The sequence below is a fragment of the Petromyzon marinus genome, chromosome 3 (assembly GCF_048934315.1).
Source record: "Petromyzon marinus isolate PM22_M1 ecotype Great Lakes invasive population chromosome 3, UKy_Petmar_22M1.pri1.0, whole genome shotgun sequence".
Taxonomy (NCBI): Eukaryota; Metazoa; Chordata; class Hyperoartia; order Petromyzontiformes; family Petromyzontidae; genus Petromyzon; species Petromyzon marinus.
This window is the reverse complement of record NC_133669.1, coordinates 10,524,353-10,630,044: the sequence shown is the minus strand read 5'-3', so window position 1 is coordinate 10,630,044 and position 105,692 is coordinate 10,524,353. Positions and strand designations below refer to the sequence as shown.

The 105,692-nt window shown below is 48.9% G+C and overlaps 1 protein-coding gene across 2 annotated transcripts; it reads left to right on the top strand.

The window, feature by feature from the left end:
- Nucleotides 1-6,130: 6,130 nt before the first annotated feature.
- Nucleotides 6,131-94,167, top strand: LOC116953494 (rho GTPase-activating protein 6-like). Of its 2 annotated transcripts, XM_076073978.1 has the most exons (15): nucleotides 6,131-6,354; nucleotides 6,815-6,874; nucleotides 7,732-8,142; nucleotides 69,439-69,595; nucleotides 71,480-71,554; nucleotides 72,933-73,222; nucleotides 75,890-76,112; nucleotides 77,165-77,220; nucleotides 78,529-78,685; nucleotides 79,711-79,856; nucleotides 80,715-80,855; nucleotides 81,160-81,257; nucleotides 81,851-82,002; nucleotides 82,826-82,912; nucleotides 85,483-94,167. In XM_076073978.1, exons 1-15 carry the CDS (start codon nucleotides 6,133-6,135, stop codon nucleotides 86,202-86,204), a joined length of 2,997 nt encoding a protein of 998 aa, XP_075930093.1. In that variant the 5' UTR covers nucleotides 6,131-6,132; the 3' UTR covers nucleotides 86,205-94,167. The 2 variants fall into 2 exon arrangements, with proteins under 2 accessions (XP_075930093.1, XP_032829645.1); XM_032973754.2 differs by lacking the exons at nucleotides 6,131-6,354; nucleotides 6,815-6,874; nucleotides 7,732-8,142 and adding exons at nucleotides 35,305-36,372; nucleotides 41,758-42,598.
- The last annotated feature ends 11,525 nt before the right edge of the window (nucleotides 94,168-105,692 follow it).

Genomic DNA, 105,692 nt, shown 5'->3' with positions numbered 1-105,692 from the left:
TCGGTCAGTGCGCCTGCCTCACTCAGCGGTTCCATTAGCCGCTCCAAACCTCCCTCCCCCACCTGCCAAAACGGCCCCCCATCGATGGCGTGCTATGAGCAGCGATCTGGTGAATGGAGAGCTGCGAAGTGCGCAGAGAGACAAGGTGAGAGAGAGAGAACGAGAGAGGAAGGGAGGCAGGGAGACACCAGGGACTGAGCCAGCCCTGCTGAGATCCTCACGGTCCACGGCTTAATTCCAACCGGAGCGGTCCAGGGCTGATTTCTGGGGAAGGGGGGGGGGGGGGCGGGGAACGTCCCTACCACCTACCCCCAAAGGATCTAGGGTCCAGGGGGTTAGGGATATGCAAACAATTCCAAATATTCCATGAGAAATTAAGCTCTGCCAACCCCCACAGGCCATTGTCAATCCACTGCTGGATGAAGGCCGTTTCGTCCATGAGGGTTGTTTGACCAGTAATGCCGGTCAGTGCAGGTTTCTGAAGAGGAGTGTGGAGGAGGGGAGGGCAGGATTAATTTCAGATGCTACATTGTAACTGTCGTTAGCCGTGGCCGGAAATCTAACTCAATGCGTGAACCACCACACCTCTGAGAAGCTCAATTCGAGACTGGGTTCTCAAATGTGGCGATGTTAATGGTGCCAGCCTGGTCATCATTGGTTGCAAGCAATAAAACAAAACCCATAATTACAAATCTGGTGTACCGTTAATTCGGCTAAGTCCAGCTCGGAGAATTTGATTTTTTAAAAAAGTTTGATAGACCGATGATGCACGCTATTCAGAAGGCATAAGACCAGGCGCGCCGCTCAACATATTAATGAAGACACGCCGATATAAAGATTTAAAGAACATTGTTTGGGACTCTAATGGTTTCGCTGTATTCATTGCGGTTAGTTAACGCCACGCACTCTAAAAATAACGTTTTTTTCTTATAAGGTTCACCATCTGACGCCGCTGTCCAATTGATGGATCGCGTCGATTCAAGGGACTCCCAAAGCCGCTGTGCTGAGAGTTGGCCAGCAGATGGCAGTACAGCAAATGGTTTGTGAAGCCAGAGTCCAGGCCAGATATTTCGTTTGTCGGTAACACCCGAGATGGTTTAACTACAGTGGTTCCATTTAAATTTTGATTTAAAGCTTTCGTGACTGCAGTAATTCATATTCTTAGTTTTTTCGGTAAAGTCACGTTGAAGAGAAACAACAAAATAACAAAATATATATAAAACAATAAAAAATTCTCACGACGTTTCGACCATAACTCAAACGGTCATCATCAGGTGTGTCGGTTTGCATAAATGTATTTTTAAACGGCACATTTATTTATTTATAAAAAAACGTTGGCGTCACGCGCAGCGATTGGCAGTTTGCCCAGGACTAGTCCATCTATTTTTTGAAAAGAGGAGGGGGGAGACGAAATTTTTTATAATGTATGCTGTCTGAAAGCCACTGTAAGCGTGAACAATCAATCAAGAACTGAAATGATTTATCAAATCTTTCCAATGATTGCTAAGATAGAATCCATCTTCTCGGTTGAAATTGTCTCTGTGCTTGTATATGTGGATAGCCTCATGAACGAATTTATTTATTTATGTGGCCGATAACAAATAATTCCGTATTTAAAATGAGTGGACTATTGAAATAATTAGCTCTCATTGGTCCATATATATGTGTCAGTACTACTAAAATATTGCCACATGAGATGGTACCAATTTCTGCTCTGGCTCATGGACTGATGCAGTATTGTCCCCTCGTGTAAGTGTGTTGGATTTTCTCGAAAGTTCTCCGGTTTCCTCACACGTGAAGACAAGCGCCCGTTCGTGGAATTAACCAAACAGGTCAAATGTAGCAGAAGCTTTCCTGACAAGGAGTCTTGAGACTCAGCGAGGAATCTCTGCATGACACTTGAATCGCTTTGTTCTACGACCTTCTGACAACCGATTATGCTGGTTTCGGTGAGTCCAAAGTTGTTAATAGAGCGATCCCTCGTTGTAAGGCACTTCATAATTTGCAATTTCACTAGAACGTAACTTATTAATTAGAGAAGAAATTCGATATAGGTATATACTGTAATTGAAGTCAATGGCAAACCTAGGGTTCTATGTACGGAATTTTGTTTAATTGACAATTGTTCAAGGGCATCTTTTCCGTAAATCAATGGATGCCCGAATTCGTATTTTTAAAGATGCTTAAGCAGACGAATATACGACAGAGACAGATGAGCATAGAGTCCGACAGACACTCCGACCGCACAACATTATATAAATCTTATATCGTATGTTATGATCACTGTTACATTGCTTTTATGGCCTTATTTTGGTGATGTCGAAAACGTTTGTTGGTTTGGCCATGATTGTTTGTTGTAGTACGGAGTTAGACTGATGGCCTTAATATAAGTTGTCTTGTGGTTGTTGTTGTTGTTTGACTTGCATCCCACTGGGATTTTTGCAGACAGCGTTGGTGTATGGTGCTTTTTCAGAAATATTTTGCTGTTTTTTTACTGGATTTTCTGTTTGCACAGTCACATAGTCACTTTAAGATGTTTTCTTGTTCATGTTTTGTTTTTTGTTTGTTGCGGTTGCACCCGATTCAAGAGCCGAATGGCTCACAGGGCTATACCAAATAAATGAAAAAAATCAGATGCGCTGTTTTTTCCCTTAAGCCACGCTTCGTTATACGAAAACTCGATATACGGAATTTCGCTTTCAGAAAACTACAACATTTGCGCAGGATTTCACCCACCCTTTTTCAACGTTCTTACTTCATTAAAAGTAACTCAAGATGTCTGGAAAGAGGCCATTACGTGCATATGATAGCAGAAGTGCAAAAAAACCCCATACATGTACGATGTAAGTACTGCACAGTATATTTTACGTCGCGACTTAATTTGAGTATTTTTTTCATTTATTACGTTTTAGATTTTTACATGAAATATAGGGCCGAATTTGTTTCCATAGGAACGCATCTCCAATGATATTATTGAAGTCAATAGGAAAATAGGATTCGATGTGCGGGAATGTCCCTTTAAATATGCGCGGGGAACGTCAGCAACACGTACAGCCGACAAAACGCACTGATGCACCACATGCAATACATTCCCTAGTCACCGGTCTCCGCCTTCCCCTTCGCCAACCTGCACAGACCAGCGTGGCGAAGTATGGTCAAACAAGCCCCATGACCGGCACCACGTGGCAAGGCCTTTGTCTAGCGCAGGCGTCGGTAACCAAAATAACGAGAAGAGTAAAACAATTTTTCGAATTCGGTCAAATAAAATAAAATAAAGATATTTCAAGAGCTGCAATGCACCTTGGTGAATACGAGACGGTGGTCCTTCATAAATAACGTCAAGAAGCAGTCCTTAAAGAGCCACATGCGGCTTCATAGCCGCAGCTTGCCGACCCCTGGGTCTAGCGGTTGGTTGTTGAAAGCGCCGGGAATGTACATCCTCCAATGTCTCTTGGTGCATCCATCATAGAGGTTTGTTTGGGTTAGATCGGCAATTAGTAAGGTTGGTCACGTAAACAGAACATGCCAATTCGTTACTAGTACAGAGGATATTTAAGGAACGAAACAGGGGGATTTCTCCACAAATCTGGCTGTCACCTGATGAAGCCAGTTGTAGTTACTGGCGAAACGTCCTGCTCATATTGTCAATGTTGTAGATTCGCTCTCCAACACACTGCTGTGCTATGCGAGTAACGAATTGGCATGTTCTGGTTACGTGACAACCTTACTAATTGGCTGTGTCGGGTGGTGATGGGTTTAACAACACATTTTATATTTACGCGATCTAACCTAAAATAAAACCTATGTTATGGATTTTATTGGTCGCGAAAGCCTACTACGTCTTGAACTTTCTTGGTGCACTTCGGGTTTCCACGTTCTGATATTTTCCGGTGAACAGAATTGCGCGCCAGTATTCTGCAATGCATTTTGTAAATGTGGAGCCGTCTTTATGAGCGCACTCATTAAATATGCCCACGTGTTTTTTTTTTGGAGGTGGGGAGGGTAAGATATTAAACGCCACTGCAGAACCAGATGAAGTATGAAGACAAAAAAACGTTCCAGCTCCTACTCTCGGCGCGTGTGACGCTCCCCAATAACTCCACGCGTCCAGGAGTGCTCCTGCTCCGACACCTGCTGGACACTCTCTTTGGCTTTTAACTTTTTTTTCGTTCAAAAGTCAACTTAGACGAGATCTACTTTCGTGCTTTGAAGAGCCATTGCCCGAAACGTCACCTATTACGTGTTTTTTTTTTCTTTTCGTTTAAGGCCACAGTGTTATTGGCGAATGTGCTGCGTTTTAAATATATTTTAACTTTGTCTCTGCACCACTGCCCAGCGCAGTTGCTTTTCACCAAGTTAATGTCGATATATATTTGTTTAACGAAATCACTTCCACTCTGCCATTTGGTAGGGAGAGAGGTCTCAGACGCTACTGCTGCTGCTGATGCGCAAATAGATTCCGGTGATATCACCATCCGTGATCAATCCACTGCTAGATTAAGACCTCCGCCAGACCGCCGTATCTCTCGTCGCGATTCTGCGATTTGGCAATCCACCTCGCACCTGCACACCAGCTGATTTCATTGTTTACATCTCCTCGGTTTATGTCCACTCCGACGTTCCATTCCTCGTGGGAGTACACTTTTTTAAATGTGTACACGTGTTGTATGCGTATGCCCGGTGTGCCTAGGTACACCTTGTAAATATTTACACGTATGTACAGGTGCATTGTTACAACACAGAACCCTGAAAGATGGTAAGGGCCTAGGGAGGCCTTCATCCAGCAGTTGATTGAACATGGCTGATGATGATGATGACGATGCCGAGGTGCAACCTGCAATTGTATACAGTTTTCGCGTTTCTAGGTATACTTCATTAATGTTTATGGGTGTCCTTTTTTCAACGTTGATACAACAAACCCCTTGACCAGATCACCTGCAATACGCTTCGGATGGCGTTTGGATGGATGACCACCACATCAAAAACATTGCCACGGACGAATGAGCAGTATCTCAATATTGCATGTCGTTGGTCTGGAGCCGTGTTTCTGGGTACACTCTTTAAATGCGTCCACGTGTTTTTGTGTACACTTTCTAAATGTGTCTGGGTGGGTGGGGGTCTAGAGGTCGCAAATTGGCGCGCGTGCCACCCATTATCCAGCCAATTAACCGTGCTGTGTCCTCCGAGTGCGTTATGAACTTCATGTTTCGTTAAAGTTTAATTTTAATACATAAACCGGAAGGTTATTTGCCGACTCTTGTCCAAATATGAACACGCGCGCGGGCACACACACACACGCACGCACACACGCACACAAGTACGGGTGAGAGTCCACAGGTGATCGGTGAGCACTCGGTTGAGTGTGTCAGGTTCATTAAACGAGGCTCATTGCAACCGCTCGGTGAATGAAGCCAGAGAGGGATTCATGGTCCACACTTCATCAGGACTAAAGTTCGATACCCGTGCGGGGGGGGGGGGGTGTTGTCGTGCTCGCGCTTTGTGTGTGTCTACAGGTGAGTCTGCCCGTACGCGTGCGTACATGTTTCTGTGTGTACGAGTGTGTGCGGACGTTGGTGTGTACACGTGAGTGCGTGCAGATGAATGCGTGTGCATGAGGTTGATGTGTGTACAGGTGTATGTACAAGCGATTGTACTTTGTACATAAGTACTGTTGTAAATGTGTGTGTGTACTGGTGTGAAGGTGAGTGTATACAGCGCTGTGTACGGGTATGTGTATGGGCGCGCGTGTGTAGAGCTGTGCGTATGTACACAAGTGTGGCTGCATTGGTGCAGTGCAATGTACGTACAGGTGCGCAAGTGCAGACAGGCAGTGTGGGGAGCGGTGGTGGAGCGGTTAGCGCGCTGCGCTATGGAACCCGGCGACCCGGGTTCGGTTCCCGGTGACGATTATCTGAACCGGTCGTGGGCCTCCCCTAGGTCGACTCAGCCTCAAATTACTACCTGGTGCGGTGAGCAAACATCGCCACTGGGGAAACAAAGGCGGACGAGCGTGGTGCTGCCCCCCCCCCCCCCACCCCCTCGTGTACCGTTTCGGCCTTCTTAGGTGCTCGCTAACAGCACTTTCCACTACAGTCTGTTAAGGGATCTTTGTCTTTGCAGGTATCGGACGTCATGCAGCAGCAGCAGCAGCAGCCGCCACCCCCTCGCTGCCACCCACGGCTGCGTGCGACCCGCAGCCTGGACCCCGGGCTGTCGGGGGCCCTGGGAGGGGGTGCCCCGGGAGGGGGTCCCCTCTGCCGCTCGGATGCCCTCTCCTCGCTTCACCTCGCCGCCTCCCTGGGACCCCAGACAGACCCCCGCGCACAGCCCACGGGGGTCAGCTTCGACGGATGGGTGAGGAGTAGGGGTGGGTGTGATGGTTAGGATGTGGGATAATGAGGATGGCATGAGGCAGTGGGTGATGCTGAATGTGTGAGTGTGGTTTGATGATATTGAGTGTGGATGAGTTGATGCAATTGCAAATCGAATGGCATCCCTCGTGTGTGATGTGGGGAGCGATAGTGTAGTGGTTAGCGCGCTGCGCTATGAACCTGGCGACCCGGGTTCGATTTCCGCTCACGGCCAACCAGTGACGATTATCTGAACCGGTCCCGGGCCTCCCCTAGGTCGACTCAGCCTCAAATGAGTACCTAGTGCGGTGTGTAAACATCGTCACTGGGGAGAAAAAGGCGGTCGGGCGTGGTGCTGGCCACCCACCCCCTCGGCCTTCATAGGTGCTCGCTAACAGGACTTGCCTCTACAGTCTGTTAAGGCTATACGGGGGAACTTTTTGTTGTCTTTGTCTCCCCAACAGGTGATCGTGGAGGGCCAACCTACGTCACGATCAGCCGAGTCCCCCCACACTTCCCGCGGGGTATGGGACCCTCCCCACCCTGCTCCCCACCCACCCACCTCACAAATCGATCAATCGATTCTAAAATCATAGACTTCGGCCGGTAAGTTTCGTCGCAGCTCGGCATGAGTTTGGCACCAACACGGCTCAGCTCAGCTCAAAAACGCACGAGCGGTTTTGTTCAAGCTCGAGGAACTCCTCCTGAGTGTGGCTGCAATCACGCGGAGAGACACGGGGAGACACTGGGGGACACGGAGAGACACGCAGACGCAGGCTCAGGGTCTTGAGACTCGGGTTCGGGACCATTATCAGAGCCGGCTCAAGCCAAGACTAGCAGCGTGATTGCATTGCTTGTTGATGGTGATGATGGGTTTGGTGATCATTGAGCTAATGATTGTGGTCATTGGGAATAATGGTGTCTGGGATGATAATTTACAAAATACGAATGAAGATAATGTAACTCGTGAAGAAAATGGGTCGGGTTATCCGATTATTGAAGATGATGGAACTAATCATTCAGTGGCTCGTGATAATGATTAACAGGTAGGTATATTGATTTTGATTTAAAGCTTTCGTGACTGCAGGGATTCATATTCTTGGTTATTTCGGTAAAGTCACGTAGAAGGGAAACAATAACAATAATGTTTTATTGTTTTATATTTTTATTGTTTCTCTTCTACGTGACTTTACCGAAAGAACCAAGAATATGAATCCCTGCAGTCACTAAAGCTTTAAATAAATAAAAAATGGTCCTTTTCTTCAGTTGCACCGACTTGGTGATCGTGTTATGGGTGCTTTAAGCTAAGTCAGGTCGAGTTGACCTCAGTGATGCGTCTTGATGGTTTCATCAACGTATCCTCCCGTCGGTGCTGGTGCAGCACAGGGGATCTGCGGAAGACTCGGGCTCTAAGAGGGAGGAGGCCGGTGCAGGGGCTCGCAAGAAGCGGTGGAGTTCCCTGCATGGGCCCAGGAGAGATGGTGGAGGGGTACCGGGGCCCGAGGGAGAAGCAGAGGCTCGCAGGAAGCGATGGAGTTCCCTGCATGGGCCCAGGAGAGATGGTGGAGGGGTACCGGGGCCCGAGGAAGAGACGGGGGCTCGCAAGAAGCGGTGGAGTTCCCTGCATGGGCCCAGGAGGAATGGTGAAGGGATGCAGGGACTGGAGGAGGAGACGGGGGCTCAGAGAATGATATGGAGTTCTCTGCATGGGCCGGGGAAGGATGGTGGGGAGATGTGGGGACCCGGCGGTTCCTCGGAGAGAGAATCCTCCTGCTGGCTTGTGTCGCCTGGGGTGAGTCCACACGTGTTTGTGTGTGTGTGTGTTCGTACGTGCGTGTCTGGCAGTTGTGGGGAGCGGTGGGGCAACGGTTAACACACTACGCTAAAAACTTGGCGACACGCTCATGGCCAACACCAGGGACGATTATCTGAACCGGTCCTGGGCCTTCCCTAGGTTCACTCGGCCTCAAATGACTACCTGGTGCGATGCGTACACATCGCAGATTGGGAGGCAGTCGACTGGGCGTGGTGCTGGCCACCCACCTCCTCGTGTGCCGAGCCGGCCTTCATGGGTGCTCACTAACACCACTTGCCCCAAAGGCCTGCTAAGGTTATACGGGCTATCTTTTCCTTTGTTTTTGTGCGTCAGTTATAGGTACCAGACGTCCGAGTTTGGCCGGTGCAGTGCCGGTGTCAGTGTGTCCTGGCTCTGAAGTATGTGGGAGAATCCTACATTTGTGCCAGGTTTCATGATTTCTAACCTCATGCTATTCCATTCTTGTTCATGTCAAAACGTTCAGCAGCTAAATACGAATGTCGAGGTCTGCTCGCCACGACGAGAGGGCTTCAGGAGAGAGTTCGTGTAGTTGTGCTGTTCCTCCTGGATTGAGGGAGCACACCGACTACATGGTTTACTATATGGTCCATAGATTGGGTTCATGGCCACATCCGCACTCCTGTAGCTTGACTTTAATGTTCCATTTAATCAGAATAATAATAATAAATACTCTCTAGTTATTTCGGTAAAGTCACGTAGGTATGGATTCCTGCCTGTCACGAAAGCTTCAAATCAGGACAGAACAAGAATATGTATTGATACCGGAGGAATCCAATGAGCTTTAGAGCTTTTTTTCACAGACGACCACTAGTTGTCCCAGACGTTTAAGGAGATGTGCCCATCTCGGCCTCTTGATGTTCTGAAGCGGTTGGTGGTGCACCAGTGTCTTCTAGGTGCTGTATGTCAAAGTCAGGAGAGTGCGATATTTGGGTCTCGAGTGAGGTGTTTGTTTATTCTGGAGTAATGATACGGGCAACGGGCGGGGGCTACCTGGCCGGTGGGCGAGATTATCAGGCGAGTGGGCGTGGCCTATTTGCAGTAGGCGGAGCCAAGCTGGCGCAGTGGTTAAAACTTGTGCCTCGGGGCAAGGTAAACCTGGGTTCGATCCCGACTCGGACGTCTTTCTGTGTGGAGTGTATAGGTTTCTCGCCCTATTCTGCACGGGTTTCCTGCGGGTTATATGGTTTTCTCCCACAGCTTAAAAACAAGAATACTTTTATTTTGAGCCAAATATCCCAATGCTCATAAATTATGTGCAAAATACTAATTGTGGGGTTACACAAAGTAAGATAGCCCTCTACTGCGAAAACCTGCCAGAACCTTCCCGATAAAGACTCAGGCTTCCTGTGTAAACAACTGGTTTAAATCATTATAATAGTCACGAGTGCGAGGCTGCTCAGTGTGCATGAGGCTAGTGATTGAGTTGGTGTGGTTATGGAAAAGTTGGTGAGGCTGACAGATGGAGAAGTTGCTTGCTAGCCGTGTGCACTGGTTGAGCATCCCAGATACTTCGTAGCTATAAGTGACGATGTATGTAGATTCCTTGAGCATTTAGTGACTAAACTATAAACCTGGGTCCGTTCTGTGTCCTCCTCTCAACAAGACTTCAATTCTCACGTTTCCTCAATGAGAATCGAGCCTGGCACATACCTTGTATTGATGGTTAATGGCTGTCTTTGCTGTTTTTAGAGTGACAACACACACAAAAGGTGATTTTTATAGGCACCAAAATACGCGAAGGTGCCCATGGGCAAGGTCCCCTCCAGCACGCTTTGCATGCCTTGCTCCTCCGATTAGCACGGTTGGCTACGCACGGTGCGAAAGAAGTTCAGCATGCATACATGTCACGTGATATTACCATCTTGCGAGTTTAATACGCAATTGATTTACACCACTAAAAGTTGTATTTTTATCTTACCATTATGTGTTTTGGCAGAGGTAGGACAATGAGACGAATGACAAAGTTTCGACATTTTTACAAATCACCATTGCAGTTCAGCCGTTGTCAGAATTCCGTCAGAGATTCTCATCATTCGTGAAAAAGGGTTCAAATTGGTGTTGCTGTTGTTGATGTTTATGAGTGTTGAAATTATTTTTTTAGGAGGCCGCTGAAGCGTGAACGCGTGCTCGTGCATGCGTTTGGCAGGCGATGCGACCTCCTCTAGCGTTTAATGATTTCAAAATAACTGTCGCATTAACAATGACGCATGAACCACAGTGACCGCGTCAACAGGCGGAGAATGCAGCCGTGGCCAAAGAAAGGCGACGGGCGCGATTAATTAATAACGCCGAACGCTTCCGGCACCGTTCCCTTTCACAAGCAGAGCCAACGTCTCCCAACGTATCACGAATTATCCTGCAAAGCGAAAAACTCCTGAAACTGCTTTCAAGTTCCCGCAGTGTCCAAATAGTCTCAAACAAACTTGCCGACTTCGATTTAAAGCTTTCGTGACTGCAAGGATTCATCTTCTTTGGTTCTTTCGGTAAAGTCACGTAGAATGAGAATGAAATAATAAAATAAAACAATAACATTCTCACGACGTTTCGGCCACAACACAAGTGGCTGCGAATCTTAGCAGCGTTCATTCTTGCTCTGTCGTCCCGACAGGTTTGTTCCTTTCACCTGAAGAAGGCCACTTGTGTTGTGGCCGAAACGTCGTGAGAATTTTATTGTTTTATTTTATTATTGTATTCTCATTCTACGTGACTTTACCGAAAGAACCAAAGAAGAAAACACTTGCCAACGTTGGCCCAGCTTTGGCAAATGGCCCAACATTGGCCAAACGTTGCATGTTTAACTGGATTGCGTTTTGCCTTTAACGCCAGCCAAGACGCCGTTGGTAGTACAATTCCAGCACCAGGATGAGAGGCGACACGCAGAAAGCACAGCTACTACTCGCTTTTACAGCCCCATTTATATAGGCAGCAGCTGAAATAATTACCCAGGCACGCTCTGGGGCAACGTATGCTCTCTCACACCGTTTGAATAACTATTGTTATTTAACACTACACTCTGCTGATAAGACTCCTAATGTAGTCCGCGCCGTGTCACTGACACATTGGGCAACCCAGTGCCTGCACTTGTCAAGGCCTTGTGCCATATAACCCAGTAACACCAGTTGACGCTGCATTATTTTTGCGCTGTTTGATTCCAGCCCAACAGTGGTCGCTTTTGTCTTCACTTGGCATTTTCCAGGACCCACATGAAGGCCTGCTAGGTCCTTCCCTCTGATGCCATGTGCTTTATATGGGGCTCAACGAGTCCAGTCGTCATTATTTGCTCATCGATGTGATGAATGGCTGATTGGTCCGTTGACAGACCTCTTTGTTATCATGCCCTTCCAGGATGTATGCAGCACTCAACTATCTGTAGCGGGGGGCAGTAGGGCAGGGGTAAGATGCCACCTTGCCCCTGGTACAAAAAAAATGTCTGGATACAGCTTGGAGCGATCATGTCCACTCAGCTCTGAAATCCATTGAGTACTAATTTATTGGAAAATAATCAAAGGTCGCTGGCTTCTTTTAAGGTTGGCTTTTGGTACAATAACTTGTCATTTTCAACAATGGTTCAGGGCTGCCAACAAGAGATGAGGATTGCCCAAGGCCTGCTTGAGCTGAGACACTGGGAGATTGATCCCCTTGAGGTACGTTCAAATCCTCGACGGTCAACGAGGATCTTGTCTCATTGTGATGTGCAAATCCTTGTTGATTCGTTGGCGTATGAGGTCCGTGTCACTAAGTGTGAAAATGCGCCCTCGTGTGTCCGCACTGAGGGCTGCTGCTTTAACATGTTGAAACAGTGCTTGGTCCGTGAAGTCGTGTCTGTGCTGTGTATGTAAACTGGACTTTGTATTGGCAGTGAAGCCTAAGTGTCCTCATAATACATTCACCTGGCTTTGAGGCATTAAAATATATGCGGTATATATTCGCCGAACGATCTGCTAGTCTGGCTCGATGAGCCTCGTCCGTTCATACCGAGGCATCATAATGCTTACTAAACGTGCACTTGTCTGGCCTGTTGAGTCTTGAACATTGAAAGTGAAACGTAAGAATCCCAAACGTGCATTAGTATGGCTTCATGAGCCTTGTGAGTTTGCAGTGGATACTCAATCCTCAATGTATATTTGTCTCCTGTGACCGTTTGAGGTTAACACTGGAACCTAAGAATCCAAATATACCTTATTCTGGTTTCCTGAGCCTCCGACATATTAAACTACCGTGGTCGAATGGACCTATGTGAGTGTGGTAAATGAATATTGAACTCTAAGTCTCTTAGTTTTGTCAGTCTGGCTTTGACACTTCGGTGTTAACACTGAGCCTACACAATACGAAACCTACCTCCTGTTAATAATCTTCTCCGAAACATCAGAAATTGTTTCGTCACGCCACAGAAGTTCGTATCGTAAGCTCGCGCTCCGCACAAACTCGAAGTCATCAACATCATCAGCCATTGTCCATCCGCTGCTGAATGAAAGCCCCCACACCATCCATACCTCACAGTCGAATGGAGCTCCCGCACACGAAATACTAAAAACTTAGCTGCATAGCTCTTTTCTCAGAAGCGACCTGGCCACAAATGATAGCTCAACGAGGTGACTCATCACGTGGACATTTTACAGCGGCCAAATGCTCAAAACGCGTCGCGTTGATTCTAAATGTGGAGGGCAAAAACCGGAGGACCCGGTGAAAAATCCACGCGACCACAGAGAGAGAGACACGCAAACTCCAAATATACAGCAGGCGTCAGGGCCGGCATTGAAGCCACGACCTCCTGTATACCAGGCGAGGTAGTTAACACCTCGCCACCGTGGCACCCCACGAATTGACCTGTAACTCCCCGGTAGACGACCTGTTGGACACGTTCCCTTCTTTGACTGCCACTCCGACGCTAGGCTCGACCGTCGGCCGTCATCTCTTCCAGCCTTTGTTTGCCCAAGCCCACGTCTCTGAATAAAATGAATTGGCTTGGGTAGAAGACGTCGCTAAAAATGGATGGACGATGGTAAGAGATATATATAAATAAAGCAGTGGCAGCCAAGAAATGGAAGGTGTTCGACAGGACATCCACCGTAAGAGATGGGACAATTAAAATCAGTTCGCGTGCAAAGCAAGGTGGATTATTACATCGCAGGATCGGGGGAGGAAGCAGTGATTTGTGGTGGCCTTTATCCGGCAATGAATTGACCGTGGCCAGGGGTCGGCAACCAAAATAACGAGTCATTTTTTTGGAGTTCGGTAAAAAAAACTAAATATTTCAAGAGCCCCAATGCGTGTGAGTATGAGACGGTGCTTAATAAAGAACGTCACGAAGCAGTCCTTCAGAGAGCCGCAGGTTTGCCGACCCCTGGCCATGTCTAATTATGTCTACACATGAATAACAGACACACACAGCTCGTCGCTAATGTTTGAAGACTATGCCAGATTAGAATATATATTTTTTTCCCTTTCGTTGATAAGCCTTCTCTCTAGTCGTGTTCTACAAATAATTTCCCTTTGACTATAGCCCCTTTAATTTAAATATGAATTGCAAATACAACAAACAAACAAAAAACACCGTCCGTGTTCTTCATTAGCAAGCACGCGTTGCTCATTCAAATCTCCGCATGAATAGGGCATCTCCAGGGTTCCAATAATGATGGCAATGTTGATGTACATCAAAGGGGTCTCTAATGGGGCAGCCATGCACCACCACTACGGGTGGTACCCTGAGCCTGTTAGTGAGTCCCACAGTGTCGTGGCTCGAATCCAGAGGCCCGTGATGGAAAGAAGCCACGTGTATTCAAGCCGTACAAGGCAAATGCAGAAAGCTGTTAATCCTATCACGAATGCTATTCGAATTGCATGCACGCCCGATCACTAAATAATTGTATACGTATAGAAGTAATAATTGTTTATATTGTTATTATATATTTTTTAAACGTGTCACCTGTAAACATCCCCCCTTTCTAGATAGAACATTTCGTATGCGCAATGATGCAACAAACCTTATACGTATTTATATTCATCAACGATGGTTGGCCATGATCGATGCACCGCTGGATGAAGGCCTCTGCATGTCTTGTGAAGTAACGAGAATAATCCACACGGCGCGGGCACACGAGTCAATCTCGTGGCGCTCTCCATCTCCTCATGTCACGTCGCCTCGGACACGTCCCCACGACTCTGGGATATTGTTGCCCAAAGCACATCGTGTCCTTCTCGCGACGTGGTCCTGCCCAAGGCCACGTTTGTTAATGGGCGGAATACGGTAGTAGGATCCCCCTCTTGACCACGGTCGTTGGCTCCGCGAAACCGGTCGTTAGGTGATTTATTTGTTCGTTAAGCGAGAATATGATATACACGTTAGAGGCTTAATTCGTTCCGACAGCGTCTAAAGTTACCCTTTTTCACAAAAAAAAGGAATTTATCATGTTTAAACAGTGATATTAGTACATACAGTTACTAACCACATTATATACACATAATATAAAAATAAACATGATTAATCGATGCATTAATTTTTATTTCTTGTACCTACAACAGCCCGTCATTAACAGGGGAGTGGTCGCTAAGCAAACACCTTGAGCTCTATGGAGGCACTGCACTTCTATACACTACACTACTATACACTACACTATACACTACGCTTCTATACACTACACTACTATACACTACACTATACACTACACTTCTATACACTACACTACTATACACTACACTACTATACACAAAACTACTTTACACACTACGCTACTATACACACCACTAATATACACACTACACTTCTATACACTACACTACTATACACTACACTATACACTACACTTCTATACACTACACTACTATACACTGCACTATACACTACACTTCTATACACTACACTACTATACACTACACTACACTTCTATACACTACACTCCTATGCACTACACTATACACTACCCTTCTATACACTACACTACTATACACTACACTATTATACACTACACTATACACTACACTTCTATACACTACACTACTATACACTACACTATACACTACATTTCTATACACAACACTACTATACACTACTATACACACCACTACTATACACACTACACTACTATACACACCACTAATATACACACTACACTTCTATACACTACACTACTATACACTACACTATACACTACACTTCTATACACTACACTACTATACACTACACTTTACACTACACTTCTATACACTACACTACTATACACTACACTACTGTACACACCACTACTATATACACTACACTACTATACACACCACTAATATACACACTACACTTCTATACACTACACTACTATACACTACACTATACACTACACTACTATACACACTACTCTACTATACACTACACTACTATACACACCACTACTATACACACGACACTTCTATACACTACACTTCTATACATTACACTACTATACACACCACTACTATACACACTATACTTCTATACACTACACTACTATACACGCTACTCTACTATACACTACACTACTATACACACTACACTACTATACACCACACTACTATATACACTACACTACTATACACACTACACTACTATACACTATACTACTATACACTACATTACTGTACACACTACACTACTATACACACCACTACTATACACACTACACTAATATACACACCACTACTATACACACTACACTACATTATACACTGCACTACTATGCACTATATTAAATACTACACTACATTATACACAACATTATACACTACACTACATTATACACTGCACTACTATACACTACATTATACACTACACTGCACTATACACTACATTATACACGACACTACTATACACTACATTATACACTACACTACATTATACACTACACTACATTATACACAACATTATACACTACACTACATTATACACCACACTACTATACACTACATTATACACTACACTACATTATACACAACATTATACACTACACTACATTATACACTGCACTACTATACACTGCACTACTATACACTACACTACATTATACACTGCATTATACACTGCACTACATTATAGACGACTGTTCTACTCCCACGTCATTGACTTGCGCGTGTTCTCTCGTCCACGCGCGTCCCCCGCCGTCAACGGCACTCTGGCCGGTCACGTGTTTAAATGCACCACGTTGTCAGCAGAGGGCGTTACAGCAAAATATCGAATGCTGTAACGCGCTTCGCTTCCACCGCCAATGATTCCCCACCTTCACCAACCCGCGCAAACGACCAGCGAAGTGAAGTATGGTCAACTAACCCCCCCACCCCACCCCACGGCGTTCAGTAACATTATAGTAGACTGCTGTGTACACGTGCTTCAGTAATTCGCGACAATTCAGTAGCTTAATGCATGCTGACAATGTACGACGTATGGAGATGCAGACCGCACTGATGCAACTTCATAGAAACATGTGCTACACGTGTGATCCTTCGATAGCTATGCTAATGATGATGGCAATTTGTTTAAAAAGTGTGCATAACAAGTACAGTACAGCCCTTCTGTCAATCCGCTGCTGGATGAGGACCTCCCCCGGCACACCGTGCCGATCGTGGGAGCTACTTTGGTGGTGAATTGGGGGGTAGGGAGTCGAGAGACGGGGAGCAAGGACCGGTTCGGATAGATACATCAGTGCCGGATTATCCTAGTAGCACAAGCAGCTATGTAGCTACTTGTGCTACTACATATGTAGTAGCTAATACATATGTAGTAGCTACTACATATGTAGTAGCTACTAGTAGCTACTACATATGTATTAGCTAATACTGGTAGGAACGAAGTTGTAAACTGAGTGTACCAGCCTGCAATAGATTAATGTGTCCGTCCGTCCGTCCCCTTTCATTACTTTAACGAAGTGAAATCTCGTGCTGTTGGGTGTAAAATCAGCAATAGACAGCGCAGAGACTTGTCCTACCAGCCCACCCTGCAGGGACCTGTTACATATGTAGTAGCTAATACATATGTAGTAGCTAATACATATGTAGTAGCTAATACATGTGTAGTAGCTACTACGGGCCCCGCACTTTCAAGGGCATCGCGCTAAATTCTTTCAAGCTATCAATTCGGGTTCAGTTATTCTGCACTTGCTCTATTACTGTAGTACTATACCGCCTTCAACTTTTATGAAAAGACTGGGTGTTTAAGGTTAGCGATTTATCGTATTATCTGGCTGTATAGCAAATGAAAAAATACAATTTACTACGCAAGTAAAAAATGTGTGTTTTAATATTTATGTTCTTTCTAATATATAGGGCCCCTATATAACATATATGCTTCAAGCACCGCACTAGCTTAATCTGGCACTGAGAAACATTTATATATAATTCGCCACAGAGGTTAGCTACCTCACCTGGTGTACATGTTCTCCCCTAACTCACCTGGTGTACATGTTCTCCCCTACCTCACCTAGTGTACATGTTCTCCCTACCTCACCTGGTGTACATGTTCTCCCTACCTCACCTGGTGTACATGTTCTCCCTACCTCACCTAGTGTACATGTTCTCCCTACCTCACCTGGTGTACATGTTCTCCCTACCTCACCTAGTGTACATGTTCTCCCTACCTCACCTGGTGTACATGTTCTCCCCTACCTCACCTGGTGTGCATGGTCTCTCCTACCTCACCTGGTGTGCATGTTCTCCCTACCTCACCTGGTGTACATGTTCTCCCTACCTCGCCTGGTGTACATGTTCTCCCCTACCTCACCTGGTGTACATGTTCTCCCTACCTCACCTAGTGTACATGTTCTCCCTACCTCACCTAGTGTACATGTTCTCCCGACCTCACCTGGTGTACATGTTCTCCCCTACCTCGCCTGGTGTACATGTTCTCCCTACCTCACCTGGTGTACATGTTCTCCCCTACCTCGCCTGGTGTACATGTTCTCTCCTACCTCACCTGGCGTACATGTTCTCTCCTACCTCGCCTGGTGTACATGTTCTCCCTACCTCACCTGGTGTACATGTTCTCCCTACCTCACCTGGTGTACATGTTCTCCCTACCTCACCTGGTGTACATGTTCTCCCTACCTCGCCTGGTGTACATGTTCTCTCCTACCTCAACTGGTGTACATGTTATCTCCTACCTCGCCTGGTGTACATGTTCTCCATACCTCACCTGGTGTACATGTTCTCCCTACCTCACCTGGTGTACATGTTCTCCCTACCTCACCTGGTGTGCATGTTCTCTCCTTCCTCACCTGGTGTGCATGTTCTCCCTACCTCGCCTGGTGTACATGTTCTCTCCTACCTCGCCTGGTGTACATGTTCTCCCTACCTCACCTGGTGTACATGTTCTCCCTACCTCACCTGGTGTACATGTTCTCCCCTACCTCACCTGGTGTGCATGGTCTCTCCTACCTCACCTGGTGTGCATGTTCTCTCCTTCCTCACCTGGTGTACATGTTCTCCCCTACCTCACCTGGTGTACATGTTCTCCCTACCTCACCTAGTGTACATGTTCTCCCGACCTCACCTGGTGTACATGTTCTCCCCTACCTCACCTGGTGTACATGTTCTCCCTACCTCACCTGGCGTACATGTTCTCCCCTACTTCACCTGGTGTACATGTTCTCTCCTACCTCGCCTGGTGTGCATGTTCTCCCCTACCTCGCCTGGTGTACATGTTCTCCCCTACCTCACCTGGTGTACATGTTCTCTCCTACCTCACCTGGTGTACATGTTCTCCCTACCTCGCCTGGTGTACATGTTCTCTCCTACCTCACCTGGCGTACATGTTCTCCCCTACCTCACCTGGTGTACATGTTCTCTCCTACCTCGCCTGGTGTGCATGTTCTCCCTACCTCACCTGGTGTACATGTTCTCCCTACCTCACCTGGTGTACATGTTCTCTCCACCTCACCTGGTGTACATGTTCTCCCTACCTCACCTGGTGTACATGTTCTCCCTACCTCACCTGGTGTACATGTTCTCCCCTACCTCACCTGGTGTACATGTTCTCCCTACCTCACCTGGTGTACATGTTCTCCCTACCTCACCTGGTGTACATGTTCTCCCTACCTTGCCTGGTGTACATGTTCTCTCCTACCTCAACTGGTGTACATGTTATCTCTTACCTCGCCTGGTGTACATGTTCTCCCTACCTCACCTGGTGTGCATGTTCTCTCCTACCTTGCCTGGTGTACATGTTCTCTCCTACCTCGCCTGGTGTACATATTCTACCTACCTCACCTGGTGTACATGTTCTCCCCTACCTCACCTGGTGTACATGTTCTCCCTACCTCACCTGGTGTGCATGTTCTCTCCTTCCTCACCTGGTGTGCATGTTCTCCCTACCTCGCCTGGTGTACATGTTCTCTCCTACCTCGCCTGGTGTACATGTTCTCTCCTACCTCACCTGGTGTGCATGTTCTCCCTACCTCGCCTGGTGTGCATGTTCTCCCTACCTCGCCTGGTGTGCATGTTCTCTCCTACCTCGCCTGGTGTACATGTTCTCCCTACCTCACCTGGTGTGCATGTTCTCCCTACCTCGCCTGGTGTGCATGTTCTCTCCTACCTCGCCTGGTGTACATGTTCTCCCTACCTCGCCTGGTGTACATGTTCTCCCTTCCTCGCCTGGTGTACATTTTCTCTCCTACCTCACCTGGTGTACATGTTCTCCCTACCTCGCCTGGTGTACATGTTCTCCCTACCTCGCCTGGTGTACATGTTCTCCCTACCTCGCCTGGTGTACATGTTCTCCCTACCTCACCTGGTGTACATGTTCTCCCTACCTCACCTGGTGTACATGTTCTCTCCTACCTTGCCTGGTGTACATGTTCTCTCCTACCTCGCCTGTTCTCCCTACCTCACCTGGTGTACATGTTCTCCCCTACCTCGCCTGGTGTACATGTTCTCCCCTACCTCGCCTGGTGTACATGTTCTCCCCTACCTCGCCTGGTGTACATGTTCTCTCCTACCTCGCCTGGTGTACATGTTCTCCCTACCTCACCTGGTGTACATGTTCTCCCCTACCTCACCTGGTGTACATGTTCTCCCTACCTCACCTGGTGTACATGTTCTCCCCTACCTCACCTGGTGTACATGTTCTCCCCTACTTCACCTGGTGTACATGTTCTCTCCTACCTCGCCTGGTGTACATGTTCTCCCTACCTCACCTGGTGTACATGTTCTCTCCTACCTCGCCTGGTGTACATGTTTTCCCCTACCTCACCTGGTGTACATGTTCTCCCTACCTCACCTGGTGTACACGTTCTCTCCTACCTCGCCTGGTGTACATGTTCTCCCCTACCTCGCCTGGTGTACATGTTCTCCCCTACCTCACCTGGTGTACATGTTCTCCCATACCTCGCCTGGTGTACATGTTCTCCCCTACCTCACCTGGTGTACATGTTCTCCCATACCTCCCCTGGTGTACATGTTATCCCCTACTTCACCTGGTGTACATGTTCTCTCCTACCTCACCTGGTGTACATGTTCTCCCCTACCTCACCTGGTGTACATGTTCTCCCCTACTTCACCTGGTGTACATGTTCTCCCCTACCTCGCCTGGTGTACATGTTCTCCCCTACCTTGCCTGGTGTACATGTTCTCCTCTACCTCGCCTGGTGTACATGTTCTCCCCTACCTCGCCTGGTGTACATGTTCTCCCCTACCTCGCCTGGTGTACATGTTCTCCCCTACTTCACCTGGTGTACATGTTCTCTCCTACCTCGCCTGGTGTACATGTTCTCCCTACCTCACCTGGTGTACATGTTCTCCCTACCTCGCCTGGTGTACATGTTCTCCCCTACCTCGCCTGGTGTACATGTTCTCCCCTACTTCACCTGGTGTACATGTTCTTCCCTACCTCGCCTGGTGTACATGTTCTCTCCTACCTTGCCTGGTGTACATGTTCTCCCCTACCTCACCTGGTGTACATGTTCTCTCCTATCTCACCTGGTGTACATGTTCTCCCCTACCTCACCTGGTGTACATGTTCTCCCCTACCTCGCCTGGTGTACATGTTCTCCCCTACCTTGCCTGGTGTACATGTTCTCTCCTACCTCACCTGGTGTACATGTTCTCTCCTACCTCGCCTGGTGTACATGTTCTCCCCTACCTCGCCTGGTGTACATGTTCTCCCCTACCTCGCCTGGTGTACATGTTCTCCTCTACTTCACCTGGTGTACATGTTCTCTCCTACCTCGCCTGGTGTACATGTTCTCCCTACCTCACCTGGTGTACATGTTCTCCCTACCTCGCCTGGTGTACATGTTCTCCCCTACTTCACCTGGTGTACATGTTCTCCCCTACCTCGCCTGGTGTACATGTTCTCCCCTACCTCACCTGGTGTACATGTTCTCCTTTACTTCACCTGGTGTACATGTTCTCCCCTACCTCGCCTGGTGTACATGTTCTCCCCTACCTCACCTGGTGTACATGTTCTCTCCTACCTCGCCTGGTGTGCATGTTCTTCCCTACCTCACCTGGTGTACATGTTCTCCCCGTGATTGCGTGGAGATTTCTCCGGCTCCTCCGGTTTTTCCCTCGACATTTAAAATCGACGTCACGTATTATTGGTTCTTTCGGTAAAGTCACGTAGAAGGGAAACAATAAAATAATAATAAAAAAATAAAAACATAAAACAATAAAATGTTCCCTTCTACGTGACTTTACCGAAAGAACCAAGAATATGAATCACTGCAGTCACGAAAGCTTTAAATAAAATATCGACGTCACGTGTTTAGACTATTTGGTTGCGATACATTGTCACGTGACAAGCCACTTCGTTGAGCTATCATTTGTGGCCAGGTCGCTTCTGAAAATGAGCTCGATAGCTCAGTGTGCCTTACCTGGTTAAATACAATAAAAAATGTTTTAAACTGTAGGTTCAGAGTGCAGTGCGCTCGCCACTCGTATGCATTAGGCTGTGGTAATGCTGTTTAAGTGTGAGGACGCTCATGCATATGGATGGCTACTAATACAGCATCCAGTGTGTCAGTAACACACCTGAATGTTTGATGATGTAACACCGCTGATAACCGCCGTGTCGGCATGAACACGCGCGTGCTACCTGTGCACGCACGCCCGCCCGCCCGCCGCTATGTGCTGGCCCCACGTCTTGTATACGTGCAAAGCCCTTTGCCAATCCACTGCTGGATGATTGCTCGCGTGGGGGTGGGGGGGGGGTTATTTGACCGCAGTTCGTCGCGATGGTGAGTGCGGAGAGCATGGACGTGACAACGTAGTACAGTACAACGATGCGTGTGTTGTGCCGCCTTTGTCAAAGCGAGTGGTGGCAATTCCAGTCACGCGCACGCGGGCCTGGCTTTAGTTTCTTGCCAATGATGACCATTCACTTTTGACTTCCAACAAAGTGGTGCATTATCTGTTTGATCGACCCGAAAGCAACGATGGGGTCATGTCGACCCCCGACTGGCATCGGTGCTCAACGGACATTACCAAGAGGAGTGCGTAGGGAATGGAACCTTCACAGCTCCCTGCTCACTGGCTAAGGGCAAAACCACAGGTACGCGATCGGCAGGTCGCTTGTGGAGGGCTGAAGCGTGGGTACCCCGAACTCTCCCAAGATGTCACGGCTATTATGGAAGAGTAGGCCAAATAACCTCCAGAGGGGCTCTCTCGAGCACCCTCGAGATCTGCACTTTTGCCTTTTACTCACTGCGGCAAAACACGTTCACGTTGAGATTGTGGCATCATCTATCGTCGCTCAAGTAAAACAAATGGTAATGCTGTTTTGATGATTGTGGGTTTTTTTAGAAAATGTGATATTATTTTAAAGTACTGTAGTTGCACAGATGAAATTCGTAACATCATCAACGGCACATATCTTGCTCGCCAAAGTCGGATCCATATCTCCCAAGATGTTTAGAGATAAAGATCACACCGTAAATTCCTGTTGAAGGCAGAACCGAACTAGAGAGCTTTGTCTCATCACAAACATCGCTGCATACAATTTAAAACACAAGTACAACTCCATCCCATATATAAATAAAACTTAGCTTCTATCACTCTCCTGCTTTTCCAGACGAGTGCTATCAAGCAGCATGTGAATACGCGAGAAACCCCTGGGCCCGTTCAGGCTCGCAAACAAATGTTGCTGCTGGATTACCAACATTCCATAAAAAAACTATGAGAGCCAAATTCATTCAATGTAAATAGCAAAATACCGTACATAAACTCATTATACGCTACCGTGTGGTTCTTTGGATAAAAGCAAACATCAGCAGAAATCCAATTCCGTGCTATGAAGAGCCATTGTCTGAAACGTCGCCAATGAAATACTTTGAGGGCAGTGTTATTGGAGAATGTGATCTTTAGTTAATTGTAAACTGCCAACACAGTGTTGCACATACACGCACAACATATTGTCTCTCTCAGCTCGGTCCTTTCGATCTTTAAGAAAGAAAAGGCTTTGCAATGCAAAATCACAATATGTATTTACACCGGAGGAATCCGATGAGCTATAAAGCTCTTTTTCGCAGATGCGCTTGCGAGGCCGCTTGGAAGCCAAAGGAGTTAAACATATCATTGCGTGCACTGCATAGAGGGAGGGAGCATGTGGGGGAAGGGGGGGGCAGTTGGGGCGGGAGGCCCAGGGTGTGTCCCTCCTATCTGGAGTTCCCCGCTTCTCGCTTCCCCGCCGCTCCCACGCTTGACCCTCCACGATTGGGAAGCCCCCCCCCCCCCCCCCCCAGCTCCATCTCCCCTCCATCGCCCCCTAGACCTGCCAATCAGATTCCAGCTTTGAGGGAGGGGGGAGGGGGTTTCTGGGAGAAGCGAACTCTGGGGATCAGGGCTCTCAGAAAAAAAACCAAACCCCCCTATATCCCACAAAGCCCCCCCCCCCAACTCACAAACGCCCGGACTCCCAGACCCCATGCCACATAAACCTTATACCCCATGAACCCCCCGACTCCCCATACCCCAGGGAACCCCTTACTTACCAAACCCCATGCTCCATAAACCGCCTTCCCTGTAGACTTCCTACCAATTAGACCCCACTCTACAGACCCCCTACCCATGTCTCATCCCCACACCAAACTCTATTACCCTTGCCCTACCCCACAACGTATGCGCACAGCCAATCGTGACCGAGTGACCAATGTAACTTCGAATGGGCTTCTTGAAGGGCTTAATAATCTAAAATGTTGGCACAAATATGGTCGAGGCTATGCTTGGAACTAGAAATATACAAAACGATTATTTATTTTGGCCCCCAAAAGTATGACGGGGAGGTTGATTGGTTTCACACATAGGGCAGGGTCAGCCTAATGTTCTACATTACTGGGCGCGTGTGTACCCCCATGTGTCCGTGTGTACGTGAGTGAATCCATGTGTCCTCACGAATGTCTGGCCGTGCCTCCATGTCTCCTCTTGTCCCTGTATCTCCGTGTGTACACGAGTCCATGTGATGCGTAACGATTTGTCATGCCACCAGGAGTATGTCCCACTCGTTTAATCTCGTGAAATGTCCCTACAAGTCACCGCGTACCATGTTCCACACGTTATCGTGTCCCCATGAGTGAGCACATATGTCCTATGGTGCTGTGTGTCCCTGTGTCTTCGTGTCTCTGTGTGCCCCTATGTTACCATGAGTGTGTACGTGTGTCCCCGTGTGCCGTGTCTCCGTGTGTCCCCGTGTGAGTGCCCCGCGGGTTCGTGAGTTTGATTCTATCCATTTCCTGTTTTTTCAACCATTTCCTTCTTTCTCCCTCCCTCCTCCTCCTCGTCTGCCCTCCCTCCCCTCCCCATGCGCCACTGTACGGAGATGAGGGACGTGACCACATGGGTCACGGTTCAATCCCAACCTGCGGGTGACATTCCCACCCGATGCAATGCGAGTTCTCACCCAATTCCATGTGACTTTCCCACCAATTTCACCCAATTCAACGTCAATCTCATGAAATTCCGCGTGACTTTCCCACCAATTCCTCGCCAATTCCACGTCACAATCTCACCAAATTCCACGTGACATTCCCACCAAATTCCACAATGGCATTCCAAACAAATCCCACGTAGAATCCGCACCCCGTTCCACACGCCACTTCAGCGTGGCATTTCCACGCAATTCTCCAATTCAAAACAAAATCCTCAATCGACAAAGATCGTTGAGAACGAGCTGACTGCATTGCTCCGTTGCCACGGTAGACGTCCCCTCGGGGTGTATCCCCTCCTTTGGAGGGCCACTGCCGTCGCTAGTCTCGACCGACGGCCATGGCCCCTTCGAGCGACGCGCCCTGACCCGAGCACGACAACTTTTCAGAACTTGCAATCCGATGTTCACGACTCGCGTCGATATTTAATCCACGTGTTCCTCGCCTATTTCTCTCGGCGTAATTCCAAGCAACGCGATGCCTGCACCTCTTCACGCTGCTAGGATCGCCCCATTTGTTTGTTCTGGACCCAAATGTATTGAAGAAAAGTTCAACATACCCATAGAATTAGCAGATGTATTGGTTACATGCGCGTTACGTTTCCTTATAATCCCATGCCACCTCGATGGGTTTACGCCGTCGAGGAACGAGAGGGTGCGTTCCTTGCCAGTGGGGTATTACTTTCTGGGCGATCCTAGTACTTCTTCATACGTTTCAGCTTTTGTTCTTCGTCAATGTCTGTGTCATTGTGCCCTCTGTAAATATGCTCTGGGCTAGGGGGTTCTGCACTGGATGAGACGTAGCTTTCGTACTGGATGGCGCATTTAATCGTACCCCTAACTCGTCCCTCCTCGTCTCACCCATCTGCTCACACACGCATACGTTACACAGAGCACACAGATACACACCAGGCGTGTGACGTCAATCTCCTCCAGCTCCATAAACCTAAACCCACACACCCCCTTCACCCAACCTTCCCCCCCCCCATCGCCCGAATCGATGAACGATCAAGTTTTTGGGTCATGAATCAAGAGGCACTGTTTGTAGTTGCGGTCTGCCGTACTAAAGCAAAAGTTGGGGGTGCTCCTTAGATGTATCTGCGTGTGTGAGGGCACGAGTTTTGTGTGCGTCTTTACTTTCTCGAGCGACTTATAATCCGGAAAATGCTCGGTAGCTCACGGGGGTGTAGCGGCGGTGCAGTGGTTATGAACCCGCTACACATTTTTTAGATTTGCTCGTTTTTGTATTTTCTTTAAGTCTTACGAAATAAAAAAAGAGCTTGAACTTGACTACCTGAGTTCAATTCCCGGCCACGGCTAATAACAGTGGCTGATGATATCCGATACAGTACTGGGCACGACCTGAAAAATGCAACAGTGAACAGCCCCCATTAGGGAAGTATTCGTCCAGCAGTGGATTGACAGAGCTGTACACACACACACACACTTATATTCTAAAGTCTGTGTTCGCATCATCGAACCTTTGGAAGTGTTTCCGTCATCCAGCGCTTTGTTTGGGGCAAGGGTTGGTGGATCACGCAGAGATTTGTGAAACTACCAAACAAGTTGGGCTGCGAGGTGGCCAAAAGATGACAGTGTAGCAAGTAGGTTCGTGAGTCCATCTATGCTGACCTTTGAGCAGCGCTGTCCCCGCATGCACGTGGTGAGGTTTCTTCGGGAACTCCGGGTTCCTCCCATATGAAGCCAATCACTCATAAATGGAATTGTCCAAACACGCCGTTATAACAATAATCTCCCCCAGCAAGCGGATCGAAACGTCGGGCGTGCTGAATATCACGTGATATATCACCCGAAGATACATCGGAGAGCTATAGCCAGGACCCTTTTATGAAACAGGCTTGAGACTCGACGAGACTCTAGTGGGTATATAAGAATAGATTCGATTCCTATCGCGGGGCAAGTTCATTCATAAGATAATTACTGCTGGCTTTCCGTGGGTTTGTACTCATTTCATCTGTTGTGGAGCTGATGATGATTATTGGCTGATTAAAGATAAGCACCGTGCCACGCGACTGAGTTTGTGTGTACGAAGACAAAGCTTCCCCATCGAGCCTTAACAGACGGTTGGGGCAAGTGCTCTTAACGAGGGGATGAGTGACAAGCACCACGCCCGACCGCCTTTGTCTCCCTAGTGGTGATATTTACACTGCACCGAGTACCGTGCTCATTTTGGTTGCTGATTCGACCTAGGGGTGGCCCAGGACTGATTCAGATAACCGTCACTGGTGTCGGCCGTGAGTGAAAATCTAACTCGTCTCTCCGGGTTCATAGAGCAGTGCGATAATTACGCCACCATACACTAACACGTGCACGCTATCAAACACTCGCCATTCAGCCTAAATAGAGTGTTGGGGCAATTATTGTTAGCGAGCGCCTATTAAGGCCGGTACCCCACCAGGTACTCTCATGTCAATTCTTTACAGATGACGCTCAACAATGCCACGCACTCCTCCTGGTCGCCTTTGTCTCTTCATTGCTTGGGTTGTTTCGTCTAAGTCGACTTTGCTGAGACCCAAGCCAGGTTTTGACACACAATTACGCACTCGGAGTTGTATGTGAGATGTATGTGAGATGTATGTTGCGCCACGGCCAGGAACTGAACATAAGCGGAGTCGGTTCACTATCGCCTGGACGACGCAACATTCCTACTGAGCAGTATCGACTGTTGAGGCAGTCTTATAGGCTGCTGTTGGGGGCAGTCTAATAAGGCCATATAAGCACGCCCGATCGCATTTGTCTACCAAATGCTAACCAATGTTTGCATACATCAGTTACTCATGCAAGGCTGAGTGAATCTTGGGAACGCCCAGGATAGGTCGTGGTAGCCAATTGTCATGCGTTTATTTTTTTATGTATATAAGAATAGGACAGGCCCAACCAAAGCCCCAAAACACCAAGTGGCCAGCAAATAACAGCACGATCAACGTTTATTAAACTGAGCTGAGAACTTGGGGAAAGAGACGATGACGGAATGGAGGGAATTCCAAAGTGGAGCAGTGCGAGGGAAGAAGCAGTAAGGAAAGTGTTTTGTTATCCATGGCCGGGGATCGAACCTATCTGGCAAGGTTGCGCATTATCCCAACCACTGCACCACCTCTCCCGGCCACCTACCCTTCCACGCCCGTGCTCAAGACGTACGCGCACACACACATACAGGCAAGCACACACACACACGCGCGTACAGTCACTCCCCCGGCCCCTATCCAGCACTTCTGAAGTTATGGACGCTGGACTAATATGGGCATATCTTAGCCAGACACGCAGCGTGCGTGCGTGTGTGCGCGTAATGCTGTGCTTGTGTGCGTGCAGGCTGTGTGTGTGTGTGGAGGCTGTGTGTGTGTGTTTATGGCTGTCCATGTGTGTGTTTGCAGGATGGGTCAGTGCGTGGACGTTGTGCATTTGTGTGCATGCATATGTGTGTGCGTCCAGGCAGTGTGTGTGTGTGCATGGCTTTGCATATGTGTGCATATGATTATGTGTCTGTGTGCGTCCAGGCTGCGTATGTGCATCTAAGGGAGCGCTGCACTACAAACCCGTGGCCCCGAGTTCGATTCCCGCTTATCAGGGACAATTATCTGAACTGGTTCTGGGTCTCCCCTGTTTTGGTGTGTAAACATCGCCACTGGGGAGACGTGGCGCGTGGTTCTTACCATCCACCCCTCGTGTCCTTTGCCTGTCTTCCCAGATGCTTGCTAACAGCACTTGCCCCAATACGGATGACCTTTGTCTTTGCGCTTCCAGGCTTTGTGTGTGTGTGTGTGTGCATTTGTCTTTGTATGTACAGAATGTGTATGAGAATGTGTGTTGTGCACATACGGGAGCGGTGGTGCAACGGTTAGCGCCCTGCGCTCCGAAACCTGGCAACCTAAGTTCGATTCCCGCTCACAGTGGCGGATGTCTGTCCGAGACCTATCCCCAGATCGACTTGGTCTCAAATGAGACATCAGCCCTGGGGGGACAAAGGCGGCCGGGCGTTGTGCTTTCTACATCCCACCCTTGTGCATCTTTTTCGCAGACCCAAATGGCGCAACTCTGCCATATGGTTCCACATGTTAATTCATTTTTTTGCATTTTTTCGATTTGTTATCCAAGTCTTTTTTTTATGCTAAATTCTACTCCTTCCAAACAAATTACTTTAGCACAGCTAGTAGCCTGCGCTCATGCAAATAAAATGCATTCCCCACACTTTACCTCTGCAGCTCCGCGATCCTCTCTGCAGCTCCGCGATTTTCAAAGCAGCGCTTTAAAAAGTGCATTCTAACATTAAAATACAACCATCAGATTACATCTATCACACGTGAAAATCCGCGAGGGCCACCGACGCGGTGTGCCGCGAATTACGGGGACGATGAGTCGCTCCCGGTATTTGCGGGAAGAGTCGCAAACTGCGGATTGTCGGAGCGCGGATTTTTGAAGTCGTGCTGCGTATTTGATGAAAAACGTCAATTTTACCATCTGACTCGAGTGGTGGAGCGTTGGGCGACGCAATTTCGGCGGGCGGCCGCATGATCCCGAGATGGAAATTATTTATTCTCGATGGCGTGACCAGTCTGTCCTGACGAGTTGTATGAACATCGACATGCGTGTGCTCTGTATGTAGTCTGCATGCACCTGTGAAATCACTTTTTTTATATATATAATTCTCAACCGAGCTGGGATATCCGATTGGGGAAAAAAACTCCACCTCTGTTCCCACGCTGAGCGTGTCTCGTAGGGGGTTTTCCACCTTCAGGAGGCAGCACGTCGGCCCGGCGGCAATTGATTTTGGAAGGGGCCCGCGTAATCGACCATGCCAAGTAGACGACTCACTTGAGTCCCGTTAATCGACTATTTTATCGAATAAATATCGGACTCGTGATTCATAAGGGCGTGCGAACGCAAAGCAGATCACAAACTCCGACTGAATGCATCCATCACAATCACCATGATTGAAAACCACACACTGAGCGGGGTAACCAATGCTAAACAAATACATTTGAAATGCTGTCTTCAACGACACGAACTTTAAGTATACTTCACTGAATGTGTGCACGCGTTGCGTATGTGTGTGGGAGGGGAGCGGTAGTGTCATGGTTAGCGCACTGCGCGATGTATCCGGATACATGAGTTCGATTCCTGCTCATGGCGAACACCGGTGACGATTATCTGAACCGGTCCTGGGCCTCCCCTAGGTCGACTCAGCCTCCAATGAGTATCTGGCGTGGGATGTTTAACCATCGCTACTAGAGAGACAAAGGCGGTCGGGTTCTGTGCTGGCCACCCACCCCCTCGTGTGCCGTGCTAACCTTCATAGTCACTCGCTAACGGCACTTGCCCAAACTGTCTGTAACGGCTATACGGGGGATATTTGTCTTTGTGTCTAAGCACTGCGCCACAAACCCGGCGACCCAAGTTCGATTCCGTCTCACGGATAACGTGAGTGGCGAATATCTTAACCGGGCCGGGGTCTTTGGGAGGTCGACTCGGCACTTCAGTGGGTACCTGATGTGGTGTGTGGTCCCTCCCCCGCCCCAATCAGTGGGGAGACAAAGGCGGCCGGGCGTGCGTCTGGCAACACCAACACCCCTCCTGCGAAGGTGTGAGCCTTAATAGGTGCTCGCTCACAGCATTTGCCCCAGCGGTCTGGGGGTTTTCTCGGCGTGCTCTGGTTTCCTCCCACATACCAAACATTCAAGTAATTGTCAAAACATTCCAATGCAGGGCCCTCCTGAAAATGAGTCCTTGAGACTCTGTGAGGCTCTCTGGGGTGAATTCGTGGCTACGAAACCAGTGTCTGCACGTACGTGTACATGTTGGTGTGTGCGAACGTATGTGTAAGGGATACGTGCGTTTGAATGTGAAATCTGCATGCGTACGCATGCTAGTATCTGTACAGTGTGCGTGTGTGAATGCGTGTGTGTGGGACTACGTTTGTGATATGTGAGTGTATGTGTTCTAAGTGAATTTTGTGTGTGTTTGTGTTGCTCTGTGTACATACATGCACGCACGCACGTGTGATACTGTAAGTACGTGCATGTATTCCACGTGTATGTATTGTATGTGTAGACTATGTGAGTGTATTAGTGTTGCTGTATGTGTGCATGTGTGCACGTGTGCACGTACGCATGTGCATGTATTGCATGTATATGTGCGTGTCTTTGTATGTGTCAGCGTGTGCACGCGTACATGGACGTGCACGTGTGCACGTCCATGTACGCGTGACACTTTGTAAGCATGTGCAAGGATCGCGTGCATGCGCGTGTGTATGTATGCGTCCGTGTGTGCATGATTGTGTTTGGGCTAAAATGGAGCTGAGGGCAGGAAACGTGAATTCCAGAGGCCCCCCGTCTCTCTCGCGTGAGCGAGACGGGTGAGAGAGAGGGGGGGGGGATGCCAAAGGGGTACCGGACGTACGACAATGAACGCGACCCCCCCCCCCACCCCCCTTTGCCTGCAAACGGCGGTGACGGCAGTGCCGTAACAATAGCAATTACAGTACGTCCCCATTGTTCGCTGCAAGAACAAATAAAACAAAATTCAGGCACGGACGAACCGTGACCATTTTTGCACGTTGACAAACCGCGTGAAAGTTGAACTCAGTTGGAGAATGCGAGAGAGCGCGCGCGTGCGTGCGTGCGCGTGCGTGCGTGCTACTTTCTGGTTGTGTAAGACAGGCGCACGTGTCTCTTTTTGTCTTTGTGTTCACAAATCTACAACTGCTGTCTGTGATGGGACAGCCAAGTTGGGGCACTCGTACTTGTACACAGACACAGCGGACACTCAATCATAGATACATTCACACTCACTCACTCGTGTGTGTGTGTACACACCAGTGCAGTACTATAACCTCCAGTCATAATTTATCCACTGCTGGATGAAGGCCTCCCCTCCGCAAGCTGTCGTCATCCCACATTTGCATCTCGCTCCTGCACACGCGAACTCATCTCATCGTTTCATCACCGCGGTGGATGTCCCCTTCGGGCGTGTTTTTTTTTCTTCCGAGTTTTGACTGCCACTCTCACGATGTCCGGCCATCATCATCATCACGATTCCCCTTCCTGCCCAAGCCCACTTACTTTTTTTAACCGTCGAGACGATGTCTCTAACGTGCGTGCGTTCTCTGACGACTTTCGGTGTAGTAATTCCAAGCGTGCATCTCTCCATGCTTAATTGTATTGCATTGTACCCGTATATACACACACACACACGAGAGTACACAACGTACACATACCGTGCATCGCATACCTACCCATGCACGCGCATGTTTGGCGTGCGTGCTGTTAGCGAGCGCCTATTGAGGCTGGTACGCGAATGGGGTTGCTGTAGCCAGCACCACGCCCGACCGTCTTTGTCTCACCAAGTGCCGGTGTTTATACACACCGTGCCAGATACGGTACTAATTTAAGGCTGAGTCGACCTGGGGGAAGCCCAAGATCGGGTCAGATACAGTATCACATGCGACCGGTTAAACGCACGACTTGGGAATCCAATGCGTGACACACCGAGCAAACGCATGGATCACCAATTTAGCTTCGATATTAACGCCCGTGCGCCTTTATCTCCCCTCTGATGATGCGGTATATGATCACACGAGGTTGGCCAGGAGAAGGCAGTGCACTAGTGGAATCTTAAATCTATCTGGGTGGATGAACATCCCTTCATACTCCTGGTGGGGGGGGGGGTTCCCTCCTGGTGCTCCGGTTTCCTCCCACACGAAGCCCAACTCCCATGAAATTGGCCAAACATCCCAATGCAGTAACAGCATGGTCCAGATGTTTTGTGACCCCCCCCCCCCCCAATGAATCTGTACCACTCTGCCAAACCCTCCCGAACATGGGCGACTGCATTGAGACCCCGAGAGAGAAGATTTCCCGGTCAATAATTGCCATCGTGATGACTACTGCAGAGTATTTCAGGCCCACTTACTCTTTTTTCTTCCCGAGTCGCCCTAGAGGAGGCCCGGACAAAATCCAGACACCACTTGCCCCAACTGATGTTGTACAGGTTTATGTGCTACGGAGAAGGGCCATTTCCCAAAACGTCCCCGATTATACCGTATGTATGTGTTCATTGTTGACGAGTGTGCGTTTTCTTCTGTTCCAGTAACTGTGTTTGGCGCATCGCTGCCAACGCATCAGTATGACTAAAAATGTGTTTAATCTTGTACATCATCGTGACGCTATAAATGTCCACACGTGATAAGCCACTTCGTTGAGCTATCATTTGTGGGCAGGTCGCTTCTAAAAAGAGATGCAGAGCTCAGTGGGCCTTGCCTGATACCATTTTTTTATATATTATTTAGTGTATAGACTATGAAGCGAACTCGGGTCTCGGGCCCGGATCGTCGTCCAAGTGAGCTGACTAAACCCGATGCCTTGATTAATCGATTAATAACGATCGTTGAGAGAAACGCTTCGTGCACACGAATCACGTGCGTCAGAATCGACCGATGTGGTGTTTATTTTCCATTCGTACACGTCCTAGGTAATGAGTTTTACGTGACTCCTGCAACCGCTAGAGGCCGCTTCGGTCACCATCACGATGTTTTACTAAAATAAGAATAAAATGTTAAATGTATCCACCTGCGAATATGAATCGCCGAGGGGTAAGGCGCGCGGGCGGGTTGGGGGGGGGAATTGTGATTTCCACAATTCTTATCTCGAATATACACTCGCGCGTGCACGCTCCCGCACTTATTAAGATGTTTAGTTTGCACGTTCGCACACGTATACTTGCATGTGCACACGTGCACTCAAGCGTTTTCCACAATACATCAATGTATACAGATGGAAAACTCGTTTCTTTGAAAGTGCATTCTGTGTTCAGTTTGTTGTCCTTCCCGCGAACCTCCGATTAGCACGGTTGGCTACGTACGGTGCGAAAAAGTTCAACGTACATACAAGAAGAGCATTGTGCGTTCGTGCTGTGCGTTGAGTGGACAGGACGGCGCGCATATACCATCGCACGCACGCGCGCACACTCTTTAGATGTGTGTGTACCCATCTTATTGGCACGTGTTAACACGCGTGTACATAAACAAAGATGCCGCCGTACAGCCTTTAACAGACTGTTGGGGCAAGTGCTGTTAGCGAGCACCCCCCCCCCCATCACCACGAGGGTGGCGCCTTTGTCTTCCTAGTGGCGATGTTGACAAACCTGCAACAGGTACTTAATCTGACAATGGGAGTCGAACTCGGGCCGCCGGGTTCGTAGCTCAGTGCGCCAACCGCTACACCACCGCTCCCCACTACATACACACGTCCTCGTGTTCACACTCACGTGCACATACACACACGCGCCTTCACACACGTGGACACACACACACTCACGTGTACTCGTGTATGTACACGTACACACACACGCGTGCACACACGCACGTGTACACACACACACGCGCGCGTGTACACACAGACGCGTGCACACACACACACATGCGTGCACACACACACACGCGTGCACACACACACGCGCGTGTACACACAACGCGTGCACACACACAAGCGTGCACACACACACGCGTGCACACACACGCACGTGTACACACATACACTCACACGCGTGTTGCACATACACACACGCGCGCGTGTACACACAGACGCGTGTACACACATACATGTGTACACACACACGCGTGCACACACACAGACGCGTGCACACACACGCGTGCACACACACACACGCGTGCACACACATACACGTGTACACACACACGCGTGCACACACACACACGTGTACACATACGCGTGCACACACACGCGTGCACACACACACACGCGTGCACACACACACATACACGTGTACACACACACGCGTGCACACACACACGTGTATACACACGTGCACACACACACACGCGTGCACACACACACATGCACGTGTACACACACACATACGCGTGCACACACACGCGTGCACACACACGCGTGCACACACACACGTGCACACACGCACACTTGCACACACACGCGTGCACACACACACGCGTGCACACACACGCGTGCACACACACGTGCACACACACAAACACACGCGTGCACACACACACATACACGTGTACACACACACAGACGCGTGCACACACACGCGTGCACACACACACACGCGTGCACACACACACGTGCACACACACACACGTGCACACACACACACGCGTACACACACGCGCGTGCACACACACACGCGTACACACACACACGCGTACACACACACACGTGCACACACACACACGTGCACACACACACGCGTGTACACACACACGTGCACACACACACGTACACACACGTGCACACACACACGTACACACACACACGTGCACACACGTGCACACACGTGCACACACACACACGTGCACACACACACGTGCACACACACACACGTGCACACACACACACGTGCACACACACACACGTACACACACGTGCACACACACACACGTGTACACACACACACACGCTCCTCTCCGCCCAGGGCCCCGCCTCCATCCCGCGCGACTCCGCGGCCCCAGAGCCGAGGAACGGAAACGCGCGCGGAGAGACGCGCGGAGAGACGCGAGGGGAGACGCCGCGAACGCGATACAGCAGGACCCGGACCGACGCGGACCCAGCCAGGATCCAGAGAAGATCTCTAGGGGCGTCCCGGACCAGCCGGCACCTCTCTCGGACCATTTAGAAGAATCCACATCGACGTTTGATCCAGCGCCACGAGCCATTCCTTGGGAGTCGAACCCACCCTCGCTTCCCCTGGTCGCGACCGGGACGCGCAGAGAGTGGAACGTGACCTAATTTTTTCTGTCCGAGGACGAGGGGGGGGGGCTGGTCGCTGTGATATCTGGCTCCTGGCAGGTTATGTGGGCTCGGCTCCTGGAGACACTTGAAGACTCCAGTCGAGATCCTGTTCCCGGGACGGCCAGGGGGATCTGGGGACCTCAGCGAGACCCGACGGCATCTTAGACCTCAGGGGGGACGCTTGTCACTGCAGAACCTGCTACATCACTACTGGAGGACCTGGTGCCTCAAACGCGAATACCCTTTAGAGGAACTGAAACTGAGCCATTGGAGGAAGAAGTCGTGAACCATTTTGAGAAACCCTCTGGACTTATTGGGGAAGCCTTGAACTGCTTGAGAAGCAACTTACACTCATTAAGCAGCATGTGCACCCATCGGGGCTCTCATTGAGGACCTCGTACATCCGTCGATGAACCTTTGGACGCGTTGAGGCGGCGCTGATAATCTGGTGGAACTACCAAGGAGCTGTTGGAGACCTGGACAACCCGGGGAGGAGAAGGAGGGGAGCGAGTTGGAGCCGACTCGACATGCAAGGTGCGTGGTTGTGTGCCTCCACTCACGATGCCACACACAGGAGGTACAAACGAAGACAAAGATCCCCCGTATAGCCTTAACAGACTGTAGGGGCAAGTGCTGTTAGCGAGCACCTATGAAGGCCGGCACGGTACACGAGGGGGGTGGGTGGCCAGCACCACGCCCGGCCGCCTTTGTCTCCCCAGTGGCGATGTTTACACACCGCACCATGTACTCATTTAAGGCTGAGTCGACCTCGGGGAGGCCCAGGACCCGTTCAGATAATCGTCACTGGTGGTGTTGCCCGCGAGTGGGAATCGAACTCGGGTCGCCGCTACACTACCACTCCCCCCAGGAGATACGCTCTCCCACACACACACACGAGATAGACAACTAGATACAGATACAGACACAGATAGTGATGTTTATATAACCACGTAAGAGCCCGGAGCGATTCACATCTCGTGTGGGGGGCGGTGGGGGGACATACCTGCGATTGTGGCGCGCTCAGAACTTTGGTGAAAATTAGACCGCGGTAAACTAAAATCTAAACTATATTCTTTGGGTCTTTTGGTAAAGACCCAAAGAATATTAACTCCTGCAGTCACGAAAGCTTTATGTTAAGATTTAAAATCTAAACTATTTTTTTATTTACCAGGTAAAAGTCAACTGAGCTATTGGTGCTCGTTTTTGTTCGAGGCGACCTGGGCACACTTGAAGATAGCTCGTCCAAGTGGCTCGTCGTCACACGTGGGAATTTATAGTCGCGGCCAAACAATCTCAACGAATGTTTCTAAATGTGGAGGGGAATAAAACCCGAAGGACCCAGAGAATGATCCACGCCAGCACCACCACCACCACCACCACATGCGAACTCCAAATATACAGACATCGTCAGGGTCGAACCCATGACCTCTTGCATACCAGGCGAGAGAGATAGCATCTCGCCAACGAGTCGTAGCGGCCTTGCACACGCTAGAGAAAGCCTTTATAAATGTAGGGTGGTCCGTGTATGGATACCCAATTAAATAAAAAAATGGAAAAATTATCGAGACTAATACATTGGCATGTCGACGAGTGTCCAAGGCTCCCACCACTATCAATGCACGTGTTCAATGTATTAACGCTCTCCTGTGACATATATATGGGGGCATCGCTTTCACAATATTCAATCACCCTGTTGATAATAAAGCTAGAAGATTATGAGATTATACCTGAGGGGGGCGTCTATAAATGGATCACCTTTTTTTTACGCGTACGCACCTCTCTTCCCTTGGAAATGAGACGTTCGGTCTCGGAGAGGCGCACACGTGGTTTTACACCAAAGGATGCCTGCATGCAGGTCTGTAGGGTGGTGGGAAAGTGGCTGCTGTGCCATGGATAAACTGGCCACCGTCACGGGAATGTGGAGTTTCCATAAGACGATTGCAGTGCCACGAGCAGAGCGCACGAGAGCCGCGCGATTTCCCTTTTTCGAGGAGTGTCATCATAGTCACCGGCCGTGACCTATCCACTGCTGGATGAAGGCCACCCCAATCCGACGCCATCTTTCACAATCTCCCTCCCTGCCCAGTGGCGTGAACTCATTGCTTCCGTCTCCGCGGTGGGCGTCCTTCTCGGACCTGTTTCCTCCTCCTCCTCCTCCGAGAGAGAGAGAGAGACACTGCCATTTTAAATTGCAATGCGGCGTTTAAGTAGGCACACTCGAATATGAAAACTTTAGCAACGTCTGATGTCGATGCTGCACCAGTACTTACTCCGTTGGTGTTTTCGTTGCACGTGCAGAATGTCGACGGTTGGCGTGTGAAATATGGGACTTCCGACATTACTGAGAAACCAAATGACAACTTTTCTGACTTAAGTTGTTTTTCATAGTGCACGTGTCAGACACGTACACGAATGTGCAACTGTACATGCACACACTTTTTTTTCCTCAATGCCTTGCCGGATGAACGTCTTCCCACGCCGTGTTGGTCGCATGCCATAACGCTGACCACACATTGACCATGTTGGTCAGTCCAGTGCGGTTGGTGAAGCCTAGACGTTGGACATTGTACAACGGAACACACAATGCACGTGTACTGAATTATACGTTTGTAAATACGAGCATAATGCAACAAACGGGTCGAAAACGTGGAAAGGTGCACGCTTTGAATGCCACTGAAAGACAGAAAGAGGAGGGAAACAGGCGGAAGATCAGAGAACATGCACACGTCGGATGGACCGTTAAGCAGAGTTGGCTCAGGAAGGGAACATCATTTAGAATGGGCTTGGTGATGGACAGTGGTCGACGACGAATGGCGGAGTGAAGCACGCGGTGGGTTGGTCATCACGCCCGAGAGGTCGCGGAGCGCCGAGTTGGAGCAACGATGTGGGGTGGGGAGGGGATTCATCCAGCAGTGGACAAATGGTGATACTCCAATGCAGTACACGAAGTTTTGCATTTGCCAAAAGCCCTTATTCTTGCGGACTGTTTGGCTAGTTGCATTTCCTGAACATAGCACGTGTATGTAGCACGTTCGCTCAGATCAACTTACTAAAAGCAGTATTAATACTGTTACAGCCCTTTGGCTATCTACTGCTGGATGAAGGAAGGTCTCCCAACGCCTATAAAGAAGTGGGGGTGATGGGGGGGGGGCATGGCCGGTTCAGATAGCACTCGCCATTGATGTTAGCCGTGACCTGGAATCAACAGCTGCTCATTGGGATTAATAGCGCAGTACACAACAACAGCGACACCGCTCCACCCTAAATTCATGAGTGATATATATTAATATCTTTGGTCATTGCCGTAGAAAACACATGTTTAGAGACTTGAATTGTGTAAATGTAGTTTTGTCTCGCTGATGAGCACTCAGAGCGATGAAACCAGTCACTGTCCGTCCCGTCAGTTGTGTGGTTACACAACGTTAACGGCAATAACTCGCTGATGAGCGCTAAGAGGCGCCAAACGGGTTCATGCTTCTTCGCTGTGTTGTTACACGACTGCATTCTAATCGGCTGTCGGTTGCTGATGAGCGATAAGGAGAGGAAATAAAACCAAACCACTTTGTTCTGCAATTGATCAATGTTGGTTGTTGATTCGCTGGTCAGCGTTAGGAAACGTGAAACCGATCCTGCCCCATTACAGACTTGGTGTAAAGTGACTGTGGCTCACTGGTGACTCTTAGTAAGAGCATGGAAACGCCACGATGAACAATTGTGGACACAGTTACACTCTGTAAACTGGTTGTGGTTCATCATGGGACCTCCTTTACCAGTACCAAAATATGAGAATAGGTTTTCACCTTGCAGACATGATTCGTTGTAAAAGGTTTCAGTTTGGTGTTTTAACATCGTAACACCAGTTTAGTTGCCATAAAAAAAATTGGATAACCTATTCTCATGGTTGTGCTTTGCAGATGAATTCTAATACGCGTAAACCTTTCCAGGCCCACACCCATGTGTCACAGTCGCCAGATGGAAAATACTGACCTCAAATTTACGTCGGCCAAAACGTGAATATTTTTTTTGCTTTGGCAAATATTTCTTCACCTTAACCATTGCATGGAGAAAGGGCATGGCCTAAAACGCGCGTGGCGGGCCAACACATTTATAGAGGAGAATTATGATGTTCTATAACACATTCTAATAACGCCAATTATTTACACGGGAAAGCCTCGCTGATTCTCAAGACTCTCTGTCAGGAGACTCTTGCCAGATTGGGATGTTTGGCCTGATTCATAGAGGGGAGTTTGACTTCTCGATTTGGGGGGCGGGAGGTGCATGGGTTCGCTTTGTCCCTCACATTAGGAATCGCGGCTGCATATAATTTATTTATTTTAAATATTTTTTGTTAACTACCGAAAATAAGTGTATAAAGGTGTCCAGTTTGTGGAGGGGGGGGGACATTACCCCCCCCCCCGTGCCCCCCCCCACCCCACAAACTTCGCCTATGGCCCAATTCCATTTCTGAGTGTTTGGCTTCATGTGGAAGGAAACTGGATAACCCGTAGAAATCCCACCACGTGTGTATATATATACTCAGCACGGCCATCTCCTGGCCACACCACAGTCCAAACCTACAGCACCTGGCAAGCCCTAATACTATAACCTACCAGGCTCAACCCTGCTTATTCGCTTCCAAGAACCCCTGACGATATAAGGCTCACGTTATTTGATCGAAGGCAAAACACCACCCTCATCATGACAGTCGTCGCGCAAAACACCGATGTTCCTTTCCATGATGGGATTTCACATAATTTCGATGCTCTTTCACAAAAAACTGCGTGTTGACAGGGGGGCGGGTGGAGTGGGTGGAGGAGAGGGGGTGGAGGGGGACGGGGTGGGGGAGGGTGGAGGAGAGGGGGTGGAGGGGGACGGGGTGGGGGAGGGTGGAGGGGAGAGGGTGGGTGGAGGTGGATGGTGGGGGGGACGCTTAATCCCGTTGCCCCCTCCTCCTATGTTGTATTATTTAGGACAGTAGAGGCTGTTCTATAAGACATCGACTCTGAGATTTAGGTGAAAACTATGGTTATAGTAATAATAATTAATAATATGGAACCGTGTGTAAATCCACTGCTTGATGAAGCCCTCCCCACGCTGTCATGGGGGTTGTTTGACCATACTTCACCACGCTAGTCAGTATGAGTTGCTTTAGGGGTGGCCGAGGAGAGATGCGGTAGGGGGTGGTTTAGATATCACTTGCCACTGATGTTAACCGTGGTCTGGATTCGAACTCCAGTAGCCAGAGTTCAAAGCGCAATGCGCTACTGCCAGGCATATAGACTGTTATTGTTTAGCACAAACAGTACGACTAAGCCTGTGATCAAACACCCCCAAAATGCACCACATCTCATCAGATTTCGGAAGCTATGTAGGATTGAGGCTGGATATCGCTCGGATGGACAACCATCCTGCTGCTGGGACTATGTTGTGGGCAGCAAAGGGCAGTCCGTTGTTGTGCTGTGGTTCTATGCTCCCACGTCAAAGCAACCCGCGCTGACCAGCGTATGTTCAACTAAACGGCCGTAACCCGCATAGCCTGCGGAGGCCTTCAATCCAGCAGTGGAGTGATGAAAAGGGCTCTACGTGCACGTACGGCTGAGGTTTAGACTCTGCGGTTAGGGATGGACTGCATTATTTATTACAGACTGTATGGATAGGTATGGCCCGAGCCACTTAGTGTGTACACTCCAGTATATGCCACAGTAGGGAACACCCCAGAGGGGCTATCCAACGCGGAGATGGAGCTCCGAGATGGGATCGTGTGCACGTGCGAAATCGATTGACTCGCGGTCGTGACACCGTCAAAGGTGGCGACGACGTGGGGATAGGAGGCCTTCATCACGCAGTGGATAAATCACGGCTGATAATGTTTTGGATGATTACGTATAAAGACGGTATGGTGTTGCTGTGTCTCAACAGGGACCTCGCTGTGACTGTTGAGGGTGGACATCCCCCCCTGGCAAAACTTCAAAGCGCATCTCCAGACGAGGCAAACGTCGGCTCGCAGAGGCAACCGAAACCCACGGACTTAAATCCAACCGGCTACTCTCACTGAGATGCCAACAAACCCTGCTGCACCTGGATGTTAGTTCATCTGCTACCACCAGGAGTTCATCTGCTACCACCAGGATGTTAGTTCATCTGCTGCCACCAGGATGTTAGTTCATCTGCTACCACCAGGATGTTCGGTGACCAGCTTTGCCGGACGCCAGTTGGACCTCCTGCTCTAGTACTCGGGTGGTAACCAAAGAGTTACCCGGATGCTGGTCAAGTGGCCGCCTGGATGTTAATCAGCCAGAAGCCCAAATGTTAGTCAACCATATACTTGGATAGCAGTCGACCAGTTACCTGAATGTTATTCAACCTAGTTACTCGGATAGTAGTCATCCAATTATCTGGATGTTAGTCAACTTTGGATGATAGTCGATCACCTGAATAGTTGCTGATCAATTCCCTGCCTTGAATTGAGTCGACCAATACCTGGATATGAGTTGGCCAATTTACTATTTGCTCAGGAACCAATAACATAGATGCTAGTTCACCAATTACTTAAATTATACCGTAGTTTACAATTCACCTGGATGCCGATGACACAGCAGCCCTCCGAATGGCGATAGACTCGTGAGCAGATGTTAGTCGACCAGTTTCCCGGATGACAGTCGCCCTGCTTCCCGGATGTTAGTCGACCGTTCCCCACGCGATGATGCGATTCAGTTCCGTGGGAGACCACGTGACCCTGGAGCGTAGCGTTACCTACACCGTAAGTACCCAGCACCTTGTCCACCCAGCCTTCACCCCTCCACCTCCTCTGCCCCCTCCCCCACCCCATTCAGCCGCCCTCGTTAATACCACACGGGCGTGAATCGACTGTAAAAACACCACGTGCCGTCTGCTTCACTCAGGGTGGACGATAAAGAACCCTCCTGTGACGTCACGTGAAGAAGAGTAGGCCGGCCATTGTGTGCCGGCATCACGACCCACATTTGAGGCAAAACAACTTGATTGGGAAACACATAGCCGATCAGCGACCACTCAGACTTAGTGATGCTTTCCTGGGTAAACAAGCGTAGTACTAATACTAAATAAATAAGAAAAACCTGCGGTGACCACATCTTGTGGTTACAGGCCACATGGTGCTGATCCAACTACAGACGAAGGAAAATGGGTGCACAAAAAATAAACAATACCATTCGAAACCTCACATTATGGGGTGTTTAGCATCAAAGAATCGAGAAGAGGTTTGCAATAGTGGCCGCTCGTGTTTGGAAGTAAACAATGCGGACCAACGTTACGATTCATATTTGCTTTTTGACTTCTGGCAACTGCCTGATGATGCTGGTTTTAACTAACAGTGTCACGTCGTACTCAATGTGTGCGGATTGCTCTCCCAACACACCGTTGTGTGCTGAAGCAGTAACAAATTGGCAAGTGTGTTCACATGACAACTTTATCAATTGGCTTCGTCGGGTGGAGGAGGGTTGTCGACACACATTTAACTCGCGCAATCTGACTCAAAAATAAAATGTGAATCACGTACGAAGCCACTGCCCAAGGTCCGTAGCACCAGGGCTGTCCTCACCACCCGCTGTGAAATGGTGACGCTGCGCTGTCACTTGATACAACAATGATCTGTTGCTGCTGCGTAGGCAGTAGGGCATGAGCACAATAATAAAAAAAACTCAACACATTCATCAATAACACTGTGGCCTTAAAAAAGACAAGTATGTATGTAATAGGTGACGTTTCAGCGCAATCACCCTTGTTCGCTGCACATGGGCCATAGAGGTAGAGTGGATGAGAGTTGGAGAAGGTGCTTTATACATACCGTGGGGCGTGATAAGAATAAAATTATTTAAAATGTTTCCTGATTTACCATGCACTTTTAACATAATACACTTCGTGCTGCATTCCTGGGTTAAATTAAATTAGTACAGCAGATAGGGGGCACTCGCATATGCACTGTGTTAGTTGTTTTGGGAAAATGACGGGGGGGGGGGGGAGCAGCCCCGGGTCCCTTGGCTGCCGTGCCCTGCTACACTTGAATTAATTTATGACATGAGATATACGCCCCTACCCCCAGGGCTACCCGTGCCCCACCAATATGCATACTCATTGGCCACCACTTGTCCACCAGCCGCCTTGCACCTTCCGCTCGCCCTCATTCAGTCGCCCGAATGGCTCATTTCTTCCCGTGTACCCTCCACTGAGTCAACCAAAAGTTCATCTCGGTGTTCGTCGACAAACCACTGTGACGGTTCCAGCAACCATCTGCGAGCCGTTCGCATTACCCTGCGTGGAGCGATGACGCTGGGCGGTTCGCGCCAATGCACTCTGGTTCATACGCAACGGCCTGAGTTCGATTCCCCGCAACGGCTAACCGTCTTGTGCCGAGTTAAGCAACCTCCGATGTTACTGTTACATTAGTGTGTTTGTGGACAGTGCGAATTAGAGAGTGTGCTAAGGGGAACTCAGAAACAGCCCTGCAATGTCTTTTTTCCAGACTCCAGTCTCTGACACGGCACTCGAATGTAATTGGGACAGAAGAGTGGGAAAATATATATATGTGCCTGCTACCAGGGTTTTCAGATTCGTCATTGTTGTCTTCAACAGTTACGTTTGGTGATAAAACAAAAAATGACGATGCACTGATGATTGTGAGCAATCTCAGGAGTGCGCAGAATCGGTCCTCGCTGCAGGAGGAGATGGTGTTATTTCGTCGTCAACTTAAGCAATGGGTTTTGGGGCGTACGGATGACTGAGGGGGACGGCGTATCAAGCAGCAGGGATAGCCTAGGCATGGTCTCCCCACCGAGCGGAGATTTATGAGAGGTTTTAGGAGGTGGTGGGGAGTGAGATGCAGTCACAAAGTTAGGAGAGATGCCTCTGGTGGCATGGCTGGCATGGGCCGTGGTGCAAAGGAATCCGCCCTCCCCTTTCCGTAGCCCTGAGCCCACTGTTGTGCGGGCCCCAGTGCAGTTGCACCGCCTGCACACCGAATAACTGTGCCGCAGGAATGCCCCAAACGTAATGCCTTCTCTCAATAAGTTTTCATTGACATTTTAACGCTTTGCTACTTAGGTTTGAAGCGTTAATGCATTAGCTCTGTCCGCCTGTCTATAAATGGGTTCACGATTACTCTCATAAAGATGATGCAATATTAATATTTTATTATAAAGTTGCATTGTCATTCAGAACTTTAAAAAAAATCGTTATTAAATGGTAAATTCAATACTTTCAAGGACATGCACATTGGAAAGCGATGCAGACTACATTTGCGTGCATTTTTCTTTTCTTGGTTAACACGTAGCCACCACACTTTTCTCCGCACCTCCACCATAGTGGAACCAGGGCCAGCATTCCACCACGGTGAGACGAGGAATCAACGTCACGTAAACATTTGCCCACAGTGTCCTGTACCGCAGCGTCATTTCCAAAATGCTGCCCGCATAGGCCACATGAAAACTTGAGGGTGCCAGGCCTGGGTAATTAATACGGTGAATGGGGGCAGCACAGTCCACCAGGATTGCGCAACGGCCTCTGATGTTCTCAGGCTCCTGTATGGACTGACAATTTATGGAATGGCAATTAGAAGGAAGACGTTGTGGTCAAAGTACGACATATTCAAATATTTATGCGTGACATTTTATTAGGGGGGGGGGGGGGGAGCCGCATTAATAGGATAATTTGTTTTAAAACCAGGAGGCATTAATCGTAGGATATCCCTTGAAGTGCTTGAAGAAAGTGACAGCCGTCTTATAATTGATACCCTCATGTTGAGTCGGTGAAGGGGTGGAGATTTGGGGAAAAGTCAATGTCGCGCTCGGAGCCGTGGCTATACCAAAATAAATAAACTGAATCATTTATTTTTTATATATAGAGCCTCACACCTGTGATGTAAATCTCACGGTGCTAAAATGGGTTTTGACATTGAAATTCCGCACATGGGTGAAAGAAAATATCCACTACAAGAAACAACATAGGACATTTAACAAAAGACCTTCCACTCATGGCAGTGGCACCGCAGGCTGAGCATGTAACGGGAAGGCTGAAATAATCGACATTTGTACCGATTTGTGACGCCATTAAGGCCGAAATTGCATGTTCCTTGGTCAACCCGGCACATCGCATCCAGTATTCCCCTCGCGATGGATGTGACTATTACGTGCCTACTTCAGTTCACCGGCGACCGACAAAATATTCAGCGAGAATTGAGCCCTGCCCGTACGTAGCGCACAGCGCAATTTCGTCTCGCAAGCAATGCCGCTTGGCAGAAATGAGAAGCGTCCGACTGACGTCTCAGCGCGCGGCGACTATTACGACACAGCGTTGGCACGTGATATGGGAGCTGATAATCGGCGAGGAGATGGCATCGAGTTGGAAAGAAAGAAAGAGAGAGAGAGCAAGCGCGACGGCGGGGGCCCTTGGCAGAGTCAGAGCGGGTGGCGCACGTGGCCGTGTGGGTTGCTGTTTGGTGGCGTCGCTCACTGCGTTTCCGCGCGCGCCCTCTTTAAGAGCGACTTTCACGGGCAGCGAAAGCGTGAAGGTCGCCGATAGCTCAAAAACAAACCCCCCCCTGTCCCTCACGTTGCGCCGCAGAAAAGTTTCCAGATTGGCAGTAATCGGGACATCTGGTGTCACCTCATCCGGGCGGGTGAACCTGAATGAGTGAAGTCTTTCACACTCTGGACACTCTTTAGGAGAAATGTATTCGTCATCAGACGTTGAACGTCAGCGATTTGACGTACCACAGAAAGGTAGGCAAGGGACATCACACATGGGCTTCAGAAAACAAATTACCGTAGACATAATAAGCAGGATGAAGAACACCTTACTCCAGTACTGCACTATGAACCCGATGACCCTGACTTCGATTGCCAGGGCTAACATCAGTCAACAAGTGATATCCATACCGGTCCTGGTCTTCTCCCACCTCATCACCAGCCTGCATTGGTCAGCATGATTAAATACGAGCAATCCATGAGCTCCCCCCACGACTGACGCGGTGTCAGGAAGCCTTCGTCCTCTCGAGAGACAAAGGGGCCGCAAGTTATTTTTACTATTTTAATCAAAACTGTATCCATGTAAGCTGAGTTACTCGTCCTTTATCCAGCCCAACTGACACGATGCAATGCGGGCCCACCCACTTAGAAATGGCCTTTACATTCTACATATATCCATCACTGCAAGCATCTTAGCCGCACTAATCGGGAGCCAGAGAGGAATGTGTTCGACCTAGCAACCCTGCGTTTTTAATTTTTACACAGCCAGTCACCTGTAACGGAGAGCCTTAAGTATATTAAATGTTATTATTACATAATGCGAAGGTCATGTGTTAATGTGTGGTTGCTCGCCAAAGGTATTTGAAGGTCATTTTATGTGTTGCTTTAACAGCGTCATTCTGATTATAATTCTCTGTGCGTGGATGGAATTCGTCACTCGTAGCTGATCTGACCTTACTACATGTTAACGGTTTAAAACGTGGCCAGTCATTGAACTCGGGCAACTGGTCCATCACGCCGTGCACCCACCACCGCTCCCCCAAAGTTTTGGAACGACCCCAAAAATAGCATCATTGCACACACCTTTTGCCACCGTGTCGAGGACATTATTACACGCATAAACTGGCACCTTCCATGACAACGTGGAATTTCCAACAACAGCGTCAGCCAACAGAACTCGTTGCCGACTTTTGACGATTTTCACCGCAGTGCCAGCGTGCGCGCGCCGTAGATGTCGGTGTTTCACACTCGTGCGCGCGCCTGCGTGCGTGCGTGCGTTCGATTCTTCACGTGGCCTCAAAAGGGCACGCCAGAGTGCACCTTGCCTGGCACGGGTGCTGTGGCGATGGCATGGCGGCTGTTGTTGTGCTCATGTGGAAATGGTCGCGCGAGCACGCGCACCTTCCCGTGTCAGATTGTGCACTTGTGCGTGCGTGTGCGCGCGTGGGTCATTAGTGCGAATTGGCTCATCCTGAGCAGAGAGCGCACCCACATCCATGATTCATCGAGCAGAGAGAGAGAGAGAGCGCGAGAGTGCGTGTGTGCATGAGGCACGAGGAGAGGGGCTGAGTGCATGTGTGCGCGCGCGCGTGCGTGTTTTTCTGCGTCGAGTGGTTGAGTGCGTTGTGCATTTTTTGCTTGTGTTGTCAACGTGACATCGGTGTGTGTGTGTGAGTGAGTGGTGTGTGAGTGTTTCTTAAGTGAGAAGTGGTGTCACATTGGTTTAGCGTGTTTGGTAAACTGAGTTTGATTCCTGGCCATGACGTTCATTGGCTACGTGCTGTCTTTACCTGGCCTGGCCCTCCCACAGGTTTGCATGGTGGTAGCCACACCACCCCTAGCCAGACTTAATAGGTGTCTGTTAACAACACTTTGCCCAGCAGTCTGAAGCCGAACAAATGCCGTTTATGAGTGTGTGTGTGTGTCTGAAGCCGAACAAATGCCGTTTATGAGTGTGTGTGTGAATATGTTTACGCGTACGTATTTTGTCCAGATAATTCAAGAAGCTTTCCGTGGCTGTACCAGTGGAATTTCCATCTGGTACGTATACAATGAGAGGATGATCGATATCCGTGTGAGGGCTAAGAACGTTTCCTTACTGACTTGGCATTTGCTGCTCACTCTGAAAAGATATTGGACACCCGGCTGCTGAACCTGCAGGTTGCCAAAAAGAGGTGGGGCTTGTATTGTCACCTCACCAATAAAAAAACACTTGCCAGAATACTCTCTGTAATTGAACACTCACCCCCCTCATCTCCCTATGTCTAATCGGGCAGTTGTGGAGATGATGTAGGGGATATTATATAGTACATTGCCAGTTTGCTTGTGACCAGCTTCAGTTTGGCAGTACTGGTCTCACTTTGGATAAATTGAGTGCCGTTAGCTTTTCATCAACTACATAACTCTCTGCGCAAGATATCTGGCCTGTTGCTCCGCACAAAGTTCTAAGGACATTTTTGACCTCACTTTTGCCCTCTCTTATTTATGGGTGCGAAATAGAAATCCCTTCACAGGAACACCTGCACTGGCTTGAAATACTTAGGCTAGCCTACCAACAGTCTGTCCTCGGTTAAACCAGGTTTGATTTTATGATGAGCTCACTAGACCCTTGGAAGATCTAGACACAGTACCACCAGTGAACACCTTCCAGCAGGCGAGGTTGCGTTGGCTGTATCATCAAGCCTGCATGCCTAGCCACCGCATGCCCAAACAACGTTTGTTTGGCTGTATAGAGGTGCTAAATGGACATGATATGGGCTAGATGAAGAAGTGAGCTAATGCACTTCAGGAGACTTTGGAGCCGAGCGGACCTGCTGATGACTGGTAACAGCGGTGGCAAGAATGGCCTCCGTGGATGAGACTAGTGAAGGTTGCTACTCAACAGTTGGAGGCAGTCGCCCTTCGGTAACAATGTAGGGCGAAGGAGTGACATAACAATGAGCAATAGCAGATGCATCACCTGGGTCTGTCCTGTGACCACCTGCGAGCAAGGCTTTGACGCTTCAGGTGGCCTTAAAGTCCACCTAGCCTGGTGATGTCAAGTTCCTTTAATGGCGAATGGTGGCTGCTAGTGTGAGTCTAAGTGTATCCACACAACTCCTCTTTGTACTCAGTGTCAACCTGACATTCTGATGCCGAACACAGGGTGTGTGTGTGTGTGTGTAGGAGGGCAACTGTGCACGATGAAATCACCATGAATTCACCCAATCTCTTTGGATCTCAGAAACTATGCAGAGCTGAGCATGGGTTAGTGGTTGGATGATTTACTTCTACTAGAAGCCACGCATCCCAATGCAGGACCCTCCTGAAAAACAACACTTGGCATTGCCAAGTGTTGTAGATGAATGCGAATTAGCGTGTTGGTCAATAATCTTACGTATGCCGATGATCTGGTGATTGATGCTCACTCAGAGGAGGAGTTGGAGGCGCTGCTGCTGAACCTGGAGCATGCTTATAAGAGGTGGGGCCTTACCATCAGCCCCACCAAAACTAAGCACCTGCCTGGGTATCTGGTACCATCAGACACTCCATCCCCACAACTCCCAATTGGTGATGGGGCAGTTGTGGAGAGAGTAGAGAGTTTCCCATACCTGGGCAGTGTGCTCATGACCGGCTCTGGTTTGACAGCAGAGGTCTCACTCCGCATCAGTGGAGAGGCATATGTCATCAGTTGCATAATGCTGTGTGGATGCTACCTAATCTGTCGCTCCACATGAAGCGTTAGGTATTCTCTGCCACGGTCATGCCCTCCCTTCTCTACGCTTGCGAAACGTGGACTCCCCTAATGGAACATCTTCGCTGGTTCGAAACATTTAAGTTGGCCTGCCTACGATCCATCCTGGGTTTAACCAGGCTAGATTGTGTGAGGAACTCACAAATCCTTGAAAGATCTGGACAAAGTCCCATCGGTGAGCTCCTCCGGCAGGCAAGGCTGCGTTGACTGGGTCATGTAGCCCGCATGCCCAGCCACCGCATGCCTAAACAACTTTTGTTCAGCCGGATAGAGGGGGCTAAATGGGTGCGGCACGGGCTAGAGATGAGATGGAGTGATGTGGTACAAGAGGATGTGGAGCTGAGTGGACTTGCCAATGATTGGTACCAGCAGTGTCAAGATCGGCCTCTGTGGAGGAGGCTCGTGAAGGACGCTGCTACTGGGCAGTTGGAGGCAGTCACCCTCCAGCAACAACGGAGGGCAGAGGAGCGACGCTCACAGCAACAAGTGGAGCGCCAGGCAGATAAAACATAGCAAGTTGGCAAAGCAGGGGGCACAGGTGGTGCATCGGCCAGTCATCTCAGTCCACCCATGGCACCTGGGTCTGCCCCGTGACCTGCCAGCAGACATTCGACACTTCACGTGCACATCGCCTGGCACAAGCGCCGTGGTGACGTCACCGCCACTTAGTGGCGATTGGCGGTTGTTGTGTGTGAGCTGACATCGATGGGATCCCTGGGTTTGAATTGAGCGAGTTTTTTCAAGTGTAGCTGTCTCAGCCGGGTCAGACATTCTTATTGCAACAAAACTTAACATTAAATTTGGTTCTGCCCTTAATTTTGGCTGAGTTTCAGCCCCAAGATGAAAAAATATCGGTTTTGTTGTTATGTTACAAACCCTACTTCTGGTGGCAGGCTGAGTGAGAAAGTGATGTCGCCTACTATGGGACGGTAGATAACTTGAAGGGATCTCAGAAGTAGTTTTGTAACGTCCGCTTCTGTGAGCCGTTCTCTAGCATGAAGAGTTGCACTGCTGTGCGAGAGATTCCAATGGATTTTTTTTTATTTCAACACGATGACGATAACACAATCGGGATAAAATTGGCGGGGGGGGGGGGGAATACAAAAAGGGTGGCAGGCAGGCAGGGAGGGGGGGCGAATGATTGGATCGTGAAGTTGAGTGTGTGCATGAATGGATTGTATGTGTATTTGTGTGAGCAGATGTATGCGTGTTTGTAAGAGTGTGAGTGTGTGTGTGGGGTTGAATGTGTGCATACGTGCTGTATAGGCATGCCTGTGTCCGAGAGTGTGTGAGCATCAGTATGGATATGCGTGTGAGTGTGTGTGAGAGCGTGTGTAGGGGAGCGATAGCGGTTAGCTCATTGCGCTACAAACCCAGTGACCCAAGTTCGATTCCCGCTCACGGCCAACACCAGTGACGATTATGTGAACCAGTCCTGGGCGTCCCCTAGGTCGACTCAGCCTCAAATGAGTACCTAATGCTATGTGTAAACATCGTCACGAGGGAGACAAAGGCGGCCGGGCTTGGTGCTGGCCACCCACTTGCGTACCGGGCCGGCCTCGCGAACAGCACTTGCCCCCAACAGTCTGTTAAAGGCTATAATGCGAATCTTTCGTCTTCGTCAGCACGTGTGTGCTTCGTGACCGCCTATATAACACGCCGACGAACAACTTAATCACGATTCCCAGTAACCACGGCAACTGGAGAGACGTTCACACCGGCACCGGGAATGCGCTCAGGCGGAGAGAGAGAGAGATGTCACGGAAGAAGGGAGGCAGGGTGCTAACGTAGGAAAGACCGAGAAGACGCGTCTGAGAGCGTTACCCATTGTAAGATGTTGAGAGGGGAAGAAGATAGACGCCACACGAGATCGATGGCTGTTTAAGAGTGGGGCTGGTGGTAGGGAGATGCCCGGAGGCTGCAGCTAGGGAGAAGATTGACAATCGAAAATGTTATACGGGTCAAAAGAATGATTGATGGCAAATAGAACAAATTATTTTGTTATGTTGCTGCATTGGCAGTGGTGCATAAGCATAAAAATAAACTTTGGCCTTAAAAGTATTGTAATGTAGAGTTGTTACCAATATGTCCCCCACCACCCCTGCCTTGCTCCGTTGTTGCAATTCTGGCTCATGAGTCATGGGTCGTTTCAGTAAAACTCTTTTTTATTCATATCGTGGTGAATGTGACGACCTCTAATGCTTAAGTGCTTGTCTCGTGAACCCAGTACATACAAGGTATTACCATTGGCTGTAGCAATCCACTGCTGGATGAAGGCCTCCCCAGGCCATCGCCAACCCTAGCCACGGTCACGCGAAGCGAAAATCCACATCCAGCGCCTGCAACACGCGAGCTGGTCCCATCGCTCCGTCTCCACGGAGGACGTTGCATTGAATCCCAACCACGATTCAACGTGCGTGTATCTTGGACAAGGCAAGTCAATTGGTTTTTGGTTAACTTGCGGTGCCTTTCTTGCACAAATCTGCGACCAAAAGCGCCATGAAATCATTAAACATTGAAACAAAATGAAGCTAGTTGTAACTACTGGCGAAACGTCGTACTCAGATTGTAAATGTTGTGGCTTGGCTCTCCAACACACCGGTTAGTGCTGTACTAGTGACGAATTGGCCACGTTCTGTTTACGTGACAACCCTTACTAGTTGGCTGTGTCGGGTGGTGGCGGTTTTTAACGACACATTTATATATTTACGCGATCTAACCCAAAACAACCTATATTATAAAAAATATATATGTTTAATGATGTTGATAAATAATCATTAAAAGTCCGGTGTGTAAGTGTATCTCAAGCTTAAGAATCAGTATTAATCGATGCATCTGTACAGCTCTGCAAGAAGACGGAGGTTTTGAGAGACGCGTGTCTCTCAAAACTGTCGTGAAACAGCGGCCATCCGGGACTACCAAAGAATTATCGTTAACCCGCACCTTTCGATACATTGGGACGTAAGCCCGGTGCCGCCTGTTCGCCTAAAATCACGCCACCCCTTCTAGATCACAGCAGCAGCCTCACTCCACGCCACAAATACAAATGAAGGCGAGAGATAGAAGCAATTTTGAACTGCGGCCGACGTCAAAAATAAACATCTCGTACAGGCACCTATCATCGAACCTCCCGGTTTCAACCTTCCACGTCGCCAATGGTGGACCATCAACCGAATCAGGACCGGGCATGGCCCATGCGGCCACCTGACGCACAAATGGCGCATCGAAGATTCGGCAGCCTGTGAGTGCGGCCACCAATCCCAAATGATCGACCGCATTGTAAGCAGCTGCTGTCTTCACTCCGTTAAAGGAGGAACGGACGAGATCCACTCTGCGTCTGAACAGACAATTGAGTGGGTAACAAAATTTAAATTATATCTTTAATCTGCTGCTTTGAATCCATACTAAAGAAGAAGAAGAAGAGTGAGAAGTTGCAGTCGTAATGTGTTCGTGTGGGGCAGAGGTTCCAAATGAGCCAAATGTTCAAGAGAGAGGCCTTTTTTTTAGAGAGAAAATGACAGATGGGACAAATTAGGTGTTTCTGAGGATGCGTGATAAGCGAGAGATATGGGAGGAAGCCTACAACCAAATCACGTGGAATGCGCCCGAATCCTGTCATATCTCGGAAAGTTGAGCAGGCTTTAGCCTGGATAGTATTGGGAATGGGTGACCACCCTGCATAACACAGGTGTTATAGGCTCCTGCCGTGCCACATTGTCAGCAGATGACAGTGCGGCAAAACCCATCTTTTGTACCGTACAGTTTATGCTCCCGAGTCAGAAATAATTCTATGATGTAACCACCGCCGAGGCCAATGCTGTAACACGGAGCGAGGAGCAGAGATGTCTTTGTCTCGGGACAGCTCGGTGGCACGGAGTCACAATTTGGAGAGAAAGAAGCAAGCAAAAAAAAGACTTCAAAAACGGAGCCTTTCGCCCGTCCCCGTGAGCTCCCGATGAGCGATGGGGAAGCATTTTGGAGAGGGTGGAGGAGTTCCCATACCTGGGAAGTGTCATCGTCATGGCCAGGCTGTCGGCAGCGCTTTGTACCGAGGGAGGCCAAGCAGAACCATCGTTCTGTTGGCGCCGCAAAACTTCTGCACTTGAGCTCCCGCACCCGCGGTGATTTAATTTGAACGGCTCTTTGCCCTTTCCACTGCTGGATGGAGGAGGACCTACCTGCAAGCGTGTCGGTGAAAGGGGGATGGGGGGGGGGATGGGGTTGTTTGACCATACTTCAGCACGCTGGTCACTCTTGGTTGGTGAAAGGGCAGGCCAGGATCAGTTCAGGTGTCACTTGCGACTGGCGTAGCTGTGGTTGGAGTGACGCGGTGCGCTGACCACTGTGTCGCCATTCCACCCGAGCGCGGTTGTCCATAGATAAGTAACGTCTTTTTACACAGGTAGGATCTGTACAAACCATGGCATCAATGCAAAAATTATAAACTCTCCAAGGTACAACTGTAGTAGTCCAGAACAGACCATACAACGTAGAACGAACGACGGAATGCCCGATCCACAAATACGAAGGAGGTATCACTGCGATACACCACGCTGATCCTGATGCGGTTGTCTGGCTTGAAGCGCCCCAATGTGAAATTGTAGTTGTTGCTCTGAATCTAGATCAGCCATACGAAAGAAGAAGGCACGGGTTGAGGTGCACTCGTCTGCTGGTATGCTGACGTGTGAGGATATTGCAAGATGATAACTAGGGAAAAATGACAAATTGAGAAATGTAAACATTGTTAAAAAAAACACAATAAGATCTTATTTTAAATAAACACAAACGTTTCAAGTAATGCAAATGTGTTTCGATTTTAGTGGCGTCATAAGAAATGTTACGTTAAACGTCGGTGGTGGTCGGCAGTGTTTTTGCTGATATTTTTCTGCCATGCCCAAGCTATAGAATTTTCATGCTTACACAATTTCGACTTATGTACTTTATCTATGTTATTAATTTTTTTGGTAATTTGCTTACATTTCCAAAACCTTGCAGTCGTGTTTTGTTGTTGTAACTCTTTGACCCGCCCCGACTGCACATGTGAAAAAGAGCTTCATAGCTCATCGTATTTCTCCAGGATAAATACGGATTCTTATTCTTAATTAAGACACGGTTCAGCTTGAAACAAGAATACGTACAACGTTGTAGGTGGCATTGCACTGGGCTAAGAACCCGGTGAGCTGAGTTTGACTTCCAGGTGTAGCCAACATGAGTGATAAGTGACATCTGAAGCAGTACTGAGCCTCCTCACCCTTCACCAAGCCTGCCCCGACCAGCGTGGTGAAGTATGCTCATATAACCCTTACGACTAACACACGGCATGGGGAGACTATCATCCAGCAGTGGACTAACAAAGGGTACTGTATATGTTTTAACAAATTATAATCGTAGCCATCATTCCTCCCTAACTACAGCTACCTTCCTCAGTGTCTTCCCACCTGATTCAATAGTCTAGGTTTGGCCAGGAATACTGTAAATACACATTAGATCATGTGGCTACACGATGTTGCCTGCTGAGGCTGACGATGTCATGGATAGTTTTTGAGTAAAAAAAGTTTGAGATGTGATCACACACAAATATTCATACAGACACACTGGCACATACACACACATTCTCGGACACGCATGCACATTTACACATGCACGATCACACATTCAGACAATCATTCAGGCACACGCACAGGCACGGTGGCTCACATAGACAGACATCGAAATTCAGACACACAGAGGCACATCTTCACAAGCACAAAAGATCCCCCGTATAGCCTGTAACAGACTGTTGGGGCAAGTGCTGTTAGCGAACACCTATGAAGGCCGTAACGGCACACGAGGGGGTGGGTGGCCAACACCACGCCCGGCCGCCTTTGTCTCCCCAGTGGCGATGTTTACATACCACAGTAGGTACTCATTTGAGGCTGAGTCTACCAGGGAGAGGCCCTGGACCGGTTCAGATAATCGTCATTGGTGGTTTTGGCCGTGAGCGGGAATCTAACTCGGGTCGCCGAGTTCGTAGGCAGTGCGCTAACCGCTACACCACCGCTAACCGCCACACCACCGCTAACCGCAATTAAGGAAGGGACAGCACACGAGGGAGCTCGTGTGGCCAGATTAATACCTGACCGCCTTTGTCTTCCCTGTACTCATTTTTACACACACCTGACCAGCTACTCATTGAAAATTGAGTCGTTTTCGAGGAGGCCCAGGACCAGTTACGATAGCATTCGCCACTGATGTTAGCCGTGGCCGAGAATCAGAACTCAGCCGGTGTGAGTTGGTAGCACGGTGCACTAATAACCACTGTTCCACCGCTCCTCACACACACACACATCCAGCCCGCTCCCAGACGATCCCACGCTTTGGTATAAATAGTTGAATATGTAAACACAGGAGTGTGTGTGTGTGTGCAGAAGGGAAGAGAGAGGGTGGGAATGAGGGTGGATGAGAGAGCAAGGAGAAAGGCCGGGGGGAGGGAGAGCCGAGAGATACAGGGAATGGGCAGTGGAGGCTTGGGCGAGGGAGGGCGAGGAGATGGAGTGATGGATGATGATGATGGTGGTGGTTATTATGATGTTGACAACGGAGAGGGTGTGTGCCTTGTGTGTACGTGCCTGTGTGTATGCGCGTGGCTGTACGTGTGTGTATGTATACACACGTGTATTCCTGTGTGTGTATCTATGTGTAAGTGTGCATTCGTACGTACGACATGCGTGAAGTGATGACGGTGGTGGTTAGAGCACTTGGCTCAGAATCTAACAACTTAAGTTCAAGCTCCGGCCACGGCTAAAGTCAATGGCGAACGGTGTCTAAACCTATATCGCATCTTGCCTAGGTCAACTCGGCCTGAGAAACGTACTTAGTTTCGTGTATAATCTTCAAGCAGACAACTAGGCTTGGCCATACGACTCACTCGTGCACTAATATGGCCTTGATAGGCACGCGACAAAAGCATTTTCCCTGACAGTCTGTATGACCAAACAGGAGATCTTTGTCTTTATTATTACTGTGCTCCTGTATTTGTTTCAAGTTTTATTTTGTTTAACCAGGTGAGAACTTGAGAGACCAGAACACGGTTCTGCCATTTAAGAGTGACCTGTGTTTGTTTTAATACGTGTATGCCCATGCACCTTTGTGTGTGTGTGTTGAATCCTGAGCATTTAAAGTGTTGGGGTTTTTAATTATTAGTCAGTGGTAATTTGGGATTGGTGCTCAGTTTTTGGACGAATTCACGTCATTTTTCAATAATTGTAAAATAAGACATTTCCGAAATGCTGCGAAGCTGGTTTTTAGTATGGATTATTAGCATAAGGCACTACCACTGGAGTTCAAGATACCATCTATCCATAATAATCCTATATTGTTATACCCTGTATAAGTTGTCCTTGCTATCTTGGAAACCTCATAGTAAATTGGATCATAGTTAATCGGGCCCGATTTTCCTATAGACAGTAAAAACAGTAGAAACATCAATTCCCGATGTGTTTTTCCTTTGATCAGCCGTCTTTAACAGGGCTTAATGGGTAAAAATCCACAAAAAACACTTCAGAATAACAAAAGTTACACGTCAAGACACATAAGAAACCAGACTGACTCTCTCCAATGTGTTCGGGGTTATGTCAGAAGATGCGTCGTAAATCGAGTTTCGCGTTGTAACTCCATCCGTGGTGGTTTATTATATATACGTCATAAAGTGGATAGTCGTAAACCGGAGACCGCCTGCATTCCTGTATTCCTATGAACAAATGTATGAAAATTGTGAGGACAAAATAAGGCGAGATGGATGCAGCAAGCCAAAATAATTCCCGCACTGCTCTGGCTGAATGGAAGGATGTGCTGGAACGAGATATGAGGACAGTGAATATTACTGGAGAAGAGGTGCAGATTCGAAGCACATGGGGAGAGAAAAGCCGAGCGGGGGGACCCCGTACAATAGTGGGACTTGGCTCAGAAGACGTTGCATGGTGTGTGTATGTGAGGCTCTGTTTGGAGAGCGGTAGTGTAAGTGGTCAGCGTTTTGCGCTGCGAACCAGACTACCTGAGTTTGATTCTCACTCATGGCCAACACCAGTGACGATTATCTGAACTGGTACTGAGCCTTTCCTAGGTTGACTCAGCATCAAATAAGTACCTGGTGTGCTGTGTAAAAATATCGCCACTGGGAAGGCAAAGGCGGTCGGGCGTGGTGCTGGCCACCCACTCCTTAACAGCACTTTCCTCAACACTCTGTTAAAGCTATACGGGGATCTTTGTATTGTGTTTGTGTGTACAGGCTTTGTGTCCGTGTGTTTGTGTTGATGTGTGATTATATGTGTAAAAAAAATGCCTTTTCAAAAACTGCTGAAGAAAGCACTTCCAAATGTTTACTTGGACATTTTTATTCGCACATACAAGAAGTGGCCGGGTGTGTCAGTGGAGCCAGAGTGGTAGGGTTCAGGGCTACTGAGTCTGCGCTGCTGAGACCCCGGGTTCACATCCAGGTTTCAGGCGCCCCGTAATGCAACTGGATTCTCAAGTGAAGGGAGTTCACGGTCTATTTTCAGTTACTGCGCAAAATTAAAAGCCATACCATGTAACATTTGTTTTTTGGAATTAATCTGGCAAAATTGCAGGCATGAAAATTACGAGAAAATATTTTGGACTGGCATGTGACAAACATGGCTCTGTAGCAGGACTAAAAAGAGGTTAATTGAAGAGAAAACGGGATAACAGAAATATGATAATGGTATGGCAGGTAAGAGGACTTCCACTGTAAAGCTTAAAAGTAAAGATGCAGGCCTGACATTTCCTGCTCACGGCTCTGCTGGCAGATGGGCCTACGCTCGAGGCAGCTCTAAAAAGTCCCTCTCGAAGGTATGTTGGCCTAGAGTGTCTTGGAAGAGTTGGAAGTACCCATGCGTACTACTGGCTGGGGTGGTTTGAGAAACGCGCCCATCGTTCAACAGCTGCGCAGGGAGACTGCAAGCCCAGTGTGCTCACCATTACGTCCACCAAATTTCACTTGTACGCATCCAAAAAGCACCTCCTTGCTCGGATGAGTGCTGGAACTGCACTCATCTCTTGTGGCAGCCCTCAGGTCAACAGAGGAAATGTCACACGCTCTCCTTGGAACAATCACTTCTAATTTTCCACACAGGGGCACGTATTGTCAGATGATGAAACGATAGGTTTGTTAATTCTTCATTTTCCTGGTATTGTCCCTTACTCAAGGTGGTGTCTGCTGCCTTCCTGCTCTTCTTTCTGTGCTCAATCCTCTCCTGGGCCATCATCTCCACATCCACCCCAGTGTCCTTTCTCTGCTTCAGCACTTCAAATAGCCTCCTCTCTCTAGACCTGCCTCTCGGACTCCGCCCTGGTGCTGCCATGTTCATCGGCTTTCTTCTTCTGATGTGGGTTTCCTCTCTTCTTACGACACAGCCTGGCCATCTGAATCGACTTTCTTTCGGCTACTCTGAGATTGGTAACACTACTCTCTTTCACCATTTGACTCGTTTCTTCATTGCGAAAGAGACGAGGGAAGTTAATTTTGGCGAGGTTTCTCCGCCACATCGAGTGCTCTTCGATGATGTCATCGCGTGAGTGGGAGTCTGTAAATTCGGATAAAGTTTTATGTGGCTTTTACCCACGCTGCATTTAATAATAATATATTTTTAGCAAAAAGTGTCCCGACATTTTAATGGAAGCACCGTCAATGTTTATTTGTTCGTGTGGAGCATCTCCCTCCTCGGCATGACCGGGAAAGACCCCGGGGAAAAAAAAAAACTTACAGAGAATCGTTTCGCTGGGGAAAGGGCAGGGTAGCTCCTACATGGACGCCATTGTTAGTGTTGTTTTGTTGTTGTTGTCCTTGCGTTATTCTCCCTGTGCTCTTGGCATCTGTCGGAAACGAAGTGTGGGTTCAGACCTCTCGCAGCCTCGGTACACCAGCTCCGTGTGTTGGAGAACGGGTCCCAGAAGGAGACACCACAGAACTATTTCTGAGAGATCCATTCAACTTACCTTTTTTGTGTGTATCCACACAAACGCGAGGGTGTGCTGCGCTTTCTCAAGTGCACTGCTACAGATGTCTTAGCTTGAGCGCACACAGCTGGAAGTTAGCCAAACGAAGTGAAAACCAAATACAATGTGCTGTCATCAATGACTGGGCTAAGACATTCGAGTGACTATAGCTGAACCCGAGTTAATCACAGGTGCTAGAAAGCCAGATTTCAAGCCGGGGTCTCATCAGTATTGGCTCAGTGTCTCTGTCCTCCAAGCCTCTGGGGTCACCTCACGCACCACGGACGTCATCTTCTTGCTCACAGTTTTTTTTTTTTGCTGGTGCACAAAAATGGGGCGTGGAAAATTCCAACGAGACCCAGTGGGCACAGTACCGCAGCGCAGTGGGCTTTGAAAAGTGAGGCGGGCCGACGTGGTGCAAAGGGGGGAGCTGGCGACCGAGGGGGCTTGCCGACAGCGGGCACGGGCGGCGGTGTTGTCGGCATCGGCCCGTGAGGTTGCGGAGGGGGAATCTTGAAAGACGGAGGCGGGCGACTGGCGGCAGCCGCCCTCCGTCATCAACAGGAGGCGGGGGAGTGATGTTCACGGCGACGAGCGAGAGCGTTGGAGAAAATTAACACAGAGTGAGGAGAAGTAGCCAGAGGGTTTTCTTTTTTCTTTTATGATCGTGGGCTTTGGGTCTGTTGCCTGAGCTCCTGTCGGCGAGCCTTCATAACTCCACCCAATACCACCTGGGGTCTGTCGCAGGAACTCCTATGAAAGTACCTTCACAACTCCACCCTTACCACCCGGGTCTGTCCTGTGACCTCCTTTGTCAAGAGAACCTCGGTGACTCCACCCTCGGCGCCTGGGCTCTGTCCTTTTGTTGCTATCAGTAAAAGTTTCACGACTCTCTTCCTCACCGTCTCGGCTCTCGACGGTGACTTCCCATCAGCGAGACTCCACCACAGTGAACACGGGTCTTGTAAAAAAAAGATGGGCAGAGTGATGCCATGGTCACTTAGGTTGCGGATTGTTGTGTCCCTCGCTCGACCACCTGTGCCGATGTTGCCTGTAACACTGTGTATGCGTACTTGTGGGCCTTTTTTTATTTGTTATCATTGTGCGCAGTAGCCCGTGCCGCTCTTGTTCCGGCGGTTGTGTGCGGTTCACGCGGCGTCATCTTACGTGTTGACAAACGCTTTGTGAGTGCGTGTGTACATGCGTGTGTACATGCGTGTGTATGTACATGTGTGGGGGTCCGTGTGTGTGGGCCTGCACCCTGAATTGTACATTTTGTTTCCTGCAAAATTATGGGAAGGCACGTGACATTTCACTCCCTTACTATGACCCCAGTGTGAATTGCCTGCTTAAAATTGAAACTCTGCGTGGGGAAACAAAGGTGGCCAGGCGTGGTGTTGACCACCCACCCCCTTCGTTTGCCATGCCGGCCTTCAGAGGTGCTCGCTAACAGCACTTGCCCCAACAGTCTGTTTCGGATATACGGGGGATCTTTGTCTTTGTTGTGCGTGGCGCAGTGTTGATCAGGGCGCAAAAGACCCAGCTGCCTGAGGTTGATTCCCGTGGCTAACATCAAGTGGTCAGCGATATCTCAGCCATTTCTGGGCCTCCCCTAAAATGATTACAGTACCTGGTGCGATGTTTATATATCAGCAATGGGGAGACAAAGACGGCTCGGCGTGGCGCAAACCCACATTACCTCCTTGTGCGCCATAGGTGCTCGCTAACCGCACTCGCCCCAATGGTCTCCGAAGGCTACACGGCGGGATCGTTGTCTCTGTATTCGTGTGTGTGTGCGGTGTGCACTTAGCCGCTTGTAAAAGACCCCACCTTTCCCACTGGACTAACTCTCGAGATTTTATTGCAGAGAGAGAGAGAGAAAGCGGAATGGGAAGAAATGTCGCGTTGGCAGCTTCGACAGACGTGTACAGTATTCCCACCCGCAGCAGATCTATCTGGAGAATGTGGCAACAGCGCAAGTGAGATGGATTTCGCCGTTGGTCCCATGACCCTACATGAGAATGTTTCACAAAAGCGATGAAACGCAGAGCAAAATATAATTCGGCGCGTTCTAATTGAACCCAAACCATGGTGTTCAGGTCGTGTCCTTTACACTGTTCTCGTGTAAAATGTACAATAGGGTCAAGTGAGCCTGTTGCACACGATCATTGCATCATAGTTGTGTGTGTGTGTGTTTCTGGTACGTTTACACATACAGGTACGTGTGCATATAAACGTTGCCGGCACGGACATTTATTTGCGCACTGCACCACTCGCCACTTTGGTGACCCCGAGTTCAATTGGGCAGCCATGGCGAACGTCAGCGGCTACTGATATCTGTCCCAGTCCCGTGCCTTCCCGCGGGTCCACGCCGCCTTAAATGAGTACCCGGTACGGAGTTGTAGACATCAGCACTGGGGAGACAAAGAAGGCCGGACGCGGTGCTGTTTCTGGCGACGCCAGCCCGGGTGTTAATTGTGACATCTTTCTCTGTGGTGGAGGCTACACCCCTGGATAATCTTCCACACGAGGATTGATCTTTCCCCTTCCTGCTTTTCCTGGGTCCTCTCTGTGTATTCAACCTAGAGAGAACATCTAACATCGACCCTAGGGAGGGCATCCTTACCCTTACTCAAACCCTTGGGTGAGTAAAAAAGAAAATGAGGAAATGTATTTAATGAAAGTGGCTCAGCGGTAGAGCGGGCGGCTTGCAATCGTATGGTTGCGAGTTCAAATCTTGGTTTGTCGTTGACGCAGCCCATCATTCCTCCCTCTGGGGATGATAAAATGAGTACTACTTCATAGAGAAGTCGACTGTGGTTGTCCTGTAGATAGGCTCTGCCTTCAACCATGGAAATGTAAAATGTTCACCACTGGCTCGGGGCTGTAAAACGAAGATGAGCCATCGACGCCTCATTGCTCATTTGAGCATGAATTGTCTTTGCCCCGACCATTTAATAAAAGGAACAATGCCACCTCACAGAGCTCTGTTGGGGGAGAGTGCTTTTACCATGGGATAGTTTATCCAGACCAAAAAGTGCCATGGGGAATATCTGCCGTGTGACGCGAGCCATCATAGATGCTCGCGAACAGGCACTTGCTCCAACAGCTTTGCGGGGGGGGGAGTCTTTATATCTTTCGTATATATACGTGTGTGTGTGTGCTTTAAACACCCGCATAATCACGCGTGCACACTCACACGCACATGCAGGTCCGGAATCTCTTACATAAACATCTTTGGTACGCAGCCAGTGCTGATTGCATCCTCGTATATACTGTATACACACTCGTATGTACTATACACACACGCGCGCGCACGGTATTGTGAGCGTGCGTGTTTTGGCATACGCATGTTTGTGTGCGGTGTCGAGCGTGTGCTCGGCGTGTCTGTGCGCGTGCGTGTGTTTTAATCGGAGATCAGTCGTGCAGAGGTTAGCGCACCGCGCTACGAACCCAGAAACCCCGAGTTCGATTACCGCTCATTACCAATAACAGTTACGAATGTCTGCGCCGGTTCTTGGGTCTCTCCTATATCGACTCATCCTGAAATGAGTACCTGATGCGGCGTGCAAGCGTCAGCACTGGCGAGCAAAGACGGCCAGCAGTCGTGTTGGCCATCCACTGCCTCGTGCGCCGTGTCTGCTCTCTAACGGCACTTGCCCCAACAGCCTGTGAAGGCTATACGGGGTATCTTTGTATTTGATCACATATCCTTCTTTGCTCTGATTTTTTTATCCTGATTAGTGGAAACGTGTTTTGTAATACGTGGGATTTGTGCAGCGCATTTCAAAACTGAAGTGAGCATCCATAGGACAACAAGTGGCATTAGATATGCCATCATCATCTTCGTCAGCATGAGCCCCATTCTATCCACTGCTGGATGAACCCTGCTGTCAACCCTCGAGTTCTCGCGAGGCTTTAATCCATCTCGCCCATGCTGACGAGTTGATGTCTTCTCTCCATCTCCGTGGAGGTCTCGGGGCACATTCTGTCAGTTTCCGTGACATTACATCACAAGTCTCGTCCATTGGCCATCATCCCTTATCGCCACAATGTGCCCTGCCCAAGCCCATTTATTTTGACAGTCAATGTCTCTGATATGCTTTTCTTCCCTGATTCATGTGTTCCTCAGTATATATTTATGTTATTATTCTGTTTTTTACCATTAGTAATGTCAAGATTTTATATGAAGAGAGTAAAGCTTTTAATTAGTTCCAGATTTCACTAAAGAGCCACATGTGAAGTTGTAGATACAATAGCTCTTTGTAAATGTACTGCTGGATGAACGCCTCCCCACCCCGGGCTGGTCATACCTCACCAGTCGGTGGGGGTTAGTTAAGGTTAGTTAAGGTTAGTTAACCGGATTAAGACTTCACTCGCCGCTGACAGCAACCATGGCTGGGAATTAAACTCAGATTTGACAGAGTTTGATTCACGGACTTCACCAGCCTGAAAATAGCTCTCTCCCCCCTCCTCCTCCTCCAAAGAGGGCCAACAAGGTGGCTCCAACCCCCCAGCGATCCTCCACAGGCCCCTCTGGGCATTAGAGGTAGGGTACAAAACAGCGAGTGGCTCTGACTCGGCCATTGTGAGCTAAGTGTTGCACCTGGGGTGCGCTGTACTCATCTTAGCGATACAGATGGGGGCGGGGGAGAGTGGAGTGGTGGTGCAGTGGTTAGCGCGCTGCACTGTGAACCTGGTTCCCCAGCCATGGCTAACGTTCGTGGCGAGTCCTATCTTAACCGGTCCTTGGTCCCCTGCTTCACTCACCTTCACGGACCATCGCGGTGAAGTATGGTCAGAGATGGCATGGGGTGCCTTCATCCAGCAGTAGATTGAGAAAGGGCTGTAAAGTGGTTGATGGTTCGTTTGTCACTGAATATTTGTGAATCTAAAAACTGATTCGGTGTCCAGTCATCACGGGCTATCGTTTCAAGCAATTATAATTTTTTCAGAGAGAGGGAAAAAAATGTTGATAATCATAATTAGTGATAAACACTTCCCATCGCGTTGTACTCCCACCATGTTCATCTTTTTTCTTTCAGGAGAGTCATTAAATTGAGTAGTACCACTTTGTGAGAACGCAGCCGTGGTCGTGCGATGTGTAGACAGGCTCCTGCCATGAGAATGTGCATATTTACATGCGTATACCATTATTTGTGCACGTATGTGTCTTTATTTGCATTCAAATGCACGCGCATCAACATTGTGTTGGCATGTGCATACAACTGTGGGAGTTTCGTCTGTGAGGGTGAGCGGGTTACACAACGTACGTCTGTATAATTGAAATCACAGTTTTAAAGTGTCTCTAATACCAAAACATCGATTAAATATTTAAACCTCAATGCTAAAAGCCTCATTAGCGGGCCCCAGTGTGTAAAGGTCAGATCGGAAGGACAATTAGGTGGCGGTGCTTGTGCGTGTGTCTGTTGTTGTGTCTTTGTTCGTCTTTGGGGAGCGGTGGCGTACCGGTGAGCGCGCTGCGCTACGAACCTGGCGACCCGAGTTCGATTGCCAACACCGGTGACGATTATCTGAACCAGTCCCGGGCCTCCCCTAGGTCGACTCAGCCTACAATTTGTACCTGGTGCGATGTGTAAACATCGCGACTGGGGAGACAAAGGTGGCCGGGCGTGGTGTTGGCAACCGACCCCCTCCTGTGCCGTGCCGGCCTTCATAGGTGCTCACTAACAGAACTTGCCCCTACAGGCTTTCTGGGGGATCTTTGTCTCCTCTGTGTATGTGGGCTGTTTGTGTATCTATTTGTGCGCGTTTGTGTGCGTGTATTTACTTTTTTATTCAGCTCAAGAAAGTGCTTGAATTCAGGTTAGAAAGTGGTGGGATTTTCAAAACCTCCTCTTTCTTTCCTTCCACCTGAATAAAACCCAATGAAACCATCCTCGATAAGAAATTGATATCAGGATCATAAAAAAATATATGTATACGTCGACTTGCTTAGCGCTCATTGTTGTGCAATCATTTCCAGGGTCGATATATTAGATACTATTTGCCTGTCACGAGAAAAGGACATCATCACCTGTAAATGTTACCTCATCACTGCTGGGCTGCGAGATGCCCAGGACAAATGTGGCAGCACAGCAAATGGATTTGAATCCTCTGCGGATCTTTGGTTTATCCTTTCCTATGCGTGGATTTTCTCCATGTTCTCTGATGGGTTTTTTTAGCTTGTAAGTTAATTCTAGATTTGAAGCTTTCGTGACTGCAAGGATTCACGCTTTTTGTTTTTTTTTCCCGGTAAAGTCACGTAGGTTAAAATAAAAACATTTTTTTTAAAACAACTAAATTAAATCACGACGTTTCGCAGGCAACACAAGCTTCCTTCTTCAGGTGGAATAGACAGCGAATTATCCACACAGATATTCCACACAGATATTCCGCTGTGTCTATTCCACCTGAAGAAGGAAGCTTGTGTTGCCTCCGAAACGTCGTGATTTAATTTAGTTGTTTTCTTCTTTTCTTTCTTTTATTTTAACCTAGGTGACTTTACCGAAAAAACCAAAGAGCATTAAGCCTGTAAGTTATCAATGGAATTTACCAAACATCCCAATGCAAGACCGCCTTGCAAAAAATATATATTGAGGCTCGGGGAGTCTTTCTTATAAAGGAGCATACGTACCACTGCATCAAGTGGCACGTTCGTATGGAGAGGTTTTCATCCAGCATTGGATTGAAAGGGCTGTAAATTATTATCCATATGTGGCTTATCTGTACGCGTGTAACTTTGTACGCATGTCCAGATAATGTATCGTAGAAGGCTCCACTAAATTCAATGAACGATTAATCATTTGAAAGCTCGTGATATTCAATGCAAACAGTTTTTAAATTACAGAAAACAAATGACCGATCTGATCATTTAACCAATTCGGCGTATTCGCTTCGGCGCTGATTATCCACTCTGCCATATGGAATGGCCCGGTGCAGGACCTGCGATTCGTTTTTTAAATCATGCAACGGATAGGCATGTGCCTCTGGGGATGGGTGTGTCCCTCTCGTTTTTAGCAAATGTTCTGGTGGTGGATAGTTTGGGGCAAGTTGCGCTTACTCAATTCGCAAAGTGTACGATGAAGATGCCCTGCAACATCGTAATTTGGGAAATGTCCCTTCATTGTATGTGCTATGAAGGGCCATTCCCCAAAAAACGTTGCCCATACAGTGAGGTAAAAAAGTATTTGATCCCCTGCTGATTTTGTTCGTTTGCCCACTGACAAAGAAATGATCAGTCTATAATTTGAATGGAAGGTTTAATTGAACAGTGAGAGACAGAATAACAACAACAAAATCGAAAAAACGCATGTCAAAATTGCTATAAATTGATTTGCATTGTAATGAGGGAAATAAGTATTTGACCCCTCTGCAAAACATGACTTAGTACTTGGTGGCAAAACCCTTGTTGGCAATCACAGAGGTCAGACGTTTCTTGTAGTTGGCCACCAGGTTTGCACACATCTCAGGAGGGATTTTGTCCCACTCCTCTTGGCAGATCTTCTCCAAGTTATTAAGGTTTCGAGGCTGACGTTTGGCAACTCGAACCTTCAGCTCCCTCCACAGATTTCCTATGGGATTAAGGTCTGGAGACTGGCTAGGCCACTCCAGGACCTTAATATGCTTCTTCTTGAGCCACTCCTTTGGCCGTGTGTTTTGGGTCATTGTCATGCCTGAATACCCATCCATGACCCATTTTCAATGCCCTGGCTGAGGGAAGGAGGTTCTCACCCAAGATTTGACGGTACATGGCCCCGTCCATCGTCCCTTTGATGCGGTGAAGTTGTCTTGTCCCCTTAGCAGAAAAACACCCCCAAAGCATAATGTTTCCACCTCCATGTTTGACGGTGGGGATGGTGTTCATGGGGTCATAGGCAGCATTCCTCCTCCAAACACGGCGAGTTGAGTTGATGCCAAAGAGCTCCATTTTGGTCTCATCTGACCACAACACTTTCACACAGTTGTCCTCTGAATCATTCAGATGTTCATTGGCAAACTTCAGACGGGCATTTATATGTGCTTTCTTGAGCAGGGGGACCTTGTGAGCGCTGCAGGATTTCAGTCCTTCAGGGCGTAGTGTGTTACCAATTGTTTTCATGGTGACTATGGTCCCAGCTGCCTTGAGATCATTGACAAGATCCTCCCGTGTAGTTCTGGGCTGATTCCTCACCGTTCTCATGATCATTGCAACTCCACGAGGTGAGATCTTGCATGGAGCCCCAGGCCGAGGGAGATTGACAGTTCTTTTGTGTTTCTTCCATTTGCGAATAATCGCACCAACTGTTGTCACCTTCTCACCTAGCTGCTTGCCAATGGTCTTGTAGCCCATTCCAGCCTTGTGTAGGCCTACAATCTTGTCCCTGACATCCTTGGAGAGCTCTTTGGTCTTGGCCATGGTGGAGAGTTTGGAATCTGATTGATTGATTGATTGCTTCTGTGGACAGGTGTCCTTTATACAGGTAACAAGCTGAGATTAGGATCACTCCCTTTAAGAGTGTGCTCCTAATCTCAGCTCGTTACCTGTATAAAAGACACCTGGGAGCCAGAAATCTTTCTGATTGAGAGGGGTCAAATACTTATTTCCCTCATTAAAATGCAAATCAATTTATAGCAATTTTGACATGCGTTTTTCTAGATTTTTTTTGTTGTTATTCTGTCTCTCACTGTTCAAATAACCCTACCATTAAAATTATAGACTGATCATTTCTTTGTCAGTGGGCAAACGTACAAAATCAGCAGGGGATCAAATACTTTTTTCCCTCACTGTATGTTTACCTTCAAGGCGGTGTTATTGTTAATAGGTGCTCACAAACAACATCACTTGCAGCGACAGTCTGCATATTTGCTTGAGCGAAAAAAATCCCATCCAAGCATCCCCCGTGTTTACATGTTCTCGCTGTTCCTCCCTGTTCTTCATGCCCAATGTCCTCATCAATCGTCGATCCAACGACTTAAAATCAGTTATTGTCCCCATAGATACATCCGTGTTATATTTAATTTAAAAAAAAACATTTAAAGTTATATTCCATCGTTAAGACTTTATATTTATGTTTGGGCTGAGCGAACAAAACTGTGCAAATGAGACAGAACGAGATGGCGAAAACGAGACCACAGGAGAGAATGGATTGCATGAATCGCGCGAGCCCAGATTGTGACAATTCGTTGAGTCGCTGATGGGCCGAATTGTCTCCTGTACCCAGTCCCTACGGCTCTTGGTGTCCTCGTGCATCCCCAGACATCGCCGTCTATCGCTCTGGGGCCCCCCGTGCGTCTCCCGAGTATCTCCGCGTGCATGTCCCTTGCAGCACATCCCAGAATTCCTCCCCACATGGCTTAACTGCGTTCTCCCTCTGCGCCCCCCTCCACCCGCAGGGGGACCTGACGTGGGTGACGGGCGGTGGCGAGGGCGTACGCCTGGGCCCCGTGGCGCTGGGCGCGCTCTCAGAGCTCGAGAGGGCCCGCCTGCAGGAGGCGGCCCTCGCCCGCCTCGCCGACATGCAGCTGCCCTGCAACATCGCCATCCCTAAAGGTGGCAACTGCCAGCGGGGAAGGGGGCGTTGAGGGGGAGGGGCAGAGAAGGGGCTGCATGGGTGGGGGGCGCAATCACTCAGAGCATCACATGAGGGGGGGGGGGAGTCGATTAATGGGGGGATTAACCAATCAGTTGACTAAATTTTGACTTAAAACTTTCGTGACTGCAGGAATTCATATTCTTTGCTTCTTTCGGTAAAGTCACGTAGATATAAGAAACGTAATAATAATAAAAATATTTTTCAAAATATTATTGTTTTTTAGATTGAAAGCTTTTATGACTGCAAGGATTCATCTTCTTTGGTTCTTTCAGTAAAGTCACGTAGAATGAGAATAAAATAATAAAATTAAATTAAATAAGACAATAAAAGACTACTTGTGTTGTGGCCGAAACGTCGTGAGAATTTTATTGTCTTATTTAATTTTATTTTATTATTTTATTCTCATTCTACGTGACTTTACCGAAAGAACCAAAGAATAATATTGTTTCTCTTCTAATATCTAATCAGGTATTGCATGAGACGCCCAACCAATGAGGGGACCGCATGAGGGCACTAATGCATCGGGGAGAATCACACAGGGGTTGGTGGTCAACAGTTCCGGAGATCAATCACTCAGGAGGGATCAGTCGCTAAGTGGTTTCGAACCACTCAGGGAAACCGCAGAGGAACCAACAGATCAGGGGGGGGGTGGGTGGGGGCAACACAACCAACGAGGAGGACTGCATGAGGGGATCAACCATTCAAGAGAGATTAACCAATCCCGGGAACCCTGCAACGTGACCTTGTTTAAAGGGGGGCGGCGTACACACACACAAAAAAACTCAAGCGGGGAGAGCATGAAACAGTTAAACAAACCTTAAAACAACGTTAAACAAATGTTAGGCGTTAAACAGAAGGAGTAACGATATGATCTGCTTGTGTCTATCATGCATTCGGCTGCCGCTCTCACCCCGTGTGTATGTATGTTGAACTTCTTTCGCACCGCACGTCACGAACCGTGCGAATCGGAGGTGTGGAGGGAAGGTCAAAAAAACTAAACTGTATGAGGAAAAGGTTGGCCCAACATTGTTTTGACTTGACTATAGGAAGTTAGAAATGAGGCTGAGCATTGAGGGCAGGGGGGTGGGGGAATATGCCCCCTTCAACTCCCACCATGCTCTGGATCTAACTTGTGGGTGGGGGAGTGGAACCACCCACACAAGAGGGCCACACAGGGGCATACTGAGATCCAGCGGTGGTCAGCTGGAGTGTGAAGGAGAGAGCCAATTGTGTCTCAGGGAAGCAGAGTCAAGGATACACTGCAGATGTTGGGGATGATTTACGGGAGGCTTGGGCTCATTCAGATATCGAGATTAGAAGGAGAAGTGATTGTTGGGTAGCCGTCGAATTAACTAATTTCTTGATAACTGCTTTTTGTGTTTAGTTTGTTGTCCTTCCCCCCGCACCTCCGATTAGCACGGTTGGCTACGTACGGTGCAAAAGAAGTTCAACATACATACAACATACATACAACCTGCATACATAAAATCCAGAAAGTAGACATGTCTGAGCAACTCGCGATACGAATTGTTCTCTCTGGAACTGATATTGATGGCTTAGAGGCAATGTGCCGGCAATGCTTCGAACCGATGTTTCCCCCCCCAAAACAAAATAAGTAAAGTTTGCTTCACCATTGACTGTACAGAAACATATAATATTGTTGGTTATCACGTAATTTTATTTGCGTGCATATGTTTGCATACGTGTGTGTGTGTGGTGTGCTGGCCACCTACACCCTCGTGTGCCATGCCGGCCTTCATAGGTGCTCGCGAACAGCACTTGCCCCCAACAGTCTGTTAAGGCTACACGGGGGGATCTTCTTTCTTTGTTTGCGCGTGCAGATGGCCAGAAACGGAAAAAATCCTTGCGTCGGAAACTTGACACGACTTTGTCTCGGGAGAAGTCTAAGGACAAAGGTAACGGCGAGCGAGGTGGAGCCGTAATGAGAGTGACACGGCGACGTCAACCACGGCCACAGTGCTCCCGTGAACTCTCGCCTGTACGCTCGCGTGCGTGTGTGTGTGCGTGTGTGTGTGCGTGCGTGTGTGTGTGTGCGTGTGTGTGCGTGTGTGTGTGTGCGTGTGTGTGCGTGCGTGTGCGTGTGTGCGTGCGTGCGTGTGCGTGCGTGTGTGCGGAGGGGAACGGTAGTGCAGCGTTTAGCGCGCTGCGCTACGAACCCTGCGACCCGAGTTCAATTCCCGCTCACTGTCAGCACCAGTGACGTTTATCTGAATAGGCACTGGGCCTCCCCTAGGTCGACTCAGCCTCAAATGAAAGCATGGTGCTGGCCACTACCTCCTCGAGTGCCACACCGGCCTTCATAGATGATACTCAATAACAGCACTTGCCCCAACAGTCTGTTCGGGCTCTACGGGGGATCTTTGCCTCTTGTGTGTGCGGCTCATGACCAAATCACCTGAAACGTGTCCGATCTACAAAGCTATTTCTCCAAAGCTAAGCAAGTTTGAGCCTGGATTGTGATTAGATGAACGAATGCCGTGCATGCACCAGGCTGTCATTTGCAGTTGCTGTGGGGGCTGTGTGGGGGCAGCAGAGAATCGTGCAGCCAAATCCCCCGTTGACTCTCCTGCTCCCGGGTCCACGCTGCCCGGCTTCCTTCCCCAGGCTGCACTTACTTGCATGGTCAAACACCACCCATTACCCACACAGCACAGCAAGCCCCTCATCCAGCAGTGGATTGACATAAAGGGCTGCACACGTGCATATGTGTGCGCGTGTTTGGGACAACAAGGCAGACTTGCGTGATGTGATGAGCAATCACTCGTGGGTCTGTCCCGTGATCATCCGCCAGCGATCCTTTACTATTTCTCCAAAAATAAACAGTGTATGTCTCCCGGTGAGCAGTGTCGTGAGAGTGGACCAGGCCTGGCACAGGCACTGGGGTGATTTCACCACAACTTATAGACAACTGGCGGTGGTGATGTTGTAGTGGTGTTTTTTTGGTCGTGGTCGTGTTATTGCCGCTACTGGTACACTGTTGTGTGTGCATCATTGTGTGTATACATGCAAAAGAATGTGTATCTCGTTATGTTCCTATGTGTGCATGTATATGCATGCCCCCGTGCATCCATTCCCACATGTCCTCGTGCATCCCTATGACTGCACCTACCTCACTTCTCATTTCTCTCGATCCCGTGTTGCCGTGTCTCCCTCTGTATCCCCATACCAACCCCGCCTCCCTCTTTCTCCCCACAACTCCTTCTCTGCCCCTGTGCCCTTCCGCTGCCTCCCCGTGTCTCCCCTGTGCCCAACTCAACCCCCCCTCCCCTACAGAGTCCCCTCCGCGTGCCTTCGGGCTGCCCCTGCTCCAGGTCATCGCCAATGACCTGGAGCTGAAGCAGCGCAGGGAGCTGCTGTCGTCCTGCGTGCCGGACCCCTCGCCACCACCCCCGCCGCTCGCCCATCCTGGGTCGGTGGGGTCAGGGGGCACGGGGTCACGGGGCGTGGGGTCGGAGTTGACGGGGTCGGCGCTGGAGTCGTCCGCCGCGGGGTGGACGCGAGAGGAGGGCGGAGACAACGCGGGGAGAGCGACGGCAGGAAGGTCACGGCCCCAGCAGAGGAGGGTGAGTGGAGAGCGGCGAGGGCTTGCGCGTGTGTGGGTGCGTGCTCATTCGTTTGTGCTTTTACATACGTAAATACGTGTGTGTATGTATGTATGAACACTTCAGAGTGCACCTAGCATGGCGCAATTGCCACGACCACAAGTTCTTGAAAGCTTGCTCAATTCCACAAACGTGTTAACTCTTTTTTTTATTTCAACGCCAATAGTGTTGTTTGTTGCTGGCCGTGTGTATGTGCGTACATACGTTTGTTCACATGCAGTTTGTATGTGCGTCTGCACGTGTACATGTATGTGTATGTTTCTGATTGCGTGTGTGCACGTGCGTATGTTCATGTGTGTGTGTGATTGTGGGGAGCAGTAGTATTGTGGTTAGCGCACTGTGCTACAAACCTGGCTACCGAATCCCACTCACGGCCAACACCAATGACGATTATCTGAATCGGCGACCAGGCGTGGTGCTGGCCACCCACCGCCTCGTGTGCCGTGCCGGCCTTCAGAGGTGTTCGCTAACAGCACTTGCCCCGACAGTCTGTTTTGGATATACGGGGGATCTTTGTCTTTGTTGTGCATGGCGCAGTGTTGATCACGGCGCAACAGACCCAGCTCCCTGAGTTTGATTCCCGTGGCTAACATCAGTGGTCAGCGATATCTGAGCCATTTCTGGGCCTCCCCTAAAATGTTTGCAGTACCTGGTGCGATGTTTATATATCAGCAATGGGGAGACAAAGACGGCTCGGCATTGCGCAAACCCACATTACCTCCTTGTGTGCCATAGGTGCTCGCTAACCGCACTCGCCCCAATGGTCTCCGAAGGCTACACGGCGGGATCGTTGCCTCTGTATTCGTGTGTGTGTGTGTGTGCGGTGTGCACTTAGCTGCTTGTAAAAGACCTCACCCTTCCCATAAGCTATACGGGGGATCTTTGTCTTTTTGTTCATATGTGTGTATACGTGCGTGTGTGCTTATGTACAGTATACCGTGTGGGGAGCAGTGGTGTAGCAGTTAGCGCCCTGCGCTATGAACCTGGCGACCCGGGTTCGATTCCCGTTCACAGCCAACACCGGTGACGATTATCTGAACCGGTTCTGGGCCTCCCCTAGGTCGACTCAGCCTGAACTTAGTACCCGGTGCGGTGTGTAAACATCGCCACTGGGGAGACTAAGGCGGTCGGCCGTGGTGCTGGCCACCCACCCCCTCGTGTACTGTTCCGGCCTTCATAGGTGCTCGCTAACAGCACTTGCCCCTACAGTCTATTAAGGCTATACGGGGGATCTTTGTCTTTGGTGTGGAGCCGTTGGTTAGCTCATTGTTGTGCTGAAAAACTGACATCTCCAGTTCGATTCTCAGTCACGAACAACATTGGTGGTAAATATCTGTCACGGTTCTGGGCCTCTTTTAGGTCAACTCAGCTTTAAATTAATTCCTGGTGTGGTGTGTAGAACATCCGCACTAGGGAGACACTAGCCACACCACCCTTTGCATACCGTGCTGGCCTTAATAGGTGCTCACCGACAGCACTTGGCCCTCTGGTCTATAAAACTAAAAATAATGTTTTGCATGTGTGAGAATGTGTGTACAGATTGGCGTTGCTTGTGTGTGTGTACGTGCGTGAATGTGGGTGCATGCATAAGAGTATGTACTAATTTATTAGCGCCTCTGTGTGTGTGTGTGCGGGTGTCTTTGTACGGGTGTATGGGGGGATGTGCGTGTGCACGCGTGCATGCGCATGTATGCGTATGTGCGTGTGCGTGTGTGCGTTTGGCTGCTGTGTGGAATGTGCCTGGGTTTGACCACAAACAGATGTGAGATGCGAGCATCACAAATCCCAAAAAAAGGGAAGATTTTACTGAGCTCCTACCCAAACTCGACCCTGCCGAGCACACGCACGCACACACACACGCACACACATACTCACACACTCTCTTGCACGCACGCATACACATACGCACACACGTATATACAAATGCATATACACACATATACAACCTCATACCCACACATGCACTGTGTCCCTCAACTTCCCCATGCCTCCCCATGCCTCCCTCCCTGTGTCTTCCCATGCCTCCCCATGCCTCCCTCCCTGCATCTCCCCATGACTCCCCATGCCTCCCTCCCCATGCCTCCCCATGCCTCCCCATGCCTCCCTGCATCTCCCCATGCCTCCCCATGCCTCCCTCCCTGTGTCTCCCCATGCCTCCCCATGCCTCCCTGCATCTCCCCATGCCTCCCTCCCTGTGTCTCCCCAGGCCTCCCCATGCCTCCCTGCATCTCCCCATGCCTCCCCATGCCTCCCTCCCTGTGTCTCCCCATGCCTCCCCATGCCTCCCTGCATCTCCCCATGCCTCCCCATGCCTCCCTCCCTGCATCTCCCCATGCCTCCCCATGCCTCCCTCCCTGCATCTCCCCATGCCTCCCCATGCCTACCTCCCTGTGTCTCCCCAGCTTCATCTCCCCATCTCTCCCCATGCCTCACTGCGTCTCTCCATGTCCCCTTGTCTCCATCCCCACGTCTTTTTTTCCGAGTGCCTAGCCCTCCATGTCTCTCCCCGTGCCTGCCCATGTCTCCCCACGTCTCCCCATGCGCTCACGTCTCCCTCCCACGCGCCTCCTCGGCGCCGTCTCCCCACCCCCCCCCCCCCGCCGCGTGTCCCCCCCCCCCCCCTCGCAGGGTGCGATGTCCGTGGACAGCCTGGCGGAGCTGCAGGGGAACCCGTCGCGTCTGCTCGAGGCTCTACAGCTCTCGCTGCCGGCCGAGGCAGCGGCAGGGGGCGGCGGTGGCTCCACTCGGGGCCGGTGGCGCCGAGGGGAGGGGCAGCGCCTGAGCCTCAACCCCACGTTCCCCCGCGTGCCCCGCGTCGTCGAGGCGTGCTGCTCCCACCTCGAGCAGCACGGTAACGAACCCCCACCCCCCTCCGTCGGGGGTAACGAGCCCCACTCCTCCTCCATCGGGGATAATGAGCCACACCCCTACTATCAGGGGTAATGAGCCCCTAGCTTGCCTGTCTACACGGTCATGGGTTATGACCCAGCTCCCACAATCAAAGGTCATGGCTATCCCCCTCGATCAGGGCATAAAGAGGATAACGACCTTCAAATGATTCAGTCTGACATGATCGGGAGTCGAGTTTTTACTCCTGACATAAGGGGTCACAATTGGGTGCATAACTCCACTCGCACAATCAAGGGCAATGACCCCACAGCCACTGCCTCCGATCACGACCCCACATTCAAACAGGGGTCATGACCCCACCAACATGGTTATAGGTTGAGGTGGTACTCCTGATATCCGGAGTCATGACCCCACCCCTGCAGTCATGGTTCATTGGTGAAAATTTTGGGAAAAGGTGACTGTAGAAGTGAAAAGGCATGGTGTTAAAGGTTAGGGTGATGGTTCAAGGGTCAGCAATTAATCAGGTATGGACCATGCATTATGGGTGATCGGTGGGTCTAGGCTTAATGAATAGGAATATAAGTTAAGGTGAGTGGTTAGTCAGGATTCATGTTTAAGGCCAGCAATGACATTTTCCATGGCCTTAAACGGATGAGTTAAGAGTTGGGGGCTAAGGGAGAGTTGATTGTGGTCTCAGGTTATGGGTGGGGTTTTGGGGTCAATTGTTTATGGCTAATTATATGGGTTTTACGAGGGCGATGGGCCAGAATTGAGAAACACGATTTGAAACTGTTACGGCAAGTCAGTCACGCCTGGGCAGGACACGATGGTTGGAAGTGACGAAGGCCACCGGTCGCAGTGGTCGAGGATAACGACGCAGTGGCAGCCAATGGAGGGAGCGTGACCGAGGGTACCGCCAACGCATGGATGCGATGAGATCGGCTCCTGTGCAGGCACCCGTGAGGGATGGTTACGGCTTGGACGGGACTTCATGCAGCAGTGGATAGGTCATGGCGAGTTGGATCACAATTGTGCACCCCCTTCTCCCCACAGCTCTGCACACGGTCGGCATCTTCAGAGTGGGCAGCTCCAAGAAACGCGTTCGGCAGGTGTGTGTGTGTGTGTGCTTTATCACCGTGGGGATGGTTACCAGGGACGATGGGTTCTGTGCATGTCTGTGTGGTTACCGTCGGGATGGTCATTATGGGGACGGTGGACCCTATGGTTACCATGGGTATGGTGAGGATGGTTACCGTGGTAGGTCCTGTGTGCGTGTGTGTGGTTACCTTGGGGATGGTTACCGTGGAGACGGTAGGTCCTGTGTGCGTGTGTGTGGTTACCATAGGGATGGTTACCGTGGAGACGGCACATCCTGTGTGCATGTGTGTGGTTACCTTGGGGATGGTTACCGAGGAGACGGCACGTCCTGTGTGCATGTGTGTGGTTACCTTGGGGATGGTTACCGTGGAGACGGCACGTCCTGTGTGCATGTGTGTGGTTACCTTGGGGATGGTTACCGTGGATACGGCACGTCCTGTGTGCATGTGGATGTTGCCACGGTGTCCACGCGTCAGTACTCCGCTGAGCTCTGCTCGCTCCTTCCGCTGCAGAAGCAAAAAAATCACGGGGTCACGATGATCATCACGGCAGGGGTGAATGGGTGATAGTGTTGGTGACGTGTCATTAATGATGGTGATCATGGTGTTTAAGGTGGTGTTAATGTTGCTGTTCATGTTTTTAAAGTGGTGTCAATCGTGATGATGGTATTGATGATGTTGCTTGTAATGATGGTGCTGACGATGATGTTGATGATGGCAGGAATGAATAGGTGATGGTGGTGATGGTGCTAGGTGGTGGTGTGGAGGTGTTGGCTATACCAACCCTAATAGGTGCTCCCTCACAGCAATGATCGCAACAGTCGATGCGTTGGTAGCTTAAATGAACTTGAATTATTCCTCGGGGGAGGAAATGTATCTACAGCCTGCAGCAACGATGCAACCGGCTTGCTATTACAATGTGTTGTTATGACTACGCTTGTTAACTCGGGAAAACCATATAGAGCCTCAGCACTCTTTTTTTCAGGAGGGGGTTCTGTCAAGTTGTTCACTGTAGGCTGCGATGTTGGAGCTGTGCAAATCCAATTGAGTCGTTGTCAGGTGATATTCCAACATTGGGAAGTTTGGCCGACGACCGGCTTACACTGCACGTCTCCTTCAGCTGTGGGAGGAAACCAGAGGGCCCCCGAGAAAACAGAACGGGGGGGGGGGGGGGACCTACAAACACGGGAGTCGAACCCACGCAGCCCTCTTGCCGCTCGGCGCGAGCGTCACCACTGCACCGCCCGCCGCCCGCTGACGCTCCCCGGTGCTCCTGCGCCCGCTCCCCGTGGCGGCGGTGCCGCCGTTGTCTCTGTGCAGCTGCGGGATCAGTTTGACCGCGGCGGCGAGGAGGCGGCGTCGATCGGCGAGGAGGCGAGCGCGCACGACGTCGCCGCGCTGCTCAAGGAGTTCCTGCGCGACCTCACCGAGCCCCTGCTTTCGCGCGAGCTCTACCCGGCCTTCGTGCACGCCGCCGGTGCGGGTTCGCCACACACACGCACGCCGGAACGCACGTGCGGCGACAACGACGGACGCCGTTCGCGCACCGAGCTGCGAACGGCGTCACCACGGCGCTCGTGCCGGGCTAGACGTGGTTTTGAGGCCATCGCGTGAAATGTCGAAGGCTCGCTGCTGGTCGCGGGACAGGACGCAGGTGTTATATGAGTTGAGGTGACAGGCGGATGCTCCACCTGCATCACTCACTGGGACACCTTGCTGCATTTTAGCCACTAATACGTGCCACCAACACTCATCCGTGTAGTTTAACACGTAGGCTTTCACGACCAATATAGTCCATAGGAGAAGTTTCTTGGGTTAGATCGTGTAAATATGTGTGGTTATACCCGCCGCCACCCATATAGCCTTAACAGGCTGAGGGGGCAAGTGCGTTTAACGAGCACCGATGAAGGCCGGCACAGCACACGAGGTGGGTGGGCAGCAGCATGTCCAGCCGCCTTTGTCTCCCTCGTGGTGATGTTTATGCACTGTACCAGATACTCATTTGAGGTTGAGTCGACCTCGCGGAGGCTGGTCTAAATATTCGCCACTGTTATTGGTGATGAGTGGAAATTTAACCCAGGTTGCCGGGTTTTTGGGATAGATCACATGAACAAAACTAGCACTCCGGTGTGTTGGAGAGTAAATCCACAATATTTACAATTCGAGTACGACATTTCGCCAGTAATTACAACCAGTGTGTTGTCAGAGCTGGAGAACGGTAGTGTCGCGGTTAGCGCGCTACGCTACGAACCTGATAACCGAGTTCGATTCCCGGTCACGGCCAACACCAGTGACGATTATCTGAGCCGGTTGTGGGCCTCCCTTAAGTCGATTGAGCCTCAAATGAGTACCTGGTGCGGTGTGTACAAACATCGTCACTAGGGAAACAAAGGCGGATGGGCATGGTGCTGGCCTGCATAGGTGCTCGCTAACAGCACTTTCCCCAACAGTCTGTTAAGGCTATACTGTGGGGGGGGGGGGGTCTTTGTCTTTCCTTGTCAGGGCTGGACCCGGGGCAGCAGGTGCCACTGCTCAGGCTGCTCGTGTGCCTGCTGCCCCCGTGTAACTGCGACACGCTGCACCGCGTGCTCTCCTTCCTCGCCACGGTGGCACGCCACGCGGGCACGCAGGCCGACACGGGGGAGCAGGTGAGCGGCGTACCCCCACCTCGCTGCGTGTCCCATGCTAAGCGGGGGGGGGGGGGGGGTCGAGCCTGGTCAGTGATTAAGGTTCAAAACCATTTACGTTCATATTGTCCAAAGCAGTGATTACACTAGCCCATTGAATGCTAATTTAGAGGAAGTGGTTTGTAGAAATAAGGGAAATGGGATACCATCGGATGTATAAGGAGCTTTTACCAAAATTTGGTATTTGCTTTTCGGATGTAACAAAGCAATTCTGAGCACATCTTACATTTCAGTGGTATGTATACATTTGGCATTATGGAACCAGATAAACCTGGTGTTAGTTTCACATACCCACGTGTGCCTGTGTTTGCCTGTCTGCATGCACGTCCCCATGTGCGTCTATTTGTGCCCCTGTGTGCACGTGCATGGCCGTGTGTATCCTCGTGCGTCCACGTCCACGCGTGCGCATGTGATACGTGCAGATGTGATACGTGCACATGTGATACGTGCACATGTGATACGTGCAGATGTGATACGTGCACATGTGATGCGTGCACATGTGATACGTGCACGTGTGATACGTGCACGTATCACATGTGCACGTGTGATACGTGCACGTGTGATACGTGCACATGTGATACGTGCACATGTGATGCGTGCACATGTGATGCGTTCACATGTGATGCGTGCACATGTGATGCGTGCACATGTGATGCGTGCACATGTGATGCGTGCGTATCCTTGTGTCGATGTGTTCCCATGTGCGCCTGCGTGTGTTGCCCCTGCATATCCATCTGTGCGTGCATGTGTGCATGTTTGTCCCATGCATGTCGATGCGTGCCTCTGTGTATCCGTTCGTATATGCATGCGTGTGTCCAGGGAAATAAGATGACGGCTCAGAACTTGGCGACGGTGTTCGGGCCGAACCTCCTGCGTGGGGAGCGGAGCGTGCGTGAGGACAGCACGGCGGTCATCGCCACCACGTGCTCGCTCATCGAGCAGCACGAGCAAGTCTTTCTGGTGTGCACGCACGCGCGTCTGTTGTGTGCATGTACACGCGTCACAAAGGCAGAGTGGGGAGCGGCAGTGCAGCGGTTAGCGCTACGCTGCGCTACGAACCTGGCGACCCGAGTTCCATTCCCGCTCACGACCAACACCAGCGACGAATATCTGAGCCGGCCCTGGGCCTCCCCTAGGTCGAACCAGCCTTAAATAGGGTACAATGGCGCTGTGTCGGCCTTCATAGGTGCTTGCTAACGTCGACGCAGTGTGCATGTTGACAACGTGTGTGATGACGAGGTGTGCGTGGTGATGAGGTGAGCAGATCCCGCCGGAGCTTCAGCACGAGGTTCTGCTGCGGCTCATGGAGTCCGACCCGGAGGTGGTGGAGCACCTGCTGAGGAGGAAGGCAGTGGGGGCCGGGTGAGACACGCGCACGCACACACACAGTGGTGCACCACATTAATAAATGACATCTGGTGCGATGTTTACACACCGCACCAGGTACTAATTGGAGGCTGAGTCGACCTAGGGGAGGCGCAGGACCGGTTCAGATAATCATCACTGGTGTTGGCTGCGAGCGGGAATTGGACTCGGGTCGCCGGGTTCATAGCGCAGCGCGCCAACTGCTATAGTACTCCCCCTCATGTGTGTGTGTGAATGACACTCTCAACCACACAGACAAACGGCGCTCTACACACTCCTTATGCGCAATCAAAATACACGCTGTGATTAGTGTATATATCCCCGTGTCCCTGTAGCCCCAATGTGCCCATGTCCTTAAGTATGTTAGTCATGGAGATGCTCTGAGCTACCCGGGAGTATAGGGTGCAATATCCAAACCCATCAGTATCTATGTCCCTAAATCCTCTTATATTCTTGTCACTGTAATCTGTCCCCATGTGGCCATACATATCACCGTTATCTCTGCGTGTCACATGTGCGCATACATCTGCGTCTCATCATATCACCGTCATCCCCTTGTCCCCATGTGCCCGTGTGTCCCCGTGTGCCAGGGCGACGGAGCGAGGCTGGCCCAGTGTCTCGGGTCGTGACGGCTCCAGCGAGAGCCTGGAGGGGGGGTCCAGCGCTGATGGGGATGGGGACGGGGAGGGGTCCCCCTACGAGAACACTTCGCCCGTGCTGGGGGCGCGCGGAGCGGTGGCAGGTATGGAAGAGCTTCACTACCGGCGTCACCATGAAATGAACCACAAATTGCGACAAATTAACCACAATACCTTGCTCTTTCTTCTTCTTCTTATTCTTCTTCTTTTGTATGGCACGTAAGCAACGGTTTGTGTAGATGCCATAGTTTAGTTTGTTGTCCTTCCCCCGCACCTCCGATTCGCGTGGTTAGCTACGTATGGTGCAAAAGAATTTCAACATATATACATCAGCACTGTCACCAACATTGTCATCATCACCGCCACTCTGAACACCATCAGCATATACTTCTAGCGCTGTCTTCAACATCATCAGCACCATCATCACAAGCACCATCGTCATCAATACCATCATCAGGATTGACACCAATTTAAAAAATCATTATCAGAAACATTAACACCACCTTAAACACAATCATCGCCTGCATAGTCAGCATCAGTCTCACCACCATCATCAAAAATACAAAGGCAAAGATTCCCCGCAGAGTCTGAACAGACTTGGGGCAAGTGCTGTTAGCAAGCACCTATGAAGGTCGGTACGTCACATGAGGGGGTGGGTGGCCAGCACCACGCCCGGCCGCCTTTGTCTCCCCAGTGGCAATGTTTGTACACACTGCACCAGCTACTCATTTGAGGCTGAGTCGACCTAGGGGAGGCCCAAGACTGGTTCCAGTTCAGATAATCGTCACTGGTGTTGGCTGTGAGCGGGAATCGGAATCGGGTCCCTAGGTTCATACACTTCCATCAATGACACTATCACCAACTCTATTACCCATTCATCCCTGCCATGATGATCGTTGTGACCCCGTAATTATTTTGCTTCTGCAGCGGAAGGAGCAAGCACAGCGCAGCGGAGAACTCACGCGTGGACGCCGTGGCAACATCCACATACACACAGGACCCACCGTCCCCACGGTAACCATGCCCACGGTAGCCACACACAGACACAGGACCCCATGGTAACCACACACAGACACAGGACCCCACGGTAACCACACACACATGAGCACAGAAACCACCATCCCCCATGGTACCCCTCCCTATGATAACCACTCACACGCCAACAGAACTCCCCACCGTCTCCATGGTAACCATCTCCATGTTAACCGCAGGGCCTACCATTCCCACGGTATGCCACCCCAACGGTAACCACGCACACACCAACAGAACCCGCTGTCTCCACGGCGTTTTGTGGAACAAGAGAAGCGGGTGGCGTGGAGAGACATTGAGCGACAAGCAGTGTGTTGCTGCTCATTTCTGCGCATCACTGTGATGCATAACTAACGCAGAGTGCCTGCCACCAGAATCAGGGCGTGCCTCATTGTTTCCATTGCAATCAAAGATCGAAGAGGTGTTACACGGATAATTTATGGCTGGGACAGAATTCTTTACGTGCAGAAGTGCGTTAGGGGATGCCTACTGTAGAGTAGATATATACGTAACACCGTGTCATTGGATGTTTTTGGGTACCTAAAACGATAACGCAAACATGCTTATTTCACCATTTATGGATATTCTGCTCGGACGGGGTCGCAATGGTAAAATAACATAGAGCGTTTACCGAAAGAAAACACATACTGACGCCTATCTGAATGCAGTCACACCATCACCCCGTGCAGAAATCTGCTCTTATCATGATGTTCATTCATCGGGCTAAGAAAGTATCAGATGGTGACAGTCTGAGAAGTGAAATGAAACATGTTAAATAAGTGCTGCAAATGAACGGTTACAATGATGCACAAATCAACAGGGCATTGAATGCCAAAACCAAATCAAATAACACGAGCATTGAAACTGCCCAAGTAATGAAAATGATCAAAATACCGTAAATTGCAGCAGTAACTGATAAACTAGCCAGATGTTTGGAAAACAAAACATCTAAGTCAGATTTGGCACAGTACATAAAATACAGAAATTAATATCTGGTACAAAATATGTATTACCAAAGCTATCAACAGAAGGTGTGTACAGTATTAACTGCACTTGTGGCAAATGCTATGTTGGGCAAACAGGACGATTGATCAGCACGACACTAAAAGAACACCAAACCAAATATGAAATATTCCCAAATACAACTGTCAGCAGTAGCAGAACACGTGTGCCAACAAGGACACTCAATTGATTTTGATAATGTTGAAGTTCTGTGCAAAACTAGCTACTACTGGCCAAGACTAATTGGATAATCTATCGAAATTGTTTAAATGCATGCCTATACATGCCACCATACTTCAATAGGGATTACCGTTGGTACGGCTATTTTAATACACAGAATAGACAGGAAGGACAAGATCAATGGGCTTGCATAATGCGCATGCATAAAATGTGTTGACTCATTAATCCCCCCCCCCGACTTTGTGCAAGAGCGCAGAAGTGTGGTCACCACATCTACGCTTCTATATAATGAACGAAACCGGTGGACTTCTACACAAATCTGGCTGTCGCCTGATGACGCTAGTTGTAATTATTGGCGAAACGTCGTACTCAGATTGTAAATGTTGTGGCCTGGCTCTCCAACACACCGGTGTGCTGTACTAGTGACGAATTGGCCACGTTCTGTTTACGTGACAACCCTCACTAGTTGGCTGTGTCGGGTGGTGGGTTTAACGACACTTTTATATATTTACGCGATCTAACCCAAAAAACCTCTATTACGGATGATATTTCACACGTTTGGAAAAGAATTACACCAAGGTGGACCACAACTACAAGGTCTTAGAAGAGAAATGTTCTGAACGTTCCCAACAGGGTCTTCATGAAAATTGACACCTTTGCACAAGTGCCTAAATAAAAGCTGTGAAATTGGGACGATTAGTCCAATAGGTAACTTCTTCTTCCTAGTGTTTGTCCCACTAATTGGGGGTCCGCTTTCTGAGTCCCCTCTCTCCACAGTCTTAGATCCATTGCCACCTCCACAGGAATAGTGCCAGATGCACTAATGTCCTCATTCACAGCTTCCTTCTCGCTGACTTGAGTACATTCATTGACAACAAATTGTAATCAACTACTTATATTTCTGGCTGATGAGAATAGGGTTTTCCCCTTTTATCTGGCAACAAAACAGGTGTTAAGTTGTTAAAACACCGAACTGAAACCTTTTACAAGGAATCATGTCTGCATCAACCACAATACTTGTGGTCAAAATGCAAACAAAAAACATACTCTGATAATATGATGCATTGTCTTTGAAACTAATTGGTCCACACCAGAGACAGCTTTCTTTTGAGCCTGGTCTCAAACGGTGTTAGACCAGAGGACGCTAAAAGGCGTTTCTGGCTGATTACAGGAAGCAGGACCCCTCCCCCCCCCAAACGACACGTGACGCACCACATTATTCCAGTGACTAATAGATCCGATAAATGGAAAATTAATTGATTACTTAAGTGATTGGACATCACAGTTCCAGATAATTGTCAATAGACGCCCACTGCCCTGGTGTGTACATTTCCAAGCACCCGTTTGTGACCTCGTTCTCTCTTCTCCCACAGACCCTCTCAACCGATTACCACATCCTGAAATGGTCGCCACTCCTTCCCGGGCCCCTGACCTCGACCTTGACCTCATGACCCTGAGAGACAAGGACTCGAGGTCACACGTGGCCCCAGGTGGAGCGGAAGTTGGAGGAGGAAGTGGAGGACCCATCCCCCTCACTCGCACCCGCAGCTCAGGCCCCGGAGTCACAGACACTCAGGCCCTCGTGGGCACGAACACCAGGGAGGGCCTAGGTCGCCCGGGGCAAGGACCCGGAGGAGGAGAAGATGGCCGCCGCTTCCACTGTATCAACAGCAGCAGCTGCAAAGTCAGCAGCAGCAGCGGCAGCAGTGGCAGCAGTGGTGGACGAAACAACAGCTTCCTCTTCTCGCAATCACAGCCAGACCTGCCGAGCCTGGGGGGCCCAAACCCCGCCGAGCTAAATGGGCGAGGCTGGGACAGCATCCCCTACAGTCCAGCAGTGCAGGCCCGGCTAGGCCCCGTCAAGTGCTTGCCAAGGGACGCCCCGGCGAGCAGGACCTTCTTCACGAGCCAAGCGGGTGCCGCGAAGGGGTCCAACGTGGGGGATGCCGGTGGCATGGGGCCCGGTGGAGCCGTTTCTCGCTGGGTGCGGGCCTTGCCGGCCGAAGGGCGGCCCTCAGAGGGCAGCCTGGATGCCAGGAGGATCGGCAATCTCAGCCCTGAGCAGTCGGACTCCATCCCTGAGACGTTCGTCTGAGAAGCATCCACCGTTGCTGTGGAGTGGCGTCCCATGGAGGCCCAGGAGGGAGTGACTGTGGGACCCTGGGGATTGAGGGCTCAGAGAGAGGGCCCCTTCCCTCTTGGCTTGGGAGCGGCTGCCAGCATTGGAATAGGACACAGCAGAATTAGTTAAGTTCTGGTTGAGTGTAGGGTTTTTCAAAGCTCCGTCCTCAGTCCTCACCAGTGTGGGTTTCCGCGTTTACCAATCACCAGGTGTGCGCAGTGTTTCATGACATCGCATTATGGTCGTCATCAACGCCATGAATATAAGCAGCATCATGAGATACTGTATAAGCAATGCCAGGCGAGCGTAGCACCAAGGTACTTGTATGAATAGCACTTCCCGGGTTCTTACGCTGATATTACGTTACCCAAAGCTGCCAAATTCCTGGGAGGCTCAAATAGGATACTTGGCCTAACGACGGCTCCCCTTCCCTCTGCCAGCCCCGCCCACTTGTATATAGCCACACCCACTCCACCACTAGCTCCGTCCAGAGGTCCTCCTCACTCTTCCTGCCATTGCCCCCCCCCCCCCCAACTGTTCATAGGCCCCACCCACTCTTCTGCCAACACCGCCCAGTACTCAGGTGGCCTTGCCCTTTTCCCATATAATGAGTTAAGAACGAGGTCAGAAAATGTTAAACCCAGACACCATTCCAATTTTTACAAATGCTTCAAAACACCAGGATATCCTTTCTGAACCCGGAATGTCCTGGCCAAACCAGAAAGTTTGGTAGCTATAATGATAGATACCTCAAGGTATCTCACTAATCTAGGGCTTAATGTCTCACTGAATATTTTCCAGATCGCTGGTAGACTGGAGTGACTCGTAGCCACAGCCATAACGAGAGGTATGGTGGATGTGGCAAAGCTGTCGCTCGACATTTTGGCGCCTGGGGTAAGGTGCAATGCTCGAAATACCCCTCCCGCATCCAAAGCTCCAACCCTCCTGCCCTCCGGCCCTTGCTATTGCATTGCACTGGGATATGGTGTACTCAGTGATTGAACATTTTCCTGGTCACTGACCCAACCACACTCGGCTGTGATGCCTCCACTCCAACCTGTGGGGAGGACCTGGGACCAGAGTTTGAGAAACCTTGGCCTGGAGACAGGCTCCGTTTCCTGTCATTGTCCCCACCGTTCCGTGGAGAGGTGCTCGCCAAATCGCATGGACTTGAACGAGCATGGCATTTTGAGTTGGGGTTATTGGGGAGGGGGTTAAAATATGGGCCCCCCACCTCGTGACTCTATAATGCCGGGATGGGGGGCAGGGGTCATGGATCAGGTTAGATCAAGTCAGGTCGAACCAGGGCAGGCATTGCGAGCAATGAAGCATCACTTGTGGTGTCACATTTTAGTGTTCACGTAAAGACATTTATTCGTGCTTATTAAAGTTTAATTACTGTGGAACAATAATATGTGTAAGTGTATAGAAAAAAATACGTCACTAATTGTAATGATAGTAATAACACTTAAGTACTGTATTTTAAAATGAAATGGGGGGAAAAACTATTAATGTGAGAGATAAAATATCACCACATTTGTAATTAGTGTTCCCTTTAAATATAAAAATACACAGTACAATTGACCATATGTGTACATGTACAGTCTTGTTGTCCTTCCACTGCTTGATGAGGGCCTCCCCACACCTTTCGGTCTTGGAGGACATGTGATCATGCTTCACTGCACTGGTCATTGTGGTCTGTTGAAAGCGTAGGGCATAGATTTAGGAGCCTAAAACATTGCCCAAGAGCAGCCTACAACAAGCAATTATGCTTGGTGGTTGCCCATCCAAGCACAATCCAGGCTTAAACCTGCTTAGCTTCTGAGATCTGATGAGTTCGAGCGCATTCCATGTATTTGGGGCACAGTGGTTCAGTGCGATTAGCCATGAACCCAGCGAACCACGTCTTAATCCCCACCACGGCTAAACTCAGTGGCAAGTCATATCTGAAACCAGTGCTGCCCCCCCCCCCCCCCCACTTTAACCAACAGATATTGACCAACATGGTGAAGTATGTTCACACAACCCCTATGACGGGGAGTGAGGAGACCTTCATCCAGCAGTGGATTAACAAAGGGATGTCACCATCATTGCAATAGGCTAGCGTTTATTGGTTCGTTTGTCATTGAGTATATGTGAATCTTAAAACGCTTGCAGTGTCCAGTCATAATGGGATAATGTTACAGGCAATTCCTTTTTCAAAGAATGAGTGGAACAATTTACCGTCATGATTGCTTAAAATCGCTTCTCCGCTGTGGTACCTTAAAAACGTTGAAGGGAGTTGAAATGTGAAGAAACGAGAGCTTCTCCCCATATAAAAAAAAAAATTACATTTTCGTTGGCTCCAGGCCCGTCTCTGCTAAAACTAAACTCAACTATTTTTTTTATTTTACCAGGTAAGGCCCACTGAGCTCTATAACTATTTTTCAGAAGTGACCAGGCCAGAAATGATAGCTCAACCAAGTGGCTTATGTGGAAATTTATAAACGCATTTTTTTTTTAATGTGGAGGGCAAAACTGGAGGACCCAGAGAAAAATCGACGCGACCATGGGGAGAACATGCAAACTCCAAAAATACAGGCGCCAGGGTAGGGATCGAACCCACAACCATCCTGTACACCAGGTGAGGTAGTTAACAACTCACCACCGTGGCGCCCACAGAAATGATACACAGACAGTTGAAACGGGTGCAGAGTTGACCTACCTAAATAAATGCTGCTGGAAAACACTGGTCCCGAGGGCCCAAGGACAAAAATGTTTATTTTGTTTAATTTGTGTGTGAGGCAGACTCTTGTCTATTTAGTAAATTATTACCAAAACTTCCCCACGACTGCCCATGCTGGCCCATGAACCGATTCAGCCGCTCGATGCGCCCGATCTCGTTACATCTCAGAAGCTTTGCGCGGTTTGAGTTTGGAGTATTGCTTAATAGCCGACTGGGATGCATGACAAGTGTTACAAGCTGCTACAGAACTTTATTGTGGGCTGCGAAAGGCAGTGCAGGAACATCTGTTGTTACGGCGTGCTTCTTTACTCCCACATTCAGTGCTCCACACCTTCAACCTCCACTGAATGGCGCGGTGAAGTATGCTCATATAACCCTCGCAACCGGCGTGGCATGGAGAGGCTTTCATCAAAAACAGTGGATTGGCATGCACAATGCGCAGTATATTTTGAGAGTTTTTTGGGATGTCAGAAGTGTCTATTTAATATCGGGGTTTTTTTTCTTCCCAGAAGTCAAAGCTGTACTGTTTTAGAGTAGCAAACAAAATCGCTTCCTCTATGATGGCGACAGACTTCATCACAAACGAGGTGCGTTGTTATTTTATTTGTGCTTGTATACCACTGCTGGTGCAGTCCTCAAATTCTTGACAAAACCACACAGCGCTGTGGACACCAACAATGGAAATGTGTACAACAAGTGGAAAGGGGCACCCTTTGAGATGATGAGTTCAGGGGCAAAACTGGGGTCAATTATAATCGCCATGTGAATTGCAATGTAAATTGAAAATAAATACGAATGACGCAGTTCAATTGAAATTGGCTCAAGGTTTGGTTATGGTTAGAGTTATGTTCAGAGGAAGATCTAACACTAATGCAGAAGTCGGCACCCAAAAATAGCAAGAAGAGACCCTTTTTTTTTAGATTTCGTAAAAAAAACTAAATATTTCAAGTGCCACAATGCATGTGAATACGAGACGGTCCTGAATAAAGAACGTCACGAAGCAGTCCTTAAAGAGCCAAACGCGGCTCTGGAGACGCAGGTTGCCGACGGCTGTACTCGTGGCTAGTTGGTAAATTGGTTAGATTTATGGATGGGGCTGTTCGTACAAGTGGCTGGTTGAATAGTGGGTTTGGCTTAGGAAGTGGAAGGGTAATTATTCATGGCTCGTTAGCTAATTAGTAATATGTATGATTAGAAATATGGCAACTAATGGATGCTGGATGACGGGATACACAGAATTTTGGAAAGGTCTATTTATATTGGCTGGTTCGTTGGTTATTTAGGGCTAAGGTTGGCACTAATAGCTGGTTGTTTAGATTTTTAGGATTTCGGGACAGGGCTAGTCAAAAGTGGATGATTAGCTCATTGGCTCGGGATCAGGGCTGGCGTTTGGATGGTTAGCATGTTCCACTCTGCCCCAATGTGTGACATGTTTTGATTTAATATTCTTTGGGTCTTTCGGTAAAGGCACGTAGATAGGTTGAAATAAAATAAGATAGGTTGAAAGAAATAAAATAATAAACAGAAAAATTAATTACAAAAAATAACACTGCTGTGGTTGTGCCAGACTAGGTGGACTCTGAGGTCAATAAGTAATTGGCCAAATGTTCTCACGTAAGACTCCTCTGAAAAATAATCTTCAAACTCGTGAGACTCTCCTGGATAGAGAATATTATTATGGTAATACTTGAGGACCGTGGTTATGTTTTGTTATTTTCTTTCAACCTATCTACGTGATCACGACGCTTCGATCACAACGCAAGCAATCATCATCAGGCGGATTGCTTGCGTTGCGATCGGAACGTCGTGATCTATTATTTTTTCTACCCACGTGACTTTACCGAAAGACCCAAAGAATATGAATTCCTGCAGTCACGAAAGCTTTAAGTCAAGGTTTTTATTTTAGCTGTTTATTCTGGTGTTCACAGCATCAACCCCACACTCGTCGGTTTAGGTCTAATGTGTGTCATGTCATGGCTGCAAGTGCTTGTGGCTAGGGTCTGGGGGGGGGGGGGTCTCACAGTACTGTGCCTAAAGTCTTGGCGGGGGGGGGAGGTCCTGGGTTGCTTTGGGAGGGCGCTGTTATCTCCAGCTTGATGCTGTTGAAAATTTAAGCACATTGGTCAGATGGGACCCTACTTATAACCACTGTCCTCAAGTATTACCATAATAATATTCTTTATTTATCCAGGAGAGTCTCACGAGCCTGAAGATTATTTTTCAGAGGAGTCTTACGTTAGAATATTTGGCCAATTCCTTATTGACCTCGGAGTCCACCTAGTCTGGCACAACCACAGCAGTGATATCAACACCATGATGGGGTGAATGCTGGCTATTTTGTGTGAGCATGTGAGAGAGTAACATGTCTTGTGTGTCTATATCATGTTTCTACAGTCTACTTCTGCCATAGCCTTACAGTAAAGCTAACCAACTCACTTGGAGGCTTAACCGGGATGCATGGTGGGACTGAAAGCCCCTTCCCCTTGGTCAGCCCTGCCCACTTTTACATTGCCACACCTACTCAACCACTAGCTCTGCCAACAGGTCCTCACTCATCATTAGACCTCCTTTGCCAGTACCAAAATATAATAATAATAGGGTTTTTCCCCTTTTTTTCTGGCAACAAAACTGAAACTTTTTTACAAGGATTCATGTCTACATTAACCACAATACCTGCAGTCAAAATGCAAACAAAAAACATACTATGATAATATATGCATTGTCCTTGAAACTGATTGGTCCACACCAAGGGGCGACTCTGGTGTGGACCAATCAGTTTCAAGGACAATGCATATATTATAGTATGTTTTTTGTTTGCATTTTGCCTGCAGGTATTGTGGTTCATGCAGACATGAATCCTTGTAAAAAGGTTTCAGTTTTGTTGCCAGAAAAAAGGGGAAAACCCCTATTATTATTAGGTCCTCACTCTTCCTAAAGTTGGCCCCACCCACTCCTCGGCCAACCCTGCCCACTATTCGGGTAGCCCCACGCGATATCCATATGATGAGTAGTGCATGGGGGCCAGGCGAAATGCACATTTTCAACAAAGGCTTTGAAACACCGGTACAGACTTTCTAAAATTGTGATTCCCTGGCAAAATCGTTACGGCCATTGGTAGCTTTACCTTACAGTCCTACTTGTGCTGGCCTTAATAAGTGATTGCGAGCACCACTTACCCAGACTAGTCCGAGAGTCTTGTGTGTGTCACATAGGTTAGTGATCGCTTTGTCATCCAGTCACAGAGACCCTTGTCTGATGTCTGTTTATGAGATTGATGGTCATTGCCAGCACCACCGGTCGCCAAGTGATATCTGAACCTTACCTGGGACATCCTCAGTGGACTCATTCGTCAACTGAGTACCTGTTACGGCGGGGATGGTGTGGTCACTACTCAAATATATCTATACACGAGTAACAAAGACGGTTGGGTGAGAGTAGTGCTTGTCATATCAGCCTTTTCTTGTGCCATGCCTTAATAGACGCTCACAAATAGTGCTTGCCTCGAGTGTTCAGGTGAAGAGAATATCTGTTGTGTGCATGTGACCAGGTGTGTCTTTGTCCTGTGTGAATTATCTGTTGGATTACAGTAGTGTTTTAATGTCGCATAATCAAAAGACATCATTAAAACCCCTCTGTAACAGGACTACAAACTCTGTGCTCCAATATCTCCATGGATACCACTCACCAGCTAATGCACTTCAGTGAATGTCCATTATCACTTTTATCGATGCAGTTCAAGTGGAATATATAAATGATCTGATTACAACCGCATCTCAAAACGCTGTTACGAAACATCGAGAAGTCAAGGGGAGCCTGGACTGGAATGGGGGCAGCAAGGCTACAGCATGAATGGCTGGGGGAAGAGAGTTCCAGACTATTGGCAGCAGAAGTGAATGAGCGACCTCCCACTGACTAAGGCTGATTGAAAGCCTTGGCTGCTAAGTGTAGATCGAGATGAGAGAGGGGAGGTGTAGGCAGGGTTCAAGATGGTAAAATGTTGAAGTTGAGCTGGGACTAGATTAGGATTCAATGGAGGGAGTACTAGGGTGATGTTTACACATATGGGAGAACATTTTGGGAGTGAATTTTAAATCATCTGGAGTTGGGAGGTTAGGATTTTAGAGAAGCCATAGAGAACATTGCAGATATCTATGAGAGTGAATGGTTTTCCCTTTAAATGTGTCTGGGGAACAGTCTCAAGATTAATTTTCAGGATGGTTCTGCATGTTTGTCCAATTTGCACGTTTGTCCAATGTTCAAGAATTACTTTGCATGTGTGAGGAAAACTTTGGGACCTGGAGAAAACCAATTCATATGAGGGAATAATTCTCTAAAGTCCCTACAAATGGGCCAAAATCCACTTACTATGCAGTAAGGTGGGATGTTTGGTTTCTAGGAAAGTGAACAGTTACATTATATTTTTTTTGAAATTTGACCTGACCTGAATATATTTCCCCACCACTATGAAATGTAATAACAAAAGACACGTTCGCTCATGAAGTTTGTGGTGTCTTGCAGTCCATCCTTAAATCCGAGCTTCCTCAAATTCCATCAAATTGAGTGTATTATCTTCGTCAACACCAAAAGCCCTACATTCAAGCAATATCTCTATCCGAACATGCAATTTAACATGCAGAAATAAATGTGTCCAGATTTACAACAAATTATAATACAGATAGTACAATATGTTATCATCGGGGATTAATAATTTTTGGAATGCTTTTAGGTTAGCTTGGAGGAATCATCTGCATAAGGCACTACTACCACTCGAGTACAAGGTACGCCTATCCATAATAATTGTGTAGTGACATAGAATCGGTCACGTAGCAGCATAGCGCTTGCTGCTGGCGGAGAAGGGGATCTGCAGCTCACAGCAGCCCTGACAGCAGGCCACGTGATAGACCCAGAGAGGGATCTAGGAGAAGGGTCACGGAAGGGGCACACCGAGAACCCGCTAGTAGGTTCCAGAAGGGGGCGTGGCCGGGGGCGGAGCCAGGCCACGCTGACAGTATAAGAGAGGCCCCTGTAGGGGACCTCGGGGCTGTCGTTTGGAGTGGGGTCCCCGTCGTGCTGCTGCTGGAGTCTTCACCGTCGTCTCCGTCTTCACCATCTCGGCGTCGCCAGTCAGGCAGTCTACCAGCTGTCCTGATTGGGAACCGTAGTTACAAAGTGTTAACTGTCAGGCCGTGTTAATAAACAGAGTGCCTCCTACTGTTCGTGTCTCCGAGTCAGTCACTACGATTGTATGCCGTACTCCTATTTATAATCCAGAGACGACACAATTAGTATCACTAGGAGATGGCTAAAGCTGGTTTCCAAAATTATTCATATTGCGGCATTCCAGACTGTTGCGGCTGAAATGAAGGACTGGGTAATAACTGAACGTAGTGGCCTTGCAATGACTGGCTTACTATTGATGGAAGGGCTTCCGCCATAGGTTGCTCAAGAGAGCCCGTTTACAGTTTAGTTTTTTCTGGTCTGCATTTCCACGATAGCCAGACAGAAGTCTTGGAAGAGGCGGGATTACCCAAAATGTATCCCCCCCCCCCACCACCAAATGTGCCCTGACAATCGACTGTGGTGTACTTATATATACAGTGAGGGAAAAAAAGTATTTGATCCCCTGCTGATTTTGTACTTTGCCCACTGACAAAGAAATGATCAGTCTATAATTGTAATGGTAGGTTTATTTGAACAGTGAGAGACAATAACAACAAGAAAATCCAGAAAAACGCATGTCAAAATGTTATAAATGTATTTGCATTTTAATGAGGGAAATAAGTATTTGACCCCCTCTCAATCAGAAAGATTTCTGGCTCCCAGGTGTCTTTTATACAGGTAACGAGCTGAGATTAGGAGCACACTCTTAAAGGGAGTGCTCCTAATTTCAGCTTGTTACCTGTAGAAAAGACACCTGTCCACAGAAGCAATCAATCAGATTCTAAACTCTCCACCATGGCCAAGACCAAAGAGCTCTCCAAGGATGTCAGGGACAAGATTGTAGACCTACACAAGGCTGGAATGGGCTACACGACCATTGCCAAGCAGCTTGGTGAGAAGGTGACTACAGTTGGTGCAATTATTCGCAAATGGAAGAAACACAAAAGAACTGTCAATCTCCCTCGGCCTGGGGCTCTATGCAAGATCTCATCTCGTGGAGTTGCAATGATCATAAGAACGGTGAAGAATCAGCCCAAAACTACACGGGAGGATCTTGTCAATGATCTCAAGGCAGCTGGGACCATAGTCACCAAGAAAACAATTGGTAACACACTATGCCGTGAAGGACTGAGAACCTCCTTCCCTCAGCCAGGGCATTGAAAATGGGTCGTGGATGGGTATTCCAGCATGACAATGACCCAAAACACACGGCCAAGGCATCAAAGGAGTGGCTCAAGAAGAAGCACATTAAGGTCCTGGAGTGGCCTAGCCAGTCTCCAGACCTTAATCCCATAGAAAATATGTGGAGGGAGCTGAAGGTTCGAGTTGCCAAACGCCAGCCTAGAAACCTTAATGACTTGGAGAAGATCTGCAAAAAGGAGTGGGACAAAATCCCTCCTGAGCTGTGTGCAAACCTGGTGGCCAACTACAAGAAACGTCTGACCTCTGTGATTGCCAACAAGGGTTTTGCCACCAAGTACTAAGTCATGTTTTGCAGAGGGGTCAAATACTTATTTCCCTCATTAAAATGCAAATCAATTTATAACATTTTTGACATGCGTTTTTCTGGATTTTTATCTTGTTATTCTGTCTCCCACTGTTCAAATAAACCTACCATTAAAATTATAGACTGATCATTTCTTTGTCAGTGGGCAAACGTACAAAATCAGCAGGGGATCAAATACTTTTTTTCCCTCACTGTACTGTTGGGATTAGGTGGAGGAATTTAAGATGCTTGCCCAATTGTTGCAACTGCTCCACTGCGGGATAGGATTGAATCGCTAAACGCTGTATTGGACGTCCTGTGCGCTTACCATTGCGACACCATTGCACATGCTTGAGCTGGTGTTGCTAAAATATGTGGTAACTGACAAGTATTATACCGCTCAGGAAGGCAAAGGGGAGCCCAGCAAACATTAAAGTGCATGCTAGTGTAGTGGGTACAGATGTAGACCGAGACGTCTTCTTCTTGGAGGCAACACGTTTATTTAACAACAGCCTTAACACAGAGGGGAAGCTGCCCCTCCACCAGGTAACCTAGGGAGTTATATCCTCCAGACTTGCTACTCTGAGCACACGGGGTGGCTATCGCGGACCGGACCCCAGCTCGGGGCCGGTCCCGTACTTGGAGCTCCTCTCCCAGGCGACGGACGTGGAGATCTTCATTCAGACAACAGCATCCGGTGCCGCTCAGGGCCCCGGCTTCTATCCCCCGTCCCGGAGCTCGCTCCGCCCCTAGCCACGCCCACCTTCTCGAAGACTCGAGAAGGACCTGTCCCTGGACACGTGGTCCTCCCAGCCCCCTCTTTGGGGGTTCCCGGGGATCTGTACCTCCGGTCACTAGACCTCCGGGTTCAACCGGAGTGCCATGGCCCCTCTGAACCCCGTAACCTTCTCCATGGCACTCTGCCGCCCCCTATCCTCCAGGGGCTGGCACTACACCCAGAGACGCAGTGCCACTCGCAGGGACGTCTGCGACGTCGACGTTGCGCCGCCTGCTGCACACAGTGCCGTGCAGTGGCATCCGGCAATGTCACTCCACTCGAGTGCCCGCCCAGTGGCTACGAGAATGAACATACAATAAATGAGTCGACGCAGGAACCAGCGTGGGGGAACGGCAACCGTGTGAGTCGTAGTGCGCTCCGGTGGTGGGTAGTTACCAGCTCTCACCAGAACCTCGTCGAGAGCGAAATCAATACCGCACTTAGTGTCATCGGCAGCACACCTCAGATGCAATCCACTCCCGTGGTGGCTTCCCGTGCTGGGGAAACATCGACCCACAGCCAGTGCGAGGAGAGAATGGTGGATGAAGGAGGGAGCTGCGTGTGACGGGAGGTGAAATAAAGGGACTGGGGACCCCTGTATCCTTGATTTGAAGTTATTACCAGAACCAAAAACATCCACTTGCATAACACCCATTGTGAAATTATTCCCAGGGTCGATACATTAGGTATTACTTTGAGGAAGGGCAACAGTCAAAAGAAAAGGACATTTTTCATATTCTTAGCTCTTTCGGTAAAGTCACGTTGAAGGGAAACAATAAAATAATAATATATATAAAACAATATAGCTCTTTCGGTAAAGTCACGTTGAAGGGAAACAATAAAATAATAAAAGAGCTAAGAATATGAATTACTGCAGTCACGAAAGCTTTAAATCGAAAAGGACATTGTTACATTATTACTCCTGGGCTGAGAAATGGCCAGAAGATGGCAGTACTGTACACCAAATAGATTTGAATTACTTTATACAACCAGGAGCGAACCTTGAATGACCATCGCCTCCCTCCATGCTTTTGGAGTCCCCTACATCCTAAGTAATTGAGCAATTTTGAGGGCATATGATCTCTGCCAAGCAGCCTTGCGTTTCTTCATTACAGCCAGACCCTCCCTCACTTACTCTGTGCTGATGGCGGTAGGGGTCTTGTAAAGATAATTGGCGATGGATCTCTCCCTCTCTCTTGATATCTTTGTTGAGTGGTCCTTTTTGTGTTCCCCACTAGTTTGGAGGCTTCGGAGTTGGGCAGGACTCTTGCGGTCCGGTATTCTGTTTTACGAGCAACATCCAGACGCCATAGTAGGGCCCAGGCACGGTGGCCGGAGTGTGTGAAGTCCAGGACTTCACCGTACTCAATCCACCTCTGACGTCTGGCTGACTCTAAAGACTCTAGCAGGGCCTTTGCAACCTGTTGGCTGGCCGACTGGTTGTACTGTCGGAGCAGGTCTTGGGTCTCTTTTTGTCCAGCGGAGAGTGTATTGTTTTCGGAAGCCTCCCGGGCATGCTCTTCTTTGCAGCTGCAATAAAGAGGCCAAAAAAACGGTGATAATATTCTGGTGTCGCAGGAATTTGATTCGCCACTCTTTCCACATCCTCATTATAGTGATCACAGCCATCTTTGACCAGGTTCCACCTTGATAATCGTTTCGACAGACTCACAGGGATTTCGATGCTGATATGGGTGAAGATGGGCCTATGTTGACGTTTGGGGAAGTTTGAGAGTATTTTGTTGGAATGTGTGAAGTGTGTTCACACTTTGGTGATTTGGAAACGATGTTGAGGAGGTCCAGGTTGTAGTCACGTTGCCAGCGAGCAGAGTGGAAAGTTTATTTATGCTTGGGATCGGAAACTAGGTGCAGACCTTCGGCGGACATCTAGTCAATAAGGTTTTCGCCCCTGGCCTGATTTACTGCATAGTCCCACAGTATGGTGGCTGTTAAAAGTCACCAACGAATAGCTAGAGTTGGTGCATTTGTGAGTTCTGGCTTTGGCCATTTTGAACTAGGGGCTTTGTACACGTTGGTGATGCGCAGATCCCCTATCTTCATGCTGGAAGTGTAGGTTCCTTCTTTCTCAATTGGTGGGAACTGAAAAAGGTTGTATCCATGGATGGATGTGGTAGCAAATGGCATATAGGGCATCCAAAGCGTGGGTTTCTTGGAGCATCAGAATATCAATGTTATGGGTTTTCATTATGATCATTCGATACTCACACTTTGCCTGGGAGAGTGCCTTGTCCCAGGGCCTATCCGGCGCATTGTTTTACCCTGTAGAGGGCCTTGGCGTGGCTTGTGTTGTTGCTCTGGAGACCACGAGATCGGTTATCAACATTCGTTTGCCGTGTTGACAGCTTTGGTCATGATTTCTCACTTTACAGAGTGGGCTGCCTGAAGGCTGCCATCTCCCACTCCATGCAGGAAGTGAGGCAGGATTACAAAGCAGGGGAGTGCTGTGTGACTGCTTGCAGGTCCTTGCCGTACAGTGGCACAGTAACATAGAGGCTTCATCTCCGATTGTAATCCTGTCTGGTGCATGTGTTCGTGAAGCGTCCGTTCGCTTGGAAGAGCCTTAGATTGTTTTAGCCTTCCCCGTAACTCTCTGGAGTGAACTAGTTGAGTGCGTGTACAGTAACACCCCGATTTACGCCCTCCTGATGTACGTACTTATTGATACCCAATTCCACTTTTACGTAGTACCTCGCCGTAACGTACTCACGATTTACAAACCTAACCATGCAGCCCCACATTCTTTACGTTCCACGGCGAACATTCAGGCACCAAATGGTGCACAAGCGTTAGAATCCCTGACTGGCTCTAGTCTCTTTCACGTCGACTCTGTTGACGTTTTTTCCCCCCACGTGCCGTATTTATGGCGACTATTTGTATACAAGTATAAACTTTTTGTATATGATAAACAACAAATAATAATACATAGTATACTAGACACGGTAATATATCTTCAGATATCAATATACAGCACTTACTTTTCACACCAATGGTTATACAATATAGACGCGCAATTTGTTACTGAGCATACCCTGTTTGGGTACTGTACCACGTTACGATCCACCAAAATGCTTCCATTTAAGTACTTTCGATTTACGTTATTTTTTCATAATGCATCTTAGGCATAAACCGGGGTATACCTGTAAATGTGTGTGTTCATGGTACAACATAGTTGTGTGTGTGTGTATATGCGTGCATGCTGTCAGTCATTTCAGTCAACCGATAAAACCTGGCTCTATCCCGTGACCCGTCAGCAGTGAGCCTTCCACACTACACGTGCCCTCACAGGGCACCTCGCCTGGAATAAGCGCTGTGGTAATGTTACTGCCACTTCGTGGCGAATGGCACCTGTTGTATGTGATAATGTGATCATGCTTTCATTGGTTATATGCGTGTGTACACATAGTCGAGCATGTGCTCGGCCATACTGTGTATATTCGAACAAAAAAAAGTTTTGCTGGCTGGCCTGGATTTGCCCCGTGCCGCGCAGCGCACGTTCTGAATGGAGACCCTGCACCGCCCAGCAGGCAGTGGGGAGGGGACGTGCGGTGGGGGGTCATGGAGGGGAAGCGAGAGGGGGGTCATGGGTAAGGAGGATGCGAGGAGGGGGGGGGGTCATGGGTGAGGGGCGTGCGAGGAGGGGGGGAGGGAATCATGGGTGAGGGGGGTGCGAGGAGGGGGGGAGTCATGGGTGAGGGGAGGGGGGGAGTCATGGGTGAGGGGAGGGAGGGATCATGATTGAGGGGGGTGCGAGGAGGGGGGGGGAGTCATGGGTGAGGGGGGTGGGCCGTGTAGCCCACATGCCCAGCCACCGCATGCCCAAGCAGCTTCTATTTGATCGGATATCAGGGGCTAAACGGGCGCTGCACTGGCTAAAGAGATAGGCTGATGCGGTACAAGAGGATATGGAGCTGAGTGTATTTACCGAAGACTGGTACCAGCGGTGTCAAGATAGGCCACTATGGAAGAGGCTCGTGAAGGACGCTACAGGATAGTTTGAAGAAGTCATCCACCAACAACAGCAGAGAACAGATGAGTGATGTGTTGCCACGACCACGGAGCAACTCCGCAAACACCGCACTCCCCTCCCGGCCCCCACACTAAACACACACCCACACACAGCACACCCACGTTGTGCCTGGCACATCGGGTTTTAATCCGAAGGGCCCCTAGAGGGAGAGTCCCACGGTTTCCCGGTGCCAGGAGATTGGCCGACCCTCACAGGACAGGTTACATTGCGGTGCCCCTAAATTGGCTGAAGATTGCATGGGCGCAGAAGGAAAAGGTTCACTGGGCCAACCGCAATGAGTCACTCACGACACTGGGAGAGGCGGAGGGTGGAATATTAGGCCAGAAGGGCAGACCAGTGGGTTAGAATTAATGAGCATGGGAGGGTGAGGGGCTACAGCAACAGCAGCAGACCCCGTAGCCCTCCATGTAGACGGCGCAGTTGGGCACGCGATTGGCTGTGCAGTACAATGCCACCATAGGCCTTTGAAGTGAGGGGATTAGGCCACGGTAGAGACGGTGGAGGGGGACGATGACAGGAAGCACAGGTAAGTGCCCGATTGGCTGCGCGATATGACATCACTCTGGGCCTTTGAAGTTTAGAGAATAAAGATAGGTGCCCCGGGACGGTGAGTTCAGTTGTCTTCAACCTCCAGGCGATCCAGACCCCTCCTTGATGTCCTGCCTCCTTGAGCCACTCGCAGCATGCCCGCGAGTGTTGCTACGAGGCAGTAATAAGCGAGGGTTTCGCTCGTCCTTCTCCCTCCGACTCTCACAGCGTCCGTGCGACGCCGTGAGTACAGCTACGGGGTACGTGGTAGAGCGTTTGTGTAACTGGGTTCATAGGCAGAGTTACGCTAGGCTCTTCTCGCGAAATATTCCTCCTCCGGGTAATGCGTATTAGCGCCATTAATAAACTTTAGTTCAGAATATCGGCGCCGTATGATTTCTGTGTGTGTGGGGAGAGCGTAGGTGTAGTGTGAGTACGTGTGTGCGTGTGAAGCGCGTGTATTCAATCATAAACGATCGCTGACGCTGGCATGCGTGTTTACACAGCGCGTTTTACGCGGGGTGTTTACGTAGCCACGATCGCTTCAACGGTGGGACGCGTATATTATCATCAATACGGCCGTCGTTTTGCCCACGTGCTTGTGCCCGCGTGCTTGTTTGCACAGTGGATTAAAGCCGACCCCACAGAGGGGGGGTGGGAGGGGCGGGTGCATATTCATACAGCTATTTTTAGCGCGAGCCGTGGCGAGTGAAGGTGCGGCTCCTCGGGCATGCGCGTGCACGCAGCCACCTCCGCATTAGTGGTGGTTGTACATGGGGAGTGTGTGGGATAACTCCAGGCGGTGGGGAGCCAGCCACTAGCCATGTCCCTCAGAGAGGACGCTGGTGCGGGAAGGCCGATCACCCGATCGGCGGCAGCCCGACGAGAAGGGGCGGAGGAGGGGGGAAAGGAGGAAGGGGGCGTTAGCCCCCCACAGTGACACTCCCCACAACCAGCGGAGTGCCGGACTGCTAAATATGAGCAAGTTGGCACAGTGCGGAGCACAGGTGGTGCATCTATCAGTTATCTCAGTCAACCTATGGCATCTGTGTCTGTCCCTTGACCTGCCAGAAAACATTAGACACTTCACATGGCCTTAAAGTGGCACAAGCAATGTGGTGATGTCACTGCCACTTCATGGAAAATGGCGGCTGTTGTAGGCGAATGGCATGATCCTACAATGTAAACTAAAAACTCAACTTTTTATTTTAGCAGGTAAGGCCCACTGAGCTGTATATCTCTTTTTTCAGAAGCGGCCTGGCCACAAATTATAATGCAACGAGTGGCTTGCCATTTGGGAATGTATTGCAGACAAATAATCTAAACGCATGTTTCTAAATGTAGGGGGGGGGGCTGGACTGGAGGACCTGGAGAAAAATCTACGTGATCACGGAAAGAACATGCAAATCCAATATATAGAAGCGTCAGGGTCGGGGTCGAAACCACGACCTCCTGTATACCAGGCGAGGTATTTAACATCTTGCCACCGTGGTGCCCCACGTGTGTAGATCAGTGAACGCGTGAGCGCAGCTGGAGCTGTGTTTAGTCTCCCCTGCAGTGTTCTGTGCACTGCTGTCGTGTTGCAACTCCCAGTGCCAAACCTTTCACAAACAGGTATTGCCGGTCAGCCAGCGACTGGGCCAACACCGGCTTCTCTGACTTGTAGACCGAACGGCACTAGGGAAGGCGGTAGCGACAAAAGGTGGCAATGACGACAGCGACGACGAGACGAGTCCAATCCCAGAACCGGCAGCCCAGAGCTCTCGCTCTCCGCTGCTTATATTCCCCTCAGCGCGGATTGGCTCCGCCATAGCCGTGCCCACCTGCAGTTGCTGCTGCTGTCCAACAGTCAGCGCTATGTCACTACACGTGGATGGTACATCTTGGTTGCATGTTCGTATAGCGTCCACGACTATACATCGAAGTGTCTGTGTGAAAATAACGTTTGGTACAAAAAGATTTTCGAAAGTGGGACATCAATGAAAAAACAGAGGTTAAGTTTGTGTTCCTTCTGCAGTGGAAGATGTGAAATTTCTAGATTGTTCCACAAATGTAATGCATTTTTTTGTGTTCTGGCAGCACACTGTCGGAACAGTCGCTCATATTAGATCTTGCCCTCCACAAGTATCATGGGTGGTTGAAACGGAACCTATTTCAGAATACGAATCTTTAACCTGGAGAAATCCGATCCGCTATGCAGCTCTTTTTCACAGATGCCCAGTAGGGGCGGATCAGAAACTGTATGTCGAGGGGGATGTGATTCTCCTTCGCCTCGTCACCGTGGCCCCATTTCGCTGCGAGGATGGCAACTGCAGCAGGAGACCTGAGTCAAAATCTCTTTAGATGACAACAGTCTAGTCTTAGGAGTCCACGTGAAGTGCGTGAGTAGTCACCTACGCACGGTGCACACATGTGGGAACTCCTGGTGGATGGGTCGTCGGTCATCAGAATTCAGCCGACGAAGGATAACTGGAAAAATGCACAATTATCTGAAGTTATGTTATTTGGTGTAATTATACGCATATATTATGCTAATTCGAGAGATAATCATATTACTTTATGCATATGTACGTGATCATGCTAATGCGATACGTTATGATAATTAGGCCCCGTCTCGCTGACGAGGGCAGTATCATCAATCGGGATCATACAATTAGTCGTATGAGGTTATGCAAGTGTGATGTAAGTATGCTAGCTTCGTTGTCTAGGTCGTATTATCAATCGGTATAATGTAATTATTCTCGCCTTAACATTTACTGATTATGTATTAGTGTTTATGTCAGGTCTCCAAATTCAGATCTCACCGCAGGATAAAGTTCTTATATTTAAGATTATTATGCATGAACTCAGGAAAGAAACACTCAAACACTTCTGTGTTAAGCAATTTTAATTTCTAAGCGAAGCCTTAACTCTATAATATGCGAACTCTCATGCTTGGAATTATCAACACAGTACCATCGGGGAATTTTCCTTCAGGTAGCAGTACATTTAACCATCAATGATTGCATTGTTTCACTTTGGCAACTGCACATATGATTAATTCCACCGCGTAACACGAACTTAGTTGGTGATAGGGAGAGTCTTAACACAGGCATGCACGATATTCTAACAAAAACCGACGATATTCACGAAAGCAATAAAAACAATTATTATACCCCAAAGGCACAAATATACGTCAATAGATTCATCGGCAAGATTATATAATTAATTAAATGCCTTGGAGTAAGGGTGTGCGACGGTGTGCGTGCTTTCACACGGGAGATCCTTATCTTTGGCTAAGCTTTAATTAATTTGTGGACAAGATTGCCTAATAAAGAAACGGGTTTAACACGATATTCTCTCTGTGAGCGTATAGATTCGTGACGAAGGTTTTCAAAAGTTTAATTTGTATCGATGAATCTATTGGTAATTTATGCGATTGGAAGTAAAATCACAGAAAAAACAAAAATTAAGAGAAAAAATAAAAATATACTTATAAATGACATTGTTATCACTCAAGAAGCTGCGATGCCTTCATGGCCAGCTGATGGTTCATGCACTATTATCCATTTTGAAAAAAGGCCTATATATCCAATAGGAGCAATAACTGCAGTCTCTTGTCAACCTTGTGGTCACACCCACGTGAAAGATAACAATGAATAACGTTTGTGGAAACCCTAGGTGCCTTGCGAATTGCTTTTTTTTGTGTCAATTATGTGGATAACTGCGACATGGGAAATAGGAATAGGTTTTACCCTTTTAACTGGCACAAAAACTGACACCTTTATTCAAGGCATCATGTTTGCAATAACCACAACACAAGCAGTCAAAATGCAAACAAAAAAGACAACTCTGATAATAATATGCACTGTCCTTGAATTAGATTGGACCACACCCGAGACAGCTTTTCTTAGAGCCTAGTCTCCATTGGTGTTGGACCAGAAGACGCCAAAAGGCGTACAACTCAAAAACAGCGCACTATCAGAGTATTGAGGGCTCGGGGTGAGCATTTACATTATGAGACCTGGCAGTTAAAAAGGGTAAAACCTATTCCTATATCTTGTTTCTGGCAAAGGAGGTCTCATAATGTAAATGCTCACCCCGAGCCCTCAATACTGCCAGTTAAAAGGGTAAAACCTATTCCTATATCTTGTTTCTGGCAAAGGAGGTCTCATAATGTAACTGCGACATGCTTATTTTTATATTTTTGCTCAATGTTTTAGATTTATTCTAACAAGACTTAACATTTGAACCTTATGGCTCTCGCATAAACTGTGTTGCAACGTCGTTTTATGTCTGTTGAAGGCGAACGATACGGCAATCTATTCCTCTCGACGAGCTCTACACGATGCGCTAATCAAAGTTTTGTTTATGACTACGGCAATTTTGGCAAGGACGGGTGCTTGATGAAGAAACGAGAGGATTAATTTCTGGTGGGTCACGGCGTTTATGTGCGCGGTGGGACGGAGTCGCCAAAAAAATAATTAATTAATTGCGGGTTTTTTTCTTTTTTTTCGTTTATTCGGGACCCCGGGGTCCCGCCATAAGGTTCATTTTATATCAGAAAATATTGTTAGAATTTATATTCTACTTTGTGTATATTTAATTTAATATTTTTAAAAGCTCAACACATTCCTCAATAACATGGTCTTAAAATAAAAATTATATAACCCGCAACATTTTGGGAAATTGCCCTTCTGCATAGAAGATAAACAGAAAGAGGGCCTGCTGAGAAATAACATTTTTTTATTATTTAA

What these genes read in the sequence shown, in the direction of transcription:
- LOC116953494 (XM_076073978.1), top strand. Translation starts at nt 6,133, where the DNA reads ATGCAGCAGCAGCAGCAGCAGCCGCCACCCCCTCGCTGCCACCCACGG. An exon ending in CCCCCCACACTTCCCGCGGG is followed by an intron (nt 6,875 to 7,731) that starts GTATGGGACCCT and finishes GTGCTGGTGCAG; the next exon opens with CACAGGGGATCTGCGGAAGA. An exon ending in CACGGCCCCAGCAGAGGAGG is followed by an intron (nt 73,223 to 75,889) that starts GTGAGTGGAGAG and finishes CCCCCCTCGCAG; the next exon opens with GGTGCGATGTCCGTGGACAG.